The 141,662-nt window shown below is 45.6% G+C and overlaps 3 protein-coding genes and 2 long non-coding RNA genes across 11 annotated transcripts; 4 read left to right on the top strand and 1 right to left on the bottom strand.

The window, feature by feature from the left end:
• Window positions 1-1,064: 1,064 nt before the first annotated feature.
• On the top strand, window positions 1,065-28,908 carry HLTF (helicase like transcription factor). 5 transcript variants are annotated; one of them, XM_065640541.1, is made up of 24 exons: window positions 1,065-1,087; window positions 2,441-2,651; window positions 3,235-3,401; window positions 3,850-3,983; window positions 4,983-5,083; window positions 5,822-5,896; window positions 6,072-6,263; window positions 6,425-6,520; window positions 7,388-7,436; window positions 9,180-9,267; window positions 9,966-10,045; window positions 10,896-10,979; window positions 11,188-11,285; window positions 12,625-12,768; window positions 13,590-13,728; window positions 14,506-14,641; window positions 14,921-15,100; window positions 15,439-15,560; window positions 16,779-16,957; window positions 19,948-20,076; window positions 21,473-21,585; window positions 21,885-22,065; window positions 24,909-24,989; window positions 25,658-28,908. In XM_065640541.1, the coding sequence occupies exons 1-24, from the start codon at window positions 1,068-1,070 to the stop codon at window positions 25,808-25,810; spliced, it is 2,952 nt and encodes a 983-aa protein (XP_065496613.1). In that variant the 5' UTR covers window positions 1,065-1,067; the 3' UTR covers window positions 25,811-28,908. The 5 variants fall into 5 exon arrangements, with proteins under 5 accessions (XP_065496613.1, XP_065496614.1, XP_065496616.1 ...); XM_065640542.1 differs by having other exon boundaries at window positions 4,986-5,083; XM_065640543.1 differs by lacking the exon at window positions 1,065-1,087 and adding an exon at window positions 1,425-1,601.
• GYG1 (glycogenin 1) lies at window positions 28,332-44,791 on the bottom strand. 2 transcript variants are annotated; one of them, XM_065640546.1, is made up of 8 exons: window positions 44,682-44,791; window positions 41,345-41,480; window positions 39,306-39,480; window positions 38,709-38,871; window positions 34,829-34,955; window positions 31,553-31,772; window positions 30,856-30,906; window positions 28,332-30,637 (listed from the first exon to the last, which is right to left on the bottom strand). In XM_065640546.1, exons 1-8 carry the CDS (start codon window positions 44,686-44,688, stop codon window positions 30,467-30,469), a joined length of 1,050 nt encoding a protein of 349 aa, XP_065496618.1. In that variant the 5' UTR covers window positions 44,689-44,791; the 3' UTR covers window positions 28,332-30,466. The 2 variants fall into 2 exon arrangements, with proteins under 2 accessions (XP_065496618.1, XP_065496619.1); XM_065640547.1 differs by lacking the exon at window positions 30,856-30,906.
• Window positions 44,792-45,076: 285 nt separating this feature from the next.
• LOC135991405 (uncharacterized) lies at window positions 45,077-63,352 on the top strand. The gene is made up of 3 exons (XR_010606522.1): window positions 45,077-45,348; window positions 47,220-47,414; window positions 62,870-63,352. It is a non-coding gene; the product is annotated as an uncharacterized LOC135991405 (long non-coding RNA).
• Window positions 63,353-76,442: 13,090 nt separating this feature from the next.
• MSH4 (mutS homolog 4) lies at window positions 76,443-105,250 on the top strand. The gene is made up of 20 exons (XM_065640566.1): window positions 76,443-76,662; window positions 78,461-78,625; window positions 82,212-82,375; window positions 83,449-83,559; window positions 84,436-84,551; window positions 85,203-85,376; window positions 86,688-86,860; window positions 87,652-87,719; window positions 92,843-92,917; window positions 93,313-93,377; window positions 93,927-94,096; window positions 96,317-96,453; window positions 96,866-96,969; window positions 97,800-97,924; window positions 99,032-99,232; window positions 100,476-100,594; window positions 101,159-101,287; window positions 102,773-102,947; window positions 104,640-104,728; window positions 105,065-105,250. The coding sequence occupies exons 1-20, from the start codon at window positions 76,443-76,445 to the stop codon at window positions 105,248-105,250; spliced, it is 2,766 nt and encodes a 921-aa protein (XP_065496638.1).
• Window positions 105,251-110,131: 4,881 nt separating this feature from the next.
• Window positions 110,132-116,313, top strand: LOC135991714 (uncharacterized). 2 transcript variants are annotated; one of them, XR_010606543.1, is made up of 3 exons: window positions 110,132-110,331; window positions 115,121-115,209; window positions 115,464-116,313. It is a non-coding gene; the product is annotated as an uncharacterized LOC135991714 (long non-coding RNA). The 2 variants fall into 2 exon arrangements; XR_010606542.1 differs by having other exon boundaries at window positions 115,121-116,313.
• Window positions 116,314-141,662: the final 25,349 nt, after the last annotated feature.

The following is a 141,662-nucleotide window of genomic DNA, read 5'->3' on the forward strand; positions in this document are numbered from 1 at the left end:
TCTGGGTTTTCTTTTACTGTCTTTGCCTCTGACAAAGTTAGTCTGGCAAATCTATTGTAAGCAAACTAATGTATACATCAGATACATTAGGTTTTAATTCTGGGACAGTTTGCCCTGATGATGGTGCTTATACATAAATTGTTGGCAAAGTTTTAAGGGTAAGTAATTGAAAAGCTGGAATTTGGTTTCTTTGTTGCTCATATTTTAGGGTTTTTTTGGTCTTTACATTAACCCGCATCTTTACATAAACCTCTCTAATTTTCTTTCATCTAGCATCCAGGTTTATCCAAGATCCCTTCTTGACAAAGGGTTTATTTCAACGGGTAGAAGTGGCTGTCTCCGTGACTTCATTAAAGTATTTCTTTTCGGTTATTTAATGGAATGGAACAGCACCTCAGGAAGGTGAGTGAAAGTATTCAGGTTTTAGCAAAGGAAGCTTTTAAAACTCATCTTTTTATTAACAGCCAATGAAGAAGAAAATTCCTATTTTCCTCACCTGTTGTTAGTTGCACAAGTATGTATGTGACTTAAATTACAGCTCATTTGGTTAGAATTGTTGGGAGAAGCTGTAGGAAACTTCAGACTGGTTTGACTTAAGTGACATGACAGTATTTTTCAGAAGGCTCTATCCTGTAAGGATGTAAATGCTGTTAGTTATCACTGACACCTCAACACTTCCCAATAATCTCCGCGTGAGATGCGCGCTCGTTCAGTGCACTGGAGATGCTACATTGTAAATCACATCCTTATTACAAGATAAACGCTCAAAAAATCACGTTCTGACAACCTTATGCTTTGCACTCTGCATCCTCTTTCATTTTCTTGGCATCTCTGCAGACTCGTAAGCGTTTTCTTGCTGCAAATTGCGGTTTGTTGACGGTACGGCTGTGTGACGCGGAGGTGTCACGGCTGCCGCTCGCCCAGGGACGCCCGCGGGGCGGGAGAGAGGCGTGCTCTTCCTGTCCGGGGCGTCTTCATTGGCCAGCGCCCGTGACGTGTCTGGCGGGGATTGGTGGTTGCGGCTGTCGAGTCCGGGGCTCGGTGCGCTCTGCGGGCGCGGGGCCGCCATGCTGCCGGGGCCGCGCAAGTGAGCCGGGGCTGGGGCGGCGGGACTGTGCTCCGGGGGCCCGGCGGCCCCTGCTGCTGCGCGCCCGGCGGCCCCTGCTGCTGCGCGCCCGGCGGCCCCTGCTGCTGCGCGCCCGGCGGCCCCTGCTGCTGCGCGCCCGGCGGCCCCTGCTGCTGCGCGCCCGGCGGCCCCTGCTGCTGCGCGCCCGGCGGCCCCTGCTGCTGCGCGCCCGGCGGCCCCTGCTGCTGCGCGCCCGGCGGCCCCTGCTGCTGCGCGCCCGGCCGCCCCTGCTGCTGCGCGCCCGGCCGCCCCTGCTGCTGCGCGCCCGGCCGCCCCTGCTGCTGCGCGCCCGGCGGCCCCTGCTGCTGCGCGCCCGGCCGCCCCTGCTGCTGCGCGCCCGGCCGCCCCTGCGCCGCCCCTGCTGCTGCGCGCCGCTCGGAGCAGAGGCTCGTACACCGTTTATTTTTTTCTGTCAGAGACACAGCGATGCGGATTATACAGTAACCTGAGATATCATTTGCAAAAGAAACGGAAGGTTACTATGCCAAACTCTGAATAATTAGTGTATGGAACTAATGACGTTAATTGGGAGTACTTTAAGTTAGTACAGCACACAGCAGGGTAGTTTTGGGATATACCGAAGGTGTAACGTATCGGTTGAAACTTGCATTGAGATTTTAATGTTACATATCACTTGATTGGAGCAAGAGTTAGTGTGTCGATCATCACTCAGACGGGCGGTGGATCAGGGCCAGGATATTTCTGCCCCGTGCGCAAAGTTTGTACTAGAGATGCACAGTAATTGCCTGGGCTAGGCTGGCTGACGATTGTAATGAAGTATTGATAATAGATGTGAAAGTGTGAAGGTAAGCTTAATAAATATGTAAGAAACAGGTGGTTTAGCATTTCAACTTTTGTGGATACAGGCATGAAGTTACACAGAGTTAATCGGTTACAAACACAGTTTTTAAACATTTTTATTAGATGAGAAAAAGTGGTGTTAGGAAAAGACCTAGAAGGTTTGCTGTGCCAGGTATAATTAGAGATGTAACTACATCTGGAGAATTCTTAATGCTGTTGGCACAGATAATCCTGTGTGGGAAGGTAGCGGGGAATGCACAAATTTAGTCAGTTAAGTTGTGAACTCTTTATTGTAAGTGGCTTTAACTAATTTATTGGGCATTAAAAAATGACCAAGTTTTCTCCTAATAAAAACCTTTTTAAATGTGTCCAGGTAAATATTATCTGAATGAAGTTGTGTAACTGGGGTTTATAGGTAACCTTGTATAAAGAGGTAAATAGATTAACAGGAAATAATCTGTGGTTTTATTGTTATTATTATTGTCAAGTATTTCACACCTTGTCTTTCTGCAGAGATTGTGCAAGAGGATTCTCTCAGTATAACATCTGCAGAGGAGAGAGAAACTATTCCTGTTTTTCCTCTTCTGACTTTTACTCCTGTTTTGGAATGGAAGATTTCCCCTCTGTGGGTGACGCTCCTGGAGCAGAGGAGGATACAGACTTGGGTATTTTATATGGAACTTTGCGAGGAAGTGTTGTTGGATTACGATACTACACAGGGATTGTAAGTGCATGATAAATTGTGAGGCAGAAGAAAAAGTTATCAGCTTCACAAAAAATAAATTTAATTAAATTTCAAAAATTTCTAAAACTTTTGATCTAGTATAATTTTATTAGATTTTTTCCCTAACTTGCTGTATTCAACATTTTTCATGGGAAGTATGTAATCTAAAACATTAATTTGAGATTTAGTTAAGGTGGCAAGCTTTCAAATCTGGTTTAATTACTTGGTAGTTCTGCTCACCCACATAAGGCAAGTGAAAGTGACTGAAAACAAGAAATCACATATGGCTTTGAACAGCTTACATGGACAAAAAGGGCTGTTTATTCTCTTACAAAATATGTTGGCAGCTGAAAGTAGTTCTTGCTCTCGGGAATACTTTTGAAATTGCTGATGTCTGTCAGGTAGCTCATCTGTAATGCTTTTAGTATTCGAATAAGTAGTAGGTTATTAGACTGAACAGAATGCTGTAGCAAATTAATCTTTTAAGCTTCGCGATATTTAAGTAAATGTATATTAGGTATTTTTGCAAGTTACTTGCAAGTAAATGCGTGTGTTCTGGTGTGTGTTTGTTTTGCTTTGTTAGGTTAATAACAATGAGATGGTTGCACTTCAGCGGGACCCCAATAATCCTTATGATAAAAATGCAGTGAAAGTAAATAATGTGAACGGAGACCAGGTGGGCCATATAAAAAAAGAACTGGCAGCAGCTTTGGCAGGCATTATGGACAACAAACTAGCATTAGTTGAAGGGTAAGTGTGAAGATTAAGCTTTTGGTTTCAGGAATATAAATAATGGAAGCATTTTTGTTGCTACACTAGCGAAGTCTGAATACTATTTGTAAGTGTAGTGTTTTGGTGGAAATGAGACAGCTTTTGGTAATATGATCAAAGCTTCATGTTTTCAGACTTTGCTCTTCTGTTGAACTACTTGCATGCAGTTCACTCTTTCCCATATATGTTAAAATGGATAGACACTAGTGAGAGCAAATCCTTAAATGTTGTTGTGGAACTCTTAAATGAACTGCATGTGGTGGTTTGTATGAAAGGTTTATGTAGTATGTGTACTAACACCTATCTGGAATGTTCTGTGCATTGATGAAAATAAGCACTCTGGAGTACCCTTTGAAGAAATAACAGGGTTTATTTAGGAAAAAAAAATCCTGAAGCAGTAATTTTTTTTTTTTTTGCTTTTTATCAGAGTTGTCCCTTATGGAGCAAAAAATGTCTTTACCATGCCTGTACAAATGAGCTTTTGGGGAAAAGAAGAAAACAAGGAAGCAGTACTAGATCAGCTGAAAAGGCATGGGTTTAAATTGGCTCCTCCTCTGAAAGGTAAGTCTTGAATATTTGGGGTTTTTTCCTTCTTCAAATATCCAGATTGAACTTGCCACTAGTTGGAAGGAATGTGTGAAGACTTAGTCCTCATCATAGTCTCGTCATTCACAAAATGAATTTTTAACGTAGCTGGGAAATAATGCAGTGCCCACAGCTGTTAATTTTAAACTTCATAAGAAGTACGCTTTTGTGTCCTTTTATGTTACCTGCCAGCAATTGGAGAGGTGTTTGAGCAGTCTCAGAAATATACTCGTTTCCATAAGTGCCTTAAAAATCCATGTTGACTCTCCGCATTTCTCCAGTTTTTAGTTTTTTGTTTGTGTGGTGTTCTGGTTTTTTGTTTTTGTTTTTTTAAGAAACAGGTTCGACCCTTTCATAGGGTGAGGGTTTCAGGGACAGTGCTGCTTTCTAGCTGAGTGCTCGGACATATATTCCACTAGTGAGGTGTGAGCAGTGATGTGTCTTGAACAAACAGGCTCAGCAGACCTGGTGCTGTGCAGAGCCAGGCACGCACGCAAGGCGCCTGTGCTCCTGGAACAGGTGTTGTGCAAGCAGTGGCAGTCAGGAGTGAGGATGCGTGGAGAAATAACCACCTGGTGAGGGGTATATCTGGTTTACGTATAGCTAGGTTTCTGTTTTTATAGGTTCTATTGCACGTAATTAACAGAAAAAGAGTTTGGAGTAAAAAAGCATTTTGCATTATCAGTCATCATACTGTTACCAAGTCAAATTTCATGTACCACAACAATTGTTAAGAAACATGGTTGCCGTGTCAGGGAATCCCAACCCATAGCTCATTGCCTGTGAGTCTTACGGAGCTTTGTGGGAAGTCTTTGGGGCCCGGTGGAAGTGAAGGATAAACTGAGGGTAGAAGACAGCTGGTGAAAGATGTGTCTTGCAGTCTGGGCAGCGCTGTTACTCACGAGCCCAGAGGAAGGTGACACTGGGAAGTCGTCATTCTGTTGTGTTTCAAAATGTTATCTTTTTAATGGCAAGTAGGTTCAGAATGTGGGTTTGGATCAAAGTGGATTTCTGGGAAAGCTGGTCCAAGTTACAGAGCTCCGGTTCATGCTGCTGTGCAGTTGACACCTGAACAGGTTTGCATTTTGTACTTAAAACACCTGGAACTGGGAATTTTAACAGTGGGGGTCTTGAACTTTTTCATTAGTAAAACAGTGCTTGTGAAGTGGAAGTTTATTCCTTTTTTTTTTTTTTGTTTCCTGAACCACAGATGTCCTTTGCAGTCATCTTGAACTTTTGAGCTTTTTAATTTTTATACTGTAAGCAGACATTTCAGCTATAACAGCCTTGAGTCCCATGTAGTTTCAGCAGGTTTTGTTTGTTCAATAATTTTTTTACATTGTTGTGATGTGTTTTTCTTTTCTCTGTCTTAATGCTTGACCAGATGACAAGTATGTTAAGTTCTCAAATGAAAAGAAAATCAAACTTCCAGACTTTCTCTTCAGATTTGGCCTGGGTTGATATGCGAAGGGTTGGGTGGTGGTTTGGTTTTGGTTTTGCTTTTCGTTTGCTCTTTCAGATTAGGGTGAAGTAGTCACTTTAGGGAGTGTGGTACAAGGATGTAAATATGTTCAGCCCTTCTCAAGTTCTTGCTTGTATTGGCCTGCGTTTGTCCTGGTAAAACTGAACTGAATTTTTATATAGCAGTAGCTAGCTAACAAACATATTCCAGCAAATCACATCTAAAGTGGTAGACCTATTTATACTGATTACTATATGACAGATAATTGTAATTTAAGAAAGTCATTGATTATTTAGTGAGGTTATTTTAATTGCAATAATTTTAGTTGCGATTTTTGTGTTCATTTATGCAGCTTAAAAGTGAATTCGACAAATTGTTTGAGGATCTGAAGGAAGATGATAAAACTTGTGAAATGGAAGGAGCAGAGGTATTTCTTAAACTAGAAACTGTTTTCTTTAAAAATATATTTAAACATCTAGATGCATATTTAGTTTGACTGGACACAGAATATGCTCGAATCAGAAAAAAATTTAGTAGATACAAAAATGGAATGTTGTGTTTAATATGCGAATAGTGCATAACCGTCTCTCTTTATTTTGCAGGCTGTCGGCACACTCTTGCTTCCCCATCAGAAGCAGGCGTTAGCTTGGATGGTTTCACGTGAGAACAGTAACGATTTGCCACCGTTTTGGGAAGAGAGAAGTGGCTTCTATTACAATACACTTACAAATTTTGCAGAAAAGATGCGACCTAAAAATGTTCTTGGAGGAATACTGGCTGATGATATGGGACTGGTAATAATATTTGCCAAGCTTAATTTTTTATTGATTTATTTGTTTTTTAAAAATTTTTAATTTTTTTTTAAGTACAGACTGTGTGTGCATGTTTCTTGATTGGTTGGTCATTTGGTTCATTTTAATCTGTGGAAAACATTATGTTCCTTTCTGTTACGCAGGGTAAAACACTGACTACTATTGCACTGATTCTCACAAATTTTCAGGATGGCAAACCTCTTCCTGTTGGAAAGATTACAAGTGAGAAGTTTCATCAGGTGAGATGATGTTGCTTCATGATGTTACTTCAGAGTGTGTAATTGAGCTGTAGACTGTTATCTTAGTTGTGTATGCTTAAGTATACTCCAAGGAGGACCTTACAAAGGTGTAAACATTTTCAGTGTTAAGTTTTACAAATTTTTAAGTTTCTTACCATTTCTCCTATAGGCAAGTTGTGACTACAGGGGTAAAAGTGGTGTTTATTTCTGGGAGTGTGCGTGCATAGCTCCTGTGTGGTTTGGAGGAAGTGCCTGAAACAAGCAAAAGAGCAAGCAGAGGGTCTTGGTACATTAATAAATAAATCTAGGTTTATGTTTTTGCCAAATACTTGGAGAGATGGGGAAACAACAGTTAGTGAGCTAACATCAGTGTGCAAGTTCTTCTTAGGTAGTGTAGTTCAAATGCTTTTTGCTTTCATTATGATAAAATTTTCAAGACTAAATAAGCTAAATGCTGGGATTAGGTGATTTTATTGTGCAGTATTCCGTGACAGCATTAAGGCTGGGGATTTTTTATCGTTTTGCCATGCTTGTCTAAATTTAATAAAATAATGCTATGTCTTTGACCTCAGAATGTTAACTGGGAAATGTTATCAGTGTGTTTTCTTTCTGGGTCAGCTGTGTAGACTGAATTTCTCTCCTCTGCCTCTCAGTGGTTTCATTTGAACTCTGCATGTGGCTACTTGGAAAAAAAAAAAATTAAATTATAGCTTTTTCAGCATCTTTAATTGACTGTCTGGCTTGCCACTGAGCAAGTCTTTCATGTTTCAGAGCAGTAATTAACCACTTGTCAGATTAGCGTAATAAAGTTATTGGCATTTTTTCCAGTTGCTACATTAAACAATAAAAGTTTCTGTTCCTCAATAGGAATCTAGAACTAACAGCATGAGCAACGTTGGACGCGGACTGTGTGAAGGTGACAGCAAACTATGAAATGTCCAGTAATGTTTGCATAATTGTTAATGTTATTACCTGGAGCACTCTTAGTCTGTGGCCAGTGTCAGCCTTCACAAACTCCTGATGAACCAAGGGTCTCGGAAGTATTTAAAACATAACCCTTAAAGGTGTCTCTGTTGACATACGAGACAACTAAGTGCCCTGTCAGGAGGTTGCACCCTGCCAGGAAAGTTACAACATCGAGGAAATGGCTTCTGGGTTCCTTTCGCTTTCCTTCCTTGTAGATGAAACAGGAGCACACATGCATCTGTTAGAATCTGGGGTTTATTAAACAGTAAACTTGAATAGTTAAATTGTAATTAGGTTCTGTATTAAGTAACTTAAAAAAAAGTAATGAGCAAATCGCGAGTATTTAGAAGGATTTTATCACACCTGTAGTTTTCAGGTTGTATCGGGATAATTTATAGATGAGTATAAAAATTATACTTGCTAGTATGATTTGTAACTCATCATGCTCTTGAAATGAAAGAAGGAATGTGTGAGCCTTGAAGTTTTCTTGCCATAACTTTCCTTTGCCGTCTTCCAGTGCAGGGTGGCCTAGCTGATAGCACAGGAGAAACAACAGGGACTGATAAGGAGAGAACATGTTAGCATGAGCTGCCTCTGGAAGTTATTTTTACTAGTGCTCTGGAAGGGAGAAAATGCAAACTTTCATGGGGGTCAGTACAAGTGTTACCAGAAAATCAGAACCTTTACCAAGCTGAAATGCCTGGCAGCACCACCTCAGATATTGTTGGTGGTTTTGGTTTGTTTTTTTTTTCCGGGGCATCCAGCATTTTAACAAGATAGTATTTACAGCAGGAAGGAGTCTGTTTCTACTATTATTTAGTTGAAAAGCAATAATAATGTCTTTCAAACACTTACATGTCCCTGCCCTCATTTCTCATTCTATTGTACATTAAATTGATACCTATTGCTCGAGTCTTTGCAAGTTTTGCCATCCTCAGGATTGTATTAGTAATTTTTTTTAATATAAAAAAAAGTTTAAAGTTTAAATTTGGAATTCAAGCAGGAATTTACTTAACCGAGTTATAGCAAAACTTTTTGTGCAAGCAATATTGCTTTCAGTTTTGGTATCAACTTTGTCCTAACATGTTTTCTTTTTTTGCATTTGTTTCTTTTATGCTTTTATTGGCAGAACACAGAGATGATGTTTTGTTCATTACTTGATAAAAGACTGAAAAAAAAAAAAACCACCCACAAACCCACACAACAAACAAACAAACAAAACACCAATCAAACAAAACCACTCCCCACATGTATCTGTGATGTCATCACATTTTTTCTGTTAATGTTGCTATTATTAATTTAGTTTTACACAATGTAGAAATTACTAATTAGTAAGGTTTGACCCGTAAAAAAAAAAAACCTGTACCATTTAGCGTTTTTTATAGAACTTTACCCTTAATGTTAACAGTACTATGCTTACATTTGGTTTTTCCTCTTTTCCTGACAGTTTGTTTTTGACCACCTGCAAACCCAGTACACATTTTATGACTTTGTAAATATTTAAGATTGCTTTAGGAGTATTTTTAATTTTTGTTTATGATTGCAGTATCAGTAGTACTTGTGCCATGCAGAACTAAGGTTGTTTTAAAGGAGGTTTGTAGTTGTTCTTTATCAAGTTATGCTAAAGTTGGTTTGAAAACCAAGTGGAAGGCCACATGTATTTTTCATAAATATCAATTTCTTCTTTATGAAGACTCTAGCAAGGTGATGGGCCCTGGTGTTTCTGGCATAAAAAAGTTTAACACTACTCCGTTGAAAACCTCGAGTTGTCTTCCAGAAAGGTAGATACCTGGAATAATCTTTTTGTTTGTTTGCTGCATAGATTTTGAGTAAAAATAAAGTGGTACTGGTTGTGATTAACCTAAACGTGTTCCTGGTCTCCCCTCACCTTGCAGTGTGCGATGCTCTGCTGTGTTTATTGTGTGTTCTGTATCTGTGTTGCACTTTGCGATATATTAAAAGAGCATTAACTCATTTTATGCGGTTTGCATGACTGCGTGCTTGGACGTCTCCTTCACTGTTAAGTCTCTAATAACATCAGTGTGTGGCATCTAAAAAATCACCTGTGAAGTGATCTTCCAGTATCAGCTGGGTTTTCAGGCACGCTTTAGACAGAGGTGAAGAGGTTGTGAAGCTTATACTGTATTTAAACCTTCCCACCGCATTAGCCGCCTCTTATCATTGCTGTGAACTTCAGCAATAACAGTACCGAGTTGTATGAGCATCATTCACCCTGCAGCAATGTGTTCTGTGCTTTCTCTTCTTCTAACCCTTCTAAAGACAAAATGTTCAAATCACAGTGGTAACTTATTTGCAATATCAAGTTCATTTGCTTTATGCCCTTGAGATTTAATATGTAAATTCAAGAAGTAGTAGAGTTTTGGTTTGGTGGTTGTTTTTGGGTTTGGTGTGCTTTGTTGTTTTGGTTTGTGTTTTGCTTTGTTTTGTTTTCCTTTCTCTCTTAATGATGATATTTTAGAGGTAAAGCCAAGAAACCCAGATATTCAGGAAGTGACAACTTGGGAGAGTCTGAAAAATGGCTACTGCAACAAACAGAAAGTAAGTTGCAAGAATTATTTTTTTTAATTAGTTACTGTGACACCTGGTGTCCTCCTTTCTGAAGCCAAACTGCAAAGGATTTCTAATGAACTGGAAAAGGAATTAAGTGAACTACTTCTTTGTTTTAATTCAACCAAACCTTTAAGCAGAAGACTTTACAAATTGCTGAATGGGAAAGCAATATTTTAGTCCTAAGTGTTGTAGTTTACTTTGTTAGCTGCACGAGTGGTGATGTAACAAGCTATGAGCAGGGTCAAACATGGTGAAAAATAGAATTGCTGAGATTTGTAGAATTTGACATAGACTTGTTGTCAGGGCACTAGGAGTGGAAAAACAAATTAAAAAAATTAAGTCAATCTTTTGTAGTAAATACCTGAAATGTGATCATGAAGAGGCAAGAACACAGGTCATTTGTTGGATTAAGTGTCTTGCATGGAAAATAATGAAGGGCTACAGGTACTCTGGAGTAAGCAGTTCAGTTCAAGGTTAAAGAGCTTGGAGTGAAACTTGTGATAAAATAATTTTTTAATGACTGCTGAGCTGCATTTCTCTGAAGATTCATAACCTGAAGTATAAGATACTATATTGCTGCACACACCTGTCAGAGCTCAAGGAGCCTCTGGACGATGCTTTTAGCTGTGTTGTTTAGTTTTGGGTAATCCTCTGAGGAGCAGGGATTTGGACTTGATGATCTTTATGGGCACCTTCCAAATCAAGATATTCTACATTATTGCGTTGGAGAAGAGAAGCAATTTGGTTAAGAGGTTTGACTTTTATGAAACGAAAAAATAAATGCACACATATGCTCCGCATGGTATGAAAAAATCTGTATCTGTCTGGCTTTTTGCAGCAACTTCGTGTGTTGAAGATACAGGCTTTGCATCTGTCCTTCTGCCTTCATCTACTTGTCTAAAACGACAAACAAAGAGAAAAGGTAATGAAGGGATAAACAGATAATATTAACTTCTGAGGTTTTTTTTAAACTGAAGTATTAAACATATTTGACTTATGTCGTTGTAAATTGCTTTGTTCTTCAGTTTAGGAAATGCAGAAAGCACTTCAGGGAACCATAAATTTCTTGAACTTCTACTTTGCTTTAGAGTGAACTGTTATGCCACTAAGTATTACTTATATTTTCTCAGTTACTGCTAGCATTCAGTCAGCTGAGAATAACTGTTCAGTGGATGTCCCCAGAGCAACACTGATTGTGTGTCCACTGTCCGTCCTGAGCAACTGGATTGTAAGTGTTAAGTGTTATAATGTGTAAATGTGATACATGCTGAGTGTGATGCTGTAGGAATAGTACTCCCTGTAGTCTTCCCTGCTAGTAAAAGGTCATGGTTTTCCTCCTTTATGAAACAGTGCTGCTTTCACAACAGAGGTTTATTTGATAGAAATTCAAAACCCAGAGTAGTACCATAGTGAGACTGCGGCTCCTGAGCAGCGAGCTCACCGCTGGAAAGAGCAGGCTCCCTTTCCACGTCTGCTTTTGGCTGCCACGTTCACTCTGGGACTCGTGTGATTTAACTCCTTGTACCAGACGAGCAGGGTGCAGGACACGGGTCCTTCTTGCACTCTCACAATAAAATATTATTGTGCTTCATTGATAATGCGTGTGACCTTTGTTTTACTAGAGATGTTCAGTAATTTGGTGATCCTGTTGGTGACTGAGGGTGCATGTCTGCCGGGGTGAAGGGGCTGATGGGCCCTTCTGGCTCAGTCTGTGCATCAGTTACTTTTTTTTGTTTGTTTTCGTGACATTTTGAATTAAATATTAAGGAAATATTTTTTGAGTTATGGGGTTTTTTTAAGATTTTGCTGTTTGTCATTAGAACATTAGTAAGAAAAGGAAGCAATTTTATCTTAGGCTGTAGGTAAAACATTAAAATCATATAATCATTAAAATAATATAATTGGGTAACATCAAAAACAAACAAAAATGTACTTTTTTTGTTAATTTAAAACCAAATTAAGTATTTAAAAAGAAAACTTGTGAGTCTGGTACTTCAGAAATCAAATTGTTGATTTTTATTGGCTGTTGAGATTACTGTACACTTAGTGCTTCACAGAACAAATGTAGGGAATATAAACACTGGTTTTAAAATGAATATTTGATGGTTCTACTGTCATTTATGTTAAAACTTGGGTGATTAACCCAGTAAGAGGAAGAAGCTGTAAATTAGCAATGAAAGAATAAACAGAGAAAATGAAGGCAGAAAATAAAAACACATAAACTCTTAACAGAAGAGCTTCTGGGAGGAACAGTGGATTTCGTAGTGCATATACCCTCAGGATGTGAATTAAAACTGGGCAAGAAGTAGAGGCAGAGTTACCAGAACTGTGGTGCTCTGTCTGTCACTAATTACTGAGCCGACAGCTTCTGGTCCCTCTTCTCATCCGGGTGTGGGGGTAAAAAGATATAACCCAAATTCAGATGGCTTTGGTTATATAGGTGGGTGTAGAATGCCACAGAGCATAGAGGAAGTGGGTTTTAGTTAAGGCCACTTAAAAGTTTTTTTTCTAACAATCATGTAGTAACACAGTATCTTTTGTATGACTTTTGACAACTTTTCTTTCAGGACCAGTTCGACCAACATATCCACCAAGATTTTCATGTAAATATTTATGTTTATTACGGTTCTGACCGTAACAAAGACCCAGCAGTTCTTTCAGAACAAGACATTGTACTGACAACATACAACATCTTAGCTACTGATTATGGTGTAAGTAAATGAGAAAAAGTGTTCTTTGAAGATGCTTTTCTGTTCAAGACTCCTGGTGCTTGGGCTAATGATGGAAATACATTCATGTGCTCTCCTGGTAGGCAATCAAAAGGTTATAGCTGTAGTTTTGCTTTACATACTTTCTTACGGGTTTGCTGTGGTAATGAAGGCAGTTTTTTATTGACTGCATTGCTCCTGTAGAGAAAATTACTCAGCTGCAATTACGGCAGCTTAAGGAGGAGGCTTTTTAAGGATAGAAAAGGATGGCAAGTATGTAAATCTCCCCAAATCCCAGTGGCATGAGGCTCCCATTTCTTCCTTCCCCCATCAAATTCAAATAATATGGAGCATATAAAAACATAATTCCATAGTTCTTGTTGAACATAGGCTGCAACCAAGTATCTCATTGTATGAGATATATTCGTAAAGTGATATTTTCGTAGAAGTTTGAGCTATTTTATTAATAAAAGCGTGAAGCTTGCATCTTTGAATATAATATAAACTTTGAATTTGCTCTCTGGTTCATTTTCCATAACTCTGTGTCTTTGAAGCCTTCCTTGTTTTCAGGCCTATCTTATCTTTGCTGTAGCTCATTCTTCATATTGAAGTATGAGAACACTGGTAGCATTTTCCAGGAATCACTAAATCTGAAAGAAGGAACGCTTCATTCTTAGTTTTGCTCTTCTGTGCTGATAAGTAAACAACGTGCGAATAAATACTATCCATTATTAGTTGTGGAATAGTTATATTGATATATTGCTTAATCCAAATTGCAAAAAAAAGTATTTTGAGTCAAAGATTTGAAAAATACTGTGTTTCAGAACAGAGATGACAGCCCTTTACACAAAGTCAGGTGGCTGAGAATTGTGTTGGATGAGGGGCACACTATACGAAATCCAAATGCTCAGCAAACCAAAGCTGCCTTAAGTCTGGAGGGACACAGAAGATGGGTACTTACAGGTACAATATACACACTAGAGGAAGTGCAGTGCCTTAGTGGAACACCATCGTGTGTTTCCACTTGGGCTTTTTCTGAGAGGTGGTTAATGTCTGTGTCAGATTAATTTGGGATGTTTTTGAACTTGTTTTTGAGCAGTGATTTATGTGTGTCGTCTTTTAGTTGTTCTTTATTTTGTTTTCTTCGTTGTGGGGTTTGTGTTTTTTTGGTGGTGTTCATTTGTTTGTTTTAACTTTTTGGTTTTATTCAGTTTCTAGACACAAATTTTGAAAGAACTTTAGAAACACGGGTTTGGTGGAAGCACAAGTGAAAAGGGACCTATTTCTGAACTGGCATATTACGTCTAGTTAGAAGCTCACCCTGTTATGTACTTATCTGAACCTCAGTAGCTTTTTGAAATGTAATAGTCATCCTAAAAGCTGCCAGGAAGTGTGCAAGCATGTGATCCTTGAATGTGATTTAAAGAAGATCGTGATGTAACCACCGCTGGTGAAGCTGAAATGGAAAGATAACATCCAAGTCTTCCTCGCACAGAGAGATGCAGTTTTCTTACTCTTATATATTTCGCTGTTTTGTAATACTGAAATTTTTAAAAAATAATATGTATTATACTTAATGACACATCAACCTAGTTATGAGAGACCTTGTCCGTGGAGTAAGGTTTGGAGAAAGCACATAACTTTCACTTTGACTAAAAATGTGTTTGTTTTTGGGGGGGCGGGGATGGGGGAGTCGAGTTTTTTTGAGGTTTTACAATTTTTTGTTTGCTTTCTGTTTAGGCACTCCTATTCAGAATTCTGTAAAGGATTTGTGGTCTCTTATTTCCTTCTTAAAACTGAAACCTTTCACTGATCAAGAGTGGTGGCACAGAACAATTCAACGTCCCGTCATGATGGGAGCTCCAGGAGGACTCGGGTACGAAGTGTCTCAAAGGGTTTGTGAGCGAGTGTGACTGGCACCACTTGGGCAATGTGACAAATTAGTGTTGCATGTTTAAAATTGAAATGCATGTCATCAGTTCTTATTTCAATTCTTAGTTCAAATTAATAAATATTAAATAATTCAAATTATTTAATATGTCAGATTAATTGTACTACTGGGCTTGGATTTTGTACAGAACATGCATTTATGCAATAAAATGGAAAAACAAACAAGCCCAGCTGGGTATTATATTGTTTATGTGTGTATTTTTAGGCGCTTACAGTCTCTGATAAGGAGTATTACCCTTAGAAGAACTAAAACAAGTAAAGTTAAAGGAAAACCTGTTTTGGAGTTACCAGAACGTAAAGTTCTGATTCAGCATGTTATGCTTACTGAGGAAGAGAGACAAATCTATGAGTCTGTGAAGAAGGAAGGCAAAGCTGCTATCAGCAGGTAAGCCAAAGGCTTGCTTGATCCTGAAGGTTGAAGTTTGATGTCACAAACTTGTGTTTGGAAGCTGTATATTAGAAGTTCTGTCTTGTGAGAAACAGAAAGGAATACCAGATGGGCAAAGAATGGCCTTAAAATTGTTGTCACCATGTGTTAGCGTTTCTTCCAGTAGATCGTGTTAGTGGTAGCATCTTGTACCTTGTTTCAGAAGAGGATTTGAGAAATACATTCGAACAGGGAAGTGAAAAACCTGAACATCATTCTAACAGCTAAAATTGATCACTTAATGTCATCAGTTATTCAGGCTCCAGCATTTCACACTAACGATAAACTCTTTTCAGGTTTTTCAGTGAAGGGACTGTACTAGCTCACTATGCTGACATCCTTGGTGTCCTGCTCAGACTGAGGCAGCTTTGTTGTCACCCTCGTCTTTGTATAGACACATCTTCTGGTCTTTCAGCTGGTGAGTGGATGCTTTTGGTTCCTGTGTTTCTAAAAACAGCACTTGCACTTTGTATTCCAGAACAGAAAAACATTTGTCTGTTTTCCAAGCTTTCCAGCTTCAGCCTTCCTCTTTTCAGCTTGGATTACTGAACTTTTAGCTTCGTTACCTTTATTTTTATTGTACTATAATATGCTTGAATATGTTTGAGAAGTGGGTACTTGAGCTTATACTCAGATATGAACGAAAGCAATGACATATGAGTGGTTAGGAAGGCTAGAAGCAGGAGTAAATAAGCTTTGGTAGCCCATACAGAAATGACCAAAGAGGAGCTCTGCAGAGCTAAATGCAGAAGGCTTGTTAGAAAGCAATGCATCTGTGGTAATAGTTCACAGAAGTGCTTTTACAGCAAATTTTTCCTTTTCCTCGGGAGAGAAGGTGTAGAGGAGCTTTGGGGAATAGCTTGTAGATAGGTAACCATGTCAGCAGAACCATTGACGTTGCTCCAGCTGTAAGGAAGGGTGAACACGGAGGACTGAGAGTGAAATTTTATTTTTGACCAGCCAGAACTGTACAGCTGCATAGTGTATTATATGTATTTATTTCAGAAGCAACTATAGTCTGTTTGAAATACTCTAAATTTGAGAATTCCCAGATTTATTCTTTTGAAAAATCTTATTTTGAGATGCCATTGATATAGGTTTGATTTTTTCCAGGAAACTAAAAGACCAGTGAGATATGGTCAGAACCCTTTTAAGGAGGTTTTCATTTATCTTCCTGAAAACTATAGGATGGAGAAATGGTTGGATAGTTGTTCAAAAATTATTTATAAATTAATTAGTAACTAGTAAGTATGATTTGAATTTTTGTACTTAAAAAATAAAGCAATCTTAACTATAAATAGTGTCATCTCTGTAGTATTGTTCCTACTTGAACAGCTGATATATGACAATTGCTCATTCCCATTAGGAATTTTGTTGCACGTGTACTTATCACTGAGCGTGCAGTCAGTGTTCTTTGAGTTCTAACTACCATTTTTTCCGAGTAAGATTACTCCTAACGTGTTTTGAAACAGTAGGTTGGAATGTTATGTAGTATTTGGCAGCTTGTGGTTTTATACATTGCAGGCTATATCCTGTCCTATTGCATTTTGATCAATGGAACTGTGTTGATATGTGCTAGCTCCGAGCGTGTCCTGTATCGAAATCTCTAGTCTTAAGTGTCTTTCTATATTTGCAGATAATAAAGCTCCTGAAGAACTGCGTGAGACATTAGTGAGCAAAATGAAGTTGGTTCTGAGCTCTGGTTCAGATGAAGAATGTGCAGTTTGCTTGGAATCACTGACGCGTCCCGTGATAACACTCTGTGCGCATGTGTTTTGTAAGCAGTGTATTTTTGAGGTCATCAGAAGTGAACAGGTTGGTTGTTCTATGGTCACAGGTGATTTAATAGCTATTCAAAAGAATGAACTGGTATCACCAGAAGGCCATGTAGCTGTTGTTCTTTTAAGTCACAAATGAGGAACAGTGTAAACCTGGTTATCAGCTGGGTTGTAGTAACTCTTGGCCTGAAGTCAAACCACGGAGGGAGCAGCTGTCAAAGTGAACAGAGTTAAGGTCCATCAGTATTTTCAAAGACCTTTTTCCTAATTGTCACCTTCCTTTGTCCCTTGGGTAAAAGCGATGGCACCCAGCGCAGCGTTGTGTGCCTCCGCATGGCTGGGTGCCTCTTCGCTGCGTGTGTGTATCGTTGCTTGTGTATATCCAAAGCTGTGCATTGGGAATGGACTGTTGAACTAAAATCACGTCTGCTCTCTGTATTCCAAGCTGATAACCCTCTGCGGTGAACAGCTGCCTTGCTAGAGGGCCATCTTCGTGGCCCTTCTCCAGACTCTCTCTGGAATAAGCTTGTGGATGAGCATTTTTTGACGGCTTTTTTGGAAAACATAGTATTTATTTTTCCTGTACGCTTCTGAGCTATACTTTTCCTTCTTGTTTGCCCTTCCTTTTGTAGGGCAATCTGCTGGGGTAGTAGTGTCTCCATCTGTACCCGGTGCTGCTGCACTTCTCTGGAACTTTTCTGCCTCCTGCTCAGCAGCCGTGGAGCTGCAAGTGCCAGGTTAAACCTGGCTGATGTTCTTTACAGGAGGAGCAGGGGACAAATTAGTCCCTGATTGTGCATAATCAGTCAACACGACAAAGGTAGCAAGTGGTGTCTGTCTGGCATGTGGTCTTTGTTTCATTGCCAGACACAAGGTTCTGGTGCAGATACCACAGTTGAGAGTTTCTGAGAATTTTGAGGGAAACTAGTCACGTGAAGTTATTCTTTTAAGGAAGGAGCACTTGTAGAGGCCTTTTTACAGTGCAGAGTTTCTTCATGTGTCTGTAGCAGAGTCGGTGCCCCCGCACAACCTTCAGGTGTATTTAGGCATGCAGAGAAATAAATCGAGTTATGATGTGATGGAACCTGTATAACTCAACTGTACAGTCAAGTGATTTGCTATGCTTTGCCTAGAAAGGACCTTGGAATCTGCAGGACCTTTGTCCATCCCACATTGTCTGTAGATTGCTTTCAGAGTAGTGAAGTCTGAACAGAACGGGGTGTAGCTTGTGCTCTTTTGAAGCTGAAGTATTGTGAGTCTATAAAGTAGTGAGAGATTAAGCCTTTGCTACGTTCAGAATTATTCTTGATTTAAATTGATTCCCAAGGAAGTTTTTGCAGTTTCCAGACAAAACACTGACAGACGTCTCAATTCCAGGGTTGGTGAATTCACTGTTTCTACATGGCAGGGATTTGTCCTGGTGCTGCATCTGGGTTTGGGTGGTTCCCGTGCCTGAGTGGCTACAACGCAGCTCTCTCCTGGTACATAGCTCGGGAAAGTACTTTACTTACTGCCTTAGAAACAAAGGACACACCACTCCACCAAAACAACTTGGTTTCAAACAGGACCCTTCTGGGCAAGATGCCCCTGGTTTCTGTTACTAATGCAAATGAAAATGTTAAGCCGTCAGTGAGGAATGGGATGTGAAGCTGCCAACACAAAATTGCTGAGTGAAAAGTTTGGCCTTCCACTGTATTAAAACTTGGAGACCATTTTATCTTTCTAAAGTTAACCTGAAAGTATTTACTGAAATTGTAGTAGTTAACAGCTTGAGAGTTAAGGGCTTCATTTCAGTCTTTCATTGAGGCGAGCTTCAGAGTTGGGCAACTAAGTAAATATCCTACACGGAAGTCCCAGTAAAGCTATAAAATCTGTACAGTAACCTAACGTCTTTGTGTATTAACTGCATTCTTGTAAAAGTTCGCCAGATATGCATTAAAACATTCTTTTTTTTCTTCTGGTTGTTGATCGTGAGACAGTTTTTGTCACTTTCATATGCTTTCACTGCAAGTCTTCCCTGTCTGTGCTGGCATTGTTCAGCTGTGGTTTGGGTTTTCTCTTGTTTTTAATTACAGTACTAAATTGGAGAAAGGATGCAGAAAGACCTGAGCCTTTTATTAAAAAAAAAAAAAAAAAAAAGGGTGAGCACTGTTAGGATTTTTTACCTGGAAAGCTTTTTCGGATTTATTAGAGTTTGTTTATTGTGTCTCATCATTGGAGGATTTTTGGATTGCTGCCAAATCAAGAATGGTTAATTTGTAACTACGTTTTGGAGACTGTTATTTCAGATTTGTGTTAAGCTTCTGTCTCTTTATATATTTACTGCTGCAACAAATTCATGTATGCAGACTATGACTGCCAAGCCTCTTTAAATTGGCTAAAGGTTCATTCTGGATTAGCAGCCCGCAGTTTTCATCTGTTTTGTGAGGCCTTATCTAGAGTATGCTTCAGAGAAAAAGCTTTTGCTGTTAAATTATGTCTCGTTTCTCATGTCTGTTGGGGAACGAGAAAAGATACCCTGTGTCTGGCCCTGACAAAGCATATTTTATCAGACTGCTGTTATTTCTGTGCAGGCTTTGAAGAGAAAGGGTAAAAGGTCATTCATTGTGTAACTAAGAAAGATCTTGTCTTTGAAAGATGCTTTATTTTTCTGACATTTTAAATAGTCTTCTCCCCATAGCCCAAATATCTGCTTGCTTTTAAATCTTGAGCTGCTTATTTCAAGTATGAATATGTTCAGAAAGAAGACCGCTTCTAAGGAAGGCTGTTTTAAAAACAGTCAGCCTTCAAGCCTTAAAAGCATGTAGCATTTATGTCATCCTAATGTTCTCACAAATAAAATATTTTGTTTGTTATGTCAGAAATGACAAAGCGGTGTGTTACAAGAATGAATGTACTCCTTGAGCGTTGTGTCAATGCCAATATAGTAGTTTCATAAAAGGTGCTCTGCAAATGTGATCTTCAGTACTCACTATAAATAATTTGATTTAATATATTTCTTCTAATGCTATTTGGGTTTTCTTGTAGCCAAATGCCAAATGCCCTCTCTGTAGGAATGAGCTTCGAGCAGGGGACTTGGTGGAATGTCCCCAAGAAGAGGAAACAGACTCCAATAATGGAAAGAAGTCTGATCAGGAGTGGACACCCAGTTCAAAGGTACGTTCCGTGTGGTTTACTCGGCTTTTGTTGTGGTTTTGTAGAGCACTCTCTAGAATTTTTGTGTAAGTATGCTGAACATACTTTACATATGCATAACGTATTTAAAATTTTTATTTAAAAGTCTGTACAGTGTGTCTAGCCAGCACAGGAGAAAATGCCTAGTAAAATCTCGTCACAAATTTTGCAGCAGGGAAACTAGACAAAAGGAGCACTAGTTGTAACTTGATGCTGATCATTGCGCAGTACGTAGATGTGAAGTAATTAAATACAACTTTCAGTACAGAGCTGTGGCTTTGCCTTTTGTTTCTGAAGATAAAGTAGTTCCATAACTACCAAAACTATTCTGCTCTTAATTTACTTTTGGAAACTAAAAATCTAAATAAATCTTTCTTTCTTAACATTTGTCTAAAGAATATACTGCTCTAGAAGTGAAAACTAAATGGGCACATCATATATTCAATATAACACTTGTCAGATAAACTAGTGCAGTATTTTTATTTTACTTTGCAGATGTTTCTCAAGGTCTCCACATTGGTTTTTGCCTCACCTTCATTGTGCATTCGCTGCCAGAAATTAAATCTGCCTGCTCATACTTGGACCTTTTTGTTTGGAGATTGCTTTTCTGAAACATTAGATTTTTAACTTTAATTTGTAATTAAGTTATTGTTCTTTTGATTGTTCATTTTAAATTTATTCCCTGAAAACTGTTCTGTGGAAATCCGGAAACTATTTTAGGACATGGAGCTCTAGAATAAATTTAGATGGATAGATTTGATTTTTTTTTTTTTTTTTCCCTTAACCTGGTGCGGTTACTTGTGTTCTCTGGTTAGTGGTTCTTTACCTCATCATAGCTAAACCTCACATGAGAAAACTGGCAATGTTGTTCTGCCTCAGATCTAATTCCTTGCTCCTTTTGTTCTCGTGTTGGTCTCAAAAGCGCCTCTAGTGCCTCCTTCCCCTTGTCATACCCAGCCAAGGGCCTCGTGTGGCTCATTTGCCAGAACACTCCTGAGGGAAGCGTTTCTGCTCCTGAGTGCTGCTGCAGGGAGCACGTGCGGCGAGGCCTCTCCTAACGCGCGCTTTTCGCTTTTTGCTTTTCGCTGTTGCTCTAGGGGACTCCTGACAGTGGGAAGTATGTCTGGAAAAACGGTTTGTGGATCCTCGTCCCCAAAGCACTGTCAGTCACCCTGCAGTTTATGACCAATAAAAGTGCTTAATCCTTCGTTTCCTTTGGAAACTAAAATAAACCCTACCCACAGAATTTAAGATTAGTTCATTTTAAAGGTATTACTGAGCAATGATTTCTTGATTGATGTGAACTTTATCAAAGCACCTGAAGAAGGGGAATCTAACCAAGTCGGAATAAGCTGCTTAAGTCTTCGTTTGGTTTCAGATAAATGCGCTCATGCATGCTTTGATAGAGCTACGGAGGGATGATCCAACTGCTAAATGTCTGGTCGTTTCTCAGTTCACAACCTTCCTGTCGCTGATAGAAAATCCCTTGAAGTAAGTAGAACTACTGTAACTTTTAATAAACACATGCTTTTACAGTGTTCTAGAAAGATCTCTCAAAGAATATAATATCCTTTGAGTTTTAGAACTTCAGGAGAGGAACCAATTACTTAAATACTTTGTTTAGTGGGATAAAGCCATGGATCTCATTCTTGTTATTTTTAATGTATCACCTGTTAAATGCAGAATTTTAAGTACGCAATTCAAATGAAGAGGTCGGGATTTTAATGTATTTATTTTCTCTTGTCACAGAAGATGAATTGTTAAATTGAACATTTTAACTTTCTCTTCAGAGAATCGGGGTTTGCCTTCACTCGTTTGGATGGGTCAATGGCACAGAAGAAAAGAGCAGAAGCAATTCAGTGTTTCCAGAGCAGCCAAGCAGGATCCCCAACCGTAATGCTTTTGTCTCTGAAAGCAGGTGGAGTTGGATTGAATCTGACAGCGGCTTCCCGAGTGTTTTTAATGGATCCTGTGAGTAATGGGCTGTTCATAATGATCTGGCTCTCTCTGGGTGCAGCTCCTTTAGTGTTTCGCTAAGGGTGGAAGGAGAGCCCCTCTGAGCATGAACGACACCGACGAGTGTCCGTTTCAGGGAGGACAGGGCTTTTCTTCATTTGTTTCCCTAGCATGTTTTTGTTTGAACAGTATTTTTGTGCTGTCCATTTATTTACCGTGAGTGAAAAGAATGTGAGTAGTACTGTTAACAAATTGGTGTGACGCCTTACAGTGTGATATTTGATATCTGTTCCTTTATTTCTTTCTCCTTCCACCTGATAATTTTGAATGTGATTTTCTGTTTGTTCTATTTAACAACTTCAAAAGACATAAAATGGAATTTCAGGGACAGTATATTTTTTTTTTCTGTGTTATAATGCAGTGCTTCACTGCTCTGGTCTCTTATTTTTGTGAATTTATAAAGAAAGACAGTAGTCTGAGGTTACTTCTTGTGAGAAAGATGGTGATATCTAAATTTAGGAAGATTTTTTCCTTCCATTAAAGCACTCAAGAATGCAAAATTGTTTGTAAGGAGTACAAATTTAAATTTATTGATAGCAAAATGGTATTCTTAACAGAATTGGTTCATGTCTTGTGTCATTGTACAAAATCGAAGTTTTTTCTGTTCACTTCTTCCTTTCCCCACTATTTACTCTTCTGTTCTCATGTCATAGTTTTTTGGGAGTTGGAAACTGTGACAAATTCTGCAGTTTGTGCACTTGAAAACAAAACCAAAGTAAATAAAAATAATAGTGTAGCTTTGGACTTGGGCATCCAGTAACACCAAGGGTAAAGAAAGAGTACTAGTTTGGCCATCAGGTTAGTGGCGATAACAGCATGAAGACAAAAACTATTTACGTAATAAACTAAAGGGATTAAATATGAGTGAGAGTATGGAGAAGTTGCCTTGGAAAAAGGTTTTTCATTATTGCGATACATCTTCACGAGTGTTTCTGTGTGTATTGTTGCATTGAATAGGTCAGTTGGAAGGGACCTACACCACTACCTAGTCCAACTGCTTCATTTGCTGGGGAGATAATTAATGAGGTATAATGCACACACAGTCCTGCAGCAAGCAGCTGTAAGGACACAAGCCAAGCCTTGTTAACACTGAGTCATCTACAGTTTATAGTCTCAGAAACCAGAGCCCAGTGTAATTACAGCCTTTATACACCATCGAACAACTTCTCATCCTGCTGGTGCCTGTTTTTGTGGTGCTGACCATACCAAGGGGTACTGGTTGACTTATCATCTCACTTCTGAATGTTCAATGCATGACCGAACCTCAGTCAGCACTAGCATTCCTTGAAGTGAATTAGCAGCAATAATAGGATTTAAGAAGCAGAAATACCTCTGGAGCCAGCGGAGTAACTGTGTTTTCTACTCAAATTCTGTGAATTTGCTGTAGAACTGTAGCTTGGAGGTCTGCATTTTTTCTCTTGAGAGCTGTTCTACCACAGTGCAGGGGAGGAACATTTATCCAACCATAGACTACTTTCTTCTCTTTTTTAACGTTTGTTTGTTTAAATACAATCATATCTGTTGAATTCTCACCTTTAGAAAGAAATACAAACCTTTAATGTGAGAGTATCACAAGTATACAGATGTTTCTCTGAGGCTCAAGTTTCTTCATATTTTCCCATGTAAAATATAGTATCCTTTGTATGGGATATTGCAGAAACGCACAGAGGTATCGCAATTCAGTTTTCCTTTGGACTGATAGAAGAGTGAGAGTAGTGCGCTTTGGTCCTCCTCAACTACAGCAAAGATAGAATGGAACATGCTTGTGCACGTTTGGGCCAGGTCTTTCCTCAATGCATCGCCTTGTTTGCGCAGTCATATTAGCATTAGAACTGTTTGCCGTATGTAGCTTGCCAGGAATGTTCATCTTGGAGTGACAGAGGGATCATTTGCTGCAGTTGTGCTCACTACCTTGGACTGGAGAAACAAGACTTGTTTGGCTTTTACCTTGCAGCTTCATGTCTTAAGTGGGTTTAGGCATCAGAGGTTCTCAAGAGTCTAGAATTACTTATTTTTGTGCCAGCCTAGTGCTGTTTTATTGCCTCCATTCTGTAGAAAGGAGTCATTAAGAAGAGTCCCTATGTAACTTTCAGTATGTGGGTGACATGGCAAGGTGAACCTGTTGCACGAGACTTGGTTACAGGCAGAACATGATTACGCTTTAGGTAGATTTAAATATCCATTCTGTGAGGACTAGTAGTACTTTAGACAGAAAAAACACGCTTGAAAACCGCAGAGCATAGACTTGGCATTTCACAAATCCTTATATTTAGTCATATATCCCAAGCATAACTAGGAACACTACCATCTTGTGTTCAGCAGGGGTTTTTACCTAACTTGGTGATCACGTCATTTACTAATGGCGGTGCACGTCATTTACTAATGGCAGTGCACATGGGCTGCTCAACAGCCAGGGGACTTGGTCTGCTGACAGACACCTGCCTGTGTCCAGCTGGCTTAGATTTTGCTATCAGGAAAAGGTCACTGAGGCAGTTAGTGAATGCAATGTTTATTTCAGAACTACAATGATAAAGAGATTGTTTTGATGTCTCCTAGACTCCTGACAAAGTTAGTTTTTAAAGCATTTACCTGAAGTTCTGCTTGTTATGAATATATAACCAGAAGTTCTCAAAGCTTTCTTTATAGCAGGATGCTTATGGAGCGAGACACTAGGTTGGAGTAAGGAACCTGCAAGCAGTGTTTGTTCGGGAGCTGAGCGTGCAGTAACTCTGTGATTCCACCTGCACTTACTGCGCGTTTCGAAGGGAGGTTGTTTGACGTGTCTGTTGCCCTGGCAGGCCTGGAACCCGGCTGCAGAGGAGCAGTGCTTCGACCGGTGCCACAGGCTGGGCCAGAACCGGGATGTTGTTATTACTAAGGTGAGTTGGGAGATGATCTGTTTGAACAGTTTTCTGGTTATGAATAAATAAATAACTTTCCAAGAAGCTTTATTGTATTTTTAAAAGGATTGTGATAACATATGTCTCACCAGTTAACTTAAATTGTGGTATGATTTTTCAAGTGTGGGCTTTTGATTGTAAGATTTTATTAAATGTAACGTAACTCCTGTACAACAATAATTGTGGAAATTGGATGTCCCTGTTGAGCTATTTGGAGTGACGAAGATGGGGTGGTGTTGCTGTTGCCCACCCTGGCTACTGCAGTTTGTCTTGAAGGTGCGTAGAACTGCAGAAAGGCAGCTGGTCTGTCCCGTTAGTACCCAGTCACAAAAATGTTACTTGGGAAACTGGAGACAGGTTTGCTTCTAATATAAGTAGCAAAAAAGGGAGAGAGATACTTCCAATAGGTGTTGCAAAAAATTATGTCAAACCTTTTCTTCCATCTGCTTTATAACCCTTCCCTCTTGTGTTTTCTTTACAAAGTAATAACAAAATAATGTAACTACGCGTTACGATACTCAGCTTTTTAACTTCTTTTTTTCCCTGAAGTACCTAAATTTCTTATCCTAAAGTTATAATTTAAATAAATAAATAAATACCAAAACAACACCAACCTTCATTTCAGTGGGGCTTTTTTTGTATTTCAGTTCATTGTGAAAGATTCAGTGGAAGAAAATATGCTGAGAATTCAGAACAAGAAGAGGGAACTTGCAGCAGGAGCCTTTGCTACCAAAAAGCCTTCAGCAAATGAAGTAAAACAAACCAAAATTAATGAAATTAAGGCTCTAATTGATTTATAGCTTGTGGTATTTTCAGTAAATAATATATTTTATATTTTAGTTAATATTGCTCATCAAGTTAACATCTCATGCAAACAGTTTTGGTGTCTTTGTGGTCAAAACACAGATGCTTCAAATAAATTGTGAAAACTAATTAGCTCCTAAATGTTAATTTAGAAATGCAGAAACTCGTTTTGCATTCCTGAAATCTTTCCAGTGTTCATTTCTTCAAAATGTTGCTTATTATGTACAATGCTTAAGAATACATAAAGATCCCTCAAAACAGAAATGCATATTCATGCATTTTAACTTGCAAGAATTTAATCTCTTCTTAGAGGTCAAAAGGTAACAAGTAAATAATGTGTGTTGTCCTTCAGACAAAACCCTGAAGAAAACAATTAATGTTTCAATCTCAATGTTTCCTGATAACCAAACAGATCATGTGGGTTGTTTTTTTCAGAATAGGTGGTCAGTGATCATTTCATAAAGAATTCTTACTTTTGCAGATTTATGTTCAAAGATGGTATTCAATTCAAAATTTTAAAATATTTTTTTACTATTTCTGAATAATGCACAGGTGCAGCAGGGAGTTCCTCTGTCAATTAAGTCCCAGGAGCTAGTAAAAATGGAGTACTTAAATTTGTAAAACACTTTCTTTTAATATTCTACTTCCCTTAAACAGGATTCCACTGATCTTTGTAAAAGTAAAGGTTTTGTGATTTGGATAAAATGCTAGAATCATAGGCTTGTATTGATAACATGCTTCCTAGTAATTTCTGTACACACTTGGAATAATATGACTGTGCTACATGCAAAGTAGAATGTGACCCACTCGTCAGTGAATCAGGTAGCCCTTGCAAAATAAATTAAACAAAACGAATGATTGTAACAGCTGGCAGCTTTCTGACAGCCTCCCTGCACTGCTGAGCGCTTTTCCAGTCCCATACGTGTGTCCTAGTGCAAAGCTCATCTGCATGCCTCTTGATTTATAGAGGAGGAATTTGGTAAACTACTCATGTTCATGTTCTGCAAAGTAATAAATAGCACTGAAGAATGTCGGTTCAATAATAATGGAATATTCTTGTCTGTTCCTTCTGTCTCTTCCCATTGGACTCGGGTTTTCTTAACACTGCACTGCATTCCCTGTGACAGAACTGGAGGCAGAGGTTGCCGTGTTCAGGCCCTGTTTAGATTCTATATTTAGATTCAGGAAGTGTACTTGGCAGCAGAGAAATGGAATCTGATTTGCTTGTAATGCCTTTCACCTGTTCCTATGTCTTAGAATACCAGGCAGCTGGTTATAAGATGAATTGCAAACACAGGAAATTGAAAAGGACTGAGAAATGAAGGCAAGCTGTCTGAGATGTGGCGGAACAGTGCACGGAGTGAGAAAGGAGTTCATAATATGTAACCTAACAAGCTGATGTGGTTTTTGCAGAGCCAGCATCTTAGCTATGGAGAAAAGCGTGTTTAAGTCTGTTAGAGAAAGAATTAAAAATAGATGAATGATGTTACTGGGGTTCACGCTATCTTCCTAGTTGTCCCTGGAAAGTTGACAAAAGAAAAAGAAAACAGAGATACAGCTGATTATTTTTTTTCGTAGAGTTTATGTAAGCTAAACTTTCTTTGAGTTTTTCTGGTTCAGATTCTGGTGTTTAGAGAGAGGCTGGAGAAAGAATTCTGGATTATGAATGAGATTTGGCTTTGTGTCATTCTTTCCGTTTTCCAGGTTAAAATTCCACGAGGAAGAGCCCATTTCAATGGCCAGTCCAACTGCATCATTACTTGTGGTCAAATACGCTGATGCTTTGTGCAGTGGCTGAGTTATGGTTATGAACAGAATTACAAGTATCGTTTTTGCTCTACTAGTTGATGGTTTCCATGTTCCAAAGCCAAAGAACAGCTTTCTGGAGTAAGTACCGAGTTGTGTGGGTAGTTAAGGTCTCTCCCAAGAAAGCTATTAATGTATCCAAGAGAACAGTTAAAGGTCAAAGAGCAGAACAGGCCTGTCTGAATTGATGGAGCTGTTTAGTTACTTGGATGATTAAAACCCACAGTGTTCTGGTTGGTTGGGGTCTCTATTTGCTTTTTGTGACCTGTAAGTAGTCTGTGGCTGTTGCTATTCTCGGAGTTTTAATGGTATGTTCTGTGGCATGTTCTAGAAATGAGCTTTTGCAACTGTGAACTTAACATCTTTAATTCCGAAGACTGACTTAGTAGTCTGTCATTCTGGCGTTTTTTTACCCCCTACATAAAATAAAGATATAAATGGAAAAAAAAAAAAATCTTCTGAACTTTTAAGAGTTGCTCTGAGTTGTCGCCATCTAGGGAACCTTAGATTATATGCTTTTTAAAGGCAAATGGAATTACAATACTTGAGTCACAATGTAAGCAGAGCTTTAGTTCAGTTACTGCTTGGAGTACCTGAATTTTAGAGCAGAAAATTGTTTGTTTTCAAGTGACACTATTACAAGGGATAAAATGGGATCTCTCTTTTTCTGCAAATGCTGCCTGCAGTAATTATGAAGGAAATAGTGGCAGATAACAACATAAAGGTCATTTTATTGAAAATAAACTGCATAGAGTTAGGTATAGATGTCATACCTTTTGCTTTCCTGAGGCTGTGGGTAAACACTTGACCATAGTATAAGTCACAGAGAATGGTTTTATAGGACAGAATGGTTTTATAGGTTCTTTCTTTACTAACTAGATTTGTTAACCCAAAACATGCACCTTTTCATCTTATTCGACATCTCTCCTTATAATGTAACGAAACTGTAACGAAACCAGGTTGGTATCGTCTTATGCTTTTACACTTTTAGTTCTTTCCAACTAAGCTTAAAAAGTAGTAATGTGCCTATTCTCTAGCATGAATACAGACAAGGGGAGCAAAACTAAGACCGTTTGGCTGTCTTCAAACGAGTATTTTTACCATTTTCCATAGAGCATTTTGTGAGCATGCAGAACTCCAGTATTTGTTCTTGTTGAATAAAGTATACTTCTGTCACTATAGATTGTAACTAGTCATCCCTCCTGCTTTCACACAACTTCAAATTTATCTTTTAAAAAAATCCAACACAGCAAAGGAAAAACCCACGCAGGAAAGAGCCAGTTACAACTGGGAGTTCGGATGATGCATATTTTCAAAGAGCTACAAGCTACTGTGGTTCGGACCTCATCTTTAGCATTATTGCTACATGGTGTCCAAGGAATCTTAGAGCAATTAAGTAGTGAAAACAAGTTAAAACAAACTTAACTCTCATACCCAGATTATGTCTTCTGCTTTACCAGCAAATGGTGAGAGCTTGTTGATTGTTTATTTTATCTCTAGGCCAAAAGTTTAGTGCACTCACTAGCTTCCTGCAAAAATCCTCCCTTATTAGGAAATAATTAAATATTTTCTTAGTGTTTCTGGACTAGTACAGAGTATAGCTGTCAAAGACAGAACACTAATTTGGTTCTGTTTAGACTTTTAGCTGAAGGATGGATCTGAAACAGTACAGCCAGCAGCCACTCTGTCTTCAGCATGCCTTTGTTATTGTGGTATTTTTACTGCTTTTCCACATGTCTTAGAATACAATGTAGCCTGAGTGTGGGGGAAAAAAGCACTTTCTTTTACTCTCTGCATACAGGGAAAGAGTAGTTTTCTTGATCAGGGTAGGTACAGTCACTTAAGCAGCTATTTAGTCTATCTTTGCCCAAACAGCATCACCATCGCGTTTACAGACAATGTAAACAATGTATGGGGCTTACGTTAGGGATGGTGTTTCTCTAGTCATTGAAAGAAAAATTCCCTCTTCCCAAGCTCCGTGTTGCTTATGTGAGCAGCCAGTGCTTCCTCCACGGCCCTGTCCTGCACTTAGGGCAAGCTCCCTGGCAAATCACTATATACTCTGTAAATAATTACAGAACTAACAGTTGGACACTTGCTAATGACAGCTAGAGTAGCATTAGCAAAGCTTAAGGGTTATAACTGTTGAATATTTTAGTTAGACTGCTTCAGAGCTCCCTCTTTTCTTAAATTTCTCAAGAGTTTAGGGAAGTCAGAAATGCATGACAACTTTTTATTGTTGTTATCAAGTGCAACATTGCAAGTAACAGAAACTCAGGTTGACTAGTCCCGTAGTATACAGAACTGAAAATGCATTCTGCCACGCTGTAGGCACTGTGCGTAAAAACCTGGTCAAAACTTCAGTGCAATTGTGACTGGAAGAGCAAAGCAGTGCTATTACTGTTACATCTGTATGTATCCCAGTGTCGTTAATACGTCTATGGTAAAGCAGAATGGCTACCACTCTAGTGTATGAGCAATTCCATGAATTAGATTTTTACATCTAAAACAGCAAGCAAAGGAATCAATGCTAATCACCTTAATGAGGTGAGGTAACAAACCCAGTTTCAAGGGATATTTTGAGCCAATTGATCACAACAGAAGAAAATTTAAGCTGACAATACCTGGTTTTATCTAGTATGGAGAATTGGAAATTGGGCAGTTATAGGTGGCCCAAGGAATTCTGCTTCCTAGCTTTTGCTCAGTCTTCATCTGTTGCACTGCAGAGGCCTTCAGCCAAGAAGTTTTTCATCAAGCTACTAGCAAGTGTAACTGACCATGATCTACACCTTTCTAGCTGTTAGTTCTGGAACAAGTCCTTGCATCACTGCTGTTTGAGACAGGCACTACTGAAGGTAGGTATCAAGTTTCTTCTTGATGTTGTCAAAGGAATCCACTCCCATATAGTCAGCTTGGCCCTGTTCCCACCGCTCCTTGCGTTCTTCTGAAGATACAGTTGGTAATACTGGTGATGGTGCTGATACTGATATGTGGGACACTGCCTCTGTAACCTCTGCCTAAAAGGAAAGGCAGAGTGAAAATATAGAAATAGGTTCCATAGCTAAACTGAGCAATAGGCCATTAGAATGAGACAATGAAGTAGAAGTTCTCATGCGCAGCAGCAAGCATTGCCAATGGGCAGGGACTGTGCAGCTTTCCTAGCAAAATAACAGCAGAGTTACAGAAGCTGGCAGGGAGGGGAGGGAAGAAAAAAAAAAGTTTAAGTTCTTCATACCTCTCTACAGAAGCCACAAGAGAAAGCCAGAGTATAGACCAAGCCCGATAGCTGCAAATAGTTCATTAGAAAGATGTAAAATTAAGAAGAGAAAGCACATTTTAGGAGATCAAAGTTGGTCTTAGAAAGGTTGAGAACTTAAACTGGCCCATGTAAGACTGTAAGGCCTGCACTCAGATGCAAGCTGCTAAACTCTGAATGATAACTAGAGCTAGAAGCATCTCTTTGGCTTTGATAAGTATAGGGATTCATCACTGCCCATCTACAGAAGTTTTCTTTCTCTAGGTATCCTAGGCTTACCTAGATGTGTTTCACCATGCAAGATCTGGATGTACATACTGCATGCTGAACTGGCGTTGTTCTGCTTGAGAACCTTATTAGCTGCAGCACATTGAGAGTTAGGGCCCTTCTCTGCATCTATTAAAGAACTTAGTATAGTACAGTTTCCGGTGCACCATTAGCCACTTACACAGTTTTAGGCAAGCAGACAGCTACATTCCCGACCACTCTCTAGCATGTTTCCATTCTGTAGTGTTATTTATTCCAAGCTTAAAAGAACACAATCAAAAAACCCTGCATCCCAAAAACTAAACCACACCTGTGCTCTGAGTTGGACAGAGGAAAGGGAAAAATCAGTGGAATGGTAAAGAACCTGTCACCCATACTTCAGTTTCTACAAGAATGTTAAAGCACATACCATGTTTCCACCTGTAGTAGCTTCTTTAACAAGTCCGTGCTGTTCTAGTAATGGCAAAACGTTAACTGTGTAGGTATCCCACCACATGTTGAGGAATTCTGGGTGAACTATTTTAGGGTCGTCCACATTGCCTTTTATGCTTTTTGTTCTGGAGTCATACGTATAGTTCCATGGCTTTGTGCTTCCCAGGAAATGCACCACTTTAGTATTTGCACCAAACCTGTTGGACAGAAAAAGTTAGAACCCACAGGCCATGCAGGCGTCTAGAAAACAAGACTTTTGACTGGCAGACATACTTTTTTTTTTTTTAACCTGCAGTTTTTGTAGGTGTCCAGAAAACAGAAATATGAATATATTTAGGACGCTAAACACTAAATGATCAAACTGCCAATGCCTATTGGGACTGAAAGCATTGCAATACGACAGAAAAAGTGCAAATAGAATTCTACATTACACTAGTCAGAATACAGCCAAAACCTAATGGTCTGGGCTATTTAAGTACTTACAGCCAACTCAAGTCTTTAGGTAGAATGATGTCCATAGCTCAGGAGAGAGCAGTCTCAAGCAGCCGTTGCAATCGGAACTGGTTTTAAAAGTGAAAAAGATTCTACTCCAAAGTCAGTGATCCAGACAGGCATTGCAAGCATTACGTAGAAAAGGGTCAGTGTTAAGAGTAGTTACCCTTTCAGTTACAGCCCTATAGAAAAGGGCCATTGGGAGGCCCAGCTGCAGGAGGACTGTGTCCCTGCAAAATCACACTTTCTGTAACTGAGGCATTTCAGAGGACTTCTGACATGGGTGCAGCAGGGTCTTGCTACACAAGCAACCGTTATTTTCTAAATAACTTTGGTTTAGCTATTGGTGGATGTTGGGGGTCATGGTGGTGGGTTTGTTTCTTTTAAAAACTATTTTAACTCCATTTTCAATATGGATTTCTAGCTTTGTCCCAAATATTACCAGTATGTTCTTTGTAAGAACTCCCTTTGGAAGTAAAGAACCTGACCCTAAAAGAGGCAGCATTCATTCTGTCCTCCTTTGGTTCCAGAACTAGAGTTCAGCTTGAGTCAGTTTTGTGAACCAGTCGCTACTAGAGAGGCTGAACTGCTGTCTCTCCTAGTTCAGTTTGCATCACATTAGGATTCCTTCTCAACATAATGTGATTAAAGTAGATAATAATGCGAAGCTAGTTTGTCTAATGCTTTGTTAAGCACACGCTGGTCATTCTGACCCGGACTCAGATGTTTAAGGAGTTTTACATATGGAGCCTATGCAGGTGTGTTTCAAAACTTTATAATATTCAGAACAAGGCAGTGTGCATTTGGGTGGAGGTTTTTGTACTACTGTAAGATCCTTGTTTAATGTTTTGAATACAACTGATCTTACTGCAGAATGAAAACCTGTGCATGTGTGAAACAAGGTCAAGTATTTGCAGTAATTGCAAGGAAAAAACGAATCTGTCTTTAACAGGTCAGTTCCTGGGCTTTAACTTTAAACTCCATGTCAAGATTTGGCATTACCTGCCACAGCACTATTTAACAGCCTGAGTTTTCTTCATCTTGGGCTGCTGCTGTTCTGAGGAAACTTGTCATTGTTTAAAAATCAAGGCTATTTAAGCCAGAGAATGCGTAAGAAGTGTTATGTTACACTTGGTGCAAATGGAAAAGCATATTCTCAGTACTCTGTGCACGTAAGGCCTGTACAGCAGTTGACAGATGCCAAGCTTCTACCATGTTTTCAATATCTGCTTTCTAGATGCTTTCTAGATATGTAACACTTTATTTTAACATTTAAGCTCAACTGTTAGGAAGCTTTATGTCCACACTGGCCTCAGCAACTAATCTGTCTTTCCCCATCTCCCAGAAAAGTCCTTCATCAATGTTTTGAAGTTAGAGAGCATTTGTCATGAATTGGCATTTTCCTTTGGAAAAAGGATTACTGAGACTGCTGTGAAATCCAGTCTCGCTGTACAAAGCTGCGAAAAACTTAGCTATTGATGTCAGTAGGTTTAAATTTCACTTTATTCCAACTGCTGATTATCAGAAGTACAGCTGCTGATCTAACCAAGGGAAATTGTCCCACCAACTGAGCAGGTCGTGCTACTTAAAAGGGCTGCACTTCCAGCATTCTACTTTTGAAGGTCTGCTGAGTTCAGTCAGGCAATTGATTCAATCAGTTAAATGGAATTCTGTCAGGAGCCCCCAAATCCTGTCAGTCTTTTGTGGCAACAAGGTCGTTTGCAAATTTAAGGTCATGTGAGTAACAACCAGCGGCCTCAGAACGAGGACATACTTTACAATGGCTGTTCGCTTATCAAATGCTACCCAACTACTTAGTCATTCTTAGGCTTGCATATATTTCTTTAAATAACTGTTCCACTTTTAGCATGATGGGATTTCAAATCACAAGACATAGCTTGATCTTGAGCCAGCAACAGTCCTGCTTATGCGAGCTGCTGCTTCAGACACTAGTGACCTGATGTCACTCGATCAGATTGTTTTTACGCAATTGGGACTTTCCCACCACCCCAGCTTCTGCTGCTCTTCATGAATAAGAGTTTCTGTGTAACATTTCAGCTTCCCCTGCTTGCTCGTGTTTATTATAACCCTTTGAGTGGTTTACTCGCATGCCAAATCTACTACTGCTGGCTGGGGAGAATCCAGTTGTTTTCCTTACACAGGAAACAAGCGGTGCTGTGGTGCTTGGCTGTAGTTTTGTTCTATCTTGCTACTACTTAAGGAACTGTCTAAAGTCTAGAAAGACTGCTGGGAGATAATTCTAGCTTTATATAACTCTTCGTTCACCATGTTTATTTGGATGGTATAGATCGATTAGATGAACTGTAACAACTAGTTCTAAAAATACCGAGTAACTGGTATGAGGAAAGGGTCAGTTTCTAGGTGGTAACACCACCACGTGCTGAAGCTGACTCGAGAGCTGCAGTAGACAGTACCCATAGCAGAGCAGTGGTTCTTCCTTTTGCAGTTGACCTGTCTAACGCACTTACTCTAAATCAACCTCAGTCTTACCACCAGGGATGAATGGCTTAAGCTACAGATAGAGCTTTTTCTCCGCACTTACCATGAGACAACTTATTTAACTAGTGTTAATTCAACTTTTTTTTTTTTTTTAAAGAAAGGAAACTATTATACCTTCTTTTATTGACAGTAATGATCTCCCTTGAGAAAAACTGTCTAAGTTCACATTGTGCATGTTCATTCTGTTAAAATAAATTAGCTTATATAAGCTCTGCAAGTCGTCTTAGAATTTTGAACTTACGCTTTAAATGCTGGAAGGTAGGAATATACAGAAGTACTGCTCAAATTATAAATAAATGGTAGATGTTTGCTCATGTCTGTTGTTGCCCAGCTGCTGAAGAAGGTGTTTAATAACCCCTGATCTGCACCTGAAAGAGAACACATTAATAGTCTACAAGCACCAGAGAGCTGTTCTACAATCTTTTTCAATCACTTCACTAATTAAGAGTTGGTAGTGCAGTTGTCATGTCCAGTAGGAGTTTGGCGCAGGGCACTGGAGTTCTATTTGTGAACAGCCCTCTAACCCTTGCAGCCTTTGAAAATCCAACAAATGAGAGACTGATAGTATGTGTGGGGTTACTGTTGCTAAAAGGTAGCAAGCTGCTCACAAACCCTGCCATTCAGAGTTTTGCAGGTTGAGTTCAAGCTGTGTAAGGCAGCAAAAACCAGGACTCGACAGTTGGGTACTGTTCAGCTCCAGGACAGCTGTAGCTCAGAAGATCAAGTGCCAACAAGTAGTTTTATTTTATTGTGCTTACAGATGTATGACCAGCATCTCAATGCCAGAGTTAGAGTATCAGCAGTCTATTAAACCTGCAGCCCTGGATGCATCAACTACACTGATCTGGTAAGAAAAGCACATTCAGTCTCGGTGACAACTCTATAAAGCTTCATTAAGTCCCTTAACAGGCAACAGGTGTTCCTAGTTCTGTACTGAAAAGCTGCTGACTAACAACCTAAGTTATGGCCAGACCGACTGTGTTGGGAGGGATCACCTCTTAGCTCACAAGTAGAGGTTGTAACGAGGTCAAACAAGTCTGAAGTGGTTTGGTATGTCAGTAGTAGAGTAGCTTTGAAACAAACAAACAAACAAAAGCCTTTGGCCCAAAGCAGACTAGTTCATAAGTAGCTACTGAGAAGTGAAAACTGCTTATTTATATCCATTCATTCCTTATTGCAGTGAATATACTTAGTCTTGAAGTGTTAATAGTTCCTCTTCCGAAGGAGATTGAAGGGAGTCCCTGACCTTTCATTTGCTGTCTTCCCTTCACCTGTAACTGCTTTCACAAGTAGCACTGCTGCAGAGCAGGCAAATGGATAGCTTGGTTAGAAAAGAGACAATGTTTTAATCTTTAATTTTCTAAAGCATTCAGTCTCTGCTGACTCAGGAATTGCTTTTTATTGGGTTATGATTAGATTTAGGACAGGACTAAGGTTTACACTCTCATTTATGTTTGATCAGAATTTGCTTTTTGCAACTGAAGTATCCAGACGCTGGGCATAAACTTAATGTGCAAACAGTACAGGGACAAAACTCCCAAGCGTCCCGTTACAGCTGTCAGCACACATGCAGAGTGAGAAAACGCCTGGAGACCCAGTCCGGTAATCTCAAACCTCTGACTTGCTTCTCGAGGCATCAGGGAAGGAAAGCACTTCCAAAGTTGTGCCCATCACAAGAGAACAGAGTCAAAGAAACCAGGCAAGTCCCCTTGTCTTTACTCAGCTCTTTCATTTTAATGTCTAACTTAATGCTGCATTAAGAATGCTTATGTTAATGGTGAGATCTTCTAGAAAAGAAAGTTTGGGATGCCCTCAGAACAGGTGGCTCGTAGCTGAAGGGGCAGCAACAATATATTTAACTTATTCTACAGGACTTTCACTCAGATTATTTACGTACTTGGCTTTTTTTCAGATTGCATGTATTTTTGCCAAAGCAGCCACTGAAAGTGGCATTTATTTGTCCTAGTTCAGACTTCAACAGTAGTTTTGTATAAACTGCACCTTGGCCATGAGATGAAAGAATCAGGCAGTAGTTACATCAGCTATACATATGGTCTTGCTGCATTATATCTTTATATGTAAAAATAACCACTTTAAAACCCAGGCTAAAAAGCCAGGGGATTATCGAAGCAATAGCAATGTCCTTAAGGTATCAGTACTAGCAGGTTTCTTTTGAAACCAAACTTTTTTCTTTCCCCTCCACTACTTTTAGATGGTATCTAGAATTATTGCATGACATATTCCTCATTATCTAGAAAGGTAAAGTAAGTAGCCATCACTCTACCGTTTCTGGACAGCAGCATTACATAGGAGGTATCCCTCTACTGTTACAAACATTGAATACTCTGGAAAGTCTTGCGTTTCCTAGTTACTACTACTGCAAATGGGGTGCTTAGACTTCAACTATGCATAGCTTGGTAGCTTGTTGAGTTTGCATCCCTGTGTGCTGTTAAGGGTAGTGACCCTTCACAGGTGTTTCTCTTACAAAAAGTTTCCTAGGAACTTTTTTTAATGGCTAGATCAATTTAAGTTTAAATCCCCTTTCTCCCCACCAAGTTCATGAGCTCAGCAGCAGCCTATGCAGGTAGTAGAATGCTCCATGGTCTCTACTCAGATCAGTGCTACTCTTTAATAAAAAAAAAAAAACAAAAAACATTTTAAAGCTGAAGTACAAATTACAGTTCTAGAAATTTGGTACCTAAACCATTAACCCACCGTTTTTGCTGTTAAGACCCACAACAATTGCTTCATGTTTAGGACATTGAGAAAGTTTCACTGTTGTGTGGCTTCAGCCACCAAGTCTCAGATGTTCCTGGAGCTACTCAACAGTCAGTTTGCACAAAGATGCACCTGCATCTGGGGATTTTAGGGTGTTGGGTTTTGGGGGGTGTTTGTTTTGGTTTTTGGTGGCAGGGTTTTTTGTGCATGTGGTTTTTTGTTTGTTTTGGTCTGTTGAGTGTTTGGGGATTTTTTGTTTGTTTTTGGCTTTTTTTTGTTTTTTAATGCAACAATTCAGTACTATGCTACAGCTTTTGCTATAGCTGGTGATCAATTTACACCCAACATTTGAGAGCACTCCCAAAGCTACCAACTGCTACCTCGTCAGTAATGAGGTACAGACAGACTCTTTGTTACATTGCAGTACTCATTTTCACTGGAGTTTATTCATATGGTAGCATTAACATCCAGCTGTGACTAATACTCTTTAAGAGGCCACACACAGGAGTCCCCACAGAAACAGGGATTGTTCTGCAGACTAAGAACACCATCTAGTGTTTTTTGCTTTTTACAAGTACTGAAAGGTAAGTCGACAGGTTGGCTAACGACCTTCTATTAAGAGTTCCATTTTATGGTCTTGTTTATGAAGTTTTCTGTAGTTTTTTCAGTTACTTTGCTTTGTACTGCAGCGGTTAGATAATGAAATTTAATGACAGTCATTGAGAAGCCTTTAACTATAGCAGTCTTCAAGCACTGTGTGCATTTACTGCAGTGGTAGTAGATTTAGGAGACTTACAGAACAGCAGACCTTGGCTTCTCAAGCTGAGATCTGGCACGGTGGCCAGTCCCAAGTGACCTATAGTGGGATCAGCCACGGCTACCTGCACTTGATATTGGGAAAAAGATGGTCACTACCCTATAGTGACAGGAAGCTATCCTGTGGCATATGAAGAGATAGTTGCATCTTCAAATGTTTTTTCTCTGAAGCTGCACTCAGTTGATCAGTACTATTTTTTCCACAGCCGCTTGAGTTAGCATAGAACACTCAAGCTTTGGGCGTTCGGCATGCGTGAGGCATAGCACTGCACTTGCCAGTGCATGCACTGTGCTTGCTAGATCTTAAAGATCTCTCGTTACATAATTCTACATTGCTAATGCCTACAGCTGCTAGTTTGGAGGCCAAACTCTTTGGTTTTTTTAATTCACAAAGTCTGAAAAGAGTAGTTTTACTATGTATTGTAATGATAGCCTCCATTGTGAGAAGGATAAAACTTTTGTATAGTTACACTGAGTTCAGAATTCTATCATACAGAGTTTCTATGACATGTATGTAGTTACTGAGCCATCCCAGCCACTATTTCCATTCTGCTCTAACTTATATTGAAATGTAAGTTAATACATACCATCAAAGCTGCCTTTCTCTGTAGCAAACTGTAGCAGCTGATTGTACGTTTCAATGGAAGGTCGGTAAACAAAAACTCCAGAATTAAAACAGTCAGGCCAGCCTGGATCTGGTGCTGCAGACAGCTCTTCTCTCTCAAAAAGCTCATCAATATTTGACAAAACCTGGTTGTAAAGGGGGGAAAAGAAAACCACAAAAAACCCAAACAAACAAACCTTGTTTTCTGGTTTTTAGGTTAGGAATTGGGGTATTGCTTTAATGGATTTTGACATCCACCTTAAGATATGGAAGTTCTTGTATCAATGCTTTTGTCTTAAAGACAACAATACCTTATGGAGATGGTCCCCACAGACTACATTACAAATAATTCGGATTAAGGCAGCACATAAATTTTTAGAGTTACTAGTCCAGATAGCAAAAAGGCCTGTATTACCTCTCCTCTTAAAAACAAACAAAAACCAAACTACACAACACCAGCAGCCCCCATTCCACCCACAAAAAACCCCAAATAACAAAACCAAAAACAACCTAGAAAAAAAAAAACGCGACAACCCCCATCCCAGGTCACTAAGAGGTGCCACGAGACATGACCACGTACCATTGTGTCTGCGTCCATGAAAACACATTTTGAAAACTGCGTCAGTTCCCAGCAGTGAAGCTTTGTTAGTGTGACACCCAGCTCAGGTCTCTTCATTAGCGCCAAGTGCGCCGAGTCCCCACTGTCCAAGACATTCACTAATACGACTTCATCAAAGACTTTTTCCAGCACCCTCCTGGGGAAAGAATCAATTGACAAGATATAGTTCTGTAGTTATTGCAGCACCAGACCATGTGACAGACTCCATAAAGAGAAGTGAAATGGAAATGGCAGTATTTCTTATGCCATCGGTACGAGCTGCTGCGTGTGCTGGAGTGCACAAGTACACCTGTCTGTCTCTGGCATTGCGGTTTGGAATGGGCACATTTGGGCAACAAAGACGTTTGTTTGGGATTTTCTTCCTCCTCTGCAAACACGTCTTTAGTTGGCATTGCTATCAAGTCCAGTAGGTCACGGCTATATAGTACAAACTTTCTACATAGCTTTTTTCCAGCTGCTCTTTTTGGCAAGTTAACAGCCTACTTTGAGCAGGCAATTAAGAAATGGGAAGCTGTCAGAGTAGCTTCAGCAGGACAGTAGCTGAATCCTAAACAGTTGAAACAGAAGTTTATGCAATAGTTACAACAACATTGTTCTGGATTTGTGACTGTTAGGGACACCCGACTAGACCCAGTTGCTGAAACTTTCTTTACTCCATAAAGTTGTAACGACTCACTTAAGGATGGCTGTGGGTACAGCAGTGTTTTGACCCAGTATCGTGTTCAGCTCAGAATGGCACCGAAACTTTCAGATGGTGTAGTGGAAATTCATGGCAAATACCCAACCCTTGTTTTACTATCAGTAAAGCATTACTATTAGTTTAAGAGAGGTTAGGGAGTTCATGCTGCTTAAGATATGAAGCATCTGTAAAGTCTTGCTATTCTATAGTGTATCTTGAATGCTCAGCACTAATCGGTACAATTTGAGCCACAAATCTTGCAAATGAGTTTGAGAACTCTCCCTTGCAAGGCTGTCTTTATACTGACAGTTCGGTATGGACAGTTGTTCTGAACTTAAGGCATCACTTGTTAGCATATGCAGAGCGAGAAACGCGAGTTCCAGTCACAGCGCCAGGTCGGTATCGCTGGTCTAAGGGCACGGTGCTGGCTGGCACCAGCACATAAGCACGTTTACGATTCCTCTGAAAAGAGCACACTCACCTAATGAGCTAGCATGAACATTCCTGCGTGTAACATCTTTATATTGATAAGGCTGTTATGCTGCCAGAAAACTCCAGGGAGAGTCACTCCATTTATTACTGGGCCACTTCTGTCTCTATAAATTGAGAGATCCTTTCAGAGGAATTTCCCCATATAGAGAATCTTGTTATTCATGTAGCTATTAACTGTTTTTTTACCCTCCTCTTACTTGTAGAAAGAGCAGCCAGTCCGCTCCACACTGAGACTACTCTAGAGAGGCTGTAGGAAGCAGCTGCCTGGTAATTTCATTTGTTGTACTGTGGTGACCAGGTGAGATGCCTCTGTTGATTTGACAGACTTGGTGCTACTTTAGTTCTGCTCATTTTCTTCTCTCGTTTGATGTCTGCTAGATTTCAAGAGAGCTTGTGTTACATTATGTCAATCTGGAACGCTTCTCCAATACAAATAAATACCAATCCCCTAACTCCTACCTTCACATGCATACACACAGCACTAATGAACACACAGGCAATACCGTGTTGTTGGACAGTTCTAAGCAGGACTATGAAAGAGCAGAGATCCAGTTGAAATACCAGTATCAAGTCACAGTTTAGTGCTCTAACTGCAGAGTATTGGTTAACTCATCATATAGGGGGGGAAAAAACAAAAACAAACAAAACCACCACCAAACCACCCAGACACCACAGTTTCACATGTGAAGAACTTACAGAACTCCAGATAGTATACTAAGTTCAATTCTACTAAGTTTTTGGAAGGTTACTATTAAGGAATTTAACTTCCATTTTTCAACCTTCACATAAGAAGGAACTGTGGCAGTTTGAGCTCTATGAGTGACCTTACCTCATAAGATCTGAGACTTGAGGCGTTATGAGGGCAGTCAGCTTCCTTGTCGTTCTGTACTGTTGCAAGGATGAGCCGAGTACCAGTGCTCCTTTCACATAGGAGTCATTTGTGGCTAGAGTCACGAAAGACTGGTCTGGAAGACAGCAACTCGGTCAAGTCAGCATGATCCACTACTTTATTCTAAGACAGAGATACTAGAAACCTAGTATTGTTAGGTGATGGTGCTATGAGACCTCCATGATGTGTCATATAACTCTGCATATTAGGCCTGCCTACACATCTGAATGAAGCAGGTTATATTTGCATAGCTACACTTGCTATCAGTAACTTGACCTATGGCAAAATGCAATTAAAAAAACCCACAACTGTTGCAAGAGAAAAAAGTTCCAGTTTACCCACAGGTAAAATAAGTCATACCAAATGTTAGAGACAATCCAAAAGGTCTACAGAGCCTTATTTTAGCCATTAATATACTGGTTTTAAGCTAAAAGTATTGTGAGTCAGTGAGGTTGCATTTGGTCTAAAGCTAGTAGAATTTTGTAGAGTTACTCGAGGTTCAGCACTCAACCCTAAAGTTAGAGCTGCATAAAAGCTACATTTCATTTTCAAATGAAAATCATCATCCAATTAGATCTTGAACAGCAGCATTAAGTTTTGCTAGCTCAGGATTTTGCAGATGAGTTGTTCTGCAACCCACGGTTGCAGCTCTATCACAAGAATGCAAGATTTAAATGGGAAGTGACTGGCAATATGATAAGCAATTTAAGACTTGCAGCAACAGTTTTTGCTCTTCAAGCAAAAAGAGGTACGGTTGGGTTGTTACTATAATCTGCTCCAGCTGGATCTTAAAAATAGATTGATAGATGACTTTGTCATATACTGCTTATCGAGGCCATATAGTACAAGCTTGGCATTCTTTCAATTGTCATGTTGTTTTAAACTGCCAGGGTGGGACTGACAAAAGCAAACAAGTAGCTTCTAAACTTCTTCAGCTATTGTCATGCAGTGCTCCTTTCCCAGCGCTTACAAAGAAGTGTGCTCTCTTCTACCAAACCATTTTTGACACCATCCACAAAACAGTTTCTTCCTAAGAATTTCAAGAGTAGATTTTCACATCCAAATTTATTTTAGCAACTGTGACTTCTGTTCTTTGCAGAAGTTTTTTACTAGGTTAGACTGGGATTGAGAGTGAGGGTTCTGGGCGCTTAGAGGCTTACTGTCTAGTCTGGTAGATTAAAATACTGACTGCTCTGCTTTCAGAGGGGTTGTTGTTTGGTACATCTCCTCAGCCCATGAGACAGTCATCATCAATACCTTTTCAAGTTAATACCATCCTAACAGTTGACAGAAAGTCATATACCATAATTGTCTAAGTTCTGCAAACCTGATTGGCAAGCTCTACAGAGCAGCTACAAAACCTTCTATTTTGCTTAGCAGCAAAACCAACTAGTCCCAAGGGATTAAGATTACAGTGGTCAATTACAAAGTTCAAAAAAGCTTCTATAATGCTAGGAATAAAGTTTTCTTTTCAATCCACTTTAGCTACAAATGTGTAATAGTTCATATAATTCAGATCTACAAACCAATTTTGTTTCTTTGAAGCTTTACAAGTGGCAAGTGTGTAGCATTTTAAGTGGCGTGAACATCCTCCTAATAGGGCAACTTTTTTCATTACTTAATGTTACCCCTGAGTGCTCAATAAATAGAAGTCTACCACTCTATTCTGACAGACAGCTCACTGAAAATCCAGTGTAGACAAAGCGGGATTGTGCCCAACGTTCATCTGAATGTTGCTGTGGGGGTATTTTTTGTTTGGGTTTTGTTCTTGTTGTTTTGGTTTTGTTTTTGTTTTCCAGCAGCATAAGACTAATTCTTCAAGTGACCTTGGCACTGCAAGACTAGTCTTTTTCATTGAGCTGTTAGTAGGACGCTCCTACCATGTGTCCTCGTGTTACTGGAAATGAGTATTCATACATCAAGGTCTTTGAGACATAAAGTCAATCCAATAGTGGAGTGAAGGCTGAGGAGCCTCCTCTTCATCCTGCCTGCAGCAGGAAGCTCTGACTGCTCAACAGGAGGATACTGGCAGCTTGTAGCACACTGAAGTCAGTATGGCTTTCCAAAGTTTTGAATGAACGATGTTCTGTTTCATACCCTCTCTAAAGTACATCCAGACATGTTATGAACGAGTCCATACTACAAACTGGGCAAGACCAGTTGCTGCTTAATGCGGAAGTCACATCTGCAGGAGAGGTTCTCGGGGACGTGGACTGGTGCTAGAGTTGGGTTATGGTTGGACTTGATGGTCCTGAGGGTCTCTGCCAACTGAAATGATTCTATGATTCTACCTAAACGACCAGTATTTCAGTTGTGTGGGTCTCCCTGTCCCCTCCCCTGCTCCATCTCTGTAAACGTTTCCTCCACGGCAGGTTCTGTTCACACAGCGGTCACTGTTACCCCTGAAACGTCCTGAACTATTAGTAACAGTGTGGCTGCAAAAACGCAGACAATGTGAGACAGTTGCACAGCTTTGTAATTAATTTTTCCTGGCAAAACCGAGCTACTCCAGAGACTCCGTCTGTGCAGTTCACAGGTACGGTGCCCATACGCGAGTTTGCACAGTGCTGCGCAGCCCTCGCACCCAGGGGCTCCTGCGCTCTGAGCGCTGTCCCAGCTGGCAGCGTGCGGAGGGGACTGGGCTGCCTGGCCCTGAGGTCTTAGGACTTTACCTGGAAGCATTTTCATAGGCCCCGCCAGAGTCTGCCTGTTCCCCTGTTCTTTGAGGTAGGCGCTAGTTATCCAATTTTTTTTTTTGAGAACAGGATTCCTAAAGTGACAGGAGCATCTATTCAAGACTCGCATCGCGAGGCAGAGCTCCGGACCTCCCGCACCCACCCTTGCAGGTCTGAAAGGGAAACCGCCTGCACTGGCAGCTTGAGCTGAGGCAAGAACCGGGAAAACAGAAAACGCAGGTGTGCCGGGGGGGCGGCAGGCACGGTGAGGTTTCGAAGCGCACGCAGGTTTGCCGCTTCCTTCAGCGCCCCGCGGGCGGGCTGGGCTGTGTCCCGCGAGCCGCCGCGGGCCTGCGGTGGCCGCTCCGGCCCCGCCGCTGCCGCCCCCCCCGCCCCCCGCCGGGGGCAGCCCGGGGCGCGAGCGGCGCCGGTGCCGCGCGGGACGGACCCCCCGGCAGCCCCACCCCCCCCGGCAGCGGCCGCCTAAAAATAGGCGCGTGCGGCCCGCCCTGCCAGCGCGCGGCGGCTCCGCGAGCGCGGCCCGCGCCGCCGCGGCCACGGCCACGGCCACGGCGGCCACAGCCGCCCCCGCGCGCACTGACCTGCCATGGCGGCGGCTCCGCGGATCGGCTGGGGCTGCGCCGGCGGCCGCGCTCCCGCGCTCCGCCGAGGCCGCCGCTTATATAGGGGCGGGGCCCCGCGTCAGACGTCTTTGGCCGGCGGCGGAGGCCCCGCCTCGAGGAATCCCCGCGGCGCCGCGGGGCGGGCTCTCCGCCATGCTCGGCTCGGGGGACTGCACGTCAGCGCCGCTCCGGCCGCGGGGACCCCGGGCCGCGCCGCGGGGCCTCCCGGGCCCAGCAGGGCTGGCCGGCGGGTGCGGGGGGAGCCCCTGCGGCTCCAGCGGGCAGCGGTCGCCGGGCCCCGCGGGAGCCGCGCCCGGCCCAGCCGCCCGGCCCAGCCGCCCGCAGCGCGGCGGCAGCGTGCGCGCTGCAGACGCCCCGTCCCGCGGCCGCGTCGGGGCAGCGCGGCTGCTGGGGGCGGCCTGGAACCCGCGCGAAATGGCCGGTGCTGCCGCGCGGTCGGGGTGGCCGCTGGGCCCTGGAGCGCGGGGGTCGGCCGCGCGGCCGCTGCCGGGGCTGTGAGGCGGCGGGAGGCGCGCGAGGCCTACGCCGTCGTGTCTGCTAAGGCAGCACCGCCGGTGCTGCTGGCGATGCCGGGCACCTCGGGGGAGCGTCAGCCGGCGACACGAGGAGTTATGCCCATACTTAGGTATTTTATTTATGGTTCTGTTTCAGTCCTTGAATAAATTTAAGCTGTACCTTTCCAAGAACGTAGGAAGGGCATTAATAAGTTTCTTGTGCTCTTTGTCACCCTTCCAAGTACTATGAGTATTAAGACTTTAGTACAGGTCCTTTGTTACTTATATGACGCTGTATCTACTTGTCAAAACTGAACAATTGAAGACGAACAAATAGTGAAAGGTATAGATATACAAGATACCCTAACCAAAGAAATGAGTTAGTCCAAAGACTCAAAGAATCACAGGTTGGTTGAAGTTGGGAGGTGCTGGGGTCCGTCTGGTCCCAGCCGCGCTCCAGCAGGGTCGCCGCGCTCCAGCAGGGTCACCGCACCGCGTGTCCCGCCGGCCTCTGAACACCCCAAGGACGGAGACTCCACCAGCTCCCTGGGCAGCGCCCGGGCGCCTCCCAGGGAAAAAGTGTTTCCTGGCGTGCAGAGGGACCCTCCTGTGTGTCCGTTCGCGCCTCCGGTCCTGGCCCTGGCACGGCGGGCAGAGCCGGCGCTGTCCCTGCCGCTCCCGCGGGGGTGGGCGCAGTGATGGGGTGGCCCGGCCTGCGCTCCCCAGCCCGCACAGTCCCGGCTGTCCCAGCCGTTCCTCAGCTTTCTTGCCCCCTCATCATCCTCGTGGCCCTTTGCTGGGCTCTGTCCAGTGTGTCAGTCTCTCCCTCACGTTGGGGGTGCCCAGCCCTGGACACCGTCCTGGCCTCCCCAGCAGAGGGGGTGGGTGGATGGATACCCTCCCTGCTGGTGTGGCTTCCCCAGCAGAGCAGAGGGACGGACGGACGGACGGATGGATGGATGGATGGATGCCCTCCCTGCTGCAGCTGCCAGGCTTGGCCTCCTGCCACCCAGGACACCAATCACCTCTGCAGCAAGGGCACATTGCTGGCTCACGTTCAATTTGGTATCCACCGGGCAATCCATTATCTTCCTGGAGACAATGACCTATACCTGCCTTTTCACCAGAATGAACTGAGGAAAGTCTGTTATGAAGGGGATTCCTTTCTAATCTGAAATGGCAAATGGGTTTTGTAATGAAAGGATTTGAAAACTAAACAAACTCTCAATGCAAACTGATGAAAAAACAACATTCCACCTCCAAATTCCCCGGTATAGGAAGTTATGTTTGAGCTGAGACAATTTTTGTAGACATGTTTTAAAATCAAATTGCATACTTTTAAAAATACCGAAATCAGGCAAGTACTTGACCAACAACAACAAAAAAGCTTTTTAGAGCATACTAGTAGTTTATAAAACATCGCATGCATGCAAATGTGCAAATCGTAATTATAGGTAATGCCAGTAAAGTGGTGTGTCAGTAGGGGTTACTAAATTTTCTGCTATGCAGCCCTTTTTCAGATATCCGCTGCTTTGACAGACTTTCTCTGATGGTGTTGAGCATGGTTTGTGTCTGTCTCAGATTGAAGTTTTGAGAAATTTTTAGCCAGCACATTTCAGCTGTGTCTAGCTTGTTGCTTTGCCAAGTTTTTGAGAGAAAACAATAGAATGGCCGGTGTTGGTGGTTGCCCTCCCCCCGCTCCTCCCCGCCCCCTCCTCCCACCGCCTCCTTTGTGTTGTGTTTCAGTGGAGAGAAAGAGCATCATTCCTTCTGGTTTCCATGTGAAAAACAAACAATCAAAACGAAACCCTAGGCTGGTCGATGTTAGGCTTGGAATTGTGACAGAGAAGTGCTTCTGCACCCCTGTTTGCACATGCTTGTTTGAGATTTTTCAGATGTTGGTAGTTGAACAGGCTGTAAAACCTCTAGTTCCCGTGTGACCGGATTGCACATCCACACGCCCGTGCCCCCGTGCTGACTGGTTACTCTCCTTTCCCCGCAGCCTGGAGGGGAAAACTCACTGGAAGAACCCGAGAGATAATCAGGTGTCCCGTCGGCTTCCAGATCAAACAGAAGAAAAGATCCTGTGACATGAGGATAGAAGGAAAAGAGCCGGGGAAAAAAAAAAAAAGAATGCTTGGGGCAGGCTCTCATGAGATGAAGGCTAAGATGGGAAAGCATCCAAGCCTAGGACAAGGTAAGGAAAAAAAAGTGCTTTGCCTCAATTTTGATGGAAGAGGATAAATTCAAGACTAAGTGAAAAATATATGAGGATGGGAGCTGGCCAGGGAAACTGTTACATGCCAGCACACACCATAGGACTTAATAAAAGCCTGGTGAGGAGGAAGAAGGAATAGGTATCCTGGATAAAGAGACAACATTCAGAAAGAACGGACATAGCAGCTCATCAGGTGAACACTGGTGCTCTGAACAAGAGCCAAGTCCCATGGAGAATGAACCTGTGATCAGACAATTAAAAATTACACCACAATGTGTGTCATGGAAGTCTAATTGCCATCGCACATTATAGACCTTCCTGCTTTTAATTACAGAATAATACTGTTATTTTAGTAGGAGCTTCTCTATAACTTAGGTAAAAAGACATTTCAAAACACCAAATACAAAGAAGTAGCTTTGGAATCTAGTTAGGATTTGTATAGCAGCAACAGAAACTGCCACCCTGTAAATGGACTGTGTTAACCGTAAACTTCTAAAGCGCTTAATTAGCCATTTACACTTAAGCTATATAATTTTGCAGATGTGCACAGTGAGTCCAACCATTAAATTAATAAAACATTGTAGGGAAAGTTTCAGAATAAAACATCAGTTTTGTCTCTGCAAAATCTGGAGGAAAAAAGAAAGAGAGTTGACTCCGTGTGTTCAGTCCACGTTTGAAGTACTGGAAATCAGTTTTACAACACTACAGCTGAAAGAGTAATCTGTATGGTTAGGAGAGAGACACGTTGTGAAGTGCATAGCTGGATATATAAAAATAACATATCCTGATTCAAGACTGTACTGAGAGGTTTGATTCCATTTTTGCCATGCCATCTCTGTCTTGCCCTGTTACAAAAGCTGTTCTGGGTCATCCCCTCTGCTTTTTTAAACCCTTCTATCCTTGAAATTACTGGCAGGCTAGGCTGGACATTCATTATTTGAGAATTTAGAATAGTCTGCATAGAATTTTAAAATTTGGCACAAATATTTCCTAGTGCTAGGATTTCAATATAAGGTTACTTCTTCCAATAGGACTGAAAGAGCATTGGTGTTTCTATTTGAATAATCAAAACATTCTGCCGTCACTCCAGCTTATTTCAACCTTTCACATTCTCTTTTCCTAATGGGCATTCTCTTTGCCTGTCCCAGAGACACTTCTAGTTTTGGCCTCATTTCCTTCAAAAAAATCCACCTGTTACACAAATTTAGTCCACTGAAAAGCCAGACTGTCTTGTAGATCTTGCATTTGCTTGGTGTGTGTTACTGAACACACAGCAGTGCACACATGTTTAGTAGATTAAGGATTTCTTATAATGTGATAAAATAAATACTCTCATAAGCGGTGAAGCAAGTAGGTTTCAATTTCTTTTGATTTGTATCATCTTTTGGTTTGATTCTCAGTGGCCTATAATGCAAGCTACAATAGCAGCTTTTCTCCTGGTTGCATGAATAACCTGGCATCTATTGAGAAGTAAATTGATGCTGAGCCTTTTTTTTTCTCATTAGTCTTTACAAAACTAGTTAAAAATTAGAAATGCTGAGACCTCTCTCTGTTTTCTTAAACTTAATGAAAAGGTTTAAATGTTATTGGAGAGCACAGACCGTGTACAGATGATTTCACAAACTGCTTCTCCTTTGGCAAATAGGCTGGCAGAGCATGGTGTGTTTTTCTGCTCACCTGCCCACACTGTCCTCTGTCCCCGCTTCGCTGGTGATTCTTCTGGGCTGGGAGGCCACAACACCTGCTGATGAGGATTTGTGGCTGGGAGCAGAACGCAGGGGTTTGTCACCCATTCCACTCCTCATTTGCCCTGACACTAAGGGCAGGCAATACAGATATATATTTGTTCCCCTTTTTTTTTTCTTTTTAACACTCGACTAAAACCAGTAAGTCCATCTCTTGCTCTGTATTTGTACATGGGAGTCCCAGTCACATATCCAAGGTGTAGGTGCTACTGCCTCAGTACATAACAGTCAATCTTACAGTTTCTTACTTGTACAGATGTGGTGACCAGAATCTTAAACTCTCCCAAAATAGATTTTAGTACCTCATCTTAACATGCATTTCATTCCTTACTCCAGGAAGTGCTAAAACTCTTAATACTTAAAACAAACAAACTAGCAGACGATAAAATTCCTGGAGATGCAAAGCTCTGAAGTTGCAGAGATTCTAGCAGGGATTTGGGAAGAAGCAGTGGTAATGCTTCCACCAAGTTACTCAGGCTTACAACAGTGTTCTAGTGCCCTGCTAGACTTGTGCTCAATTTCAAGCTAGTACTTCCTCCAGTTTAGGCCATGTAATTAACTCCAGTCTCATGTGAAAATTAAAAAAAAAAATCAGAATGATATACTGGGAATGTTATTTCTGATTAGGTGAATTCGGTTGCTCTCTGTTGGAAAACCTTAGTACTGTTACATTCAGATGTTTCAACTCCTTTCACAGCAAAAGAAGTATAATAGCATCAATATTAGAATAGAATAGAGTAGAGTAGAGTAGAGTAGAGTAGAGTAGAATAGAATAGAATAGAATAGAATAGAATAGAATAGAATAGAATAGAATAGAATAGAATAGAATAGAATAGTCGAAAGGCACTGACAATTATCATCTAGTCCCACTGCCTGACCACTTCAGGGCTGACCAAAAGTTCAAGCGTGTTACTAAGGGCATTGTCCAAATGCCTCTTCAACACTGACAGGCTTGGGGCATTGACCACCTCTCTAGGAAGCCAGTGTTTGAACTTCCTCTTGGCAAGGAAAAGTTTCCTCATGTCAAGCCTGAACGCCCCTGGTGCAGCTCTGAGCCGTACCCATGTGTCCTGTCCCTGGATCCCGCAATCGGCACCTCCATCTGCACGTCCCCTCCTCAGGAAGACGCAGAGGGCAACGAGGTCACCCCTCAGCCTCCTCTCCAAACCAGACAAACCCGAAGTCCTTGCCTTGGACTAGAATGTTACTAGAAAAGTGATACATTAACAATAATGCTCAGCAATTATAGTTGTCAAAGACGTATGTAAGCATTAATCCCCATCTCTGAGCAGTCAACAATTACCACATCCATTTTTTACTGAGGAAAATTATGGCGCTCATTTAGATTAAATGGAAAGATAGTTCGCAGTTTATGCTAGCATGAAAACACAGCGGTGTTGCCTGGGAGGTTATTTTTATAGACCTCCAAGCAATTGTTTCAGCGTGACACCATCAGTTCGGGCAACACTGGTCCTTCCTTATCCGACTCCCTCAGGACTGCACAAATCAGCAATACAGACCTGCGGTGTAACGCCTTCCACACCAGACCTCTCTGACAGGGTCTTGTACTCATCAGAGCAGAATGATGTGAGCCTGGAGGTTCGCATCCCTGGGTTCTTGACCTAGGTGTGCCAAGATGCTTGAGGGATAATTAGCAAGGTCTTTAAGTGGATTTTACCATAGGATGTTCGGGTTTGCACAAGAAAAAGGTCTTCAGTCAAGGTGACAAGATGTTGATCAGAAATCCTTGTTATCAAAACTACCGCTGCACAAAACGCTCTGTGGGTGTTAAACCCCATCTCTCAGTGTCAAATATGCTGAAGGACAGTGGTCTTGTCACAGCACTGAAAAATACTTAGGCTGGACATAAACAGAAGTGTATCTAGTGAACAGTTAAAGGAGTGCTAACTTACAGGTTCCTTGTTTGTGCTGATTGTGGGCTGCAGTGTTGTAAATTCCACTTAAGAGATGGGTGATAGTTTTTCTGTTGAAAGTCCGCAGAAAGCAACTTCTCGCTGTGTCACATTCACAGGTCGACGTTGGCTGTGCCGGGTATGTTTGCTGTCTCAGGTGTATCATTCCAAGAAAATATCCCCATGTTAAGAGGTTGATCCTTAAGTTTACTTTCCATCACAGTTGCAATAGCCATCAAACGTAGCTACCTTGCAATATATGCAATATGAAGTGGGTTTCTTAAAAACGTTTTGGGGCTTTATTGGGAAGCTGGACATAATTAGTCTGACAATGCCCTCTGACAATTAGTCTAACAATGGTCCATGTATATCAGGCGTGGCTCAGTGATGATTTTCTAGCTGCATGGTTCACACATAGCATTATTTATCCTGTGCAAACATTGAAACAACATCTCATGCTTTTCTCACTGTACAGTCTGGTTATTTTTTCATTGTCTTTTATCAGGATTTTCATCAATGTTTCCCCACAGCTTCCAGATTGTTCACAATGCAGATGCAGCAGTTCTGTTCACTGGGCTGGGCAACAGCAATCACGTTACCCATGCCCTGCATTCTTTACATTAGTTGTTCATAGGAAGACAAATTTAATTACAGCTAGTAGTAATTGTGGACAGACGGACACTTGGTTGTTTCTTTTAAAAGCCACAGTTGGCATAATAAGAAGGCCTAAGCTCCGTTTGCTTCTTTCTGAGCTTTTGCTAGTGACTGTTTATATTTTGATGCAGCCTATTGCCAGTGACGGTCAGCTCGTTATAGCACTTTACCCTGATATAGCTGTTGTGGCTGGCACTTGAGATCTGAAGCAGGTGGGTTTGAGTGGGTTCTGAACCTTAGAATTTATCAGTACTATTTTTGTGGCCTTATTTTTATTTTCCGTAAGTATGTAAAACATTTAGAAGTTTCTGGGTTTTATTGCTGTGTTCTCTGCTACAGGAAGCATAAAAATTTTGTAGGTGGGAAATCCCTGCCATTATTTTTCGTCTAAATGTATAATTTATAGCTTTTATAAAAGCTATAGTACAAAATTATTTGTGCCATGATTCTTGCTTTGAAAAAAATTAAACCCACTCCACTTGTACACCAGTTGAAAATCGATTTATTTAAATGTTTAATGCGTTTAATGGTCCAGCTGAGAGATCATAGGATTTAGCCTGTAGTTATTAAGCACTTAACAGTGATATGGCTTACATTCAGGAGGCCCATTTGGATAAAGCATGGTATCACTTATGTGCATATATGTTGAGGAAATGTGTTTCATTTAGGAAAAAGGTACAGCAAAGAGTAAACCTCTCTTTATGAAACCAGCAATTATGAAAAGCATAGTAGAAAATATTTTGGTTCTAGCTCTGGCACATTTAAAGTCCATAGCTTCACTTAAATTAATGAGCTTTTTCCTTCTAGCATTTTAGGTATATTTGGAACTACTGGCAGGCTTCAAATATTATATGCAAATCTTTAAAGAGACCCTTTTGTGATTATTTGTATTAGAGAGGACAGAGTTTTGTTCTGGAGTAATAGACGTGAAGGAGGGAGCGCTGCATTTTCCTAATGATTACTATCTCTACACTGTTTTTCTGTTCAGTTTTGTATTGCTTCTTAACTGAACTTGGAGAGTTAAGACAGATCAAAGCTGTGCATTGGTCCAAATAAGAAATGGAAAAAGATCAAGAAGTGAGACAGCAGCAGGAGTCATGTTTTGGAGCATCTGTGACAGGAGAAAGGATGGGGAGATGTCAGGTAATCGGTAGGAGAGTTCTTACACGCTGCAGAGTCATGCTGGAGAACATTGTCATTAAACTATAAAGATGGTAAATGGAGATGGGCAAGACCAGAAGCTATGGGTTACGGTAGGCTTCTTTAAATTTTTAATCTAGCTTTTTAAAAGCTGCTCATATTAAACAACTCTGATAGGGACATCTGTATAATGCTTGTCTTGTACCTGCTCATCACAGCTTTCAGAGACCTCACTGTCCAAATACATAAAGCCCGCAGAGCGACTCATGGTTGATGCAAAGGGAGTTTTAATGCTGGTTGCAATGTAACGGGGAGTGAGCTGTGGAATTCCACTTACTTGAATGTAACATCTGTGACGGTGGAACATGACCATGGGCAACAGACCAGGACAGAACAAACAGGATTTGTAGGTAGAGGTCTTTTACTAGATCAGCTGATTCAGTAGGAGAAAGCAGTCAGGCTGTTGGACACACGAGCCCTTCTTTAGTCGCAGATAAAACTATGGACTCAACAGCCTTACTGGTATCATGGCATATCATAATATCGCTCCTCATTTGCCTCTCTGTTCCACAGGCAACAAACTGCCTGTTTCTTTTCCCTAACATTGTCTCCTTCTCTTTTACTTCAAAGCTGTCAGCTATCTCGTCTTTCAGAGATGATCTAAGTGATACGCACCTAGTGAAACTCTGAGCACTTGCCTTCTAGTTGTATTTAGCTCAGCTAATTTTACTTAGGTCCGGCCACATCTATTTTGAAAGCCTCCGAGTGGTCAAAGGCTTGTCTGTTTTTTACAGCTACAGCAACTGGTTTAATGCAGCATAATACCTCTATTTGCAAATCTAATGATTAACTTTTGAGGGATGGAAAAAATGAATTAAGAAAAACTTGAGTGTATACTGGACCCGCCAGACTGAAAACAGCAGCAACAGGATTTGTAGTCATTTAAAAACTACTAAATTTTACCTTTGTGCTCAAGCCTTGCAGTGACTCTGGTTGCTGTGTAAGGAGGCAGTCCAGAAATGCTCATCTCCATAATCCCTGCTATAGGGATCTTATTCCGAACGTTGTGAAGGCAAAAATGTATCCAGGGTCATGCAACATTGTGACAGACCCTGATACCAGTCTCTGGTTTAAGTGCATTTCTCGCCCTTGTCTTGTCTCCTTGGTCATGTTCATTGATCCTTAGACTTCTGGCTGTACTCTGGCGAGCACCGCGGGGCAGAAACTTGTATATGTTGCCTTCCAGTGTGCAGTCCTCTGAAATGTGCTGGGGTACAGCAGGAGTAATTAGTGCAGCTTGTACAGCTTTGCTTGCTCTCCTTTGCAACAACAAGGTTATTGAACATCCTGTTTTTTCTGAAGCTCGGTACAGTTCATTCAGTCATACCATTTATAGGAGTAAACCTCCTGTAAAATAACGAACTGTTCACCCATCCAGCCAGGCAGGGTCTCAGTATTTGCACAGATCATCTGGTACCACCTCCTGGCACCAGCAGGTGACCTTAGTTCAGTCCTGGAGTAGACGGTGAGTGAACCTGGACAGGCAAACACGTGCTCACGTGGGGACCACCACTGGGGCTGTTCCCAGCCCTTCTTTGTTGCTCAACCTTTAGTGTCAGATCAAACCAGTAGAATGATGCCCAGCATTCCCTTGGGGTGGATCCTTAAAGGGCATGAGTCATGCACATTTCCAGTGTTGTTTGTCCTCTATCTGCTTTTCCCAGCTTTGTGTTGGGACTCCACTGCAGGACTTCTAGTACTTTGAAAATACATTTCACATGGCTGAGTTTGCTTTGAATACATTCAGTGACAAACACTTCATGATAAATGTGTCCCTTATAACATCAAAATGGAAGTGTTTGAATATTTTGTGCGTTCTCAGCATCTGTTATGTTGCTACGTTGCAGCCTTTGAATGACCCAGGATGTTAGGACATTGCAACAGGAATATTTTTATTCTTGGTTTCAACGTTGCCCCATTTGTAATTATAGAGAGACATAAATCTTGCTCTACCTTTTGCTCTCGCGGGGCCAGGTAAAACTGTCTGTTTAGATTTCTCAGAGTTCCTTTTCAGCAAAGACAGAGAATACACAGCGGATAACGGTTTCTGAAGGCTATGGCCTCGCTCCCTGACTTCTGTTATTATGGAATGGAGGAGAGTAGCCAGGCCAAACAACAGACCTCGGCTGAACTGAACGGGCCTGAGACTCGCTTGCCAAGCCTGCGGTGGACTAAAAAACAATTTCTCTGCATCTATATAGTGAATGGGAATGCAGGAAAAGCTGTAAAGGAAAGGGAAATGGTTGAGAGAAAGAAACACGTGAGAGAGGCCTTGGAAAAGGAGATGCTGGAGGGGGCGCAGCATAAATGAAAACAAGTGACATTGAAAGAGAAGAAATGCTGAAAAGGATTGCAGCTCTAAGGAGTTTTCAGAATTGGAAAAGGAAGAGACCTGTAAGAACAAAAATAATGTTTCTTTTGCGGTTCTTGGTGATGAGATTACAATGATGTAGTGCAGAGGGGAGAGGCAAAGTCAGGGACTTGTGCTGGGACACTAAGTGAGATGAATTTTAAAAAGGTTTCAGTGCTGAGCTAGGAGAATAGGGAAGTTAAAGAATTATATGGAAGAGAAGTCTGAAGACAGGCTGGTGTGCTTTGTCAGGTAGGGACATTTGGCAGTATTTCTGGACACCATTGCCCAGAAAGACATGGAAAATAAGAAGAGCAGTAGGCAAATTTTATAGCAAGCCCTCCCTAGGAACCCAGTGGATTGTGATATGTAAGAGTGAGATACAGTCAGCAGCTTCGCTGGGGCTAGCATTCAACTACTCATGCTGCACAATACTTTGCTTCAATTAGATCTTTTCTGCTCCATCTTTCCCTAGCAGAGCTACTACTCTGTTCACTTTCCAGTAAAGGGATCGAATTTCCAATAAAGGAATGGAAAAATTAGCTGGAACAATTATATGCAAGTCTACATGCAGCATATGTTTCATTCACAGAATCACAGAATCACAGAATGTTAGGGATTGGAAGGGACCTCGAAAGATCATCTAGTCCAATCCCCCTGCCGGAGCAGGAACACCCAGGTGAGGTTACACAGGAAGGCATCCAGGCGGGTTTTGAATGTCTCCAGAGAAGGAGAATCCACAACCCCCCTGGGCAGCCTGTTCCAGTGTTCCGTCACCCTCACTGAGAAGAAGTTTCTTCTCACATTTAAGTGGAACCTCTTGTGTTCCAGCTTGAACCCATTACCCCTTGTCTTACTGTTGGTTGTCTCCGAGAAGAGCCTGGCTCCATCCTCGTGACACCCACCCTTTATATATTTATAAACATTGATGAGGTCACCCCTCAGTCTCCTCTTCTCCAAGCTAAAGAGACCCAGCTCCCTCAGCCTTTCCTCATAAGGGAGATGCTCCACTCCCTTAATCATCTTTGTGGCCCTGCGCTGGACTCTCTCCAGCAGTTCCCTGTCCTTCTTGAACTGAGGAGCCCAGAACTGGACACAATATTCCAGATGAGGTCTCACCAGGGCAGAGTAGAGGGGAAGGAGAACCTCTCTCGACCTACTAACCACCCCGCTTCTAATACACCCCAGGATGCCATTGGCCTTCTTGGCCACAAGGGCACAGTGCTGGCTCATGGTCATCCTGCTGTCCACCAGGACCCCCAGGTCCCTTTCCCCTACACTGCTCTCTAATAGGTCATTCCCCAACCTGTACTGGAACCTGGGGTTGTTCCTGCCCAGATGCAAGACTCTACATTTCCCCTTGTTATATTTCATTAAATTTTTCCCCGCCCAACTCTCTAGCCTGTCCAGATCTCGCTGGATGGCAGCACAGCCCTCTGGTGTGTCAGCCACTCCTCCCAGCTTGGTGTCATCAGCAAACTTGCTGATAGTACACTCAATTCCCTCATCCAAGTCGTTGATGAATATATTGAACAGTATTGGTCCCAGAACTGACCCTTGAGGCACTCCACTAGATACAGGCCTCCAACCAGACTCTGCTCCATTGATCACAACTCTCTGGCTTCTCTCCTTCAGCCAGTTTGCAGTCCACCTCACTACCCGATCGTCCAGTCCACACTTCCTCAGTTTTGCCGTGAGGATGCTGTGGGAGACGGTGTCAAATGCTTTGCTGAAGTCAAGGTAGACCACATCCACCGCTCTGCCATCGTCAATCCACCTTGTTACGTCTTCATAAAAGGCTATGAGGTTGGTCAAACACGACTTCCCCTTGGTGAAGCCATGTTGACTGTCCCTGATGACCCTCTTATCCTTGATATGTCTTAAGATGGCACCAAGGATAAGGTGTTCCATCACTTTCCCAGGGATGGAGGTGAGGCTGACCGGTCTATAGTTGCCCGGGTCCTCCTTCTTGCCCTTTTTGAAGACCGGAGTGACATTTGCTTTCCTCCAGTCCTCAGGCACCTCTCCCGTTTCCCAAGACTTGGCAAAGATGATGGAGAGCGGTCCAGCAATGACTTCAGCCAGCTCCCTCAGCACCCGCGGGTGCATCCCATCTGGACCCATGGATTTATGGATGTCCAGATTGCTTAACTGCTCCCTAACCCAGTCCTCATCAACTGAGGCCGACTCCTCCATTGTCCTGCCTTCCTCTGGGGCCTCAGGGGTACGGGGCTCCTCAGGACAGCCTCCGGCAGAGTAGACAGAGACAAAGAAGGCATTCAGTAATTCTGCCTTCTCTGTATCTTCTGTCACCAGGGCACCCACCCCGTTCATCAGTGGGCCTACATTGCCTCTGGTGTTAGTTTTATCTGCCATGTATTTGAAGAACCTCTTCCTGTTGTCCTTGACCCCTCTCGCCAGGTCTCTCATTGTCTTACATTGTACTTGCATTTAGTATGGTGATAAAAAACTCAATAGATAACATTACTCTTCTTGTTACTAATGGCTGGAACAGCACAAAACAAGTATGCATCCTATCTGGCTGCAAATAAAATTTTAAAAATCTGAAAATTCTGCTTAAATTTTTGTAAAGTGTTCATTTTCCCAGCCAAGCTATGGGTCTGAAAACTGACATGCATAGACTTAGTCATGTTTGAAATTGTACTTTTACTGTGGACTGGATCTTTCCTTTTTCATGTTGGTGGAGAGCCCATCCTGTATCAAAACCAGTGCTGCCTGCGGAACAGTAAGACTTGAGGGAAGAGATGCTTTCAAACCACCCTCTATCTACCCACGTGGTATAAAATGTACCCCAGAGGGAAGGGGAATTCCTGTCCATCAGTGTGGAGAAGGAGGAGATCCAAATCTGGACAACTCATTAACCACTCCAGAACTTCCTCAGCCATTGTGCCTTGTAGGAACTGAAATGTTTGCTTTGAGAGATTTAGAATTTGACTCTTCCACTTTAATCAAGGTGTCTTGAATTTGGCATATAACCTTGACAGATTTCATTAGCAGGGTTCAGATTATACGCATTGTCGAAGTTCCCTTTGTATTTAAGCCCGTGTATGATTTTGATGCTGGGCCTGTACACTCAGTCTCTCCTCATAAATACTTCTCATTTCATGAGCAAAGATTTGAGTGCAACTATATTTAAGTGTGGATGGGGAAAGCACTGTTAATGAAGGTGAATTATCTTTGGAGTCCTTCTTTCTACATTGCTGTGTGAAGTTTTTGTCCAAAAAAAAATCCATTTTACCTTGAAGAGCATTCAGTTGTTCTTGCTTTTCTTTGAAATACTGACCGCTGAAAATTGTTTACTGTGCAAGATGTGGTTAAAGGATCTGGTGCAACTTAAGGGTGTTAGTTTTGCAAAGTACTGCACATAAGAGGAATTGTGCTGAAACCACATGCCGTTGTGTAGTTTCAGTCTTGACTTTCTCTGCCTAGTGTATAGATTTGGGAAAAACATACAACTCTTAAATCAAAGTAATGTATTCCTCAGGTTTACAGTTATTTAAGTTGCATGTGCTATATTCAGATTGGCAAGTAGAAGACAGAAGATGCTGCCTTAATCCTCACGGAATCTCGTGTGAGACAGAAAAACGACGACCGAGGTCTCGGTTTACCTCCTGGTGCCCAGGAACATGCCTTCCTCCATTTGTGGCCAGCGCATGTGCGGTGCCTGGGAGCAGCGTGGCAGAGGGCAGGGGAGGCCGGGGACGCCGGGGCAGGGACACGCCGGGGCAGGGACACGCCAGGGGCAGGGACAGCGGGGCCAGGGACGCCAGGCCGGTGAGCGGGGCCTCGGGCAGCTGCCGGCTCGGGGGTGGCTCCCTCGCGCCGTGGCTGCCGGGGAGCAGAGGTGCCCGCTGGAGCCCGGGCCCACTGGGTGCCTGGTCTGCCGGGAGGGCAGACGTGACGTGGCTGTCCCTTGTCCTGACTGTGGGGCCCGGGGGGTGCAGCCGGGCGCTGTGGGGAGGAAGGCAGCGGGAGCGGGATGGGGCTGTGGCGCTCGGGGCCCTGCTGAGGACCGACCTGCTTGGCAGGGCCTGCAAATGACAAGACAGTCTAAATCAGCCGCTGGCTTCCAGGGGCACTGCCCCTGGGTGTTGGACCATGGAGCCGAGAGGACCGAAATTATGATGTTAGTTGTGTGTAGTGGAGATGAGTCAGTACTGGCGGTGATGCGGGTCTGTTCAGTGGAAGCGCATCTTACTGTAATCCTGTGGACTGATTCTTGCATATGGTGGCTAAAATCAGACGTATAAACAACATGTGTAACACGTTCCTGGCGTGTATCCTCCTGCTCTGCTACACTTCCAGAGGAAGCAGAAACTTCAGAAGCTGTAGGCAAAAACTCCTCAGCTGCTTCTTACTGTTTTCTTGCTATTATGTGCTATGGTGTGTACTGCTCAAAAATGAGGCTTCCATCAATTCTTTAAAGTTCATTGTTTACAGTTTCTTGCTCAGGGGCTATGGTTTATGACTTTATTCTCTGGGACTCCGTATCTATCAATCGGGGCATATGGTTTACTTATTTACTGATCAGGGCATAAGATTTAAAGTCTAACCCTATTTATAAACTGTAAAGCACCAACGATCATTTGGGTTCCAAGATATGTAGTTTAACACTTGAAGTTCAGGGTTTACAGCTTAATGTTAAATGAAAAGGTCCAACTCCTTAGATAATAAATTGTAAGCCCTGAACCTCAAACAGTCGGCTGTTTTGTGGGGTTCATATCTTGGCCCTGGTGCCAGCCAGCATTCTGCTCTGTGGTCTGGTCTGAAGCAATGAGCAGGAGGTAATCGGGCAAGTGTTTGAAGAAGCAGATCTGCTTACGCATGCCTGAATTGCAGGAGGGGTGACATGGCTACGCCAAAAATGCGGACACGGCAACCTCCTGAAAGGTTAACCTGCAGTGACTGCTGAGCCTGATTTCTCTCTTGCACCAAACCCAAATGTTGTGGTAGTCTTCAAAATGGGGGCGGAGGCACAGATTCGTGTTTGTTTGTCCACTAAATTTGCTTTCTTGTGCTTTTCTGCAGGGCTTTCCGTTTTTGCATTCCTTTATGCTTTTATAGGACGACGCCTTTTACTATGTGTGTTCGTAAGCAGCAAAGCACAAATTATTGCCACAACGGATGCCGAGGCGGTGGGGTGACGCTGGACAGGGCCTGCTGGCCGCGGGCCCTGGGGACACATCCCGCCCGGCCGGGCTGCACGGCCTGCCCCGCTCGGCCTCCGCCGCTCCGCCCGGCTCCCCGTGCGCGCGGGTCCACCTCTCTGCGCATGCGCGGTGCTGCGGCCGCGCGCGCCGGTCGCGCGGGCACGTCGGCTGGCAGCACGCATGCGCAGAGCCGCGGCCCCGCCCCGCCCGCGGGTGGTCCCGTTGCGCTGCCGCCCGCCTTCCCGCGCACGCGCAGCGCCGCTCCCCCGCGGGCGCGGCCGGTGAGCGCGATGCGCTGCCGTGCGGGGCGCGCGCGCGCATGCGCAGTAAGGGCGCGGCGCCCACGGGCCGGCCGCTGGTCCCGGCGCGGTGCCCCAGCCCGCCGCCTCACGCATGCGCCGTGCTGCGGCTGCCGCGTGCTCAGCGCTGCCCTCCCTCGGCCGCCGGCAGTAGCGCGGCGCCGCTGCCCGCCGCTCGGCGCGGGGCTGGGGCTCGCCCCGCTCCGCGAGTAACCGGCCGCGTTCGCCGCTCCTTCCTCCCTGGGCTCGGCAACAGACTGCCGGCTCCTCGGTGCTCCGCTGCGCGGTGGAACGGGCGGGCCCGGAGCGGCGCCGCGGTGCCGCGGGCGGTGCAGCAGCTCCCCCGCTCGCTGACACGGCGCTGCGGGCCCGTTCGGTACCGGGGCGGTGCGGCGCCGCGCTGCCGGCGCTGCTCGCCGCCTCCGCCCGGCCTGCCCGCCTGCAGTGCCGGAGCTGCAGCCAGCGGGAGGGCGGCGTGCGAGCCTCGGGTTGCGGCTGCTCGGAGCTGAGCCCGGGGCCAGCGCTGCGGCCGGCGCGGCGGCACCCTCCCGCCGTGCGGGGCGCCCAGGCGCGCACGGCAGGCCCTGCCGGCAGCGCGGGGGCTTTCCGTGCGGGGCCCGTTGCTGCCCCGCAGCAGCCGGTGCGCCCTCTGCCCGGGGCTGCCGCAGCCGCAGCCGTGCGGAGCGCGGCCGGCCGCTCTGCCGGTGGCAGCCCCGCCTTCTCGGGTCAGTAACCTGAGCACTGGGGCAGCGGGCACACAGGCTGAAAGAAAGGCAGCCCCCAGGCACGGACGGGGGATGCCTGCCCGAGTAACGAAGATTTCTGCTGAGCCTCCCTGGGCCCTGCTTGCCCCATGCGGCTCCCCAAAGCCACGGGACTCCCCAGTCCTGTGTGTGCCAGCGGGTCACACGTTGCTTCGCTGTTCACCCAGCCACCCAGCAGCACCCAGCCAGCCGTGAGCAGCACACAGACGCTGAGCACCCCGCTGGGACAGAGCTCCCAGCCATGTGCAGCCTGCTTGTGTGTGGTGTGGCGGTCTGGAGCTGCCATCATCCCTTGTGCCCCATGGCGGTGCAGTAAACCATTTCAGCATCGCTTCCAGTGCCCGGGCAGGGTTCCTCCCGGTGCGGCTTGAATTGTACTTGTGACACTGGCATTAAACCCAGTTTCCTGGTGGATCTATCTCTATGCAAACCAATGTCCTCCTTTCATCAGCCTCTTTCTGCTCCTCCTCTGCCTGTGCGCAGCAGAAACCCGGAGCTGACTGCTTTGTGGCACGCTGTTCTGGCACTGGGAGTTTGTAATGAGGTCGGTTTGACTTGGGCCGCTTGTGCTGTCTCTTAAGCAGTGTGAGGGAAGCAAAACCCTGCTTCTCTCACTTCCTTGGTTAGAATCTTTCCTGCTAGCTGAGTCTCTTCAGTGTTTGGAGTTTTTAAAGGCTATGGGTTTTTTACCCTTTCCTGAGTGCTGCTTTCTGAGCAGTGTGAAGATGACCTAAAGGTAGGTGCTTTTGATGTTGTGTGCCATGTTTTCTGTGGAAGAAGAGCTAGTGCTGTGCTAAGTGAAGCAGCACAGGTCGCACGTGGAAGGTGGAGGGCTGGAGGGGACTGGCTGGATTCCCCGCTCCGGGGTGGATGGGAGGAGCAGTTGTGGTGACAGCTCACTGCACATGTGGCACCACTGGGCACAGTGGTGGGTGGTCGCTTTGGAGTCTGGAATCTTTGCTTTTCTTCTACTACCTGTAGTGAATGAGAGGGTGGCTAGGTCAGCAGGGACTGCTTATTTTTTCTTTTTTGGTTGACTTTTGTACATTGTTATGCCAGATGAGGCAGACACTTCCAGCGTTGCAGAGCCTGTGCCGCGGTTGCCCTGAGGAGTGCCGTCTGCCACGGGCTGGGATAACCGCGTGCCTGAGCAAGCCCGAGCGTCTGTGGGGGCTGCTGTGGCATCTGGGCGATGACGTAGAGCCGGAGAGCATGGCGAAGCAGTGCAGAGGTTCAAATGTATTTGTGGGAGCAATTCTGGGCCTTGGATTTAGGATAGTTCTGGAAGGGCTGTGCAGTTGCTTGGCCTCTTGGTAACAACTGTTCTTTTTTTTGCAGGTACTGAAGCAGAGTCTGGCTCTTGAAGGAGCACCACAGACTGGAGCTCTGCAGGATCTGTGGCCAGGCACTAAGGACAAGCTCTGACTTGCAGTGTGGACACAGCGAAGTCCTGGGGCTGTGCCGCAGATGGGGCAGGCTGGGGGCGGCAGGGGGTTGTGCCCTGGCTGGGGATGAGACGGACTGTGTGTCAATCTGGGTACCGCTGGGTGGAGGGAGCAGGAAGTTGTGTCTGGGAGGCTGAAGTTTGGGCATTTAGTGAGTGATGTGCAAGCCTGGCAACGGGAATTTGCTAGATGTGCCAAGTGGTTAGGTTCCTTGGACTACAAATGTTCATCATGTGAGTAATAGGCTAAAAACCCAGTCTGTTTTACATAATAAAAATTATCTTCCCAGCTGCAATGTTTTACCATTCTTCTGGCAACTCTGTGGGGCATTCTCTGGTTAGTCTTTAGAGTGGGATTTACTGGTCAGAGGCTTTTGGGATGATGTTGGTGACTGCAGGAACGGTGTTGCCTTTTGTTACGAACACTTCTCTCCCTCAGCTGAGACCACTTCCCTTAAGGAGAGGCTGGTTGGTGATTACAGGTGTTGCTGCCTCTGGAGTTTTGCCTACAGAGCTGAGAGGACCACGGATATTAAATTAATTGTCTGTAATGGACATTTAGTACTCATTGCATTGTGGGAAGGTTCAGTGGAAGTGCAGCTTGATAGAGTGGATCAATGATTCTTACATACGGCCCCTTATGAGGGGCGGCTGAAACCAAACAGCAACTGCAAAGTGCTTCTGGTGTGTGTGCATTCCCATTCTGCTGCCCTTCCAAATGAGGGTGAAACTTGGAAAGTTCCAGGCAAAAGTTCCCACCTTCTTTTTATTTTTCTCTTTACTGTTTTCCTACTCACATATAGTTTGGCATTTCTTGCTTAACACTGAGTGCTCAGAGTTTTTCATTTATGGTTTATTGTTTAGAGTTTGTGGTTTTCAGTGGTTTCTCACTCAGTAGTTACGATTTGTTACTTTTTTTGTGGAGCTCTGTATTTATTAGGGTTTACTGTTTACTCATTTATTGATCAGAGTGCCAGATGTAAAAATTTGATCTCGTCCATAAACTTTAAATCCCCAGTGACTGCTCGGGTTCTGAGATTTGTAGTTTATCACTTTAGGGCTTACTGTGTTAAATGGGGAAGTCTAAGGCCCTAAATAATAAAACACAAGCCCCGAACCCTCCACAGTAGACTGTGAACCCTTCCCTGGCATTAGTAACCATCATGCACCAGGCCTAATATTCATTGTGAATCCACTAAGAAAGGCACTCAGGCTCTGTAAATTATTGATAAAAATTCAATTTATTGAAGCTAACACTAGAAGGAAAAAGAGCATAGTGTAATCTTACATTCCTTCAGATGCTGGGAACATCACATGGTGCAGATTCAGAGACCTCCGGTGGAGGCACAGCCCACAGTGCAGCTCTTGTCTATGGGGAGGTTCTGTTGACATTGTGGTCTTCAGAGCTCTTACGGGATTTTCTTGTAAGTGAATGATTCTATTTGTCCTTTCACTGTCAAACAAGAGAACGTTCACTTGAGAACATGCTGCTTCAATGTAAGATAAAAACAAATACATGTAACCACCAGTTCCAAGTAGGAATTGCCTACAGGCTCCTTCGTCACAGTAAGTCAGCTAAGTTTGTGCTGTGATCGAGGTGTATGTGCAACACAACACACACCCGAAGGCCAAGTTGTACATGCAGCACAGCACTGCAGAGGCCTGTGCCTTCTCAGGTTAACTGTTACATCGATCACTGACTCCTCACCTGTTCACTAGTTTTCTGGTTGGGTTCACTACAGTGACCGTCCCCGTGGCCCCCAGCGTTCCCCCCGCACACTCAGACCCGAGGTCTGGGTTTGATGCCTCACACGCCGCTGCTGCTGCGGGACGAGGCGGGAGCTGCCCCAGTTTCCTGCAGGGCCCCAGTCTGCGTGTGGGGCCGGGGTACAGGCGGGTGAGATAAGAGTTGTTCTTTGATCAACAGAACTGACTCCTGTCCTTGGAGGAAAAAGCAGGCAGACAGTTACACCTCTTGTTGAACCTCATGAGGTTCGTGTCAGTGAATGACCGCGGTTGGTTCTTTACTTTTTAGTGTCACTCTCTGGAGCTGCACGCTTTCAGCTTTCCTGACTGAGCCAGATGCGTAGCAGCAGCAGCAGCAGCAGCAGCAGCAGCGTCGCGAGGGCCGGAGCTGTGGCGGTGGATCCGTGAGCGCAGATCCCGCTGGCGGCGCGAGCCCATCCCGCGGCCTCGCTGGGGTTGTCTCCTGTGGCGGTGCTGGAGGGAAGGGGCGAGACGCTTTCTAGCGTCAGCGAGAGCGTTTCCTTGTCCGCTGAGTGTGTCCCAAATGGTGTCAGTTTGTCTTAATGTTGTCTTGAATTGCTCAAATCGCTCTGGCTTTTAAAAGATGCCTTGTGTTTCAAGGTGGCCCATTTCCCCCAAATCCTCCGTTAGCTCAGCTGCTCTCCTATCCCTTATTCTGACTGAATTCCTCTGCTTTCTTCTGCGCTATTTTTTTCAGATGCTGAACTCTAATTTGGAATTTTTGTTTTTCAGAGGGGGAGCTGTGAACGCCTGATGCTCAGCAGATCCCACAGCCCAGGCGGGGCACGGAACGTGGGGTGGAACCCGAGCGGGAGACGTGGTGCCGTCCTCCGTCCCCGCCGTGCCGCGGGGCAGCTGCCGGCCTGTGGGACGGGGGCTGCGACTGTTCGGGGCGCTGACCCCCCTTCGTTTTCCTAGGGGAGCCCCCCCCACTTTTTGGGGGCCGCGGTATGTACATATATGTAAATGGCATTATGAGAGTGAGGAGCTGCCCGTTGGGGCCATTTCTCTTGCTTTGTGTGATGGTGTCACTTATGGCACCCTAGCGTGACTGGGGGCTGGTGATGCGGGTGGGGGAGCAGGCAAGTGGGGGTTGTGACGTGAGGGCCCCCCTGAAAAAGGCAGGCCCTGATGTGAGGACCCTGATTTTTGCCACCACGATTTGGGGCCAATTCCCCCAAGTACGGACTTTCCCTGTGCGGGGCTGCGCACACAGAGCAGCAGATGCCACGGCGGCACAAAATACCCTGAACACCCTGAATCTAGGTCTGCGATGGGGGGAAAAAAATAAAAATAATAATTTGGAGCTACTGGGAAAGCGACATGTTCCTGGATGTGTGCGGCTGCGTTGCGGGTTGTCCCAGGTGAGTCGTCTGCTGTGGGTGGTCCCGGGTGGACCCCCCAGGTGCAGGTCACCCCCACACACGTCCCGTGCCGCCCCCGCCCCGCGCACCTTTCTACTTGCACTGCCTCCCGCGTGTCTCTGCCCCTCCCCAAACGATTTCTCTCCAAACGTGCCCCGCGGGCATTTTTTCCCCCGTGAGACGTGTCCCCGCTCCCTCCTCTCTCCTCTCCGGCCCCCCCGTTCCACACTGCCCCCCCGTCGCCCCTTTGCTCGCGGACCCCCGGGGCACCTGCGCTGCCCCAAAGCGCCCGTTGTCTCCCCCCGTAGCTCTGTCCTCCCCGCCACTCGCCGCTCTGCAGCCCAGCCCCACGGCAGTGGTTTTCCCTGGGAAGTTGCACTTGCAGTTGTTCCCGTTTCTGCCTCCTCGGCGCTCCAGCTTCCCCCATTGCGTTTCCCGGTGCTGCCGCCTGGTGGCCAATTTCTGGTACTGTAGTCACGGTTTCGCGCATGCGCGGTGATGTTCTCAAAATGCGCGCTGTGCTGCCGCTTGGTGGCAGAAATCCGGTACTGCAGCGCAGAAACCGCGCATGCGCAATGATGCACCGCGACCAGGGTCGATGCCGCCCCCCTTAGGGCGGGGACATGCAAATGAGAAGAGCAGCGGCCGCCTGGGCTGCCGGGACAAAGAAACAGAGAATAAAGAGAAAGAGAAAAAGAAAAGAAATAGAAATGGAAATAGAACATAAATAGAAATAAATGAGGCTGAATAGAAAGAGAACAGAACAAAAAGCCGCGCCGAATATGCAAATCGCCCCGGGGCGATTTATATGCAAATATATGCATTTTAATATATGTTTCTAATTTTATACATATATTTATAGAGATATAGATTTATATGTATCTTTCCATTTATATATATTTAATATATGACATATTTATATAAATACATTTTTATATATATTCATGTATATTTTAAATATATATTATATATATTTATATATGTATTTATATATGCAAATAGAACACCCGGGGGCTCCTAAGGGGCCGCCAGGAAAAAGAAATAGACGTAGAAATAGAGAAAGAGAAAGAACTAGAAATGGAAACAGGAATTAAATAGAAGGGAAAGCCGCGCCGGATATGCAAATCGCCTGGAGGTTCCAGCGAATGGGTGGAGAGAACGTGAAGGGCGGTGCAGAGCGGGCCAATCAGGACGCGCGAGAAAGCTGGAGGGGCGGAGCGGAGCGCAGCGCGGGGCAAACGGGGAGGGGTGATGATAGGCGGGAGACGGGAAATTGAGGTGTGTAGCCGCCCAATCAGGTTGCGGAGTGGGAGGAGAAGGGGCGGGCCGCAGGGGCTCGAGGGACTTAAAACGCATGCGCCCAACGAACGCACGAAAACGCATGCGCGGCTTTCGTCTCAGTGCGCATGTGCCCTTTACGTGGGTTGCGCACGCAACCCCCCCACGAATCCTCAGCGTGCACGAGCACTTGCCGCTAATGCCCGTGTGGGGCGTGGCTATGCAAATAGAGGGCCCCTCCTCTCGAACGGGCCGCCGGGAGGTTGCGCCGCGGCGGCCGGTGCCGCGGAGCCCGGCGGGATAGCGGGGCAGGGCGGGGGAGCAGAGCGGCGAGAAGAGGGGGCGGGTCGTTGCGGCGACGGTGAACGTGACGTCGGAGCGCGTGGAGCGCGCTGGGCTGGTGCCGTGCGGCGGCGTTTGTGTTTGTGTTACCTTTTGGCTGAGCTGGGAAAGTTGAGCAGTTTGGCCCGGAGCCGTGTCCGCAGTGCAGCGCCCGTTCCCGGTACTGCGGAGTCTCCGGGACCAGCGCGGTCACTTGTAGTTTGCAGGATGTTGAAAAGTAGAGATGCGGTGCAGTTGCAGCCTGGGTGGAGCAGCGGGGCGGCTGGTCGGGCGCCAGGTGCCTGTGCGGTGGGCAGCGCGCCCCGCGCGAGGCACCCGCCCGCCCAGCTCCCCCTTTCTTGGCAACGCGGCGCAAGGAAAGAAAAAGAAAACACACACAAAAAGCACGAGAACTCGTGCCCAAGAACCAAATCGCATCGGGCTTCGGCAGCGGCCATCATCGTGCAGAGAATGCTAGTTCAGATGCAGAGCGGGCTGAGCAGACGCTTGCATGTTGCCTGGCTGGCTGTGCATCTTTTGGGGTCTTTTGCCTTGTCCCCCACGCCCCCCGCTCACAGTAGAGCAGCGATCCCAGTGCCTGTGTAACGGCTGAACGTGTTAGCTTATTAAACCACGTGGAAATCAAAACCCCACCCCGAGTCTGACTTTATAGCTGCTGGGGAGCGGTGAGCTGGGCTTTGGCTTTATAGAAGTTCAGGGAGATGGGTGATTCTAGCCGTCCTCCGGAAGACCGTCACATCCCAACAGCCCTGGCTGAGGGACGCAGCCGCCCGCGGTTGCGCGCTGGGGGTCCGGCAAGGGCCGCGGCCTCTGCGGCGCTGCTGGGAGGCGGGTGCTCGGTGCTGCCGTCCTGTGGCGCAGCTGGGTACTGCGGCGCTGCCGCGGGGCGGGGGCGGGGGCGCCCTGCCGAGGGAATAGGCCCAGGCGGGATCCCTCAGCAAAGCATATTTTATTAGCGATTTTGCCAGGCCGGGTGTTGTACCTAAACGTGGGCACACAGAATATGGCAAAAAGCCCCTGCTTATATCTCCTCTCCCCCAATCCCAGCTGCAAATTCCCGTCCTTGTTCCGCGCTGGTTGGGTACTGCAGGGCTTACACACTGCCTGCTGCCTGCCTCAGTTTACCTGTCTCATTCTTCTAATTCTAACAACGCCCTCCCCTTGCTGATTTATTTAAAATATGGATTCCTGGGGCTCTTTGGTTACCCTTCCCCCTAGCTTAACTTTTCAAATACAGTAATCAGTTTGCTTTCTGGGATTAGTTTGAAGAGACTTTGTTTTACGTTAAGGATTCATAGCCAGATGTCTCTCAGTGTCCGTCCCCCCCACTGGGGTCAGGTCCCCATTTTTGTAGAAACAACATCCCTCCTTCGATGGCTCCTTAGAACGTTTAATCCTCATGCTCAGTGTTTTGATAGCGGTGGATCTGTGACCTCGTCAAAAGCCCAGGCTGCTGCGAAGAGCTCGTCGGGAGCAGGAGCTGCGGAACCGGGGCCTCGAGGAGCCGGAGCTGCGGCAGACGGGAGCTGGAGGCAGACGGGGCGCGCGCTGCCCGGGGGCCGTGTCCGGCGGAGCTGAAATGACCTGCGGCTGCCAGGAGCTGGAGCGGCCTTCGACCAGAGCGGCCTTCGGCCGGGCCGTCCCAGGGACGTGCGTGCGGGCAGCCCGGCCTCTGTCCCCTGGGGGATTAAATCCACGCCGCTCCGTGCGCGGAGGGGCTCTCGCGGTGCCCTCCCCGGGGGCAGCGGCGAGGCGGGTCCCCCGGCTCTCCCGGGGCAGCCCCGCTGGAGGGGGCACGGGCGAGGCGGCAGCAGGGGGCGGCGGCGCCCCCTCGGTCCCGGGCAGAGGGGAGGGAAACCTGCCGGCCGGAGCTGCGCGGCGCGCGGCCGCTTCGGCAGGATGCGCCCGGTCTCCTGGCACAGGCTGGGGGTGGCAAACACGTTCAGGTGTTCTGGCCTGCTTTTTTGCCAGCGTCGCCTTCTCCGTCACGTGAAGAAAATCCTGCGCGGTTGATTCTGCTTGGCGCTTCGGGAAATTCCATGCCTGGGGCTGCGGCCTGGGGGGAAACGTTTGCGAGTTGGAGAACGCTACAGATATTCTGCGTGGAACCCAGGGAAGAGGCAATTTTGCTGCCAGTGCGGAAAAGCCGGTGACAAGTTGCAGTTCAGAGAGCGCGCCCCGTTCTGAACTGGTCCCGCGACAGTTCCAAATGTTGCAGGTAAAAGAAGGAACTTTTATCTGCCATAGAGTAAGAGCTGCCTGTTGCCCTCCTTAGGGTTGAGTGTTGCTCTTCTCTTGGTTCACAGTGAATTTATGGGCATGCTGGAAATGCCTTTAATGTTTATATGTAGAACTTAATTTTTAGTGGTATGTGGCATCAGTATAGTTATTTTTTGAGCACCTAGGTGCCAGCTGAAGTGTAATGAATGAAATGTGATGGAAACTAATAATTAAACTTGGTTTTTACTTTTGGCGACCCAGGATGGGACAATCTTCCTGACCTCCCGCGGATCCCAGGGTCTCTGGAACCTTATGTGGGCACCAGGGAATTCTTGGAAGGGACCGCAGATCCTCGGACCAGCTCAGGACGTGGGTAAGACCCCATCGATAGAGATAAGGCACTTTTATTGGTTTGGTTTGGTTTGCATACTGCCTACGTGAGACGTGTGGTGACCCCAGCGCTGCAGGTGGGTTAGTATATTCCGTGGAATTTGGTGCATTGATACTGTGACCCAAGTGAGACATGTGGAGCTTGTCTGCCTCTTGGGTGTTTGCATTTTGGTAACTTTGGTAACTTTAAAAAAAGGAAAATTTAAAAAAACAAAAAAACCAACCCAATAAAAATTAAGGAAGAAAGAGAAAAATGAGAAAACAGTAAATAAAAGAGAAAAACGAGAGAACAGTAATTTGGTAAAGGTAGCTTTAGTTATTTTGTTGTTTGTGCCTTAGTAATTGTATTGTTGTTTGTGTCTTTAGTGATTTGTTGTTGTTGTTACTTGTGTCTTGGGTGATTTTATAGTCCAATACTTACAGTTAACCAATTGTCTGTTTTTGTGATTGTGAAATAGGTAGTGGACAATCAACAGGAGGGATTTGGAAGAAATCCCCCCCTTCGTTTCTTTTTTGTGACATTGGAAAAAGATGGTTTGACTCCCTGGGGAACAGCAGCCAGGGAGAATCCGACTGAATATTGTAATTGATGGTGGCCACTGTGAATAATATTAATATGCTGCACAGATCTAGGTGGGTATACTTTGTGATGTGTAGTATAGTAATGCATTACAGGTAATATAAAATAAGATGTTGATTTTAAATCATATATTGCCTATTACATATTGCGTATTACACAATACCTACTGTTACATATGCATTATATTTATCCCCTTCAGATCCATTTGTTTTGACCCTTGAAAAGGATAATCAGGGAAAGAAACTGAAATGCTGTTGTATAGGGCAGACGTGTTCTAAACATTTGCCTGAGATTAAAAGTGATTTAGATCTAAGGACTAGTCCTGGCCGAAGGGAGGGAAGTGGACTAAACAACCCTAATGGTGGCTTTGATCAGGCAGCAGAACTGGCACCAAAAGGAACAGATTCAGAATGTGTAGCCAAGAATGTACAGAGAATGCGTAGCAGAAAAGATGGAGCAGATGTGTCAGAGAGCAGGAGGTTTTAGTCCGGTGGCAGGAAAAAGGCATTCGAGATGATGATAAAGACTCAGGATCCAGACTGGAAAGATATTGACACAATGTTAGAGATGTTGTTCGATAGTACTAAGAGGGAGATGGTTGTGAAAACTGGTAAAAGGTTTGTTGAAGAACAGATATTGGCAGGGAATATATATACAGGGAACATTAGATCTAAATTGTCCCTCGGCCGATCCAGGGTGGGATCCTAATATCCCTATATCGAGGGACAGGCTGAATCGGTATCGACAGTGAATTTTGTACAGGGTTACACATGCTACGCCTAAAGCTATAAATATGCCAAAACTTTTTGAGATTAAACAGGATCATAAGGAATCTCCCACTGAGTTTTTAAACTGTCTTAGAGAGACAGCTCAAAAATATACTAATATAGATCCTGGCTGGGGGAACGGGTAAATAGAATTCTTAGTTGACAGAGTAGCGTTATTCTGTGTTAAACACTATGCAGGGAAAATTAAGTAATGATTCTGCAACAGTTATTGGTGCCACAGGGAATTGCAAAACACGGCCTTTCTTTAACCCTGTTGAATTCAAGCTAGGAAACAGTTTCTCTATTTACTTGATGCTCCCCAGTCCCTCCTCAGAAGGGACTTATTAGAAAAATTAAATGCTGAAATTAAGTTTAAAAATTGGAAGATACAAGTCATTATTCCAGAACCTAAATATGTGGAAGCCTCTATTTTTATGTTGCAGTCCCTCCATCCAGACAAGGATCCTCTGGCAGTAATGCTCGAGGATGCAGTCACTCCAGTACTGTGGGCTGGAGAAGTACCAGGACAATCAAAGAGAGCTGAACCTGTGAGAATCAGATTAGAACTTGGGACAGGACCGGTAAGACAAAACAAATACCCTTTAAAGCTAGAGAGCTGTAGAGAGCTACTCCTGTTATAGAGAAGTTTATAAAATATAGCCTGTTGAAAGAACGTGAATCTAAATTTAATACACCCATTCTAACAAAATAGTAGAAGATATACACTTTGAGCACCTTAAGTGAAAATCTGCAGTGGTTCACAGTATTAGATTTGAAAGATGCCTTTTTCTGTATCTGCTTGAGCAGTGAAAGCCAAGAATTGTTTGGTTTTGAATAGGAGAACCTGAGCGCAGGCAGGAAAACTCAATTGACGTGGATGGTCCTCCTGCAGGGGTTTAAAATAACCCCACAATTTTTGGGAATCAACCAGCTAAATAACTAGAAGAATGGAGGAGTAAAAATCCTGTTGAAGCCTTGCTACAGTATGTCAATGATATTCTAATTGTCACGGAGATGGAGCAACAATGTTGGGATTAAACTGTAGTTCTATTGAACTTTTTGGGACTAAGTGGATATCGCATGTCCAAGGGAAGAGGCCCAAGCAGTCAAAACCACCGTTACCGACCCGGGATTTGAAATCCTTAGAGGTCAAAGGAGGCTGGAACACAAGGAAACAATCTGCAGCCACAGACACGTTTCTTGGAATAGTCGGGTGCTGTTGCTTCTGGATAAGCAACTACAGCTTGTTAGTGAAACCCCCCTATGACCTCTTTAATGACAGCCTAAAAAGATACTGTTATCTGGGCTGATTTATTGTAAGCTGCATTTCTACAGCTTAAGTGAGCACTTATGTGGGCTCCAGCATTGGGACTGCCAGACCCCACTTGATGAAAGAGAAAATACAGCACTGGGGGTACTGGCACAGTTTTTAGGGGACTGGAGAAAAGCTGTGGCCCACTGGCTGTCCCCAAGTGGAATGCTCAAATACCAGGTGGCCCTATTAGAACAGGAGGATACAACACTTAGAACTACCACGATTGTTAACCCTGCTGTGTTTTTATTTCCTCAGCAAGTGGAAGGGGCACCCGGACATGATTGTCTCCATATCTAAGGGATATTCCCTTAGAAAACCCAGACTGGGAGCTGTGTGCATAGGAGCTGTATATGGATGGAAGCAGCTTTGTCCAAAATGGAAAACGTCTATTAGGATACATGGTGACTACTTGGGATAAGGTAATTGAATTGGGTGCCCTGCCCTCCCATGTACCAGCCCAAAAGGCAGAGTTGATAGTGTTCACTCAAGCCCTGGAACCGAGTGAAGGAAAACTGGGTGAACATTTGGACTGATTCAAAATATGCATTTAGAGTAGTCCATGCACATGGAGCTATTTAGAAAGAAAAAGGACTACTGACAGCTCAACGGACACCGATCGAGCACAGCAGACAAATTCTGACCGTGCTCGAAGGAGTCCAGAAACCCGTAGAAGTTGCTGTTATGCATTGTAGAGCTCACCGAGCAGCTAAGACCAAATTTGAATTAGGAAATAATTTAGCTGACCAAGCAGCTAAAGAGGCTACAGAAAAAGGCACCCTAGAGAATGAAGTCTTAGCTGTAGTACCCCTTCACAAAATAGCTCTGCCAGGAGAAAAAACAGAATATGGAGCAAAAGACTGTCAGTTAATTGAAATCCTGGGTGAAATGATAAAATGAGAACATGAGGCCACTCACTGGAGTACAGAAAAGCTGTTAAAACACTTACAAAAGTCTGTCATAGGACCTAAAATGGCACAAATTGTACAGATAGTAGCACAACACAGTAGCATTTATAAAAAAGAAAATAACCCAAATACTGCTAAAAAGGTATTAATAGGAACTATAAAATCTGGAAATGTACCCAGAAAACACTGGCAAATTGATTTTTGCAGAATTGCCTAGAAAAGGGGAAGTATAAACACATACTGGTACAAGTTGATACTTTTTCTGGATGGCCAGAAGCCATTCCCTGTCATGCCCATCAGACAAAAGAAGTAACTAGAACTTTGTTAAATTATTCCTAGGTTTGGGGTACCTCTAGGTATGTCCTCAGATCATGGTCTGCGTTTTGTTGCATATGTGGTAAAATGAGTAGAGCCCTAGGGTTACAATGGGAATTGCACACTCCATACTGGCCACAGGCAAGTGGCAAGGTGGAACGAATGAATTATACTATCAAACTACAGTTAAGTAAAATACGTCAAGAAACTTCCCTGACCTGGGTGCAAGGCCTCCCAATACCCCTACTCAGAATAAGAATCCAGCTGAGGGGCAACCTTCAAGCCAGCCCCTATGAACTGCTGTGTGGGTGACCTCACCAAATACCATGTGTCCCTGGAGAGATGCATGTTAAGGGAGGTTTGACCTCAATCTCTATCTTGTATCTTTGAGGAAAACTCTACAGGATCTGCAGCAGCTCGTCAGGACCTCAAGAACAACTGGACTTGACGTACCGGGTCGGGACTTCAAACCCGGAGACTGGGTGAACCTCAGAGACTGGGACCCCGAGCCTTTGCATCCTGAGTGCTCCTGTAAGAGGGTTTTTACCTTGGCTTAGGGTAAGTGAATTAGAGAAAATATTAGTAGCTCGGGCACCATAGAAAGCATAGAGAATCCAACTATAGATGCTCTCTTAGCCATACAAGAAGTTACCAGCTTATCACAAGTAGTTATGCGAAACAGGATGGCCCTAGATCTACTTTTAGCTTCACAAGGAGGACTATCCACAGGGATTAGTACTGGCTACTGTGCACACATAAACCAGAGTGGTAAAGTCTCGACTGACATACACCAAATATGGCAGCAAACACAAATTTTGCACAAAGTTAACCTAGATAACACTACCTGGGGATTTGAAAGAAATTTGGAAGACAACTTCATGGCTACCAAACTTTAATTGGCTATAAAGTCTATTTGCAATCACGATACACATTATTGTAGTTTACATTCTAGCCTGCCTTACAATTCACTGTTTTAGGTGGTGCAGTGATATCTGTTTCCAACTCCAATACAGAAATTATAGAAACTAATAATTACAAGACACGTTCTATAAGAACAAGTCTCAAAAAAAGAGGGGATTTGATAAGAAGAACAAAAATATTTTAGAAACCCCTAGGCCAAATGTAGCAAGACTAGGTCTAATGTAACAGAAACCTGACAGAAACAACAGCTGTATGGAGACTGGACATGACGCAAAGCGGGATGTCCTTGGCCTGCAAGCTGGGAAAGTGGAACGTTCCACTAAATGGAGAAAGAGCTACTTGACTTTTGCTGAGTAGCAGTGTAAAGTGACAATATGCATGCTCAAGAAATTAGGTCAAGCAACTGACACTGGGGGGGCACTAAGTTGCAAAGACCCTAGGGACCACGAGAGACCCCTGATGAAGACTCTGGAATACCAAAGATGGACTGCCTGCAAAGCGTGGGGTTATGAAAATAATTTGTTTAATGCATTAACTAAGCAGTAGAAACAAGTGAATATGCAATAGGAGTATGTAATAAATACGAAGAAGTGCGAATCACATGCACGCTTGATGAGAGGAGCGATCCTCTGAGCGTCTGATGCACTGTAATAAAAGTGCTGCTTGTTAACACTTTCAAAACCGTGTTAAAGAGTCTTTTGGCTGAGTTTTCGGTACCAATTGAGATCCTTTGGCATCAAAACTCTTGAGCAGGGGGGAAAATATCTGTGAAGTTCCTGCTAAAAGTGTTGAAGAATGAACGTGGGACAAGTCATGCTCAGATGCTTTATTCCTGTGTCGGAGAGCACAGCAGAACGTTTCTCCGCATTTGCAATCGCGTATTGGCGCAGCCGCCGCTGCTGCCCGCCCCGCGTCCCGCCGTCCCGCTCCCGCCGTTCCGCCTCCGCCCCGCCGTCCCGCTCCCGCCGTTCCGCCTCCGCCCCGCCGTTCCGCCTCCGCCCCGCCGTTCCGCCTCCGCCCCGCCGTTCCGCTCCCGCCCCGCGTCCCGCTCCCGCCGTTCCGCCTCCGCCCCGCCGTTCCGCTCCCGCCGTTCCGCTCCCGCCCCGCGTCCCGCTCCCGCCGTTCCGCCTCCGCCCCGCCGTCCCGCTCCCGCCCCGCGTCCGCGTTTTCTCTCCAGACGCCTCGCGGGGGGCGGGGCCTCGCCGTTCCCGCCCTCAGGTCACGCGGCGGCCGGCGCGCGGGCCGGGGCCGGGGCGCGCTGTGGCACTGCGCGTGCGCGGGGCCCGCCCCGGGCGGGGCGGCCATGGCGGGGGGCGGAGGCGCGGCCGCCGCGGCGCCCAACTCGGGCCGGGGCCGCCCCGCGCCGGCGCTGAGCGCCCTGGGGCTGCTGCAGACGCCGCGCAGCACGGGGGGCAGCACCGGCGGCTCCTGCAGCGGCGGGGCCGGGCCGAGCAGCTCCAGCGGAGGAGGCCGCGCTGCGGGCGGGGCTGCCGGGGCCAGGCCGCCGGTTCCCGGCAGAGGAGGTGGGGCGGCGGCGCTCTGCCCCTCCTTTACCCACCTGCCCTCTCGGCCGGGCGGTTCCAAGCGCCGGCACGGGCGGGGCCGCAGCGGCTGTGTGGCCAGAGACGCTGTTCTTCAGCCGTGTGGCAGTTGGAGTCGCTGCTCGCACTGGTTTCCTCAGCCTTTATTATTTTCCCTACTGAGCTTTTAGATATCAGTATCCGAGTTCCCTGCTGGGATCAATAAACTGGCTTCAATTGCAGCACGGTATTTGCTTTACTGGAGACGTGGACCACGTTCAGCTGGTTATGGATTTTGGTTTTGTGATTGGTTTTTTGGCTGATGGGTTTTGGTGGTGGTCGGTTTTCTTGGCTTGGCCTTTGCAGTAGCTTTAAGGGCCGTTATCCGGGACGCGTCGAGATGTTGCGACCCCGCAGCTGCTCCCTGAGTTCGAGACCCCGCAGCGGCTCCTGTGCCCCGAGCGGGGGCTCCAGCCCGCCCAGCCGACCCGGGCCTGCTCGCAAAGCCTGTGTCCTGTCAGGCAGGAAAAAATGTTCAAACTAGATTTTTTTTCAGTGGAGCAACTATAAAAAAGAATTAGAAATTCTTCTAACACTTGTTGAAATGCATTCTGAGGTACCTACCATTAGGCATAAGTTGGGAACAGGTAACATGTTCTCAGGTAATGTGCATGATCAGTCATGAATCCTACAAAAAATCTGAACAAAACAAGGCAAGAAAGCCCCTTAGATTGCTAATTTCAGTAGGGCGTAATTTATGTGTTAAATGTTGGTTTTAAAAAATACCTGCAGATGGTTTGGTTCATCTGGTCTTTAAATTACGTTTTTCACTATGTTACACCAGATTCAGTACATTCTAAAATAACAGCAAAGTCTCTTTGGCCAAACTTTGAATTAACTTATTCCAAAATCTACGTGAATGCTATTTGGGTTTGTATGTGTCTCAATACTTGGAATTTTTAAAGTTTTAATCTGAAATCCTCTGTTGTTGTTTTTTTTTTTTTTTATTAGAAAGCAATTATCCAGCCTAGATTAAGCATGTGATGTTGTTTTTAGTCAAGGGAACTGAAAATCAGTAAAATGCTATAAAATGATTTATTGAAACTAAAGAATTATATGAGAAAAAGAGATTTTGCAGGACTTAAAAATGTGGATAAGTCTTAAGATACATGTGTAAAAGAAACTGCAGATAACAAACATGTCCCAGATCATTGTATGAGTTCTGAGAGTTGAACCCCATAAATTCAAAGGGATATCTTTCTACAACTGAGGTGTTTTTGGACACGATTCTTTGTTTTCTTTTATTGTCCTTTTTCTAAAAAGAATGGTGAACTTAAAAAAAAAGAAAAAATAATGAACACGTGTATAGTTTCAGATACGGATTTTAAAACTGTTGGGCCAATGTGAGATAGAACTGACTTATAGAATGAATCTAGAATTCATTAGAATACAAAATTATGTGTTGTAAAGTGACTTATAGTACTTCAGGCCAACAACGTAAACAAATATTTTTATTGGTGCTGCAAGTGGTGCCATTGTGGAAAATAACCATATGGATATAGGCTTGTTTTCAAATCAGACTGATTTTTATTTCATTTTATACTTTGGAGGGCTTTTATGGAATGACCTTGAAGTTTATTGCTTGGATATATCTATTTATAGAAAGAAAGATAAAGTTTTCTAAGCTGTATATTTATATATTGCTTTCTGAATAAAAAATGATTCAAGTATTTTTTTCAGTGAAGCGATACACAATTTAATGTGTCTGCTTACAAAAGTTATTTTTTCCTCCCCTCCTCAGAATCATATTTTGGGGACAAAAGTTCTTGTGTAGAAAATACCGGCACGCTGAACCTCACAAGTTCTTCTTCTGTGCGAGGCCTGACCAGCGCATGTGTCAGAAAACCCCCCCTCTCTGCCAGCAGGTCGGTGTGCAGGAGCCACACCCCTCTCATGGGGTACTCAGGTGAGGTTGAAGCTCCTAAAGGAAATAGTCCTACTTACGTTTGTAACATTATTTTATTAAACATACTGTATTTTTAACGTGGTACAGTAAGATACTGAAATGTATTCAAAACATAATGTGTTTTGTACTACAGAGTGTGCCTGCCAATGAGAGGTGCACTCATAAGGCAAAATAGTGCTTTAAATACTGAGTAGATGTTTTGGTATTGCAACCTCTTGTCACTTACTTCACATTCATGTCTCAATTACCAATACAGTTAGAATTCAGACTTTTTCGAATTATGCAAAACTGAATTATTTTCTGGACGTGCTGGTTTGTGTGGTGACTGAAGAGCCCAAATTTATGCACATTTCTAATCTTTAGGCTTGTGATGTATTGTACATCACATATCGTGATATTATTCTCAAGTTTCCTGACGCAAGTTTTACACATTTTATGTTGGCATCTCCAAACATGTAGAACACTAGTACTGCAGAGGAACACTGACACAGTAGCTTGTTGGGTGTATGTTTGCCGTGCTTCTTATGAACAAAGCTGTGTTTGTGTGTGTCTGTGTATTTGTTTGTGCTTGCTGTATTGTATGTGCCATTCCTTGACCAGTCTTTCATTGATCTGTATTGAAGGCAGCGTATCCAGAATATCATATTCAGAAGAATGTTGTTTGGTCACTGTATTTTTTTTTTTAGTGTGACAAAATGAAAAACTAACCATCTTCCAAATAAAATGTGTGTAATTGCCATATGTAATCTAAAATACCTATTATCTTCACCCTTTAGTTGCATTTAAAAGAAGAGTTAATATTGTGATCACCTGCTACTGATGGGCCAGGGGTTATTCTGAGTATAAGATTCAGAATAACAATTACGTTATCAGCAGACCTCAGATGAAACTTTATGTGAATGCCGTTGCTGACATCTTATGGGCGACAGAATATAGGTAGAATAAATGAAGGTTCAGACTCGGTTGTGTGCAGCATCAAAGAGTTCGCTCAGGTGGTAGCCAGTTGCAGTTCAAACAGCCTTTTAATCTTAAATTCTTAGATAAACTCTGATTCTGATCTTGCTCTTCCAGATTCCTGGTAGGATTAGTTTTGATTCTTGGAGTACAAATGGAGTTTACTCAGAAGAAAGTGTCAGGTTTGGTGTATTCTGCATTCTCAGCAGGATTGTTCTGTTATTTCATTGCTCTTATTTCACTGCTTTTCGAGAGCACATTCTGTGAAGAACAAGGTAAGGTAACAGTGGAAAAGAATGTAAATAATCACCACGAAGCAAATGGAGTTCATCGGTGTTTAGATGTCTGTGCTATCAAAATCCAATACTGTTTAGATGTTTTTGGAAGTTTAAATGGGGCATTCCTTATCTATGCAAGTATTTTTCATACTTTGAGTACTTTAGTCTTAATGGTTCAGCAGAAAGTTAAAATTTACATCATGAGGGTTGTTTCCAGTTTGAGAAGTTACACCAAAATATATGCAGCAGCTGTTTTTCATAGTGTGTTAATTATGTCCATATTGCTCAGAAAGTTACACATTTGCTGATTTGAATAGCTGAGTCTCACGATTTTTGGTTGCAGATTTCCAAACAAAACATCATTAGTAGCTTCTCCAATAGAATTTGGAGGAATGTCACACCATTTTGCAAACATGAAAAAAAAAAAATCGGCTGAGATACTGAAAGAAGCACTGTGTACATACTTTCGGTCTTCCATAGATGAAAAGAAGTTTGGTACACTGAATTAAAGTGTATCACCCCAGGAGTTAAGTGTCACACTTGGGCAGCGCTGTAACTCGGCGCTCAGCAGCGTTCTGGAGCCGTCCAGCATCCTGTGGCGCGGGGCTCCCTCGCTGCGGGTCCAGACGTTGCTCACGGAGCTGTGGGGCTGGACCTCGGGGGAGCCGGGGAGGAGTGAGGGGGTCAGTGCCCTGTCCAACTGCTTATGCCCGGTTCTGACCACAGACCCCCCATCTCTGAGCCCGTCCTCGCTGCTCACAGCTCAGGTTCTGATCACAGACCCCCATCTCTGAGCCCGTCTTTGCTGCTCACAGCTCAGGTTCTGATCGCAGACCCCCCATCTCTGAGCCCGTCCTCGCTGCTCACAGCTCAGGTTCTGATCACAGACCCCCATCTCTGAGCCCGTCCTCGCTGCTCACAGCTCAGGTTCTGATCACAGACCCCCATCTCTGAGCCCGTCCTCGCTGCTCACAGCTCAGGTTCTGATCACAGACCCCCATCTCTGAGCCCGTCCTCGCTGCTCACAGCTCAGGTTCTGATCGCAGACCCCCATCTCTGAGCCCGTCCTCGCTGCTCACAGCTCAGGTTCTGATCGCAGACCCCCATCTCTGAGCCCGTCCTCGCTGCTCACAGCTCAGGTTCTGATTGCAGACCCCTATCTCTGAGCCCGTCCTCGCTGCTCACAGCTCAGGTGTGAGCACTGACACAGCCGTGCTGGAGGGCGGTTCGCCACTCGGTGCTGTTTAGAGTTCAGTACTGTATGGAGTCCTGTGGAAGGAGTGAGATGAAGGAATCCATTGAAATCCGTCTCCAGGCAGCTATTACTGCAATAAACCACAGTCGAACACAAACTAGCCCCATTTTTGAAATGACCTATTTGTGTCTGAAGGAGAAGAGATTAAGAAACATAGGTCTGTAGAGTTCAGCTTAGGTATAAATATCAGGTTTATTGTAGATCTATAGTACAGTCCCAAAGTAGATTTGCTGTGTTATGTTGAGCACATTGCTAGAGCAGCTGGGTTGGTGGTTTTATCTGCATGGGAAAAGAAAGAGACTACGTAAGAAAATGAAGTTTAGGGCCTTCAGAAGGAAAGACATGAGGGTAGTCTTACTTTTCACACAATCTTTGTAAGGGGTGTCTCAGAGTGGTAGCTGGATATTTGAAGAAGGAAGTGGGATTAGTTGAGTTTGTGATGGTATTTGGGAAAATTTAAGCCATACCCATTTTAAGATACTAAAAGTGTTTTTTAAAAACCCCACCAAAATGAAAATCAAATTATAGGCTCTCGAGCATACCGTAGATATACATTTTAGAATAATGTAATAAGTTTAGCATAAAATCAGATGAAACATGTATATATAAAAAAGACATTTGTTTGCCCTGAGTTGACGAGATCTAAGCCACCTCAGAGTTCTACTTTTAGTGTAATATTGACTTGCAGTATCTCTCTGCAATTAATATACCTGATTTTAATTAGCGGTAATAGCTATGCATTGTTTTGAATTTAAAATGGAAAATGTTTAATAACAGCATGCCTTTTGGCACGTACTAAACATCTTTTTGTTTAGTGCAGCTGTGGTGGCTCAGAAATTGTATCTTATCTTGCTGCAGAAATGTTATTAGTTCTGACGTGTAAGAGTATGATGTTCATACTTCGGAAAGTGTGCCTTGTCTGTACGGTGTGGAAAGCGAGGAGTTCAACAGCCAGGATTTAAAATTTTTAACAAAGTTTGGTAAATTGAAGGGGCTTTCTATGGATGTCAGAATGTTAACACATATTTCCCTTGGAATGTCAAAGTATGATTCCATGAGTGTAAAGTGGCTGGTAACTGAGTACTCACCTGTTTTACAGTGACATCCTCATCAGCGACCTCTGCTCACGCTGCCACGTCGGTGATCGCAGCGGTGGTGGAAGGAAGAGGCCTTGCCAGAGGTGAAGTGGGAATGGCCAGTATTGACCTAAAAAATCCTGAGATGATATTATCACAATTTGCAGATAATACAACTTATGCCAAGGTATTGTTGGATACTTACTTGCTGTATCCCTTACAGGCTAATTATTGTGACTTTCTTTCTTACAAATGATTATGACTAATTTTTAGTTTGTAGAAGAAATTTCTCAAGGTTGAAGTAACAAGTTCTAGAAAATGTGCAATGTTGGAAGGACTGCTATTTTCTTTACTGTGCCTCAGATAAAGAGGAAAGAATGTTTTGCCAAAGAAAAATAGCCTTTCTGCACAGTGCCCGTGTTTTGCTAGTGAGTCATATCAAGGTTATTGTATGTTCTTGCACACCCTTTTATTTTTGAATATTCTGTAAATCAATTCAGTAAAGTTTTGTGGTATTCTTTAAGTTCCTCAAGGTTTGCTTTAACTCTGATGCCTCTGAAGAAAACTTCCTAGTGATTATCAAATATTTTGGGCAGCAACAACTCTTCCTCCCACACCCCCAATACTCTTACATGATTTATTTTGTGTATTTTTTTATACTTGTTCACCTTTACATTGTTATCTGTCCCTACTTGCACATCTTAATTTCTAAGCACTTAAAATATAGTGTGTTTTGTCATGTTTCCCCCTTGAAAATTTGCGGATGATGATATAAAAGAATATAAATGCATAATGATGTTTGCCCTTTCTTATACAGTAGGCAGATAGAAAACTATATAGTGCACTTTAAATCCCTACAGCAGGTGTATCTAACAGAATCAAAGCAAAGCTGGCTTAAATATGCACATTTTGAGCCATATTGAAAAAGCTGAGCTGAGATAAATGTTATCAGAGGAGGTTAGAACGAAGTCTAAAAGAAGTCTCAGTCAAAAGATTATGTTGCATTTCTTCATCTTCCAGAGCACCATTAACTTCTCAGCTGCAGGCTCAGAAAGCTGCAGTCAGTTGAAAAGTCCTTCTCCCATCATAGCCTTGGAATATAGTTTTGGATATTTATCTCTTGCTTCAATGACAAGCGTGTTTGTGTTTAAATCTGAATCTATGTGTATCTGTAGATTCTATAATTCTTTATTGCTGGTTCATTATAATGTAAAAATATTTTAGGTTATGTATGGATTTTTATTGAATTATTTTGTTCAGGTTATTACTAAACTCAAGATATTAACACCATTAGAAATAATAATGTCAAACACTGCTTGTGATGCAGGAAACACAACAAAATTGTTCAGTCTGATAACAGAACATTTCAAGGTAAGCTCTTAAATTTCATTCCATAAGTTGGAGTTCTTGTTGATCACTTTTATATGATCGTTGATTTGGGAGTTTACTCAACTTCTGAAACCTCAAATGCAGTCAGTTTTTGTGTTCTCTATTTTTTACAGGGCTAATTTTACCATGGTAAAGAATAATCTAAATGCAGCTCCAACACTGCTAGTTCTAGTTCTGATAAATGTATCACAAAATAGGAAAAAGAGCACTGGCAGGGTAAAAGAGGGTGAGATGAACTAGTATATGTAATTTATGAGTATTAAAGCCTCAGAACTTGTAAAAGACTCTATTAATTACTACTCGAATTGCTTCCACTTCTACACTGCTGGTGGCTTCTTCATGGGTCCTCTTCTGCCTCCTGACCTCTCCTTTTTCTTGCATGAATCACTCGCGCATCACACAGAATCAATGACGTTGACTTATTGTCTTTATGCCTTATTTACCATTGAAGGTTTGATAATGATCCCTGGGCTTAAACCTTGGCAAGGGAAAACTACAGTTTGAATATGGACATTGCTGCTAGCATGAGAATAACTATTCCCCAAAAGTCATTAATTTTAACGAAATCCAGGTTAAATTCAAAATTTGGAGTAGCTAGTACTTGAGAGGAGAAGCAATATCCAAGAAAAAGCCCATGTACAATCTCGAAGCAGTAGTATGAGTCTTTTTGTATGTACTTGCTACCAGAGAGCAGGAAAGATGAGTGGACAACAGTGTGGCTTGTGCTAATCAGCTGGAATGAATCCTCCTGCAAAGACAGAGTGCTCAGTCACACATATCGTTAGAAAAATAGAGAAGTGTTTCTGAAATATTCTCTGTAACTTTTTAAACCATTTGCTTTCTCCCTCATCTTCACAGAATGTGACTTTTACAACTGTCCAAAGAAAATACTTCAATGAAACAAAAGGTTTGGAATACATAGAACAATTGTGTGCGTCTGAATTCAGCACCATTTTCATGGAGGTTCAATCAAAGTATGTTTAAATAAGGCAAAAGCATACTGTGTCCAGATAAGTTTTTAACAGCTTTTTACAGAGGTAGTACACAAGTCTGTGGCTTGTTGCAAAAGTTAGAAAGTCATAACAAAGCTGTTCTTTTATTTTGCCATCTAGTGTTTCTGATATAGCTAGAAACTTAAACAAAAAGCCCATTACAAATTCATCTTTAAAATTTGTTTGTTTGTTTGGGATTTTTTTGTTTTGTTTTGTTTTGTTTTCACAGCTTTCCACTTTCTCCTTTTCATTCTTTCTTCGAACAGCTATGATTTCCTGAGGCCAGAAAGAAAGGCAATGTTTTCCTTGTACCAAAAATTTTAAGTGGTGATACTTGGTGACCTGGGTGTTCAGGTCACATGTAACTACTGAAATCTGTATGTTCACAATACCAGCTGTGTAGTGTGGGGTGAGAAGTGCACAGACTCAGACATTCATGAATATTCAATTTACATGCGTCCATATGTACTATACATGGGGCAGAGCACACCTGAAGCATGCTGCTTTTTCAGTGCCGTCAATCCCAGTAGTTGTCAAGCACAAGTGTGAATGTGGTTTCTGTGGTTCACCACTTGGCTTTGAAGTATTTAAATAGCGCTATCCAACATTCATTAAAGATTGTTTCTTTTCAAGGTACTACTGTCTTGCAGCTGCTGCAGCTTTGCTAAAATATGTTGAATTTATTCAAAATTCAGTTTATGCTCCCAAATCACTCAAGGTGCGTTTCCAGGGGAGTGAGAAAACAGCTATGATAGATTCATCATCAGCGCAAAATCTCGAACTAGTAATTAACAACAGAGATTCTCGGTAAGAGTATTTAGGTTTACAAATTACACTGTTATAAAGGTGTATTTCGCCAAGTTTCCTTGATATTTCTGTCAATGAGCTGACCATTATATTTAATTATGTAGCACAGAACTTAAATACCATTCAGAGCAGTTAAAAAAAAATTTGGACAGAGAAATGCATTACACTTCAGCACAAAATTTCTAGCATAGGAAATCCTACAAGTGAATTGAGGGAAGCGATGATGCATAGTCATCTTTATGTTGATGTCTGTATTTTATCCTAACTTATAAATGATATAGGTGCAAAATTTCACAGATTGTGAAATGAAAGAGGCAACATTTCCACAAGAACTTTCTTATGTTGAATTAAAATGCCTAGGTTTTATTGATTTTACACAAGATAAATACTCCAGACTGGAAAGGTTGTTTCATTTTAATTTAACTCTACACAACAGTGGAAAACAAAGTAATTTCTCTAGTGATGGTCCCGTGCAATGTGGTACTCGATTGCACGGTCATTCTCCACGAGAACAACGCTTGGAGCTTCCTGCACCAGGACTGGTACTTGGATCACGTTTCAAGTTCTGTTTCAATCAATCTGTTTCTATGGCCCCAGTGTTTTCAGTTACCCTCTTTCAACTCAGTAACTTTGAAGGTTTCAGGTTTCTGAAACTGTTCAGGTATATACTAGATGTAAAGATTATAGGCTGTTTATTTTAAACAGATAAAATCATCTCTTACGTGTGAGACCCTGGGATGTGTAACATGCAAAAGCCATGAACATTAAAATAATGTTTATAAATCACAAGCATGTTATTTGTCTCCTGTATTGAGTGAAAGTCCGTTCTTTTAAAAAAAAAAAAATCAAAGCTTTTTTATGTATTGGACTTTGAAGTGTTTTAAATCATTTTCAGAAGCGTATTTTAATAAAAATGTTCTGATTAGTATTTGATCTCAGATGATAATTTGTCTCCTTTTGTAGGATTAGTTTGTTTGTTTTTAATTAGTTCAGTTGAGAGGAAAAATGTGAACTGCACCATGTTAGTAGGAACGGAATACTACTACAAAAAATGAGGAAAATACTGAGTGTAATTGTATTTCTGTAAATTATATAATGAGGGCTAATATTATATTAAAATACATCAAACTACCTGACTTTCTCAACTGCTGTAGTTCATCTAACGTACATAGTAAACAGGGAGGTGTTAAGCATCACTAAAGAACACCTCAAATGTGTAGGATACTCTTACCTGAAAACATAATTTGACATTTACCATCTTCGGTTTTCTGAGTGTATTCTTCACAACTGTTTGGTGTTTTTTTTTCAAAGGAATGGTCACACACTTTTTGGTGTCCTAAATTACACTAAAACTCCAGGTGGAAGTCGAAGACTTAGATCCAATATCCTGGAGCCACCAGTTGATGCCGAAACAATTAACATGAGACTGGACTGTGTTCAGGAATTACTCCAGGATGAGGAGCTCTTTTTTGGTCTTCAAGCAGGTAGTAGTTTATTTTTAATACATCATATTATATTTATTTTTTAAACATTTTTTCTAATCTGTGAAAGTATGCAATGTGACTCAATACGTTTGGTGGTTTGGTGTTGTTTTTTAATATAATTTGTCAGGTGACACATAGTGGAAGGAATCTTTATTATTATAGTGGTATTTTTCTCAAGTATTTTGCTAAGAAAAGTGAATTTCACAGATAAAATGGGTAGAAATCAGCCAATACCTTTTTCAAAGAATTTGGGTTTGTCTCTACCTCTATGACTAGATATGTGCTATGTTGGAAGTATATGAGCATACATAATGTATACTCTAAAAACAAATAAAGGCATCACTGATGTTGTACGTGTTGTGTATGGATATATTTTCCTGTTGCTTCATAAAACATAGTGGTCCAGACAAACTAAAAAAAAAAAAAACAAACAACAAGAAACCAAAACCAATGCCAGAGTATGAGCTAGTCCACCTGAAGCTGGATCATGTAATCTTAATCTTTATCACAAGAGATGTATGATTCAGTCAAACTTAAAGAATATTGCTGAATTGATGTGTGTCCACCTGTAAAATAATCACTACATGCTGAAGTATACTCTGTGTAGTTATGATAAAATAATATAGATAGCAGCAATTTTTAACCTGTTTTTTTCCCTGGTAAATAATTTGTGAAGATAGAATGAAAGAAAAAGATAAGCATAAGTTTCACTAAGTAATTGTATGCATTTAAAAAGTAGTTTTTATTACAATTTCCATTTGATTTCTGATCTGGGTACTTTTGTTTTACAGTTATCTCGAAATTCCTGGATACAGAACAACTACTTTCCGTTTTGGTACAAATTCCAAAGCAGGATACGGTGTGTTTCGAAATACACCTTAGATGATCAGTTGCCTGGCTATATATAAATGTGGTATCTATGCATGATATGGTAGGAAAAAGACTTTGCCTTAAAAAGACATGGACTAATGTTATCATAGTCTGAGAGTATATCTTATTTTACAGCAGTAGGAGATTCTTATAGGAGAACGTTAGAAAAATTTGAGTTTGCTTCAATATCACATTTATCTTAATTTATACAAACTGACTTCAAAAAAATGTTTACTTTTTCATCACTCCCCACCTTTATTCTTCGTAAGTGTGCATCCTATTTCACAGAATCACAGAATGTTAGGGATTGGAAGGGACCTCGAAAGATCATCTAGTCCAATCCCCCTGCCGGAGCAGGAACATCCAGGTGAGGTTACACAGGAAGGCGTCCAGGCGGGTTTTGAATGTCCCCAGAGAAGGAGAATCCACAACCTCCCTCGGCAGCCTGTTCCAGTGTTCCGTCACCCTCACTGAGAAGAAGTTTCTTTTGACAGTATTTTTGACAGTATATTTGACAGTACTAGGGCGAAAGAGGAATTTTCTTCACATCAGCATAAAAGGAAAAAGTGTGTTAACAGACATTTACTCTCTTATTTTGGAGGTTAATACAATTTTTAATAGCCAAAAGAAAATTAAGCATCTTTCTTACTAGAAATTAAATAATTTCTTAGCCTTTATGTAATACGAATCAATACAAATCAGTCTTTATTGTCCGAAAGATTATTTTGAAAAAGGTTCTTAAGAAGCACTCTTGACCTTGCTCAGCTGTGCTTATAATACAGATAAAACTGTATTTGATTACTAAGTCAATTGTGTAAACATACAAAGTCAGAAATGAGACTTGGCTGTTAGTTTCCAATAGCCAGACGTTGTGTGAGCTAAGTGCAGGTTTTTCATGCAGGTGTTCAGTGTTCCTTCTGAACAGCACCTGACAGAAAACAATACATGTCCTTGCAGAGCAGAAGCCGCACCAAGTGAGACAGGAGTGTTCTCATCAGCAGAGAACCTCAGCTCCGAGCACACGGGGACACAGCCGGGTTATGAATAATGTCTGGAAGCCCCTTCTGCGAGCAGTTCTCACCTTGACCTGTGCTTTTCTGTTAACCTTTGAATGCAAGGAATAAGTAATGTAGTGAAGAATTGATTCCTGTGAAGTTTTCTCAGGGTCCTGTCTTAGGGTTTAAAAGAGTGCCCTGCTCTTGTCTTTTACCTTAAATCACACATCTTACAAGGTGGACCAAAATGAAACGCAGATAAAAGCCTTTATTCGTAAAAGCATAAATAGACAATAAAGCTATAAATGCTTATAACAACATAGTTGAGTCGAAAGACAAGCAATACTTGATCTGTTTATGTTAAGGCTTCAGCAGAAAGGCATTTTATCCCTCAGCCACAGTTTCAGTCTGTGAGCGCCCTGTGCCTCGTGTTGCAGCCATTGGAGCCTCAGGAACTGGTGAACAGGGAAGGCTCCATCACAGAGCACCTGGGAGAATTACTGAATGTTCCTTCAGATTCATGTTCCTTCAGATTCACATTCCTTACAAACCCCTCTTTCCTTCTTAGTATCTACAGAGAATTTCCCCTTCGAAGTCTTTTGGAGCTGAAGACAGAGATAATCTTTGCCTTGAAAATCACTCTATCATGTTTTAAACCAGGAGATAGTTGTGATTAACTAAACTGAGGTTTCTCTTCTTTCAGTATACCAATGTTTCTTCTTAACTAGTTTGTAAACAGAAATTGCTGGAGGGTATAAAAACTCTCTTCCCTCCTAGTGACTATTAACACATTTCAAAGAAAGATTTTTTTCATCAGACCTTGCTTTGTGTATTAATCTGTACGTTAACACATGCATTACAAACATCAAAACAGGATAAATACGTGTAGCTTACTACTGGATCTTGGTTGAGACCAGACACAGCAGTAACCACTGTGAGCCTGAGGTCACTGAACCTCAGCTTTTTTTCTACTAGGCATATTGTAACCGTTCGATCGTAAGTTACATTTGCCTGCTGTACTTGAATAAGGTATTTCTGCCAATGCGTTCGAGGCTTCTGCTTGCCTGTGTTTGCGCTGGTGTGGCAGCATCATAGGGACTTACAACTTTTTCTTCTTGCGTGCTGACTTACCTGCTTAGTAAATTACTTGTCTAATGCCAGTTAAAGAAATCAGGTACAGGCTCCAGCAAGACTGTAATAAATGCAGAAAAATCTCTTTAATGACATATCCAGAAAGCTGAATGTTTATTGCTCCCAGCTTTCATTGCAGAGATCTGTAACATGAAGGAAAGATCAGGTGTGCGACTAAAACTGGCTGGATGTCTTCGTGTATACACGGGACCGTGTACACCAAACTTTTAACTGCGCTGTTTTCAATCTTAACTGGCTGCAATGTAGCAGAGCATATTATTCATGCAACAGACATGTTAATTCAAGTGCTGACTTGCTTTTATTACCCTATTCCATATGTTCCACTCCCACTCTCCATAAAAATTTTCACTGCAGAATGTTCCCCCGGCTGTCACGTCCCGCCCAGAGGTGTGGGGGGGGAGGTGACTCAGATTCGTGGTCCCCTTAGTTAGAAAAGAGTATATGGGATACTCAAAGACCATAAACAAAAAAAACCCAAACGCCTTTTATTTTGCAGCTTGGCCCAATTAGCAGACGAATTAGCAGCAGCAGGAAGATTTATGCTACTTAAGCCAAATTGGTGAACAGTTTAACAGCAAAAGGATTTACACAAAAGAGTTTTGTGGCTGTAAGCCTTATGTTGTACTACTCATAGAGGGAGAGACAAAGAAATAGGGATATAGGAAAGGAAAAGAGAACGAAGGGCAGAAAGCCCGTGAGGATCTGGCCGTCGCAGCCCCAGCGCGGCCGGCAGGACTTGCAGTCCGGACCAGGGATGTGTGGCCCCCGCAGGCCCGGCTGAGCTGCCGGGTTTGTAGTTCGGGAAGTCTGGGCGGTGACAAAAAGGGAAAAATCCTGAGACATCTCGAAGGGTCTCGGCTTTTCCCTTTGTGCCGCGCTGGGCCGATCAGCAGCCGGAGCTCCTGCCCTCCGGCACGTCCCCGTCCTGTGTCAGCCGCGGCCTTTGGCTGCGGCTCCTCGGCTTGTGTTGGGGTGTAAATCGCGATTCACCTTCTCCTGGGTGCCCCATCTGCTGCTACTGGACACAGTGTCTGAGACGGGATTCTTTTCGGTCTGACAGTGACTCATCACTGCGGGCTGGACTGTTGTTGCCATAACCTTTGAGACACAATTCTCGTGAGTCTCTGGCACAGGCAGCAGATGGTGCTTGTCTGAAAAGCCCCCAGTTTCAATCACTACAAGGGTTTGTGGTTTGTTCAACATGAACATTCTCTCATCCTAAGGAGGACTGTCAACTGACAATCTTGTTGAGATGTGTTGCTTGAAAAATCATGTCATCGGTGAAATCAAGTACTTCCTCTTATGTAATCTGCATATATAAGCAAATTAAAGATATCTGGACAAAACAATATCCTTAAAAGACCCTCTTGTCCCAATTATTCTGGACGGGGCTCTGAGCAGCCTGATCTAGTTGAAGGTGTCCCTGCTCATTGCAGGGGGGTGGACTAGATGGCCTTTAAATGTCCCTTCCAACTCAAACCAGCCTATGATCTATGAAGGATCGCTAGGAGCTGGATCAACTTCCAATGTTTGGTGGAAATGAGGACCACCTGTTCTGGATTACTTGGTCACCCATCTTAAGAACAAATTCAGTAGATTCTGTGCCTGAAGAAGTTCCAGACATGTGATAAATGGTTTCTTTTCTCACAGGGAGAAGGTGCTGGTATTTTTGGTTTAAATTAATTTCCAGGAAATACAAAAGTTAAACTAGATCCACTGACATGGCACTTAAATCTGTAGGACTTAAAGACTATAGCACAAAAACACAGTCAGCCACTTCTCTGAATCCTTACGCTTTACATATCAGAGTGACTGTGGACAAATTAATTTCAGATGCTGTAAAGGATAGGCTGCATTTTAGTTATCAACTATGGCTGTATTCATTCATTTTCTCCCTTTGAACCTAAAATGCAGCATGTACAAAGGTCCACTTTCAAGGCCGGTTCAGTTATAATTCCTGTAAGAACTATTTTAGCAAAGGTACGTTCCATTACAAAGGACCAACTCTTCACATATGGCCTTATCTGTAGTTTTGATGTCTGATTCCATCCCATCATGGGGCTTAGACCCCATATTTATTTACAGATTATGATTCTTCCATTCACACATTCAGCGTTGTTTAGTCCGATCTTTTACGGAAGACAACTTTTTATAGGAGGTAAGATAAGGCAAGAGATACCCTCTGCCACAAGAGTAAGGATTTCACATGGGTCATACAGCTGCGTTCGTGGTCAAAACTGACACTAGATTTTCTTTGGAACAAACAATGTGCTTACCTGTGCTGGTTTCTTAAAATCCTCACGCAGCGGATGTGTACTGCTGTGCAGTACAATATGCCCTAATATCAGCAGCACAGTTCTTTATTGTAAATGTTAATGGAGCATACAAAACAAGGTAGAGTGTATGTGGTCAAAACATTTTGAAGAGCAGTCATTATTACAAGCAATATTTTAAAAACATTAATTGGATTTTTTTTCCAATTACACTGACAGATGTTTAAGGATAGAAATATATTAACCAAAGGTAAGTCAAACTGGCTTATGTTGTGTTTAACAGCATATATGAAAGGGCTATACTTCTTAATGACGATGCATAATGTATTCCCTTCAAAAGAGTCTACAAGCTACTGTAGAGCTTTTATAGAGCTATGCATACGTAGAAGAATAAAAGAAGTTTTCACGGCTTGGGTTAGCAGAGTGTTCTCAGACTCAATCATCAGTGCAGACATACGAAAATATTAGCTACTGATGGGCAAACTATCAGAGTAAGCAATGTAAAAATTAGGTAGTTTTTTAATGCAGTCGCATATCAAGTTGTCAAAGTGAGCTTATAAAGTATTTTAGCAATTTTCATTAAAAGTATAAACCTATTACAGTTAACAGTATGAGTTCTGCTAGTTCTTAAGTACTTTTTTTAAACAGGTGGATATACAAACACTTCCAATATTTGTAAAATTTTTCAACAGGTTAAAACCGCTGAATCAAAAATAACTAATTTAATCTACCTGAAGCATACTCTTGAACTTGTGGAACCTCTAAAAGTAAGCTATCTCTGTCATTTTTTAGAATAGAGACCATTTTGTCCTTAATGTTATACAGTACAGTTTGTTAAATGTCATAGATTATAGAATATCTCAAGTTGGAAGGGACAGATAAGGATCATTGGGTCAACAAAAAAAATTACTTTGTATCTTGCAGAACACAATACTGCCAATGTAGTTTGTTGTCTTAAGCCAATTGGAAGTATGCATTTGAATCTAACACTCTTAAGAACTGAAATCCTGTCATAACAAACAATTAACTGAAACTCCTGCTCAGATTCTCTAAGCTGCTTATGCAACCACTAATAAGCATCAGAGAATCTAAAACCTTTCAGACTTTTAAAAGGGCTACAAAAAGAAGTAACCGTTCATGTCTGCATTCTAATCTTAAACAGGCTGCATTAAGAAGCTGTAACACATCGCTGCTAAAGGCTTATTACAATTCTCTTGAAGATACAAGGTATTTGTCGTAATACTTTAGCTAGTATGTTAGAAATTCTAATTTTAAGAATGTCTGTAAGATTAAATTTGTTGAAGCTTTGCCTATTTGTAGTTACAGGTATAGCTTAATGATTTTGCCTAAAAGCAGATTTTAATTGTCAACATTCCAATTTTCAACTAACAAATAAATACAGGGGGAAAAAGCAAAAAAAGAAGGTTAGCTATGATACTGCAATTGCTGATGAACTGCACTCAATTAGAAATAATTCTTAAAAGACAGAAGTAGTGGTTTCCTGGAGTCCCCATAATAATGCAAAAATCAACGGTTGGCTGTGTATTTGAGAAAGAGCTTATATCTCCAAAGATTTGAATTATATCTTTGGTGAGACATAAATATAGTCATACTTAATTCTGAGACAAAAACAGACGTGAAATTTAGTGTTTAGTGTAACAGTAGATAATTTGCTTCAGTTATTTGTAATACTCTTATTTGTAATTTGGGGATGATATTGCAAATACAAATTGTAAAATATTGTGTAGCTAATTAGCAATACAACTAATCTTGCAGGTTTGGAATAATACTTGAAAAGATTACAACTGTAATTAATGATGATACAAGGTACACAAAAGGATGTCTGAGTATGAGGACCCAGAAATGCTATGCTGTGAAGCCTAACATCAATGAATTCCTTGACATAGCTCGTAGAACATACACAGAAATTGTCGATGACATAGCAGGTATTTCTAAACCAAGTTTTTTATTTATTTAGAGTTCAAAGTGCATTGCACCTGGCATATAGAAGCCATGTAATCATATGATTGTAACCTTTTCCTATGTAAAAGATGTTTAGTATTAGCATAAACTGATTGTCATTTATAATTAATTGAAGTACTTTTGAGATACATATTGAGATTCTCCTTTTGTAGATAAAACTTCAGTTTTATTTTAATGAAGTTGAACAACTATATTGTAATTCCTGTATTTAAAACCGTGTTGACCCTTTTCCTCTAACAGTACAAAAAAGTTAAAGTAATGTAGCCGAGTTATTCCAACTAAAACATTCTGCGTAAAACATATAAATCTTCGTTTTAGCTTTCTGAATTGAAATATCTGAATGAGTTCTTTGTTCTTTATATTTTAAGCAGTCTTGATCTATCTGTGGACTACTTTTTAGCCAAGCTATTAAGAGTTGGAAAATACAAACAAAAGGAATTTTAGCGTGATGTCTTTTTCTGTGCATTAGGAACCTTCCTGTTTATCATTAAGTCAAAACAGAAGGAAAAAAATCATCTGGAATGGATATACATGTATTTTTGTTTTAGAATAAAGTGTAGATTTCTAGCTAAAGGACCATCATCTTAGTTTACTATATAATTGGAAACTTCATAGAGCATCAGAAACTTTAGCATCTGTCTCATGTTGTGAGCTTCCTGTTTTCTTCTAGTCTGACATTCTACATAGTGAAAAGTACAGACGCTATTGTTTTTTATTTCCTAAACCTTCCAAAATTTGGTAGCTGCTAGGATTCCAGAACATGTGAACAGATGTGTTCACCTTAACTGTTTTCACCGTAGCGCACATGCTCGCAGAAGGGATTCCTCTTTCTTTTCCACTTTACTGGATTAAACTCTAAGGGACTCCAAGACTGAAATACTGATGTCATCTACGTGGACTTCTGTAAGGCCTTTGATATGGTCCTCCATAACATCCTTATCACTAAATTCGAGAGAGAGATGGGTTTGACTTATGGACTAAAGAAAGAGAGATGGATATGAGATGGGTAAGGAATTGGCTGGGTGGTCGCATCCAAAGAGTTACAGTCAATGGCTTGATGTACAGGTGGAATCTAGTAATGAGTGGTGTCCCTCAAGGGTCCGTGCTAGGACCCTCCTCAGTGACACAGATAGTGGGACCGAGTGCACCCTCGGCAAGTCTGCAGGCGGCACCCAGCTGAGCGGCGCCGTTGATTTGCCGGGGGGAAGAGGTGACACCCCGAGGGACCCTGGCAGGCTGGAGGAGCGGAGCTGTGTGAACCTCTTGAAGTCCAACAAGGCCAAGTGTGCGGCTCTGCACTCAGGGCAGTCCCTGGTGTCAGCGTAGGCTGGGGGATGTGTGGATTGCAGAGAAGGACTCTGGAATACTTGTGAACAAAAAATTGGACATGAGCCGGCAATGTGTGCTCGCGGCCCAGAAAGCCAAGTATCCTGGCCTCATCAAAAGAAGTGTGGCCTGCGGGTTGAGGGAAGAGGTTCTCCCGCTCTGTTCTGCTTTGGTGAGACCCTGCCTGAGCACTGTGTCCAGCTGTGGGGTCCCCAGCACAAGACAGACAAGGGCTTAGGGCAGTGAGCAGCAGGGAAACACCACTAACTCGCTCCATCCTTTCTTCTCAGAGGAGTACCACACTATGATCATCTTTGCAGTATTCAAAATTCCTGTGATTTAACAGGACAAATTCTTCTGTCACCCGACAGTTTTCCACATATGGTATCTTCTCAGCCAGGAACAAGATGGATTTAAGGAGGGGATTGCAAATGTAAAGCATTACCTGCAGTGTGTGGAAAGAAGATCCCTCAGAGTCATGAACTAGTTGAAAACTGAGAGTCCCCAGTCTACAGTTGGTATTTTTTCTGCTAATTAGATAGTGACGCTAAGTGCTTGAGCAAACTTTCCATAGTTAGGCCCACCTGGGAGTTGTTTGAATGCATGAACCGTCTTTCAAGAACACATGAATTTATCTGATTCTCCACTGGAATTTTTCTCCCAATAACTTTATGCCACCAGATTTGTTGCATTGATATGTTACTTAAATAATTCCCTGAAGACCCACCTCTACGGCCTTTTATCATGTTACTTGCCTGACACATTCGATGCCTGTAAATCACAGTAACAGTGTGCATCTTTGTGCAACACAAACATATATGTGTAATTTGGGTCAAATCTTTATTTGGTTTATGTAGGTATGATAACACAACTTGCAGAAAAGTACAACCTACCAATGAAAACAAGCTTCAGCTCTGCTCGTGGGTTTTTTATCCAGATGAGTGTTGATTGTTCTGCATTACCCAACGGCCAACTTCCTTCAGAATTCACAAAGGTATCGGTACTAGATTTGTTTTTTCGTAATATGTTTGTATACTTAATGTATAATACATTAAAAAAGCATACTTTATACAGTAACTTAAGCAACAAAATAATTTCAGTGACGATATCTAGAAGTAAATGAAGGTATAACTGATAATTTTATAGCTGCCATATTTGTAGTTAATACGGTCAGAAATGTGCAATTACATGCAGTTATGTTGTGTGTACATATGAAGTTGTATACCTTGCTGATAACTGCACTCTATTGTAGGCTTTTTTCATAAAAATTGATATGGGAAAAATGAAACCAGGTGGTGTTTCTTCCACTCCCACCCTCCGCCCCCCAATATTGTTACCAGTTTGCTTTTTAGAAACTGTTTCTGATAATATGGCAAGTTCTTATTGTTGGTTTGAATTCCCTGTAGATCACTAAAATGAAAAACACATACAGCTTCACTTCAGCAGATTTAATAAAAATGAATGAAAGATGTCAGGAGTCCCTGAGAGAAATCTATCACATGACCTACTTGTAAGACCGTTTAAAACTATTTAATATTTGCTAACTACATTTATTTTGTCCAGTTAACAGCTAATTGCACATTTTCTTAAAGCTGTCTTTCTGTTAAGTTATGGCTATTTACAGAAATAATCCAAAGCGACACTGATCCAGCATTCTTCTTGAGTTAAAAAAACCCCATAAAGCGTGTATTGTGTTAAACATGACTACAAATATATAGGCATTTATTAATAAGGGTGGCCTTAATATTTACTAAATTTTTATGGGTGAATTACCTACACAAAATGACACAATGCATTGATTTTGTAATGCAGACTTGTTACTTTTAATCCATTCCTTGCATTTCCAGTAGAACTGTCTATATCTGTGTTTTGTCCTTGCTGCGTGTCAGGTTGCTCTGCTGCCTATTTCAGAAGACTCACTAAGTGTAATGTTGCATGTAAATTTTATGGAAATTCCTTCCAGAAACTATGTGGGGTTTTTATTAATGTGAAGACCTAGGGGAATTAAGAGTTGCATTTGATGTATTAATAAAACATACGTGATTCCATAGCTATATTTTTAGTTCATTCTCTCGTGAAGCTTTCTTATGAGCTGTTGCCATGTGAGCTATGTGTCCTGTGTCTGATAGCAGAAATTGACCTGAGATGACGGTATAAGATTTGAATTTGCTTCAGATAAATTTATACATTTGCTTGCATCTGGCAGAGGTGATTGCATTTTATGGGTAACCTCCTATCCTGATGTACAGAGTACGAACATTATTAGCTTGCTTTATTTCTCCAAGTTGTATAAAGTGACAGTATGTACTGTGCAACAACAAAATCAGCGTCTCATTTCAGAATAGTGTGTAAACTACTGAACGAGATCTATGAGCACATTCATTGCCTGTACAAGCTGTCTGACATTGTGTCCATGCTGGATATGCTGCTCTCGTTTGCCCACACCTGCACTCTGTCTGATTATGGTAAGTTTCTTCATTGATTATGTCATGGGCCAGATAAAGACCCTCCTGTTGGAGAATATCCAGGCTGTTTGGTCTGGTTCTCCAATTGTTAAGCCCACATGACTTCTTTTTTTGGGTCTCCGTAGGCTTTAGGTGAGTGTCTCTGGTCTATCATTGCCAGTTTTGTGCTGATCTTCTTTCTGTCTCCATTCATTGAAATTGCATCCTGCCATTTAGCGGCTGCAAGTCTTCACAGCCAGTCTTTTCAAGATAGCCAGTTTAAGCGTATTCTATTCAAAAGCAAGAAGTCTTTGAACACTCTGAATTTACAGTTCTGTTCTGAAAGGGCACAAGTTAATATAAGCGGATCAACATTATGTAAATACCATAAAACAAAATGTGGCTACTGTTGTTTATCCACTTCAATTTCTGTAGCATTTTTAGACAATTTTGGAAGTAGACTCTTCTAAGGAATCCAGGATCTTGTACTTATCTGCATATTGCTCATTCTGCACATTGTCTTCAATTAATGCTGACCTGAGATACTTATCTGCAGTACAGTATGGTGTAGATAATAAATCAGGTCTGGAAGCCGTCTCAGGAGATGTATTAGCTCATCATTACATCAAAAATAGAAGGAATACTACTTCCTTGATTCCTGTGCTGATGTAATAAGGCACATATATAGTAGTAACAGAGTTCATGACCCCTGTACTTCATATGCTTATAGCAGTACAAAAATAAATTATCAAAATTAAACTGGCTTTCAGGTTTTCTGTTTCAATTACTTTTTAGATTTCGCTCTTTGTATTTTTCTTTATTACTGGAGTCCAACCCTACTTACAACAGAACACAAACACAGAATGTAAATTTGGAAATTAAGTGTTAGTAATGGGATTCTTTTTGTAGTAATAAATCATGAAGACTTGCATGACAATCAGAATCTATACCTGACAGTGGCTGGTAATTCTTCCCAAGTGCTGCATGTTAGTCTTGCTCACTAAAAGAAAGTAAAAATTGGGGAATTAGGACCACAGAGTTTGAATTCTGCTCTGCAATAATTATTTTATTTCAAGTAAAGGTTTCCATACTAACTCTGCAATGTTTTGTATTCTTTTTCTCATTTAGTTCGTCCAGAATTTACAGATACTTTAGCAATCAAGCAGGGATGGCATCCCATTCTTGAAAAGATAGCTATGGAAAAACCTGTGTCTAACAACACATACCTGACAGAGGGTAATAATTTTGTCATTATTACAGGACCAAATATGAGTGGAAAATCAACATACCTAAAACAAATTGCACTCTGTCAAATTATGGCACAGATTGGTGAGTAAGAGTGTACCGTATTAGTAATCTTTGGCAGCACGTTTATTGTTTTCTATTTAAAAATATTTATGAAGCTGAATGATTTGGCTTGTAGAATAAGATTCTATTTAAATAGTAACCAGTAGTTTTCAGTCTTCTGTTGCTGACAGAGGCCACTGCAAGGTTTTGGGTCTGACACTGGAAAGTTATGGGGCCCTTTCTGCGTATCTGGAAGCCGCCTCAGTGTGTCTATAGGAGGAGCACAGTGGTATTGCCTTAATTCTTTGGAGCACATTAACCCAGTCTGGCACATTATGTTAGACTGATAGTGAGCGTCCTTGAAGTGTGCCTGCCAGGCTGCGTGTGTGCTCGTCATCCAAAAGAACAGATGATCTTGAGCATACATCAGTGATACAGAAAAAGAGAAATGTACTTGCAGCCAAGCAGAATTAATAGATAAATAATCAACTACCTCAAATAAAAGTAATACTAAATACTACAAGGTTCTATCACTAAAATTATGAAAGTAAAACAAATATTTGTAATGTCTAACAGACTCATCCCTATACTCAGGAGTTCCTCATGATTTTTACCTTAAATATAAAGGTAAGGCTTGTAGCACAGGAGAAAGACCTTAGTAGGCTGACCCTAACTCTAGAATGAAACTACTTAGCAGTGGAGAATAAAATTTATCTGCTGTGTGTTTGTGAGTCCAGTCCCCAGCAACTGCAAGTTCTTCAGGAATTGCTGTCAAAAACATGAGTTTAACAGGAATAAAGGAGACTGTGAAGTCTTTTGACAGGTTCACTTTTCTATTCAATACAAGTAACAAGCCTCAAAGTCTGATTAAGCCAATATAATATTGTTTTGGGGAAACTAAGATTCCTTGGGATTAGTAATTCAATGGCTACAGAAATGTAAATTAATCCTAGTGTTTATTCTCACTTTTGCATCCCTTTAGACTGACACACAGCTTCAGGCGCATGATTTTGTAAGGTTTTATTGACAAGCTTCTTTAATTGTGGTATCTATATAGCAATTTTTTCTTAAAAAGTAATGACTGAACATAATCTTATGAAACTGTATAGAACAAGAACAAGATGCATTCTCTACAATGCAGGAAGACCGAGTGTAAATCTGATTTGGTGTTTTATTGTTGGTTTTGGTTTTGTTTGTTTCTTTGTTTTTTCCCCACTGGCATATTCAGGGAAATTGGCATTTGCCACACTGGTGTGAGAAAACTAATATTTTACTTGTTTTGTAGGTTCGTATGTCCCAGCAGAGTATTGTTCTTTTCGAATTGCAGAGCAAATTTTTACCAGAATAGGTATGGATGATGATATAGAAACAAATTCTTCTACATTCATGAAGGAAATGAAAGAGGTATTAAACATAGCTAATCCAGGATCCAAGGCTCATTTTTACTGTTAAGCTAATAGAAATTGTACTAGTGTGTGTATATATATATTTTTCCACTGAAAGAGTGTACTTTGAATAGTAGTCCAAAATTTACCTTTCATCTGTTACCTTGATGGTAAACCCTAGAGAACGAGGCACATCTTAAATGAAAAGGTATCCGAATATGAATAAAAATCAGTGCTCTGTTGGACAGGAGTGTTTCAATGTTTTGTTATGTCTTAGACCTTAAATGATTATTCGTAGGAGCCCAAGCCCTCTCAATTCCCTCTCCCAAACCGATATGATTTTGAGGGAAAATGATACGTTCAGTGGAAAAGAGAGAGTGCTGTAGTGTGAGTCTTTGCTTGATTAGAATTGATAGCTATTTGAAAGCTGTGAAAAGGTAAAATTTGTGGATGTGACAAGATTTTTTCAAATTTCTGCATTTCATCTGAATAACACGAAGTATTCCTATTAGCAGTAGTATGCCTATTAGGGATTTTTTAACGAGCATTTATAGGAATGATAACACATTAAATATTTTCCTAGATAACATATATCATACAAAACGCTAATGACAAATCACTTATCATCATTGACGAACTTGGCAGAGGTACCAGTGCTGAAGAAGGTATTGGCATTTGCTATGCTGCCTGTGAATATCTGTTGAATTTAAAGGTAATTCTGTTTTGAAAAAAAACCCCACAAAACAAACCTTTTAATTATTTTCTCATACTGAAAGTAAATATAATTTTTTCTTGTAATTTACCTTGAGTTTTGTACAGATTTCTTGCCCAAATATGATTTTTTTTCATACCTGGTGAAAAGTAAGAATTACGGTGATGAAAAAATGCTGACAGAAACTGTGCTTCTGTTCACTGGCTGCTGTGGTTTAACCCCGGTGGGCAGCCAAGCCCCACGCAGCCACTCGCTCGCTCCCCCACAGTGGCTGCGGGACAGAATTGGAAGGGTAAAAGTGTGAAAACACATGAGCTCAGATAAAGACAGTTATACGTAAAGCAAAGCTGTGTGTGCGAGCAACGCAAAACGGGGGTTCCATCCACTGCTCCCCATCGCAGGCGGGTGTTCAGCTGTCCCCAGGTCAGCAGGACTTCAGCACACGTCACGGTGACGTGGGAGGACAAACACCCTGACTCTGAACCCCCTCCTTTCTCCATCTTCCCCGCAGCTTTTGTTGCTGCATCGTGTTGCGTGATGTCCCCTGGGCCGGTGGGGTCAGCTGTCCCGGCTGTGTCCCCTCCCAGCCCCTGTGCGCCCCCAGCCTGCCCTGGCGGGGCAGCGGCAGGACCAGAAAAGGCCTTGACGCTGCTCAGCCACAGCTAAAACACGGGTGTGTCACCAACACAAATCCAAAACGTGGCACCGTACAAGCTGCTGTGAAGAAAGCTGGCGCTGTCTCGGCCAAAACCAGCGCGGCGGTCACCGTCTCCCTCCAGCTGGCTTGCAAGCTTGCATCTCTGTCTAGGAAGAGAACAACCCAGTCCTGGCTGTGCTCAGTACAGCTTTGGATGCTTGAATGTCAAAGGTGAAGCTCTGTACCTGGCTGCTACCTTTCCAAAAGACTGCTAGCTCTGCACAACTTAGGAATTGGTCACAGAGGTGAGAGGCTTGTTCAGAAGAGTGGGAGATGGTTTCAGCTGGGTCGGAAGTTTCACCTCTGTTCGTAGTCGTGTGATCAGCCTCAGGCTGTCGTCAGCTTTTTGAAATGAGTGTGTAGGTGTTTTGTTTCTCTCCAGAGTTTATCCAGAGTACTTCTGTGGTTTGGTTTGAAATGCTCAGATATTTTCTGTGGCTTGTACTTTTGGCAAAACATTCCTTGGGAGTATTAAGGCAACCATTTGACAATCATTCTATTTAACCCTAGTCAAATTTTGTAAGCATCATGGATTTCCTGTTACTTCTGATATTCTTTAACTTCTATTGAGGAAGGAGTGGGAAAATCCCCACTTGGAAAAGATATCCTTGCCAGCAATAGAACTCATGGCTTAAAGATTTTAATTTGCTTTAGTAATTTAAAGACAAATTTTCAATGTTTTTGAGGAAAACCTGGACATCTGTGAGATCATTTAATTTTTCTTATTTATTGTAATTTATTCTAGGATAATTTCCAAAATAAATTTTATTTCTTGTTTCCTTATTTAGGCATTTACATTGTTTGCTACACATTTTTTGGAACTGTGTCATATAGATGCTTTATATCCCAATGTGGAAAATTACCACTTTGAAGTGCAACATGTCAGAAGCAATGCTGGAAATAAAGAGAAAATTGCTTACACTTACACACTCTCTAAAGGCTGTACGGAGGAAAAGAACTACGGTAATGGATTCTACTAAGACTTAAACTTAGTAAAGATTGTAAAAGATACTATTTCAGTTATTAGACATCTAACAATATTTTTCTGCTAACAGATTTTTGTTGAGTTTGTGTCTCTCTCGTAGGGGAACAACTGCAGATCTGTAGGATGTTCCAAATTACTCGAATGTTTTAAGCAACCATGTAGTGAAATAGTAGTTTGAGGTAAAAGGAAGAACTTAGATGAAATTTCATAGTAAAAAAAAAAATTAGTGATGTCATTAGCTACTTGATTCACCTCTGTTTGAATGAGATGAGTCGTTCTGAGCACACAGTACTTGGGTAAAGCTCTGGAGAAACTAAATGCTGTGAATGCTGAGGTTTGTGTTACAAAGAACTCATGATGTGTCTGCCATAAGTAGTGATTTATCAGTTAAATAGCAGCTTGGCCCTTTTTGATTAGCAAAAAGGAATCGTGTTTCTTGAAAAAAGGGCAGGAATTTTACTGCATCAGCCTAAGGCTATTTTGGAAGGTTCCACTAAAGCATCAGTGTGCTCCGGAAAGTGGCTTTACTTCTCTTTTAACTTCAGAATAAATAACACTGAAAACTGTAGAGATTGACAGATTATGGGTCAATAAAGAAAGGAGTGAGTGACAGTAAGGTGTAACTACATGTTTTAAAGAGTTACAGAGATCCTGTTTTTCAAACACTAGATTCTGAAGTGAGATCCTTGATTTAGGTGACATTTAATCAACAGGAAATTAGCAAAATGTGGCTTTGTGCAAAGTAGTGATAACTGAAGACTGCAAATTATTCCAGCCAAACTTCAATTAACTGGATTTAAAATGCTTCCTTATCAGAATTTCAGAATAAGTTCCTTTACCTTTGGCAGCACAAGCTCAATTTCAGATGCTACAACACCACTCAGAAAAATCCTGTGTTTAGAGAGTGTTCTCAGAGAACTGGAGACCTTTGGTAACTCAGTGTTGGTGTCTTGGCTCTACCTTACGTGAGCAAAGCTCCATTCGAAGAAAGCGTGCAATGGCTCTTCTTGACCCTTTTTGGTTTTTAACCCTACAGTATTAAAGCACCTGATGCAGCACAGAATTTCCTCAGAACAGCCAGGGCCACAGGCAAATGAAATGTAAAAAAAAATCATGTTAGGGCAGAAAAAATATTTTACATCTCTTTCTTACCCTGAGTATCTGGCAGTTTGGGTACTCGCAGCAGAGTAGAAGTTGGAACATGACATCCATATCCACTGGATGTCTGGATTTAATGGAGAGCGTATTTAGCACAACCTCAGTATTTTCTCACCTGCCAGATTAAAAAAACAAAAAGCAAGCAAACAAAACCCCCCACAAATCAACAAAAACCAAATGGAGAAAGCTGTTAACACCACTGTGCCGTTTTTAACCTTTTCCCTTTTTTTCCTTTAATCCCTGATGTGTTTCATTTTGCCCAGTTACAGTATTACCAGCAGTAACTTTATGTGGGAGTGTATCTTAGAAGTAGCAAATTAGACATTTTATTTTGTAACTCTCAGAACCATATAGTTTACTCTTGAAAAAGAAGACAAAGAAAAAACATATAATAAAATTATTTTAATAAAAATGAAAACTTCATCCTTTAGAAAGCAGGCTAGGTTAATTCTGGCAAACACTGGAATGCAAAAAATTTAAAAAATTTCCTGATTTGTATTTTATATGTTTAGGATTAAAAGCTGCCGAAGTTTCCTCCCTACCATCATCTGTAATTTTGGATGCAAAGGAAATCACGAATCATATCGCAAAACAAATTTTGGTATGTAGTAGAAAATTACAATACTGTAATTTGCCATTTTTATAAAACTCAAATAAGTTTTCAGTTCCTGAAAGGATAAAGGATAAGCAGTGCCTATGGTTTTATGAAAATAGATGGGTATTTCCAGAACCCGTTATAAAAGATTACACTGAAGGTCACCGTTAGGCGACAATACAAAGCAGTCCTTAGGGTTAAGGAGTATTGGGATGTGATGTTGGTGTACAAACCAAGAATCAGGAGATCAGAAATAGCCTTGAAAATAGCTAATATTAGTATTTTAATAATAGGACATCACCGATTTCATGTTTTAATACATGCGTATGTTTGTAAGAACAGCACAGGCAGAAGAGCACTCCCGAGATGATGAAACAGAGAGCTGTGTACCAGTTAGCGATGAGACTGGTTCAGACCGCCAGGAATTCTCGACTGGATCCAGACAGTTTGCGTATGTATTTGAAAGGCTTAAAGAAAAAGTACGAAGCCAGTTGTCCTGCACCTGGACAAAATGATGAGCAATGGTAATGTGTAACATAGGCTGTTGCTCCAACTTTTATGACTGCAAGATGATTTTATTTTTTCCATAGTATTAGAAAACACTGCTTTTCATATGTTACTAAATTATTATCCTCAGTACTGAAAGGCCATCTCCTTCATGCTTTTTCCCCAAAACACACCTGAGATAAGCATTTACTTTGTATGAGGAACACAGTTCTTTTTGATAATGAAATATATCCCTTTCATTATTTTAGAGACAAAAGAGTTGTATAATATTTAGCATTTTCTGTGTGATATCTCTGGTGTTATAGCTCTTACATCTGATACTAAAGATCTTGCCTAACAAAAAGCAGCCTTTGAAACAGATGGTCCCCTTGCCTTGCACGGGCGAGCTCTCGTGCTGCCAAATGTGCGTCTCTGACCCTCCCGTTCCTGCTCCAGGTTCCAGCTCCCAGCCCTTGTCCGCAGTCCCGCAGACACAGGCAGCCCGGCGCTGCTCCCGCAGCTGGGCACACAGGGCCCGTCTGTGACACAGGGGCAGCACAGCGCTGCGGTGCTGATGCTGCTGGTCTGTTTCTGTTTAAAAGTAACAGTAAAGCAAGAAAAAGTTGAACATCCTTCCTTGTGTTTGTGGGTTTTTTGGGGTTTGTTTGTTTGGTTTTTTAGTACAACCTAATTGCGTGACTGCAGCCACGTATTCCAACTTGAAGGAATTTATCTTTTCTTACTTCCTTCTAACCAACCAGACACTTCTTTTTCTTCTTTTAGTAAAAGAGCACATAATGAAACTGAAAAACCATCTAATTGTGTCATTATACAAATTCACTGCTCTTTTTTCTGTTTTATACCAGTTGTAGCCTTTTAAAATTGAATCGTTTGAAAAGTCAGATTTCTGTTTTGGCTCTGCACAGGGAGCCTGATATTCCTTTACAAAAGCCTTCGACCCCGGCTCACCACACTTGCGTATCGTGTGATTGTTGCGCTGCACATTGGCAAAATCAGCTGTGCCGTATATTTCTCCTGTAAAATAGTTAGAGCGATAATAATATAATCGTGACAGGAGCTAACTTCATGGTGAATATTTGAAGGAACCTACTGCTGATATCAACTATTCTATGCAACAAAAATCCATACTTTGTTTTATCCTTTGCTATACAGGAGGTGGTTGAACTTTTTAATACCAGATTCAATCACTTGTTGTAAAGCAAGATTGTCATGTCCTGTGAGGAAGCAGGGTAGGTTTATCCCTATTCTATAAGCACCATCGATGAGCTATATAGAGTAACAGCTTAAAAAACAATAACAATAAGCTAATATACAAAACAGCAATAAAAAAGGCAAAAAACCCCAAACCAAAAGTGCAGAGGCTCCTGCACGCCCCCCTCTCAGTGCTGTGATGTCTGTTTTCCGGGGAGCCCATTGGGTGTCCCCAGAATCACAGACACAGGTGACCCGGCCGGTCGTGCCACCAGAGAACAGTTTGTGTGACCCAGCTCGCTGAGCTGACCTGGGAAAGCCGGGGACAAAGGGCCGGGCTGGGTCAGCAGGAGGTTGGTTCCAGCTCACAGAGCAACTCGCACAGCGACTGCGGAAACGGCCCCGAGCCCGGGACGAGCCCCTGGCCCGTGTGCTCCTGTCCCACCGCCACGGGCTGTCCTGTTCCTGGAGATCGGTGTGCAGGATCGTTTGAGAACCGTTTCTGAAGGATGCGAAACGTCCAGAGGAGCAACTCCTGCCCGGCTGCTGCTCAGCCAAATTATTGCTGCAAACAAGACACAGGGCATAGGGAAAGGCGATATATTTTATTAGGCCAGAAGAAATCTTTAGGAAAAAAATATTTTTAGTTATGTCAGGCTTTTATTTTTTATCTGTGTGTCTGTCATCCGCGCGGCTCTGGGAAAGCGCGTTCCAGGGCAGCTGAAGCTGCCCACGGGTCAAGAAGAAGGGCCGGGGGTCTGAAAAGAAGCGGGCGCGCTGCGGCGGCGCGGGGGGCGCGGCGCGCCCGCGCTCGGTGCTGCCGTCTGGTGGCCACAGGCCGGTACTGCAGCTGGGAAGCGGCGCCCTGTGCCCGTGCCCCGTGAGACGTGTCCCCGCTCCCTCCTCTCTCCTCTCCGGCCCCCCCGTTCCACACTGCCCCCCCGTCGCCCCTTTGCTCGCGGACCCCCGGGGCACCTGCGCTGCCCCAAAGCGCCCCTTGTCTCCCCCCGTAGCTCTGTCCTCCCCACCCACTCGCCGCTCTGCAGCCCAGCCCCATGGCAGTTGTTTTCCCTGGGAAGCTATATTTCTATTTCTAGTCATATATATTTATGCATATATATATATATATACACATAGGAAATTATTTTTAAGTTTCTATAGATGATATATATAGAGAGATACCTATATGTATATTTTACATATGTGTGTATATATATATGTATGCAGATGGAGCATCCGAGGGCTCTAACGGACCGAGAAAGAACTAGAAATGGAAACAGAGATTAAATAGAAGGGAAAGCCGCGCCGGCTATGCAAATCGCCTGGAGGTTCCAGCGAGTGGGTGGAGAGAACGCGAAGGGCGGTGCAGAGCGGGCCAATCAGGACGCGCGAGAAAGCTGGAGGGGCGGAGCGGAGCGCCGCGCGGGGCAAACGGGCAGGGGTGATGATAGGCGGGGAGAATGGAAATTGACGTGCATAGGCAGCCAATCGAGTTGCGGGAAGGGAGGCGAAGGGGCGGGCAGGAGGGGGCGTGTCCCGCGGGCTTCCCGATGCGCATGCGCAAAGATGGCCGCTGGCAAGCGCGGGCGGCGCTCTCGGCGGCCGTGTGCGCGCCCCGCTCGAGCCCGGAGCGGTCCCGCCGCGCCGCCGTTCGTCGCCGTTTCTGCGCGGCCCCGGTGAGTGCCCGGCCCGGCCGGCTCCGCTGCGGCTCCGCCGCCCCGGAGAGTCGGCTCTGGGAGCCGTGCTTGTGGGGAAAACGGGCCCCAATGGCGCGGTCCTCGCGCGGCTGCGCCCCGAGGAGGGTTCGTGGGGGCGGAACACGGGGAGGAGCAGCCAATGGGACGGCGCGGTGGCGTGGAAAGCAGCCAATCAGAAAAAACGCCGAAAAGGAGCCCGCTAGGGTGTATTTTAGCTCACCGGGAAGACTGGGGAGCCCCCTGGGGATAACGTGAATAGAGAAACCTCGATGACATGTAATGGTCAGTGGCAGAAGTTGATTGACGGGAACCTGAGGAATCCAGCCTAGCAGATGCACCGGTCCTAGTAAAGCCAGGGAAACACAGAAAAGAAACGGAGTTTTTAATTGATACTGGAGTATCTTGTTCTATTTTGAACCAGGAAACGATACCCTCAGATAAAGATTTTGTAACTGTAGTGGGAGCTACTGGCCAACAAAAGAAAGCTTTATTTTTACGGCCAATCAAATATAAGTTAGGAAAACCAGTCGGAATGTATAAGTTCTTCTATATGCCTAGGTCGCCAAAACTGTTACTAAGGCGAGACCTGTGAAAACAATTGAAAGCAATCATGACATTCAAACGGGGGAAAGTGAGATTCAAGATAAAAGAGCCAGGATTTTAATTGGCAATGATTCAAACTGACAAGCAAAGCCAAATAGCTCGGGAAATATTGGATCAAGTATTTGCAGGGGTATGGGCTTCGGCAGTTCCTGGTAAATCAAGGAATGCAGAACCAGTGAAAATTAATTTGAAAGCTGGAGCCGGACCAGTCAGAACTAGACCATATCCTCTGAAATTAGAGCATAGAGAAGGGGTAAAAGAAATGACCGGTAACTTTTTGCAGTTTAGGCTGCTGATAGAAGGTGAGTCAGAAGCGAACACTTCAATCCGGCCTGTAAAGAAACCAGACAGTAAAAGCTATAGGTTAGTGCAAGACTGGAGAGCAATAAACAAAATTACCGCAGATTGACACCCGGTAGTAGCTAACCCTTACACATTGTTAGATAAATGGTGAGATAATCACAAATGGTCTGCTGTGTTGGATTTCAAAGATGCCTTTTTCTGTCTTGCATTAGCCAAAGAGAGTCAGAAGCTTTTTGCTTTTGAGTGGGAAAATCCCTTTAGTGGGAGAAAGACCCAATTAACCTGGGTCGTGTCACCCCGGGGATTCAGGAGCAGCCCTGTGATTTTCGGAAACCAGTTAGCACGAGAACGTGACGCCTGGGAAGCTCTTCCGGGCAATGGGACTTTGTTGTCTCCTTATAGGCACGAAACCCGAAGAGGGTTGTGTGCAATGGACTGTAAGCTGACTGATTTTCTGCGATTAAGTGAGCATGGGGTTTCCCAACAGAAGGCCCGGCCGATGCGGCACCGAGTGACTTATCTGGGACTGGAGATCTGCGGAGGACGGCGAGAGCTGGGGACAGAGCGGAAAGAACCTGTTTGCCGGACGCCGGAACCGGCGACGGTAAAAGGGCTGCGGGCGGACGTTTCTTGAAAGGACAGGTTGGTGCGGGCTTTGGATTTATAATGATGGATTCTCAGTAAAGCCTTTGTACGAACTGTTGAAAGAAAACAGCTCCGAGTTGAATTGGACGGGAGAAGCCAGGAGGGCTTTTTCGCAACTGAAAAAGGAACTGGCGAGGGCTCCGGCCCTGGGCCTCCTGGGTGTCACCAAACCATTTTGGTTGTACTCACACGAAAGGCAAAGTATTGCTTTGGGTGTTCCGGCACAGCGGTTAAGGTCTCCTGAGCGAGCCGTGGTCTGCTTCCCTAAGCAACCAGACGAAGCGAGCAAAGGCCGGCCTGGCTGTCTTTGAGTCGTGGCAGCTGTCGCGCTCGATGTGCGGGAAGCTCGTAAGCTCACTGTGGGACAGCAAATGACTGTATTAGCGTCCCCTGAAATACCAGGCCGTGTGGGTGGAACAAGATGATGGAAATATTGCTACTACTGACATTGTCAATCCAGCTTCTCTCCTCAGTGGATCTGTTTCGGAGCCTGTGGTGTCCGATTGCTGGGAAACAACAGAAGCTGTTTACTCCAGCGGACCGGATCTAAAGGACCAGCCGGCCACTGGAGGATGCTGAAGGCTCCTGGTTCACCGTCAGAAGCAGCTCTGCGTAAAGCAAGGAGTACGTGAAGCCGGGCATGCGGTGACAACTACCCACCAGGTAATCGAAACTAAACCTTTACCTGCAGGGACTTCTGCCCAGAAAGCTGCGCTCACACGAGCTTTAGAATTATCCAAAGAGAAGAAGGTTAATATTTGCACTGTTTCAAAGTATGTTTTTAGAATGGTGCGTGCCATTTGAAAAGAACAAAGTTTATTAACAGCAGAAGGAAGACAGATTAAATATGATACTCCAATTGTTGGAAGCTGTGTTGCTAGAAAAGTTGCCATCGTGCGTTGCAAAGGGCATCGAAAGGGAGCAGTGATCAGGAAATTGGAAATAAATTGGCAGATCGCAGATTATACTGCTAGACAAGCAGTGTCACGGCCCCCCTGCCCTGCCTGGCCTCGCTGGCTTTTCTGTTGTTCTGTCGCGGTCCTTCTCCCGCCCTTTCTAACTGCTTTCCCCTGCCCCCCCAGCCAGCCATCCCCTCTTTCTTTTCTCTCTTCCTGGGTGTTTTTTTCTTTCTGCGTATCTCTCTCCAGCGGCCCAGCACCGTTGGTTTGCTTTGGTTTGGTTTGGTTTGCTGTTTTCCGCTCCGGCGCTGTCCCGCTCTCTGTGCCTCTTTCCCCTGGCTGTCATTCTGTGGTGCTCCTCGTGTCTGTGTTTTTGCAATTCCTCCGTCTCTGTCCTGCAGCCCATGCTATTGTCCTGCTCCCTGTCGTCGTTTCTCTCCCTGCACGCTGCCCCCGTCCTTTTTTCCCTTCCTCGCTCCATCTCTCGGTCCTGCTCCCTGCCCGCCCCCGTTCCTGTTTCTCTGCCCTTCTCCTCGTCTTTCCCCTCGTTTCTCTGTCCCGTTCCCTCTTTGTTTTTGTTTCCGTGACGCTCTGCCCCGCTCCCTGTCCCGTGGCCCGGCGCCCGTTTCTCCTTGGTCTGTCTCTCCCGCTGCCCGTTCTAGGAGTTTTCCCCACCGTCTGTGTCCTGCTGCTTGTCTCTGATCTTGGCCTCTCCTTCCCTTTGCCCTGCCTCCCTGTCCCTTTTGCCTCTCTCTCTGTGTCGCCTTGTCTTGCTCCCTGTCCCTGTCTTTCTCTGACAAGCTGACCTGCTCCTTGCCCTCCTTTTTCGTGGAATCACAGGCTCATTCTGGTTGGAAAAGACACGTGCAATTTTATAATCTCTCGACTGTTTAGAGAAACTGCCTGGGAGAGATCATTCCTTTTCTTGTTTTCTTTCCTTTCTTTTTTCTTTTCTGTTTGCTTGTTTGCTCACGAGGACAGGTGAGCTGCTGGACTCTTGAACAAAAACGTTGAGGGCGAGGAAGGGAACCCTGGCTACGCTTAGGCTTGGGGAAGTGTACGTGGGTATGCGTGTCTGTCGTCCGCGCGGCTCTGGGAAAGCGCGTTCCAGGGCAGCTGAGGCTGCCCACGGGCCAAGAAGAAGGGCCGGGGGTCTGAAAAGAAGCGGGCGCGCTGCGGCGGCGCGGGGGGCGCGGCGCGCCCGCGCTCGGTGCTGCCGTCTGGTGGCCACAGGCCGGTACTGCAGCTGGGAAGCGGCGCCCTGTGCCCGTGCCGGGGCGGGGCCGAGGGGGGCGCTGCCGCTGCGGGCGGGGTCGTGGCCGCGGCCGTCAGAAAGGGGGGGGGCAGCGGTCGGGCCGGCCGCCGGGAAAAAAAAAGAGGCCCCCGTCTGTCACGGGGCAGCCCCGCTGCGAGGGGGCACGGGCGAGGCGGCGGCAGGAGGCGGCAGCGGTGGCGGCGTCTTCTTGGTCCCGGGCAGAGGGGGGAGAAACCTGCCGGCCGGCGCTCCTTAGGGTCGAGCGTTTCTCTTGTCTTTGTTCACAGTGAATTTATGGGCACACTGGCAATAGCCTTGAATGTTTAAACGTAGAGCTGAATTTTTAGTGAGAAGCGGCATGGGCATAGTTAATTTTGGAGCACCTGGGTGCCAGTTGAAATGTAAGGAATGAAACGGGATGGAAACTAGTAATCGAACGTGGGGTTTACTTGTGGGGTTTTTTCCTTGTTAATATGTCGATGGCATGTTGTCCTGCGGCTCGATCCCCGTTCTGTTTAGTGGAGTCTTCAATTGAGGACATTCAGGTAAAAAAATGTGTCTTTCCAGAAAAGGACTAATCGTTCGTAGGGCTGAGAGAGGCTTTTAAGTACGTGATCAGAATCGAAGCTGAATACTACTTTACGATGCTGCTGTTGGTCTTCGCTTTCGTTTGTTTCCCCGCCGCTCCCTAATGTTTGGGAGCTCCAAGTCGGATTTTATTTTTTTCAATGACTAAGACGTGTTTTTCCCCCGGGAGGGGCTGTGCTTCAAAATGAATGTGTTTGCTCACAAATGTGCAAGTCCGTTGGTGTAAGACAAACAGAAACCCACCGTAGTCAAGTTCGAAGCGTGTGTCTGGGAGATGGATGGTTTAATTTTACGAGTTCACACCTGTGCGATTGTAGTGCCGGAGGAAAATGAAAGCTAAGGGTTTTTTGTGGCGTGGGTAGGCATCCGCACACCTTTTTAGGATAAGCGAATGACCGCGGTTTGTTCTTTGCTTTTTAGTTTCCGTCTTTGAAGCTGCACGGCCAAATGGGCTCGGGGTCCCCGCAGGGCGGCGAGCAGGCGAGTGAGGATGCAGAGCGGGCCAATCAGACGGCGCGAGCAAGGTTGAGGGGCGGAGCGCTGATAGGCGGCGAGAATGGCGATTGACGTGCGTAGGCAGCCAATGAGGTTGGCGAAGGGGCGGTGGTTGTGAAGTCCCTACTGCGCATGCCCAAATGGGCGCAGTCCTCAGTCAGGTCCGGCGCAGGCGCGGGCTTGTGGGGGCGGAGTGCGGGAAGGAGCATCCAATAGGAGGGCAGCGCAGTGGGGTGGAAAGCAGCCAATGAGAGCGCGCCGACTCAATCCGGTTGGAATAGCTAGCTCCCTGGCAAGCGTGTCCGTGGTGTCTCGGGGGGGTACCGGGAATGAACGGGACGGGCCTCGGGGCGAGGGACGGGAGGCTGCGGAGCTCTCGCTGCGGCTGGCTCCCGGGGATGTGGAGGCAGGCGGTTCAGGGCAGGGCAGTCCTTGGTGAGGTCCCCGGAGCCGGCAGAGGGGCATGAGGTGACAGGCGGGAACCTCCCGCCGGGTGTCGGTGCCCGCTGAGCGCGGCGGGACGGTGGGAGGGAGCGAGGGGAACGGAGCGGCGAAATAGGCGGCAGGTGAGTGCGGGCGTGGCGAGGGTGACCGTCACGTTGGAACAGGAGGAACGGGATGGGCCAGTGCGGTGGGGAGGTGTTTAGTTAGGTTTCCCCCTCCTGCCCTCATGGCCGAGCTCGCAAAGCTGGTGAGAGGCGTGTGACTCTTAGGGCAGGTGGGCTAACGGTCTGTGGCCTGGAGCTGTGTCTCCGGTGCAGCGCCCGTTCCCGGTATTGCGGTCTCTCCGGGAGCGGCGCAGCCCCCTTTTGTCAGGGGGATGTTTACAAACAGAGCTAAGGTGCGGTTGCAGGCTCGGCGGCGCGGCGAGCGGGGTGCCGCTTTGGCGGAAGTGCGGAAGCTCAGGGCGAGGCCCGGCGGGTTCTGTGTCTGTACGTGCGATGGGGTGTGTCCACCCACGCCAGGCTCAGGGTCCTTCCCGGCCCGAGCGCCCTCCCCGTGGAGAGGAGCCCCGTGGAGCCGTGGCACCCACGCGCTCGGCTTCCTGTTTCTGGACAACGTGGCACAAGAGAAAGAAAAAGAAAACGCACGCACAAAAGGACAGCGCAAGACCTCGCGCCCAATATGCACGTGGCTTTGCGCTTCGGGCGGGGAGGCGATGGGCGGAGGGAATGGCAATTCAAGTGCAGAGCGGGCCGATCGCGTGCTTGCATGCTGCCGCGGGCCGGGGACAGCTGGGGTCGGGACTCAGAGGCGCTGCCTCCGGGTGCCGTCGGCCAGCAGAGCAAGCGGGGCGCGTTAGCCTTCCGGCACCGGGCTGGCGGGCGGCGGTGTTCGTTTTCGGGACTTGCGTCCGTCCCTGCGACAGGGGCGCTTTCCTGCCGCGGCTCTCTGGTTTTTTTGTTTTGGTTTGGTTTGGGTTTTTTTGCGGGATTCCCGCGGAACGCGGCCCGCCTGCTCGCCCGGGGCTGCCGCGCCGGGTCTCAGTGCTGCCGTCCTGTGGGCAAAGCGCGGTACTGCAGGCGGCCGCCCCAATGCGGTGCCGCGGCGCGCCTCGGTGCTGCCGTCGTGTGGCGAAACTCGGGTACTGCAGCGCACGGCCAGCGAGCGCTGCCGCTGGGCGATGGCGCAGGCGCCCGTGCCAAAGGAAACGCCAAAGGAAAATGGAAGAGAAGGGTTTTTTCTGGTGTAAGTAACCATCCGCACGCCTTTTTCGTATAAAGTGAATGACCGCGGTTGGTTCTTTACTTTTTAGTGTCACTCTCTGGAGCTGCACGCTTTCAGCTTTCCTGACTGAGCCAGATGCGCAGCAGCAGCAGCAGCAGCAGCAGCGTCGCGAGGGCCGGAGCTGTGGCGGCGGATCCGTGAGCGCAGATCCCGCTGGCGGCGCGAGCCCGTCCCGCGGCCTCGCTGGGGTTGTCTCCTGCGGCGGTGCCGGAGGGAAGGGGCGAGACGCTTTCTAGCGTCAGCGAGAGCGTTTCCTTGTCCGCTGAGTGTGTCCCAAATGGTGTCAGTTTGTCTTAATGTTGTCTTGAATTGCTCAAATCGCTCTGGCTTTTAAAAGATGCCTTGTGTTTCAAGGTGGCCCATTTCCCCCAAATCCTCCGTTAGCTCAGCTGCTCTCCTATCCCGTATTCCGACTGAATTCCTCTGCTTTCTTCTGCGCTATTTTTTTTCAGATGCTGAACTCTCATTTGGAATTTTTGTTTTTCAGAGGGGGAGCTGTGAACGCCTGATGCTCAGCAGATTGGTGTTGCGGTTGAGACGGACAAACGATATAGACCAAGTTCTTCCAGGATGAAAGTAGGAGATGCCATTTATTGCCACAAGTGCATTTTTATACAGTTTTATGATTTCATTTGTCTCTTCACTCTTGGTTACAAGTTACAGCACTAACATCTCATTGGCTAGTTTTGCTATCCTCAATGTTACTCTTCTACTCCCTTCTCTCTCACGAGTACACCTTAATATCTCTGGATACTCCTTTCCTCCCATCTTTCTCACGTGTAGGCCTTAGTATCTTCAAGGCTGATTTCTGTTCCCATGCCCTCCGTCAGGGATTCCACGGACCCACCGTAGTCCCCCACGGATCCCGCAGCCCAGGAGGGGAACGGAACGTGGCGGGGGAACCCGAGCGGGAGACGTGGTGCCGTCCTCCGTCCCCGCCGTGCCGCGGGGCAGCTGCCGGCGTGTGGGATGGGGGCTGCGACTCTTTGGGGCGCTGCCCCCTCTTTGTTTTCCTAGGGGAGCCCCCTACGCTTTTTGGGGGTTGTGGTACGTACACGTACGCAAATGGCATGATGAGAGCAAGGAGCTGCCCGTTGGGGCTGTTTCCCTTGCTTTGTGTGATGGTGTCACTTACGGCACCCTGGCGTGACTGGGGGCTGGTGATGCAGGTGGGGGAGCAGGTAAGTTGGGGTCAAAGGGAGTCCCCCTGAAAAGAGGGGGTCACAGTCCAAAAATGCCTGAAAATTCATGGGGGAGGATAAAACGTATTAAAACCTGTAAATATGAGTGTGAGATGTCCAAACAGAGAGAAATCTGGCATTTGTATTTATATATTGCAGAATGGTATTCATGTATATCTAAAGTGATTTTTAAATGAAAGCTTTTTCTACTATATTATATAAAGGATTCTAGAATGTAAAAAATTTCTGTTGAGGGTTTTAAAAATACAAACGTCTTGCCTATTTGTAAATTTAAATAATGATGGACTTGAAAATGAGAAATTATTTTTTATAGGAAGCAATTTAAAATAGAAAAAAGGGTAGAGTAGATAGAGCTATGTGTAAATACTATGTGTTACATAGTCCCAATAGATATTATATATCATCTCCATATGTTCTCTCATGCCTGTATACATATCTTCTATTTATTAATTGGTGTAAACAGATACCTCGGTCTAAATAGATCTGATTGTAACTATGTCAAACCGCGCCGGCTATGCAAATCGCCTGGAGGTTCCGGCGAGCGGGTGGAGAGAACGCGAAGGGGGGTGCAGAGCGGGCCAATCAGGACGCGCGAGAAAGCTGGGGGGGCGGAGCGGAGCGCAGCGCGGGGCAAACGGGGAGGGGGGGTGATAGGTGGGGAGAATGGAAATTGACGTGCACAGGCAGCCAATCGGGTTGCGGGAAGGGCGGCGAAGGGGCGGGCGGGGGGCGTGTCCCGCGGGCTTCCCGACGCGCATGCGCAAAGATGGCCGCTGGCAAGCGCGGGCGGCGCTCTCGGCGGCCGTGTGCGCGCCCCGCTCGAGCCCGGAGCGAGCCCGCCGCGCCGCCGTTCGTCGCCGTTTCTGCGCGGCCCCGGTGAGTGCCCGGCCCGGCCGGCTCCGCTGCGGCTCCGCCGCCCCGGAGAGTCGGCTCTGGGAGCCGTGCTTGTGGGGAAAACGGGCCCCAATGGCGCGGTCCTCGCGCGGCTGCGCCCCGAGGAGGGTTCGTGGGGGCGGAACACGGGGAGGAGCAGCCAATGGGACGGCGCGGTGGCGCGGAAAGCAGCCAATCAGAACAAATGCCGACAAAGAGCCCGCTAGGGTGTATTTTAGCTCACAGGGAGGATTGGGGGGCCACCTGGGGATAACGTGGATAGAGAAACCTCGATGGCATGTAATGGTCAGTGGCAGAAGTTGATTGACGGGAACCTGAGGAATCCAGCCTAGCAGATGCACCGGTCCTAGTAAAGCCAGGGAAACACAGAAAAGAAATGGAGTTTTTAATTGATACTGGAGTATCTTGTTCTATTTTGAACCAGGAAACGATACCCTTAGATAAAGATTTTGTAACCGTAGTGGGAGCTACTGGCCAACAAGAGAAAGCTTTATTTTTACGGCCAATCAAATATAAGTTAGGAAAACCAATCGGGATGTATAAGTTCTTACATATGCCTAGGTCTCCAAAACTGTTACTAAGGCGAGACCTATGAAAACAATTGAAAGCAATCATAACATTCAAACGGGGGAAAGTGAGATTCAAGATAAAAGAGCCAGGATTTTAATTGGCAATGATTCAAACTGACAAGCAAAGCCAAATAGCTCGGGAAATATTGGATCAAGTATTTGCAGGGGTATGGGCTTCGGCAGTTCCTGGTAAATCAAAGAATGCAGAACCAGCGAAAATTAATTTGAAAGCTGGAGCCGGACCAGTCAGAACTAGACCATATCCTCTGAAATTAGAGCATAGAGAAGGGGTAAAAGAAATGACCGGTAACTTTTTGCAGTTTAGGCTGCTGATAGAAGGTGAGTCAGAAGCGAACACTTCAATCCGGCCTGTAAAGAAACCAGACAGTAAAAGCTATAGGTTAGTGCAAGATTGGAGAGCAATAAACAAAATTACCGCAGATTGACACCCGGTAGTAGCTAACCCTTACACATTGTTAGATAAATGGCGAGATAATCACAAATGGTCTACCGTGTTGGATTTCAAAGATGCCTTTTTCTGTCTTGCATTAGCCAAAGAGAGTCAGAAGCTTTTTGCTTTTGAGTGGGAAAATCCCTTTAGTGGGAGAAAGACCCAATTAACCTGGGTCGTGTCACCCCGGGGATTCAGGAGCAGCCCTGTGATTTTCGGAAACCAGTTAGCACGAGAACGTGACGCCTGGGAAGCTCTTCCGGGCAATGGGACTTTGTTGTCTCCTTATAGGCACGAAACCCGAAGAGGGTTGTGTGCAATGGACTGTAAGCTGACTGATTTTCTGCGATTAAGTGAGCATGGGGTTTCCCAACAGAAGGCCCGGCTGATGCGGCACCGAGTGACTTATCTGGGATTGGAGATCTCCGGAGGACGGCGAGAGCTGGGGACAGAGCGGAAAGAACCTGTTTGCCGGACGCCGGAACCGGCGACGGTGAAAGGGCTGCGGACGTTTCTCGAAAGGACAGGTTGGTGCGGGCTTTGGATTTGTAATGATGGACTCTCAGTAAAGCCTTTGTACGAACTGTTAAAAGAAAACAGCTCCGAGTTGAATTGGACGGGAGAAGCCGGGAGGGCTTTTTCGCAACTGAAAAAGGAACTGGCGAGGGCTCCGGCCCTGGGCCTCCCAGGTGTCACCAAACCATTTTGGTTGTACTCACACGAAAGGCAAAGTATTGCTTTGGGTGTTCCGGCACAGCGGTTAAGGTCTCCTGAGCGAGCCGTGGTCTGCTTCCCTAAGCAACCAGACGAAGCGAGCAAAGGCCGGCCTGGCTGTCTTTGAGCCGTGGCAGCTGTCGCGCTTGATGTGCGGGAAGCTCGTAAGCTCACTGTGGGACAGCAAATGACTGTATTAGCGTCCCCTGAAATACCAGGCCGTGTGGGTGGAACAAGATGATGGAAATATTGCTACTACTGACATTGTCAATCCAGCTTCTCTCCTCAGTGGATCTGTTTCGGAGCCTGTGGTGTCCGATTGCTCGGAAACAACAGAAGCTGTTTACTCCAGCGGACCGGATCTAAAGCACCAGCCAGCCACTGGAGGATGCTGAAGGCTCCTGGTTCACCGTCAGAAGCAGCTCTGCGTAAAGCGGGGAGTACATCAAGCCGGGTGTGCGGTGACAACTACCCACAAGGTAATCGAAACTAAACCTTTACCTGCAGAGACTTCTGCCCAGAAAGCTGCGCTCACACGAGCTTTAGAATTATCCAAAGAGAAGGAGGTTAATATTTGCACTGTTTCAAAGTATGTTTTTAGAATGGTGCGTGCCATTTGAAAAGAACAAAGTTTATTAACAGCAGAAGGAAGACAGATTAAATATGATGCTCCAATTGTTGGAAGCTGTGCCGTTGCTAGAAAAGTTGCCATCGTGCGTTGCAAAGGGCATCGAAAGGGAGCAGTGATCAGGAAACTGGAAATAAATTGGCAGATCGCAGATTATACTGCTAGACAAGCAGTGTCACGGCCTCCCTGCCCTGCCTGGCCTCGCTGGCTTTTCTGTTGTTCTGTGGCGGTCCTTCTCCCGCCCTTTCTAACTGCTTTCCCCTCCCTCCCCCAGCCAGCCATCCCCTCTTTCTTTTCTCTCTTCCTGGGTGTTTTTTTCTTTCTGCGTATCTCTCTCCAGCGGCCCAGCGCCGTTGGTTTGGTTTGTTTTTTTCCGCTCCGGCGCTGTCCCGCTCTCTGTGCCTCTTTCCCCTGGCTGTCGTTCTGTGGTGCTCCTCGTGTCTGTGTTTTTGCAATTCCTCCGTCTCTGTCCTGCAGCCCATGCTATTGTCCTGCTCCCTGTCGTTTCTCTCCCTGCATTCTGCCCCCATCCTTTTTTCCCTTCCTCGCTCCATCTCTCGGTCCTGCTCCCTGCCCGCCCCCGTTCCTGTTTCTCTGCCCTTCTCCTTGTCTTTCCCCTCGTTTCTCTGTCCCGTTGCCTCTTTGTTTTTGTTTCCGTGACGCTCTGCCCCGCTCCCTGTCCCGCGGCCCGGCGCCCGTTTCTCCTTGGTCTGTCTCTCCCGCTGCCCGTTCTAGGAGTTTTCCCCACCGTCTGTGTCCTGCTGCTGGTCTCTGATCTTGGCCTCTCCTTCCCTTTGCCCTGCCTCCCTGTCCCTTTTGCCTCTCTCTCTGTGTCGCCTTGTCTTGCGCCCTGTCCCTGTCTTTCTCTGACAAGCTGACCTGCTCCTTGCCCTCCTTTTTCGTGGAATCACAGGCTCATTCTGCTTGGAAAAGACACGTGCAATTTTATAATCTCTCGACTGTTTCGAGAAACTGCCTGGAAGAGATCATTCCTTTTCTTGTTTTCTTTTTTTTTTTCTTTTCTGTTCGTTTGTTTGCAGCGAGGCAGCTCGCGAGGACAGGTGAGCTGCTGGACTCTTGAACAAAAACGTTGAGGGCGAGGAAGGGAATCCTGGCTACGCTTAGGCTTGGGGAAGTGTACGTCGGTATGCGTGTCTGTCATCCGCGCGGCTCTGGGAAAGCGCGTTCCAGGGCAGCTGAAGCTGCCCACGGGTCAAGAAGAAGGGCTGGGGGTCTGAAAAGAAGCGGGCGCGCTGCGGCGGCGCGGGGGGCGCGGCGCGCCCGCGCTCGGTGCTGCCGTCTGGTGGCCACAGGCCGGTACTGCAGCTGGGAAGCGGCGCCCTGTGCCCGTGCCGGGGCGGGGGCGAGGGGGGCGCTGCCGCTGCGGGCGGGGTCGTGGCCGTGGCCGTCAGAAAGCGGGGGGGCAGCGGTCGGAGCGGCCGCCGGGAAAAAAATAGAGGCTCCCGGCTGTCGTGGGGCAGCCCCGCTGCGAGGGGGTACGGGCGAGGCGGCGGCAGGAGGCGGCGGCGGTGGCGGCGTCTTCTCGGTCCCGGGCAGAGCGGGGAGAAACCTGCCGGCCGGCGCTCCTTAGGGTCGAGCGTTTCTCTTGTCTTTGCTCACAGTGAATTTATGGGCACACTGGAAATAGCCTTGAATGTTTAAACGTAGAACGGAATTTTTAGTGAGAAGTGGCATGGGTATAGTTAATTTTGGAGCACCTGGGTGCCAGTTGGAATGTAAGGAATGAAACGGGATGGACAGTAGTAATCGAACCTGGGGTTTACTTGTGGGTTTTTTACCTTGTTAATATGTCGATGGCATGTTGTTCTGCAGCGCACGGCCAACAAGCGCTGCCGCTGGGCAATCCTTTAGTCTGAGTAATTCCTCTGCTTCTTTCTGCGCTATTTTCTTAAGATGCTGAACTCTAATTTCTAATTTTTGTTTTTCAAAGGGGGAGCTATGAACACCTGATGGTCAGCAGATCCCGCAGCCCAGGCGGGGAACAGAACGTGGGGGAGCAGAGCCCAAGCGGGAGACGTGGCAACATCTTCCCTTCCCACCGTGCCATGGGGCAGCTGCCGGCCTGTGGGATGGGGGCTGCAACTGTTTGGGGTACTGCCCCCTGTTTTGAAGAGTTGTGGTATGTACATATGTAAATGGCATTATGAGAGCGAGGAGCTGCCCGTGGGGGCTATTTCCCTTTTCTACCTTTTTTTGGAGAGAAAAGAAGGGGGGATTTGGGGGGGTGATGATGATGTTACTGGGGGGTGTGCTGATGGTACTGGAGGAGCAGGCCAGTGAGAGATGGGGGGGTTACAGCCCCAAAATGCCTGAAGGATCATGGGTAGGGTGTTTAGTGGTACTGTGGGGAGGAGAAATTTCTCCCTGTCCTCTGCAGGGAAAACAAAATAAAACAATCCTACATCAAAGCTGTCCTGAAGAAATACTTGCTGTTTGTCATTCAGGTTCTAGAACTGCCGGATGTCCTGTTAAAGGTTGTGGTGGTGCAGGTCAGGGATCCCCAGGCTGTGCCGAGACCACAGGATGGCTGCTGGTGGAACAAAAGTCAAGGAGAACTTCTCAGAGGTAAGAACCTTTCGATTTGCTCTCCTCAGGACACATCCATTTGCTTCTGGGCCTCTCACAGGCTTACTCGCCACCTTGTTCCCTCAGAAACCTGTTTCCTTCCAGTTCCTCTGTGATTGCCCCGCCTGCCTTTGCGTGCCCGCAGGCTCTTTGGTGGCATCAAGGTGCCCGTTTGACCTTTTGCTTCATTAAATTCCCCTCTTTTTCTCTCTTCCCCTCAAAACTTCCCCATTTGCTTTTGGCACATCCCAGAGGCCTCATTTTTCCCTCTTGTACGCTCTCATGCCCGCTCTGTTTGCCCCTCTGCTCCCTTTAGAACTCCTCTGATTTCCACCTGCTCCTCTCAGGACAGCTGAGCTTGTCTTTTGGGGCACCTGAGAGCCCCCATTTACCTTCCTTGTAGCCGCCCCCCGTGTTCTTCTTGCCTGGGGACCTGTTTGTGTATTTTGCAGCCCAGAGGCCTCTGTTTGCCTTTCTTCTGAGCCAGAGCCAGTCACGTGGCCTCCAGTTGCTGCAGGATCTCTCCCTTGGGCAGCGTGCCCTGGAGCCATCGCAGGCACCCCGATCAGCTCCCCACATCCCTCCGTACCCTTCGTGTGCCCCTTGTCCCCTCATGTCCCCTCCATTGTCCTTCCAGGCACCAGAATCAATGTGTGTGGCAAGTGGCCTCGTCAAACCACGTCCCTTCCAAGTGCCTCTGTCCCCCACATGGTCCTCTCGGGAGGAGGGCTTTAGTATCGCTCTCTGTGGACTCGTTCGTCTTTCTTTAGACCTCTCCCGAGGGGTTTTGTCATTTATTTTCGTTTGAGATGCTTAAGTGTTACTTAAGGTGCTTGGTACTGTTTCTGCCATGTGGGGTTTGTTGTTGTTTCCAGCCTATCCTGGTGTTTTCTGTCCTTTGGGATTTATTTATTACTGTTGTGAGAGTCAGAGAGAAAACGAGGAGTCTCTGAGACTTACAACTATTGTTGATCTGCATTGTTTTAGAGAAGGATTCTTACAGGATGTATTTCTCCCCAGAATGCAGCGCTGGTACAAGTTCACCAGCACACGTGTGTCCAGCAGGTCTGTCGGGCTGGGCATGCAGTGAATGGACGCGCTGGCAGCGGCTGCTGAACCAGCCGGGGTTTGTTTGACCGTGTCCAGCCTCGTACGTGTGGTTTGTTTTCACTTGTGGGTTGAAACAGCAGTTTCCTTAATTAAAAATACCCCAACATGGCCCCCGGCTGTTTATAAATGGAGGTATTAAAAAACCTCCCAGGTAGTAATGATTCCCAACATAACATTAAAAGATTTAGATGCAAAATAAAATTAGAAACCAGTGAGTCATGACTGTCTATATTTAAACACAGCTTTTTTGGGAGGTGTGTGAAAACATCACAGGTATTAATTACCTCTAAGTAGAGTCAAAATAAAAAGACAGCAAACTACATCTGATTAACAACAGTTAATTTTAGTTTTTCACTGTGATATCCAGTCTGGGCTTCTCCTGCAGGGGCGTGTCCTCGAGAGGTCACGCCCCCAACTCCATCCCCTTTAAAGCTCCGCCTCTGCCAGTGTGTGCCCTCCCCAAGGGGCGTGTCCCATGCAGGCCCCTCCCCTTTCACCGCCTCACCCGAGGAGCATGACGCACTGGGGCCACGCCCCCTCAGAGCATGTCCTGTGAAGGCTCCACCCCCTCCAAGGCCCCCCCTTGCTAAGCCACGCCCCCTTGGGGGCATATCCCCTGCTGACCCCACCCCCGAGTGGGCTGTTGAAGGGGTGACGCCTGCACAGGCTCCACCCCAGGCTCCTCCCAGAGGGCGTGACACACGGAGGCCCCACCTCCTTCCCCAGGCGGGGCTCCCCGTGGGCGCGTCCTCTCAGAGTTCCCGCCCCTCCGCACTGACCCCACCCCCTGCATGTGGTGCCCCCCCCATCTGTGCCCCATAAGTAACCCCATAGCAGCCCCACAGGTACCGGTATAGCAGCCCTGTACCTGCCCCTAAGTGCTCCAGACACGCCTCTGAAGAGCCCCTATAGCAGCCCCATAGATGCCCCAGAGGTACCGCCACAGCCGCCCCATCCCGCCCCGCGGCCGCCGCTGCGGGACCGCCGGAGCCCCCGGCCGCACACCCGCCCCGCAGCCCCACAGCGCGCGGCCTCGCGGCCCCGGTGCCGGTGAAGCCACGTCCTGGCTGCGGCCGGAGGAGCCGCCGCTTTTCCCCCCCCACATCCCCCGATCGCCGTTGCCGCTGCAGCCGGAGAAGCCGCCGCTTTTCCCCCCCCACATCCCCCGGTCGCCATTGCTGCTGCGGCTGGAGGAGTCGCCGCTTTTCGCCCCCACATCCCCCGATCGCCGTTGCCGCTGCGGCCGGAGGAGCCGCCGCTTTTTCCCCCCCACATCCCCCGATCGCCGTTGCCGCTGCGGCCGGAGGAGCCGCCGCTTTTCGCCCCCACATCCCCCGATCGCCGTTGCCGCTGCGGCCGGAGGAGCCGCCGCTTTTCCCCCCCCACATCCCCCGATCGCCGTTGCCGCTGCGGCCGGAGGAGCCGCCGCTTTTCCCCCCCCACATCCCCCGGTCGCCATTGCTGCTGCGGCTGGAGGAGCCGCCGCTTTTCGCCCCCACATCCCCCGATCGCCGTTGCCGCTGCGGCCGGAGGAGCCGCCGCTTTCCCCCCCCCACATCCCCCGATCGCCATTGCTGCTGCGGCTGGAGGAGCCGCCGCTTTTCGCCACCACATCCCCCGATCGCCGTTGCCGCTGGGGCCGGAGGAGCCGCCGCTTTCCCCCCCCCACATCCCCCGATCGCCGTTGCTGCTGCGGCCGGAGGAGCCGCCGCTTTTCGCCCCCCCACATCCCCCCGATCGCCGTTGTTGCTGCTGCTGCCGCCGCTGCCTCAGGAGCTGCCGCTTTTCCGCCCAGCCCCGACTCCCCCCGCCCTGCCTCAATCGCCGCCGCCGGACGAGCAACCGTTTCTTGCTTCTTCCGCCATCTTGTCTCCCCCCTCCTTTTCGCCGTCGCTCTTTTATAGTGAGGTAGGAGGGGGCGCCCGCTGATTGGCTGCCGGCGACCGGCGCGAAAGCCGCCCATTGGCTTATCCCCGCGCGAGCTTCTCCGAGGGGGTGGGAGAAAGGTGCTGATTGGTGATCGTATCGCTGAGGGGAGAAAGGCGCTGATTGGTCACTGCCTTCCCGCCTAGTTTCGCCCAGCACTTGCAAGGCGCTGATTCGCTAGTGCCTCTGAGGTAAAAAGGGCGCTGATTGGTCGCCGTCTTCCCGCCGACGTTCTCCCACAGTAACGAGGCGCTGATTGGCCAGCGCGGCTGAGGCGGGCGTCTCGTCCATTGGCCGGAGGGCGGGACCGGGCGGGACAGCGAGGTGATAAAGGACGTGGCGGCGGCGGCCGCGCGCGCTTTTCGGGGCTGCCGAACCGGCTGATTCCCCCGCCCAGCGGGACCCGAGGGACCGAGAGCAGCGGGAGCGGCGGCTGGAACCGATTAACGGGCGGGTCAGGGCGTTAATTATCGTGCGGGAGTTAATTGGGGCTCGGCGGGGTGACGAGTGCCCGGCGGGCTTGGGTGTATTTGGGGCTTTGATCGAAACGGGGGGGTTAAAAGCCGCGGGTTTGTGGCTGTTGGGGTGGGGGCTGAGGCTCCCGCAGCCGCTTTAACTGTTCGAATCGTTGTGTTTAAAGCGGGAGGAGCCGGTTTGGGGCTTTTCTCGGGAGTCCGGGGAGGTTTGGGTCTAGTTCGGCTTCTAGAAGTTTTTTTTACATATTTTAGGGGGGTTTTGGGTGCCGATTTGTGCTAAAAGGCACCTTTAAAATCTCTGTATTGTAATTTTATCAGGAGAATTAATGTTTAAAGCTCGGGGGGAGTTTTGGGGCTTTTTCCCAGGAGTTTGAGTCCAGATTAGGGTTTTTTTTTTTAATGTTATTTTTTAAAATATGTTTAAAAGGTTTATTTGAGGTTTTATTTGGAACATTTTGGGCGGGTTTGAGGCTCCTAAAATTTAATTGTTCGATTTATTAAAGTTAATGTCGAAATGATTGTATTTAAAGTCGGGAGGGGCCATTTGGGTCGAAATAGCATTTTAAACGTATTTAAAGTTGCGGATCCCACTTTGGGGCTGATTCGTGACTTTAAAGCTTTTAAAACTGGGAGGAGCCGTTTTGGGGCTGTTTGGGTCTAAATCGGCTTTTTAAAGGTTTATTTAACGCTTTTAAAGCTCGAGGGGCAGATTTGGGGCTTTAAAGCTTTTACAATCTATTTACTGATAACGAATTTATTCAATAGATTAATATTTAAAGCGCAGGGGGAGATTTGGGGCTGTTTCCCAGGATTACGAGTCCAAATTCGGCTTTTTATTTTAACTACTTATTAATTTAAATTATTATATTTAAACGGGGCTTTATGAGGTTTTTTTTTAATTGAGGTTTTTAGGGGATGTTTTAGCTTTTTGGGCGGTTGTGAGGCTCCTAAAGCCACCTAATTGTTGAAATAATTTAATTGTTTAAATAATTGTGTAAATTATTGTATTTAAAGTCGGGAGGGGCATTTTGTTGCTTTTTGAGGCGATTTGGGGGCTGAATTCACTTTACCGAACATATCTAAAGTTCGGGGTCCCAGATCTGGTGCTTTTAAAATCTATTTATCGATAATTTACTAAATTAATATTTAAGCGGGAACAAACTCGGCTTTTTTAACCCGCCGCCATTTTGTCTCCCCCCTCACCCTGAGCGGGGTGAGGAGACGCCCGGTGATTGGCCGGTGCCGTCTGGCGGGAAAGCTTCCCATTGGCTCAGCCCCGCGCGGCTGTCTCCCAGGGGAGGAAGGCGCTGATTGGTCGCCGCGTCCCTAAACCCGCTTAATTCTTTAAATTGTATTATTTCAATATTACTATATTATTTAATATGGTAATATATGAATTTAAAAAATATAGATCTATAAAATTAATATATTAGTGTATTAACAATATAATATAAATTATATAATAATATGATGAATAATAAAAATGTATTTTGTATTATATACTAACCATCAATTACTATTATTAATTAATTAATATATAATAACATAATATAATAATGTGATGTATAATGTATTATAACAATATTTATGATATGTTAATATTCTGTATTGATATAGTAATATATAATTACTATATAATATATCTAATACATTAATATATATATCTTATTCTATTATATAAAGCTGGGAGGGACCATATTTGGGTGGGGTTTTGATATTTTTGGGCTGTTTTTAGGATAATTTGTGCTCCAAGAAGCTTTTAAGATCTATTTTTTTTTGGCAATCAATTTGCTCACTAAGTTAATATTTAAGCAGGGCGGGGTTGGGGCTATTTCCCAGGATTTTGAAGCAAATAACGCCTTTTTTTTTTTCTCTTTTTTTTCTTTTTACAACTGCAGCTCCTGCTCAGAGAACACTGAAGGCAGCCTGGCCACGCCCCCCCACCTGCTCCACCCTGGCCGCGCCCCCCACCTGCTCCACCCTGGCCACGCCTCCCACCTGCTCCACCCTGGCCATGCCCCCCTCTCCTGCCGGCCACACCTCCACTGCCCACTATGGGGGGAGTCACAAGGGTCTATGGGGCGGTTGTGGGGGGTCACAGGGGTGTGGGGTCAATGGGGCTGTTGTGGGGTGAAACACCCCACAAGAGGCTGAACCCCCTGCAGGTGAGTGACCTACACACTGACCCACACCCTGTAGTTCTTCCACTCTGCCGCATAGATTCACAGCACCTCATAGCTCCTCTACTCTGCCCCATAGACCCACAGCACCCCATAGCTCTTCCACTCTCCCCCATAGATCCACACCAGTGCCCCACAGTAACTCATACCTCTCCCACTCTGCCCCATAGACCCACAGTGCTGCCCCACAGCACCCTAGAGCTCCTGCACTCTAACCCATAGACCCACAGCGCCCTGTAGTTCCCCCCCTCTGCCCCATAGATCCACAGCACTGCCCCACAGCACCCCATGGCTCCTGCACTCTGACCCATAGACCCACAGTGCAGCTCCACAGCATCCCATATCTTCACTCTGCCCCATAGACCCAGAGCATGTCATTGCTCCTCCAGTCTGTCCCATAGATCCACAGTGCTGCCCCACAGCGCCCCATAGCTCCTGCACTCTGCCCCTTAGGCCCACAGTGCTGCCCTGCAGCACCCTTTAGCTGCTGCACCCTGCCCTATACATACATAGCACCTCATGGCTTCTACATTTTCCCCCACAGATCCACGTTTCTGCCCTACAGCACCCCACACCTCTGTCCACATGATCACCCTTTCTGACCACGCCTCCACTGCCCACTGTGGGGGGGGGCACAAGGGTCTATGGGGTGGGTGTGGGGAGTCATGGGGGCTGTGGGGTCAATGGGGCTGTTGTGGGGCGAAACACCCCAGAAGAGGCTGAACCCCCTGCAGGTGAGTGACCCACACACTGACCCACAGTGACCCATAGCACCCCATAGCCCCTCTACTCTGCCCCATACGTCAACAGCACCCTGTAGCTGCTCTCACTCTGCCCCATAGATGGACAGCACTGCCACACAGCACCCCATAGAATCATCACTCTGCCCCATAGATGGACAGCACTGCCTCACAGCACCTCATATCTTGTTCCCTCTGCCCCATAGATGGACAGCACTGCCACACAGCACCCCATAGAATCTTCACTCTGCCCCATAGATGGCAAAGCACTGCCCCACAGCACCCCATGGCTCCTGCACTCTGACCCATAGACCCACAGCACTGCTGCACAGCACCCCATAGCTCATCCACTCTGCCCCATAGACCCACTGCAGTGCCCTGCAGCACCCTGCTTCCTCCACTCTGCCCCATACATACATAGCACTGCCCCACAATGTCATGGCTCCTCCACTCTGCCTCAAACATTCACACCAGTGCCCTCAGTAGCTCATACATCTTCCACTCTGCCCCATAGATGCACAGCGCTGCCCCATAACACCCTAGAGCAGCTCCACTCTGGCCTCGAGACCCACAGTGCTGCCCCACAGCACCCCATACCTCCTCCAATCTGCCCCATAGATCCACAGCACTGCCCTACAGCACCCCGTGGCTCCTGCACGCTGCCCCACAGCACCCCATAGCTCCTCTACTCTGCCCCATAGTCCCACAGCACCCCATAGCCCCACAGCACCCCATAGCTCTTCCTCTCTGCCCCATAGATCCACACCAGTGCCCCACAGTACCTCATACCTCTTCCACTCTGGCCCATAGCCCCACAGTGCTGACCCACAGCACCCTAGAGCTCCTCCACTCTGCCCCATAGACCCACAGCATGCTGTAGTTCCCCCCTCTGCCCCATAGATCCACAGGACTGCCCCACAGCACCGCATAGCTCTTCTGCTCTGCCCCATAGACCCACAGTGCTGACCCACAGCACCCTAGAGCTCCTCCACTCTGCCCCATAGACCCACAGCGCCCTGTATTTCCCCCCCTCCGCACCATAGATCCACAGCACTGCCCCACAGCACCCCATGGCTCCTGCACTCTGACCCATAGACCCACAGTGCTGCTCCACAGCACCCCGTATCTTGTTCACTCTTGCCTCATAGAACTGCAGCACCCCATAGCTCCTCCCCTCTGCCCCCTAGATCCAAAGCACCCCATAGCCCCTCTACTCTGCCCCATAGGTCAACAGCACCCTGTAGCTGCTCTCACTCTGCCTCATAGATGGACAGCACTGCCACACAGCACCCCATAGAATCTTCGCTCTGCCCCATAGATGGCACAGCACTGCCCCACAGCACCCCCTTGCTCCTGGACTCTGACCCATACACCCACACTGTTGCCCCACAGCACCCTATATCTTGTTCCCTCTGCCTCACAGACCCACAGCACTGCTGCACAGCACCCCATAGCTCATCCACTCAGCCCCACAGATCCACTGCAGTGCCCCACAGCACCCGTGCTTCCTCCACTCTGCCCCATGCATGCATAGCACTGCCCCATACCCTCATGGCTCCTCCGCTCTGCCCCATACATTCACACCAGTGCCCCCAGTACCTCATACATCTTCCACTCTGCGCCATAGATACACAGTGCTGCCCCATAACACCCTAGAGCTCCTCCACTCTGCCCTCAAGACCCACAGTGCTGCCCCACAGCACCCCAGAGCTCCTCCACTCTGCCCCATAGTCCCACAGTGCTGCCCCACAGCACCCCAGAGCTCTTCTACTCTGCCCAGTAGATGCACAGTGCTGCCCTACAGCACCCCATACATCCTCCACTGTCCCGTACATCTACAGCAGTGGCCTACTGCACCCCATGGCTGCCGCGCTCTGCCCCATAGTCCCACAGTGCTGCCCCACAGCACCACGTGGCTCCTCTACTCTGCCCCTTATAGCCACAGTGCTGCCCTACAACACCCTTTAGCTGCTGCACTCTACCCTAGAGATGCGTACCACCCCATAGCTTCTGCATTCTGCCCCATACATCCAGGTGTCTGCCCCACAGCACCCCACACCTCTGTCCACATCACCACCCTTCCCTCCTGACCACGCCTCCACTGCCCACTATGGGGCGGTCACAAGGGTCTATGGGGCGGTTGTGGGGGGTCCCGGGGTCTGCGGAGTCAATGGGGCTGTTCCCGGATTAGGGGGTAGGGTCATGAGGGTTAGGGAACATGGGGACACAGAGACGCCCATGGGGTGAATGTGGACATGGGGACACTGAGACCCCTGTGGAGAGAGTGGGGACACTGGAGACCCCCCTGCAGTGAGGGGGGGGGGGGCATGGGGGACTCCGACCCCTGTTCCCCCCCCCCGGGTGTCAGCTCTGCGGGTTCTGCCACCAATGCGCGTCCCTGACGTGGCACGTGCTGCGCCATGCGGGGGCAGGGGCCATCCCTGCCCTGCCCCCGCTGCTTCTAGACCCCCCAGCGCCTCAAGTTCCAGGCAATCAAGAGCCTCCATGAGCTCCCCCGAACCACCCCTGTGGCACCCTGGGGACCCCTGACCCCCCCGGCACCCTGTGCTTGGTGACCCCCAACCCCCTGCGCCCCTTTGCCCTTGGGCCCCTCCTCTGTTATTTATTTCCTGTTGGCCCCCCGGGGTGTGTGGGACTGGGGGGACCGTGGGGCCCACGGTTTTATCTTGGGGGAGGGGTCACCCTTGGGCCCCCCATTCCATTAAAGTGATGGATTTTGCTGCTGTCGTTGCTCTCTGGGGGGGGTGGGGCGCCATTTGGGGACACAGCTCCACCCCCAGTGCTGAACGCGGGGGATCGGGGGGGCTATGGGAAGAGTCTATAGGGGCAGCGGGACACCCCAAGGATGTCGTGGGGACCCCCCTCCATGGGAGCCAAGGACACAGCGGGGACCCCTTGGGGCAAAGGGGACACTGAGGGGACCCCCAGGGATCTTCCCCCGGGACCCCGAGGGGACCCACCTGGGAATCACGAAGGTGCCTGGGTCCCAGTGGGGGTGTCACCTCCAGCGCCCCCCAAATGCTGTGGGCACCCCCGTGGCCCCTTCCCCAGTACCCAGGAGCTGCCCTGCCCCCCACAAGGAGCCCCAACGCCCCCCGGCTGGTGTCAGACCATCACCTGCCCCCCCTTTTTGTGCACCCCCAAATGGGAGTAAGTGGGTTCCCCCCTCCCATCCCCCCAGGGTTGTCCTGGTCCCTGGAGCTGGGGGGGCGCTAGGACCCAGGGGGGAACCCGGACCGAGCCCCGGCTTGGAGGCCACGGCCCCGGGCCCAACAGAAACCGGCAGAGCACGACAGAGCCCGATAAGGGCCGACGGAGCCTCACAGGGCCTGACAAAACTTGAAACAGCACGATAGAGCCCCACAGAACCTGACCAAAGTCAACAGACCCTGACAGCGCCCGATAAAGCCCGACAGAGCCCAACAAAGTCCGATAGAGCTTGACAGAGTCTGTCAAATCCCGACAAAATCTGACAGAGCCCGAGAAAGTCCAACAGAGCCTGACAGAGCCCGTCAAAGCCCGATAAAGACCGACAGAGGTCAACAGAGCCCGGCAGGGCCTGACAGATCCCAACAAGGCGTGACAGGGCCTGACAAAGCCCGACCGATCTTGACACAGCCCAAGAAACCTGAGAGAGCCCGACAGAGCCGAAGAAAGCACCACAGGGCCTGACAAAGCCCGACAAAGAGTGACGGAGCCTGCCAAGGCCTCACACAGCCCGACGGAGCCTTAAAGGGCCTGGCAGGGCCTGGCAGGGTTCGACAGGGCCTGACAGCGCCCGACCAAATCTGAGAGAGTCTGACGGAGGCCTGTAGGGGAGCCCTGGGGAGGAATGGGGAGCCCTGGGGAGTCGAGACATGTTTTGGGGAGCTCTGGGGAGGAATGTGGAGCCCTGAGGAGCCAAGATACGTTTTGGGGAGCCCTGGGGAGGAATGAGGAGCCCTGAGGAACCAAGACATATTTTGGGGAGTCCTCGGGAGGAATATGGAGCCCTGAGGAACCAAGACACATTTTGGGGAGCCCTGAGGAACCAAGGCGAGCCCTGGGGAGAACTTGGCAGCCTCGGGGAATCGATGCGAACCCTGTGGAGGACGGTGGATCTCAGAGGAGCCCCAGGGAGACGAGGCAATAGCTGGGGAGGGTCTGGGGAGCCCTGGAGGATGAGGGGGGTCCTGGGGAGGCAAAGAAAGCCCTGGGTTACTTTTTAGAAGAGATTCTCGTAGAATCTATTTATTACCATATTAAATATTGACCCTGCCCCTTCCCCAGGTGGTTTGGTCAGGGTGGTGGGCGGGGCCCGGGCCGATTGACCCCTCCCCTTCCCCAGGCGATTGTGGGAGGGGGGGTGGGCGGGGCCCGGGGTATTTGAGCCCCAGCCCCTGGGCAGGGAGCTCATTCTGCTCCAGGGCTGCTTTGGTGCTGGTTCTCTGCTGCTCCTTCAGCAGTGGGCAGCTTTTGAGCTGTTTAGTCAGCATGGACAGACCTGTTTGGAGAAGTGGAGGTGTCTGCTAGAGGTAAGAGCTTCAGGAGCAGCAAAGGTTCAACAGCAGCTGTAGCAGAAAGTATGTTTGTAACTATGTTTAATTGACTAAATCAATTTCAGGTGCTTCACGTTTTCCCAGAACTCCTGACTGCAATGAAAATGGAACATTGTTTTTTTGGTTTTTACTGCTGTATACCAAGCTGCTGGTATAATCTTTTCTCCTAGGACTGATGCTCAGGTTATCTAGCAGGGGTTAGAGTGAGCGTCTTGTATCTGTAGATGGAGTTCTAGCACTTCTGCAGGAAGTAGCGGGGCCATAAGGCAGAGTGTCTTTCTGGCTATGGGGTGGCTCATCGCCTCCCTGATCACCCACAGAACACGGTGTTGTCCCCAGAACCCTTGCAGCGGGTGGTGGCCCCTGGTGGATCATTCAAATGTCCTTACCAGAACTCAGCCAAGGTGAGCAGTGGCTATTAGACTAGTACCGGTAAATATTACCCTGGTGCTCAATAGTGTGCGTCTGTTTTCTTTTCTTATTGCAGGTGATGAAGGGGAAACTGGCAACTGCAGGAAGATCCCCGTGAGCCCATGTGGTGTTTACCTCTGTTGGATGGATCCAGTCCCTTGGCCCTCTGAAAGCTAAGTGGAGCCATGGGGGCTGGGGAGGTGCTGGGAATTGCAGGGGGGCTAAAGTTCTCAGAGGGGAAAGGGCTGTCCAGGACCAGTCCCCTTTGGGTGGGTAAAGGGTACAGGGAACCTTACAGTGCGATGCCAGCTTGGGCAGGGCAGCTCCAGCCTGTGTCTGCGTTGTCGTGTACTTCGGGAAGCCTGCCTTGCGCCGTTCAGATGATCCTGGGGGTCTTGTCGTGCCCAAGGGGCACGACAGGCATCTCGGGCGCCATCCCGGGGTCTGGAATGCCGGTGCTGATTGGCCTAGTGCCAATTGGGTGCCAGTTTTCTTGTATCAGCAGCCGAAAGCGTGGATGGTTCTTGCGCCTTGGACATTTCTGGTCAGTTGTTTTATGGTGGTGTTCAGGGCTGCGTGGGCAGCTCTGCTCTCTACCCATCCAGTCTAAGGGACTGGCACTTCAGGATGCTGGGAAGAAGTTCTTAGGTCTTGTGGGAGCGTTTTGCCAGTGCCGCCGTCTCGGTTGGTTGGTTTGTTTGTGCCAGTGCCACCGTCTCGTAAGGGGCCGTGACGTTCGGCTCCTTTTTGTTTTGGGGTTGCAGCAGAGGCTTCTCGCCTCTCTTCTGCCTCCCCACAGGTTCTTTTGATTGATGCAGTCTCTGGTCTTGGAGTAATTCTCATTGTTGTGCGTTTTTGGTGCTGTTGCAGTCGTGCTGTTTGTAGCGTTCTGTGGAGCGTCAGTCTTCGCATGTGTGCGTTTGGCTTGGAGCTGCTCTGCCCGGAGACGTAGAGTCATGGGTGGGTGCACTGAGCCCTAGGAGTCCATGGTTAATCTCTTGATGTATCTAATAGCGTGGGCAAAGGTTGTACAGTCATCTAGGATGGAGCAGCTGTGGGCAGGGGCAGTGGGCAGTCCCTTCACCAGTAATTTACGGGCTTGATTAGAGCTTCTGGTGTTATTTATGAATAGAAAGCAGACCTGTGGAATGGTCAAGCTGTTGATCAGCATCTGGGTGACCTGTTGAATACCTTGATTTCAGATGCAGAGGGAAAACTTGGCCTAAAAGAGCGACGGAAGAGGCAAGCCAAGCGCCATAAGCAGGTGGGCCGGTGCGAGGTCTCAGAGGAAAGGTGTGCCGTGTGCCTCTATGTAAGTTTGGTTGTTTCTTTATTTTATAGGTGTGAAGCGAGGAGGAAAGCCGGATATCGGCACTGCAGCTCCTCGGGCAAGGTGAGCAAGGAGCGCAGGGCTGAAGCAGCGTCTCATTTCAGGTCTTGTGTTTCTGGTGCAGGTACAAGCATCCTTTGCTTGTGTTTTACAGGTGGTAGCTGGGCCTCAACACGGTCAACAGTGTGGCAGGTGAAGGTGACGGAGGCCAGGTGGGCGAGCAGCCAAGGTAAAGGAGTGGGAGATGGGACCATCTGCGGGCAGGCTGTGCTTTTGGGCAGCACTTGAGCATGCGCCTTTGTTTTAGCAGGCGCTACAGGCAAGCTCGGAGGGGCGAAGCTGCACGCCGACCAGCAGCCAAGAAGGTGAGGAGGTGGCTGGTGTTCAGGAGCACAGTATTGCCTGGTGACTCGGTTCAGCATTTCCTTCTTGTTTTGCAGGGGCTTTGTGGACCCCTTTGGACTCAGAGGACCGTTTGCAGTGAGCAGGGGTAGGGGTGGGGAGGAGTGTGGGGCTGGGGACTTGTCCCAAGCACTAGAGCTGTTTTGTTTCCTGCTGTCCTAGGTGCCACGAGTGATGAGGGTTTCTGCCTGCGCCCATGGCACGAGAGGCTGAATGGAACGCCTGGGAACTTAAGAGGAGGTGGGTGCTGTGGATGTCGTCTGTGTTGAGGCACATGATATTTAGTGCTGGCACTGCTTAGTGAGCGTGTGTTAACTTGTGTTGTTGCAGATGTTGAAGAGGAACCCGGCAATGGAGGAAGATCCCCGTGAGCCCATGTGGTGTTTTCCTCCGTGGATGGATCCAGTCCCTTGGCCCTCTGAAAGCTAAGTGGAGCCACGGGGGCTGGGGAGGTGCTGGGAACTGCAGGGGCGGGGGGCTAAAGGTCTCAAAGGGGAAAGGGCCGTCCAGGAACAGTCCCCTTTGGGTGGGTAAAGGGTGCAGGGAACCTTACAGTGCAATGCCAGCTCGGGCAGGGCAGCTCCAGCCTGTGTCTGCGTTGTCGTGTACTTCGGGAAGCCTGCCTTGCGCCGTTCAGACGATCCTGGGGGTCTCGTCGTGCCCAAGGGGCATGACAGGCATCTCAGGCGCCGTCCCGGGGTCTGGAATGCCGGTGCCGATTGGCCTAGTGCCAACTGGGTGCTGCTTTTCTTGTATCAGCAGCCGAAAGCGTGGATGGTTCTTGCGCCTCGGACGTTTCGGGTCAGTTGTTTTATGGTGTAGTTCTGGGCTGCGTGGGCAGCTCTGCTCTCTACCCATCCAGTCTAAGGGACTGGCACTTCTTCCCAGCATCTTGAAGTTCTTGGCTTTTGCAGCAGTTTCTTGTGTTTGCGCTGTCTTTGTTTGTTTGCGCCAGTGCCGCCATCTCTGTTTGTTTGTGCCGGTGCCGCCGTCTCATAAGGAGCCGTGACGTTCGGCTCCTTTTTGTTTTGGGGTTGCAGTAGAGGCTCCTCGCCTCACCACTGCCTCCCTGTAGTTTGTTTTGGTGCCGTCTCTGCTGTTGGAGTCATTCTCATTGTTGAGCGTTTTGGGTGCTCTTGCAGTCGTGTCGTTTGTAGCGTTCTGTGGAGCATCAGTCTGCGCACGTGCGCGTTTGGCTTGGAGCTGCTCTGCCCGGAGGCGTAGAGTCATGGGTGGGTGGACTGAGCTCTAGGAGTCCATGGTTAATCTCTTGACATATTAAAGAGTGTGGGCAAAGGTTGTACCATCATCTGGGATGGAGTAGGCATGGGCAGGGGGAGTGGACAGTTCCTTCACTCGTGTTTTACAGTTGATACCCAAGGTCATTGTTGATTAGCGTGCTGTTATTTTGCAGACAGGGTTTTTAACTAAGGTTTTCTTTGTAGGTGACCACGTTGTCAATAGGAGCCTTTAAGCTTAAGAAAATGCCTCTTAACAAGAATGCATCACTTGTAAGTACAACCTTTACTTAATGACAACAAAAGCTGCTACAGACTATGATCACCACCCGTGAGATAAGGCCCGCATTACACTTCTCTGAACAAATAGGCTTCATTCAGAGAAAACACCACAGTCAAGGCTGGCACAAAGCACCTATGGATCGTAAACAGTATCTACAGCTGCACAAAGCAAAGGCCTGTCTGAGGTCAGTGCAAAGGATCCACAAAGAAGCAAGAGGACTCCAGACGCAACTATTGCTATTGGACCGAATCATGGTGTGAGGGGTGGGTAAATAGTCTGTAAGGGTATAAATACCCAGGGATTTCTCTGCTTGGCTGGGACCTCAGCGAAGGCAGCAGCTCGAGTCAGCCCTCCTGCCCTACCGCTCTGTTTGGTTACTTATTTACATGGACTTTGCCTGAGAGTTTGCCTCAAGAGACCGAGGATCCAGACAGCAACCCACCTGACCCCAGGCCCCTGGAGGGGAGGTAAGGACGTTGAGGTGCAGAATGATGAAACTCCAAAATCCCAGCCAAATCATATAAGGCATTGGGTGTGCACATGCAGTCCTTTGGCCGTATATAAATATAATCCCTTAGGTGTTAAACCTACACTCTATCTCTCTTAGGCATGAGCTGTAGATCCAGTCTGGGGCTGAGTTTGGACCCAGCCGCACCTAGACTCTTCTCTGAGGAGGAGTTTAGAAAGCAAGGGGGTCCATTCTGAAGCCTGACTCGACAGGAGGGCCTCCCTTTAGCCTTCGGCATTTCCCATCCATGTAGAAATCACTCTGAATCGAGTCTCACCTGAATATGCCAGGCATATTTTGTCCATGCAGTAATAGAGTCGCCCTTGCCATCACAATAATGTTGCACTGTAAGTGATATAAAACCGCTCTAAGCCAGCGGTGCCCCGAGTCACTCACCTGACACCAACTGATGTTGGCAGGATGGCAGGTGCTGTCACCGATTAACTCACCCTGTGCCTCCATAAGTAGAGTTACACATTGTCAGAAGAATGAGCCTGTGGCAATTGCCACGAATGGAAAGCTGTGGAAGAACAGCTCACCATGCTCAAGAGCCATAGGAAGAATGGAAAGGGAAATAATTGGAAACCGGTAAGTACCTGCCTGCAACCCAATTGTCAGGAGAGGAGAATCCAGAACAGAGAAAAGCAAAATCCAGGGGAGGAAAAGGGCACAGAACCTGCTGAGCTGTTATTATTGTCGCTGAAAATTGAGCTGCTGCAGAAACCTTTACAGCAAGAGAAGAGGAAACAAAAGCTAGAGGAAAGAATGAAGTAATACTTATGCAGACTTGTTGTCCTCCTGACATGCTACCCATTAGGAAACCAACTGCCTCCCCTGAAGGATGGGACAGAAATATATGGGGTGACCGTGTGACAGCGAACCAGGGAAGGATGATGTGTTGTATTTCTCAGATCCTCCCGAACACGCAGCCAGACCCATCGTTAAAGCAGAACAGGCTCAAGGACCTCAACGTGCCGCCACCATGCTAAACCATATGGGCATCGCTCCTGGGGATCTCCCAGAATTGGAGAATTTATCCGGAAAATACAGCAGAAAACCAGGCGAAACCTGAAAAATTTGCAAGAAAGATACAGGAGAAGACCAGGTGAAAGGGAAACAGAGCATTTGCTGCTAGTGTTCCTAAGCAGAAGCAATCAAATATAGCTCACTGGAAGCGAAGCAAATGGCTTTTGGGGTGCAGAGTTGTTAAATTTAGGACCCTGGCCAGCCAACGACTGCCAGTATATCACCGGCCAAGTAGTTTATCGGTTCTGTGGAGTAGAAGCCGTAGAACAGAGGGAACGCTCCGCGATCCCCATAAGATCTATAGATGAGCTTCGTCCAGCCGTTGGAAAAGCCGCCAGCGGTCAAGCAACACATTAAAGAGCAGACACCAATATTCCGACACTGGCTCAATCGAATACACAGAGCCGAAGCCACCGAGAACAGGGGCGAGGTTCGTCAGAGCGCAAATGCTGAGGCAAAGGAGCGGCACCCGTAGCAAAGCATCCTCCTGTGATATTTTTTTTTTTGGCGTGAAGCCCGAGGTTTTCGAAGGGGATGGAGCGACGATGTCCTCGCAAGGCGCACTGTCAGGCGGTTCCGGGGCGGCTGTGGAATAGGGGTGATATCTGTCCAGGCGGTTGGGTGGTTAAATGACAATGGTGAAAGTGAGGGTTGGAATAGAGTGGATGTTGAATGAGTGTCAGTTTCAGAATCTGCCTGAACTTGAGTGGGAGCTGTGCTTCTTTTCTTTCCCAGTTTGTATGTGATGCTGAGATAGTAGAACAGGGTTTTTTAAGGTATAATAACAAGCTCAGCCAGGGGAATGTTTATTTCCCCACAGCTGGTGGTTTTTATTACCCAGTCCCAGCCACTCTGCAGGACAACATTCATCACTGTTTGTTTGGAGGTCAGCGTCGGGCCAGGTTTTTTGCGGACAGGGTGATGTATGTCATACCCGGGAGCAGCAATTCCAGGAGCGCCCAGGACCCATCACGGGGGTGGGCGACGGAGCGGCCATGGCGGGAGCGGGGGGTGGGTTAGTACAGAAGCTGACAGGAAACGATACCCTTAGATAAAGATTTTGTAACTGTAGTGGGAGCTACTGGCCAACAAGAGAAAGCTTTATTTTTACAGCCAATCAAACATAAGTTAGGAAAACCAATCGGGATGTATAAGTTCTTATATACGCCTAGGTCTCCAAAACTGTTACTAAGACGAGACCTATGAAAACAATTGAAAGCAATCATAACATTCAAACGGGGGAAAGTGAGATTCAAGACAAAAGAGCTGAGATTTTAATTGGCAATGATTCAAACTGACAAGCAAAGCCAAATAGCTCGGGAAATATTGGATCAAGAATTTGCGGGGGTATGGGCCTCGGCAGTTCCTGGTAAATCAAAGAATGCAGAACCAGCGAAAATTAATTTGAAAGCTGGAGCTGGACCAGTCAGAACTAGACAATATCCTCTGAAATTAGAGGATAGAGAAGGGGTAAAAGAAATGACCGGTAACTTTTTGCAATTTGGGCTGCTGATAGAATGTGAGTCAGAAGCGAACACTTCAATCCGGCCTGTAAAGAAACCAGACAGTAAAAGCTATAGGTTAGTGCCAGACTGGAGAGCAATAAACAAAATTACCGCAGATTGACACCCGGTAGTAGCTAACCCTTACACATTGTTAGATAAATGGCGAGATAATCACAAATGATCTGCTGTGTTGGATTTCAAAGATGCCTTTTTCTGTCTTGCATTAGCCAAAGAGAGTCAGAAGCTTTTTGCTTCTGAGTGGGAAAATCCCTTTAGTGGGAGAAAGACCCAATTAACCCGGGTCGTGTCACCCCGGGGATTCAGGAGCAGCCCTGTGATTTTCGGAAACCAGTTAGCACGAGAACGTGACGCCTGGGAAGCTCTTCCGGGCAATGGGACTTTGTCGTCTCCTTATAGGCACAAAACCCGAAGAGGGTTGTGTGCAATGGACTGTAAGCTGACTGATTTTCTGCGATTAAGTGAGCATGGGGTTTCCCAACAGAAGGCCCGGCTGATGCGGCACCGAGTGACTTATCTGGGATTGGAGATCTGCGGAGGACGGCGAGAGCTGGGGACAGAGCGGAAAGAACCTGTTTGCCGGACGCCGGAACCGGCGACAGTAAAAGGGCTGCGGACGCTTCTTGAAAGGACAGGTTGGTGCGGGCTTTGGATTTATAATGGTGGACTCTCAGTAAAGCCTTTGTACGAACTGTTGAAAGAAAACAGCTCCGAGTTGAATTGGACGGGAGAAGCCGGGAGGGCTTTTTTGCACCTGAAAAAGGAACTGGCGAGGGCTCCGGCCCTGGGCCTCCCAGGTGTCACCAAACCATTTTGGTTGTACTCACACGAAAGGCAAAGTATTGCTTTGGGTGTTCTGGCACAGCGGTTAAGGTCTCCTAAGCGAGCCGTGGTCTGCTTCCCTAAGCAACCAGACGAAGCGAGCAAAGGCCGGCCTGGCTGTCTTTGAGCCGTGGCAGCTGTCGCGCTTGACGTGCGGGAAGCTCGTAAGCTCACTGTGGGACAGCAAATGACTGTATTAGCGTCCCCTGAAATACCAGGCCGTGTGGGTGGAACAAGATGATGGAAATATTGCTACTACTGACATTGTCAATCCAGCTTCTCTCCTCAGTGGATCTGTTTCGGAGCCTGTGGTGTCCGATTGCTGGGAAACAACAGAAGCTGTTTACTCCAGCGGACCGGATCTAAAGGACCAGCCGGCCACTGGAGGATGCTGAAGGCTCCTGGTTCACCGTCAGAAGCAGCTCTGCGTAAAGCGAGGAGTACGTCAAGCCGGGTGTGCGGTGACAACTACCCACAAGGTAATCGAAACTAAACCTTTACCTGCAGAGACTTCTGCCCAGAAAGCTGCGCTCACACGAGCTTTAGAATTATCCAAAGAGAAGAAGGTTAATATTTGCACTGTTTCAAAGTATGTTTTTAGAATGGTGCGTGCCATTTGAAAAGAACAAAGTTTATTAACAGCAGAAGGAAGACAGATTAAATATGATACTCCAATTGTTGGAAGCTGTGCCGTTGCTAGAAAAGTTGCCATCGTGCGTTGCAAAGGGCATCGAAAGGGAGCGGCGATCAGGAAATTGGAAATAAATTGGCAGATCGCAGATTATACTGCTAGACAAGCTGTGTCACGGCCCCCCTGCCCTGCCTGGCCTCGCTGGCTTTTCTGTTGTTCTGTCGCGGTCCTTCTCCCGCCCTTTCTAACTGCTTTCCCCTCCCTCCCCCAGCCAGCCATCCCCTCTTTCTTTTCTCTCTTCCTGGGTGTTCTTTTCTTTCTGCGTATCTCTCTCCAGCGGCCCAGCGCCGTTGGTTTGGTTTGTTTTTTTCCGCTCCGGCGCCGTCCCGCTCTCTGTGCCTCTTTCCCCTGGCTGTCATTCTGTGGTGCTCCTCGTGTCTGTGTTCTTGCAATTCCTCTGTCTCTGTCCTGCAACCCATGCTATTCTCCTGCTCCCTGTCGTCGTTTCTCTCCCCGCATTCTGCCCCCGTCCTTTTTTCCCTTCCTCGCTCCATCTCTCGGTCCTGCTCCCTGCCCGCCCCCGTTCCTGTTTCTCTGCCCTTCTCCTTGCGTTTCCCCTCGTTTCTCTGTCCCGTTCCCTCTTTGGTTTTGTTTCCGTGACGCTCTGCCCCGCTCCCTGTCCCGCGGCCCGGCGCCCATTTCTCCTTGGTCTGTCTCTCCCGCTGCCCGTTCTAGGAGTTTTCCCCACCGTCTGTGTCCTGCTGCTTGTCTCTGATCTTGGCCTCTCCTTCCCTTTGCCCTGCCTCCCTGTCCCTTTTGC

This window comes from Caloenas nicobarica, chromosome 8 (genome assembly GCF_036013445.1).
Source record: "Caloenas nicobarica isolate bCalNic1 chromosome 8, bCalNic1.hap1, whole genome shotgun sequence".
NCBI classification, from domain to species: Eukaryota; Metazoa; Chordata; class Aves; order Columbiformes; family Columbidae; genus Caloenas; species Caloenas nicobarica.

Bases quoted from the DNA above. Each gene is read 5' to 3' on its own strand.
- MSH4 (XM_065640566.1), top strand. From the start codon at position 76,443: ATGGCGGGGGGCGGAGGCGCGGCCGCCGCGGCGCCCAACTCGGGCCGG. The intron at 94,097-96,316 runs GTATTTCTAAAC...TGGTTTATGTAG, and splicing joins AATTGTCGATGACATAGCAG to GTATGATAACACAACTTGCA. The intron at 100,595-101,158 runs GTATTAAACATA...ATATTTTCCTAG, and splicing joins TCATGAAGGAAATGAAAGAG to ATAACATATATCATACAAAA.
- GYG1 (XM_065640546.1), bottom strand. The intron at 30,907-31,552 runs GTATGTGCTTTA...AACTATTTGCAG, and splicing joins CTACTACAGGTGGAAACATG to CTATCGGGCTTGGTCTATAC. The intron at 30,638-30,855 runs GTATGAAGAACT...CTTTCCTTTTAG, and splicing joins CTTGTGGCTTCTGTAGAGAG to GCAGAGGTTACAGAGGCAGT.
- HLTF (XM_065640541.1), top strand. From the start codon at position 1,068: ATGCTGCCGGGGCCGCGCAA. The intron at 5,897-6,071 runs GTATTTCTTAAA...TTTATTTTGCAG, and splicing joins GTGAAATGGAAGGAGCAGAG to GCTGTCGGCACACTCTTGCT. The intron at 15,561-16,778 runs GTGAGTGGATGC...CTATATTTGCAG, and splicing joins ATCTTCTGGTCTTTCAGCTG to ATAATAAAGCTCCTGAAGAA.